The sequence below is a fragment of the Acipenser ruthenus genome, chromosome 8, assembly GCF_902713425.1.
Source record: "Acipenser ruthenus chromosome 8, fAciRut3.2 maternal haplotype, whole genome shotgun sequence".
In the NCBI taxonomy this organism is placed as follows: Eukaryota; Metazoa; Chordata; class Actinopteri; order Acipenseriformes; family Acipenseridae; genus Acipenser; species Acipenser ruthenus.
In genome coordinates, this window is record NC_081196.1 from 41,626,495 (window position 1) to 41,770,673 (window position 144,179).

General features: G+C 36.8%; 1 protein-coding gene across 2 annotated transcripts; it reads left to right on the forward strand.

The window, feature by feature from the left end:
- Positions 1-2,158: 2,158 nt before the first annotated feature.
- On the forward strand, positions 2,159-76,110 carry LOC117406806 (anosmin-1-like). 2 transcript variants are annotated; one of them, XM_034011126.3, is made up of 14 exons: positions 2,159-2,432; positions 14,016-14,063; positions 41,709-41,771; positions 42,097-42,319; positions 49,339-49,523; positions 49,757-49,886; positions 56,818-57,023; positions 57,664-57,808; positions 58,626-58,778; positions 69,828-69,916; positions 72,060-72,228; positions 72,782-73,002; positions 73,911-74,052; positions 74,861-76,110. In XM_034011126.3, the coding sequence occupies exons 1-14, from the start codon at positions 2,241-2,243 to the stop codon at positions 74,917-74,919; spliced, it is 2,025 nt and encodes a 674-aa protein (XP_033867017.3). In that variant the 5' UTR covers positions 2,159-2,240; the 3' UTR covers positions 74,920-76,110. The 2 variants fall into 2 exon arrangements, with proteins under 2 accessions (XP_033867017.3, XP_058884997.1); XM_059029014.1 differs by lacking the exon at positions 14,016-14,063.
- Positions 76,111-144,179: the final 68,069 nt, after the last annotated feature.

Here is a 144,179-nt window from a genome sequence, read left to right on the forward strand (position 1 = left end):
AGTTACCCAATGAAAGGGCATGAGAACCAGGTTTTAAATCTCAGGCTGAAGACGATACATCTTACAGTGGTTAGCAATTCATAAATAAATAGCAGTTATACAAAATGTACAAATGGAAATGTGTCATTCGACAAATGTGAAACAATATTTAATTAGAATGAAATAGCACATCATCTATAATCAGAAAAAAATGAATGTTTTATAACATCTACAGGTTATTGAATTGCTTATCTATTTAACATTCTGTTACGAGTGTTTTTTGTAATAATTATCAACTACTGTGTCTGCTTAGATCATTGTTAACCAGGCTTTCTAACAAATGTACATTTTTCTAACAACTAGGGCTGCTAAATTTCTGCTGAGGTACTTTTAGAAACTACCACTAGGGGTGTGCAACTATAACTTCTGCCCCATCTGAAACTATGAGTTTGTAATCGGAAAATCTATAAATCACAGCCTGGGGGTGGAGGTGTTGGTGGTGGGGGTGGGGTTCATGTAAATGACATTACCACCTTACTACAGAAACGCAGCATTTAAAAGCAGATCCATGTGAAAAGGACATTGTTGCTAGTGTATTGTGTAAGGGTGATAAACAATAACCTATGCTGCATAGGCTATGCAGAAGCAGTATTAGACGATGATAGAGAATACACATACTGTCGGACATACAAAAGTAAATGTTATGAACATGTGGAGGATATACCTGTCCGTTTAACTGAATTGGGACCTAACTCATTCAGATGAGCAGGTGGGCATGGATGATCCTAAAAATCAGAAGATGGTAGCTTCAGCGTGTTTGCATCAGAAGAACCACAGAAAGCTCAAGGTCAGGCATATTGAATTTGGAGTTACTTAAAGAGTCACAGAAAACTTTGTTATAATTAAAAACAGCCAAATGCCAAAGTAAGAGTTTTTTTCAGTGCTTAGAAGCAATAACCATTACCTCCTCTTACCAGATTTACAAAACATTGCAAATAAGATTTCAATTTAGAATGGGGATAGAACAAGGCTTTCCTGCAGGCAAATCAACTAAAATAGTAAGTCGACTTACTGTAGAAATGACTCCTTTCAGTGCTGCATTATACCAACATTGTTTCACCAATTCTCCTGTTCAGGATTTATGCTTCTTGATTATTTTCTCACGTTTGCTTGTTTGAGCTGTTATTTTCCAAGTGTGGGTCGCTGTTTCCCCTCAACGAGTATGCAAAAAAAAAAAAAAAAAGAAAAGAAACGATCTAGGATATGACATAGGGTTACAATGTTCAGTATATCTTAATATTATATCTGTCAGATATATTTGGAAAAACGTTTTTGTTGTAGACCTACCATAATAACAGAACAGATCAAATAATAACACAAATAAAAAAAACAACAAAAAGCAATACATACATACATTTACACTCTATCGACACTCTTCCGAATTACAAAACCGTGATGTAAATGAAGGAAATAGCGATACAATAGTCAAATAAAATGCATTTGTAAGTGGAATTTATATATATATATATATATATATATATATATATATATATATATATATATATATATATATATATATATATATATATATATATATAACATTACATTAGAAGACTCTCCTGGTTATTTGTACATGTTTATTACACATAAACATGTGTATTTCACAGTAATTTTAAGTGGCAAATGCCAAACATATATAGGTGAAATATACCACATATCTAAAATTATAGCCTATTACAGAAATATTTATTTTAATTTACATTTTTTGAGGCAGTGTACATCTTACCAAATCTAGTTCTTAACAAAAGTGGTTTGTTATACTATTTCAATATAACAAAGACCACCTGCAGTTTCTGCAGATGTCACCTTAACAGTTTTACACGATCAAATAAAGTCTCTACACTGTTTTTTTTTCTTCTTTTTTTAGTTATTATATTTTGTATCAGGGACATTTTCGTCTTTAACTTCAGAGTGGTGGTCATTATTGTCCTCAGTCGTGCAGTTATAAACCCTATTTTAGTGAGAGCATTGAACACAGTCCTGCTTCAGAATGTTGGATGTATTTTAAAGCTCGTGTGACCAGCTTGCAGTAAAACCGCTTGCCTGAACTGCCACTCATCCTCGCCCTCTCCAATGGGGCGCCACATGCCGCTATATGACTCCTCCCCTGTGGATTATTGAAGTTTCTTTAGTTTCTCCAGCAGGGACACACGCAGTTTAGCTTGATCAGTGTATAGAGATAAAGGCACCTCGGTCACACAATGTTTGTAAGGAATCCCAGTTTGTATCTGACCCTATTTCTGTGGATTACAGCCTCCTGGAGCTGGGCTGATGCCGGTGGTTGGAAGCAGGATGAGTCTTTCTTCACTGGCAGTATTTACAGGGCAAGATGCACATCCCGATGCCTGAGCCTGCACATCACTCGCATCTCTGCTTTTTTCAAACATTTTCAGGTAGATGAACTAGTAATATTTTACATTTCAGTGTGACGGGTTTTCATTTTTTTTCAGTTGCCACTGCATTTATCTTATTGAACCTGAGATGTGCAGATTAGTAATGTTTCTTTGACAACGTTCAATGCTAATAGAATTAATTTATGTAATTGTTCATCCTGTTCATTATCAATTGCGATGATTAAAGATACGTCACCTACACAACATTCACATAGAAAAGTGGCAGCATGCTCTTCCATTGTAGATAATCCAAGTGTCACTCATGACGAAAAGTCCACGAGAAAGAGTCGAATTGGCTAAACAGTGGTGTAAGGAACATATAAAGTTGGCTATTGCACTAATACCTATACTAAAAAATAATTTCTGTTGAAAAAGCGTATTAAGATAAGTCGTCTGGCGATGTTATTTTTGTAACACTGCATTGAAGAACTGTCCAACGGTTTAGAGAAATAGAAACACGTTTTTTTATTAACACATGTTCGATGTTCTGTTAATTAATTATGAATATACTGTATTAATATATCCATGTTATATCGGGTTTTATGAAGAATTGTATTTGGTAGCCTATTCCACCGTAAGGATGTGATACACAATGAGATCAAAACTTGATCCAAGAGTTCTGATGTTCCTTGCAACACTTGTTGATTTTAATGGGGCCCGGCTGTGGATCTGTGCATCTGTTTTTACATTTTGTTAAATTGTAAACGAAAGTAACATTATTTATACATGAGATCAACAATTAATAATAAAATTATATATGTCTTTTAAGATATTGTCACCTAATGGTTACACACTTAAATATATAGTTGGAATCATTTGATTTTAATAGGAAGTTGGCAGTCTTCTGTCGGGTTATTATTGATTAATTGTTTTTTTTTCTTATATTTGGGTGTGTTTTGTCATTCTGGATTTCTCCGGGTTTATCGGTGAATACAAATCAGTTATACAATTCAAGATTCAATGCACTAGTTATGCCACTTAAGTTAATCATTTTGTATTTTGAAAAAATACATTTCGTTATGTCTGCAGCTGATTTCCAAATTTGAACCCCCCTCTGCTAGATATGAACACAAATACATACAGGGTTCAGCGAGTTGTGGTTTATTTGAACGCTGTTGGCACTCTTTTTTTGATGAGATTAAAATATCAGAAGGACTGTTGTGGTGAGCCATATCGCTTTAATTCGGGTAACAACATGTAATTTGCCCGAGGTTAGATCAACATTTCACGGTGCGCTACAGGCTATTAAGAACCTTTCGTGATACACATATTTAATTATAATAAATTATGGAGAATATAGCCTAAGTTATAATATGTTATTTGCACTAAAGTGTGTTTATATGTTATTATATAGGTCTACTTCTTTTATAGATGGGATGCTCAATAACCTAGACGTATAAAATTACAATTCAATAATTCAATCACAATTGGTTTATAATGTTAATAAATTAAACATTTGATTTTATTTCTTTAAATGATTACAGGACGTAGAACGGCTTACTGTGCAAAAAAAAAGTTAGATATATTTGAAAAACCTTGAATGTCGGACTTTTAAATAGTCAAACACATTTTGAGTTCACTGGTATTTACTAGACCCTCTGAGAATCCCTTTAAATGGCCGTGCTCGGGAGTAAAATATTTGCAAAGAAATTGCATTTTCTAATCCCGTTCCTGATGTTGTGTCAGTTGTTTTGCATACTTCAGTGGACACAGTGTTCGCTCTCGGGAGTTCTGTGAAAGGTAGCAATAGATCTTTGTTACTTCCTCTGTCTGGCTATACATTCTTGGGCGACTTTTTCTACAAATAAATTCTTTTAGGTTTACTGCGCTCAGAATAAGGCAGTTACACTCTCTCTCACACACACAAATCTAACCGTAACCTACCACATTAATGACGGGCACAGATTGCATGTACTGTAGTGTGCTCATGTTTAATTAGCAAATAGAAGTTGTTAAAAGCACAATGTACTGTAGCCTCTTGACATTTTTGTGGTTGACAAAAATCAAACCCGACCACAGAGTGCTTTTCACTAGTTTAATAGGGTAAGGAAAAATGCTGCAATGACAAGCTGGGCTGAATACATTGTTATTATAACTTTATATTACAGTCAGATCACATATTACAAACTGACTTTAGAAATATATCAGTAATGGGGTTGTGAGAGGTACAGAGTGCAGTGCAATATAGTGTGATATTTAATTAGCACAAATTTGGATATAAAGCCACCTGTCATGTCAGCACAGTGATATGTGTCAGCAGTTATGTTTTTTTATAATGATAATAAAAAGCCTGGGTACAGAAGAGCTTTCAGATTTTCTGATTAAATAATTTGTTGGCCTTCGAGCACATGGCCTTGGGCCTGTAGAGATGTTATGTAAACGATTTAATTCTGCTTAATTTTTGAGAAAAAATGGGAGTGGGAAAGTCAGACCAGATATGCAAGCCATTAATTCAGTCAAGTTTACAGATCATTAAATCTTTTCAACAGTTTTAGGGACTGTGTATTGGTATATTCAAAGTTTTCAAAGTTCTGTTTAACCTAAAAGAATGTTTTATGAACACTTATAATGACTGACCTGAAAGTTCTGTGGAATGCGTACAAGGCAAGAATTAGGTTAACATAAGGTACACCCCAGTGTCGTTCACTTCAAGAGCAGCCCTGAATTGTAAGAAGTTGCGATGCTAGCTGTTGTATCATGAGTCCTGTTTGGAGTCCTCACATTAAGCTGTTCAAGTCTCGTAAAACAGGAGGGAACCAGAGGAGAGGGGTCATCAGCTACACCAATACAACCATCTTCGTTAGACAAGGATGATGTGCCTGCCACCTGCCCTTGACTTTTTTTTGTTTTGTTTTACAGTTTACATGTAATCCAGAATAGCCTGTGGTGTTATGAATGAGCCACCATACTGCCAATTGGATCTCATAAACATGAAATACCAAATAAGATTAGTAAACGCATCATTAAATTAAGTCTTAATACAATGTACTGTATATAAGATTAGGTTTGCCTAGATCTTAAAAAGCTTAACATTACGTGATGTTTAGAATAGGTTTAATACATACATATTTTTACGGTAGAGTCTTGTAAATAAATATAACCAATCAGCCCTATGTCTTTATACTGTTATTTGGCATGCATGAACAACTTCTGAACCACACCCAAGTATTGATGACAATCTATCTTGTGTAACACCCACCGCAATGTTCTCTTCGATACAGCGTTCTCACTGCCTGCATTCAGTAGTTTGCTTTGTTTCTTTATTGATTGACACCTTTTATTTATTTATTTATTTATTTATTTATTTAATTTATTTATTTTTATAAATTTAGTAGTTGCCAATTAGTTTTTTTGTTGTTGGTGTTTTCTGCCCAATTTAATAGCGTCCAATTATTTTTGTTTAGCTCAGCTCACCGCTACCATCCCCGCACTGACTTTGGAGTGGCAAAGACGAGCACACACTGTCCTCCGAAACGTGTGCTGTCAGCCGACTGCTTTTTTTTCACACTGCAGACTCCTCATGCAGCCACCCAGAGCTACAGCGTCGGAGGACAACGCAGCTTACAGGCAAAGCCTGCAGTCGCCCAGCCAGACTACAGGGGTCGCTGGTGCACGGTGAGCCGAGAACACCCTGGCCGACCTAACCTTCCCCCCCCCCACCGGGTGGCACTCGGCCAATTGTGCACTGCCCCCCGGGAGCTCCCGTCCTCGGTCGGCAAAGTAATAGCCTGGACTCAAACCGACGACGTCCAGACTATGGGGAACATCTTGCACTCTACGCGAGTGCTTTTATTTCATGTGCCACTCGGGAGCCCTGTGATTGACACCTTTTAGGTTTGAGAATCCTCTTTCCTTCAGCCACCAGTCTCTTATGACTATGCACATGCCAATCTGTAGTTGTCTTCCAGGACATCTTGCATTCCTTAAAGATGTGTGACACTTTGGTCTTTGGGACCTTGAGTTCCCAGTTGAAGTTTCAGTTTGTGTTGCCCTTTTTCAAAATGTGATGAATCATTTATAAAAGTTTACTGTGATATATACCTGTTCTGGGTGTTATGTGCTGCAAAGTTATTCCTGGCACATGCCACATAACATAACATTGCCACTCGTGGTGCTTGATAACGGTCTAATAAAAGAGAATGAGAACCACTTCATAAAACACTGGCCAGCCCACTAGCTCAGAATTGTTTTAATATTATTATTTTCTGTTTGCACTAAAAAAGAAAAACTGAAATCAATGTAAAATGTTATTTGTATGACTGGGATGCCTTAGCACTTCCCCAAACCCCCCACCCATCGATAAGAACTCTTACCGGTTGCTGGGTTACAGTTAATCCTAATGGCTTGATTTACATGTATAAAATCCTTGTGGTATAAATAGGATGGCTGATTGCAGGCTATTACATATGATATTTATGTAATTTTGTTTCTTCATCGTTGGCATACTCCAACGCCATGCTTTGTGTGTCGTAGGATATTTGCACTGATGTCATTTTGTAAATGAATATCACAACTAATAGGCTGGAACGATCTATCCTATACTTATGAAATTCTAACTTTTATTTCCTGAAAGTTCAATTGATGTAGCCTTAACATCTTGGCTTCATGGTGTTAATATTCCAAGGACCATGTTACTACTTTGATAAGGCAATCGTTACTAGTATCTCCCAAGCAAAATGTTGCATCATTAACTCTCACATTTGTTGTATGTATTGTAAGCCTGTATTTGTTTCTGGTAGACGCATAGTACCGTATGTGCACCATTAAAAGAGCACCACATGTTTTGTACTTGCATGGCCACCTACACATGTACATATGAGGCACAGGTGATTTGTACCGATGTGCATGCAACTGGATTAGAATTTCCATAAATAAGCTGATTTCCAGATGTGTTACTGTTGGTGTAATTGACCATAGCCATATTGCAAAAAAAGCCCATCTGCAGCATGTGAAGTTTACAGCAACTTCATGTATTTATATAGCATAATTACACAAGTAATGGGGAGCTTATCTGAAAATAAGCAACATGTATGCTACATAGATTTATGTGTACATTCTAATGGAGAAACTCATTATGCCTACACAGGCTAATTTACCCTTTAGAACCTGTAAGAGGCTGATGACAGACATTTTAACTACTGACAGTGACTTGACAGCTTTAAATTAAGCCCTCTTAGTAAAAATCTCAGGCACTTCCCCTAAAACAGTCTATGGCCATTCTCTCCCATCAGTAAAGAGAGCCAGATCTTGATAGAATTTCCACACTGCAGCAGGCGCTAAGTCTGTACTAGTCATTTACTGGAAAAAAAAAATAGACTTGAAAGCACTTTACATGAAATATGTACACATTTAAATTATATATACATATTATGAGAATATATTTCTTCCAAATGGATTTAGAATAGGTAAACCTCACCACAGGGAGTAAAACAGAAGATTACAATTGTTATTTTATGTTTTCAAAACAGTGCTAAAAAAGAAATCCTTCACATTAGTTTCTTTTCCACATTAGCTGATGCTGATGGAAAAATAATCTTAAATTATTTCTTAAACATTTTGTTTTGCAGAGTGATGGAAGCATGCCATTACTCATATCCCTGCTGTAGCTACTGGAGCACTTTACCTTGCCTAATTAGTATGGTGAAAAGCAGTACTGTTCCTAAATCTGTAGAGAAAGTGTTACTTTTAATATAGAAATATTTATACATTACAAATGTTAGACAAAGGAACACCACACATTTCAGGCTGGTAATGTGTTTGTGTTGTTTGATTTAAAGCCATGAAACTTAACATAGTAAATGAAGCTATATATATATATATATATATATATATTTAATGCCTATATTATCTGAATAAATATCTTTCATAAGAAGGTGGTATTTTTCAGCTGCAAGGAAAGAAAAACATTTACTATATGTGGAAAATTGTTTTTTTCACTGGATTCCTTTTTCTATGTTTTCTTTTCGATATAAAAAGCTTATTAGAACAAAAATGAACAGACTTTTCACTCGGTTAGACTCGGTTCCACCTGACAAAATGTATTTATATCACGATGGACTTCTCACTAAATCAAGCCCTTTCTATATACTTGCTACACCTCTGGTGAACTAGCGTTCTGCATTGACAAATGTTTTGGAGGCTCCTTGATGTGATGGTGACTCTTGTCTTTTTATAGCACATCTTCATTAAACAGTTGTCACTGGGATCCCTTCAAGCAGAAGCCTGTGCATTTTACTTGTGTTTAATTATGTACCTCAAAGACCAGCAGTGTCTTCCACTCCGCCGACAGTCGCCCCGCTCTCATATTCTTTCTTCTTTTGTTGCTCTTTTATACATTATTGTGAACTCTGCTTTGACAGCTGATTAACTACAGTGTTACACTGAAAGGAACTGCATTCTCCTATCAAGCCATTGTCTGACCAATTGCATCAACAGTGGACAATCGTACAGTAACATCACTGTAGAGTGAATCATTCTTTAATTAGAGGAATCACAGTTTTAAATAACTCTCCTTCATTTTTGGTTTATTGCAGTGTGCTGAAATGTATATGGAATGTGATCTTTACTTTAGGAATCAGGACCTGACCTATAATTATCCTCTATATCTGAATGACACTGCAGGGTCAGCTTGCAACAGCTGATGTAACATCCCATTCAGTCCTCCTGTTCCAGTGTCACTGTAATGGATCAAAATTAGGCAAGGCACAGCCGTTATCTGCCGCCACCAAACCCACACACAGACAGAGTCAGACTATTCTTTCATACATTTTTTGTCTCAAATGTTGAAAATATTTTTTAGGTGTGTACAGAATTGAATGCCAAGTAAATTGGAAGGTGTTCCTTGCTCCTTCTTTTTCAAAGTTATATTTTTATTATTGGTTTAGTTTGATTTACAAAAAATAACAATTAGGCACAGATACAAAGGTTAAGCAAGTCTGAGTAACAAGTACATAAATAAAAAAAAAATAAAAAAAAAATTGAGGCAGTGGTTTAAGTAATCTGTTGACCTGAGTTCCAAAGATCCAGTATAGGACAGACTGGAGTGGCCTTTATAATTTTTTTCTATTTGCTTCCACATTTGGTGTTCTTCATTATATGCATCAGATAAATTACAAGACATTTTTCCAGCATTAGCATCTCCAAATGTGAGCGAAGCCATTTGTCCTCACTAATTTTGTCAATGTCCTTCCAGTTGATGGCAATGAGACATTTCGCAGTCATTCATCCCACTGATATTAATTGTTTCTGAGATTTGTCCCTTGGGTTGCCACTAAAATAGTTCAAAAGATATCTTTGGGTCCAGCAGTATTACACTTCCAATAATTCTAGACAAAGAATCAACTACCAGAGACCAGTATCTCACCAGTTTTGGACAAGTCCATATCATGTGTATAAATATACCAATCTCTTGGTTGGTTCCTTGCTCCTTCAAGTTGGAATAACTATCATGTTGAAAAAGTCATTCCTGCAACTGTTTTAACTCTTGTAACCGACCTGTGGTCTCCTAGGACTCTTGAAAGGAAATGGTCTATCCTAAATAAAATAAAGTAAATTAATTCATTTTAGGGTTTATAATAATATGCTTCGACTACTAAAGCAGGATTCTGACATTTGATGCACCACAAAACAAAGATCCAGACATCTAAGGGTGCTCAGTGTCTGTTAATGTACTGGCAAATAGCATGACAAACACAGAACAATAGGATTCCATTTATATGTAATAACATTGGTTAGTTACTACATGTATAGATGCTAGTTATTTGAGCTGCTTTTACTGAATGAAAGCAAAGAGGTAATGCATATTGGTTAACCAGAGCCTTTTATTTTGTATTCAAAAGAAACCTGGCAGTGGAATACCTAAGTATTCTGCTATCAGTTCCTGCACTAAAGAATATGTTCAAAGGCATTTTTTTTTGTGCATCTCGTAGCTGGAAAGATTTACGTCATCCTTTTGAAATCCGTATTTTTCATTCAGGTAAAGATAGATTGTCCCACTGTTATGTTCAATTTTGGTGTCTCATTTGATGTTTTCATTTCTTTGTGCAGTCTATTTTATCAGTTGTTGATGTTCAAGTTTGTTTACATTCCACAAAGATACAGTAGTTTTAGCTGTACATACAGCCTACCCCATTTGAAGCTGAACTGGCTAGCAATTTGCAGCAATCGTGTATTTTTTTATTTATTTATTTCTTAGCAGACGCCCTTATCCAGGGCAACTTACAATTGTTACAAGATATCACATTATTTTTTACATACAATTAAAAAAAAAAAAATATATATATATATATTTTTAACACATTATTTTTACATACAATTACCCATTTATACAGTTGGGTTTTTACTGGAGCAATCTAGGTAAAGTACCTTGCTCAAGGGTACAGCAGCAGTGTCCCCCACAACCCTCCGGTCAAGAGTCCAGAGCCCTAACCACTACGCCACACTGCTGACCGCATACTGTAAGTTAATTTGTTGTGTATACGACGGTTCTAATTTAAATCACAAAAATGAATCTCGTACTCTGGAACTAGTATTAAACATAAAAAGCATGGTTGTTTGAATTTTTTACTTTAGAATTGTTCTGTATGTTCTATATTGTACATGGGATGTGATCTATACACATGGTAAGATGTACTGGAATTTTGGGGAATTGGTAACTGTGATTGGTTGATTTCTTATATGTAATTAATAACAGCTGAAGATGCAACACAGAGCTTAAATAAGGTGCTAGTAAGTCATGCTTTTGTTAGAACGATAACATTTGATAACATTTTACAGGAAACACCACCCACAGAGCTTACATGTGCTTACACTATAAAGCATACTATTTTAGAACATCATGGGCCGCTTAGAATGTGACAAAACATAACATATGTCTTCACTTTGATGGCAGAGTGAAATATACACTACCCTTCATATGGCACCTAGAAGGGGAAGTGTATTCTTTACTAGTACTGTAAAACATACACTGCTCCATCTCTGACTATAAATAACCAGTAATTAATACATTTAAATATGAAACTTTTTGATTTGTATGAATGTGTATCTGAATAGCCTAGTATTTCTCCATGAACGGATACCTGATCCGAATAAGCAGGTTGCTGTAACTTCACAACACTTGGCAAGAGTATAATCAAAATGAAGTCATTAGCCCTTTTAAAGATGTTGGACTTGAAAGAGAAAGTTTCTCTTTTCTCAGGACTCTGAGTTCTGTTTTAAATCTGTTTCAGATTTACTGGAACTTTACTTCTGCTAGTATACTATAAATGAGAAATCATTCCTTTTTATTTATTTTTGTTTGTGATCCCTGATTTTATAATTATGAAAAGCAACACTTGGTCACAGCGAAGCCATACCTTGTAAAGCTGAAGTTTCTACACAAATTAAAAAATGGTCTCAAATAAACCGTAGAAAACGCAGCATATAAAGTGTATTACACAGACCTTTTATAGCATACATTTACAAGTAAAAATAATATGCACAGAACAAAACATTAGATAGCTGAACAGAACTAACTTGCACTTATTATTCTGAGTTCCGCCCCTCTCCTGCTTCTGCACAGCTGGACTCACTGGAGGCAAGGCAGACTGGCCCGCTTCGTCTCGCCGCAGAAACTTCTGCTGTCGATCAGTGTATTGTGCACAATACTCAAGTGTTTTCCTCTTGCGCCCCATTTTCAAAACAAACTAGTAACTGTCACTGTAATAGCAAAAGCTTACTCAAACTTAAACACGCTAATATCAAAGTAGGCGCTTTGAATGACAGGCGCTGTAGCTGGCAAATGAAAGTTCACAGTCGGTCTTGATGACTGAAAGTTATTTTAAGCGAATGAGAGCATTCTAGCGCTGCTTCAGCCAGCGAGATCTGTCGGAACAGGATGAAATGACTGACCATGAAACTGCACTAGCTTATTAAGGGACCACTGAGTTGACCGACAGCCCTAGCCATTCGGAGCGGAACGGAGACGGGATAGACAGCAAGCATAACAGACTAGAGATGATTTCTAAATTATTATTTTTGGTAAGAAAAAATATAAATTTATTTCAGTCACTCATATTTTTGGGGAATTCGACGTTTAACGAGCTTTATCGAAAAGTATGATCTTTATTGGGTGGTTGACCTCCTGTGGAATATTGATTTGAGTAGCACCAGAGAACTGCAAAATAATGTGGGTCATAAAATAATGTGGGTCATAAAGTGGCTCCGACTCAAACCAAATTGCTTTCATGCATAAGTGTGGGTCCCAGCAGGGACACTTAACTACTGATGAGAATATGATTGCACTGGCTTCTGAGCTTTCCTCCACTGTGATGATGAAAAATGTTGCCCTCAGAGGGACTGGAGACACGAAGCCTGCTCATGTAGCTGAACTGGGTACAAGGAATTCATTCGAAAAGCATTAACAAGCGGATAAATGCATTGCAAGTTCAGTCGTTAACTAAATGTTGCTGAATAGAAATACCCTTGATATTTAAATTAAAGATCTCTGCTAGTGTTTCACATAGAGGATATGTCATGTTTCTAGGTGGGCAATGCGGCACCATCATATTTTAGTGTTTGTCCTTCTCAAAAATCACCCACACAACTCTTTTAAGGACCAAAACTACGCTACCGTCTAGCAAAGAGCCCTCTGATTTCACTGCTGATGGGGTTTAGATTCTCAGTCATTCAGATTATAAAAATAGGCCCCAATAGACTCCAATCAATGATTGCCATGTATTATTGTCTTGCTGTTTATTTATGTATATAATTTACTGTATATGTAACACTGTTTTGTATCCATTGCATACACCTGTGGTTGTGTTTTAATTTTCTAAAACAAAAAGCAAGTCCCAAGTAAGGCCCAAGTAACTTTTGTAGGAAAATCTTCCACTTTCTCATTTTATAATGAGCATAAAGAGTCACATCATTGGCAAGTAATATATACAATATGCAGATTTTCTGTGCGATTCATAGTAACCTTGGCCAAAGAGTGTAATTAGAAATGTAAAAAACTGAGATGAATGCTAACCCCCCGATTTAAAAGGTAAATGTTGCTTTTGTTTTTGAAGGTAGTCATACAATGTATAACGCGCATACAGTCAGGGGAGAGCAGGTTCATGTCCTGTCTGTGAGAAGTCGCCGGTCCTGGCTGAGGACTTAGAAAGGAGCGTCACTGTAGCGGGTTAGGGAGGCAAAACTGGCAGGGACTGTTTCTTAGTACAGCAGACCCTACCATCCAGGTGCCTAGTGAGCTCAGGTGGACACCTGCAGGGCTGGACCTTGTCCTCCAGAGGCCAGTAGCTCACTGACGTCCGCTCTCGAGTTCCTGGGTGTAAAAGAGAAAGCTGGCTTGGTTGTGGGATCGGAGGAAGCCCACTGAACCTTCAGTTCTCCTGTGTTGGGAATTGCTGCTGAGGGGAAAAGTAATTGGACATTCTAAATCGGGGAGAAAATTGGGGGTACAATAATTGGGCACTGAAGTTAATGTTCACCGTTACATATGTTCCAACAGTTCTATATCACAGTACTTTATGAACTTCTTTTGAGAATGCATACATGTCTCTAATTTGTCACTCATTTGTTGTCCAATATGTTTCTTTTCAGAATAACGGGTCCTTGGTTTGGTGTCAGAATCATAAGCAGTGCTCCAAGGTAAAGTAGAGACCATCTTAATTAGTTTACAGTCTATTCGTGTTACATTCCTTTCAACAGAATGTTAACATTATAGAGATTTTGGAGTGTGGAAGTTACAGACCTGCTCTGTGTGGTATGGAATACAGCACCTTTTTCCAAAAAGTGAGAACCCATGTATCAGTAACTGTTTTTTTTTAATCCACACTTTCAAGATTTTTTTATTAAATGTTCCATTAGTATTTGGTGTTATTTAATTTTTTTTTTTTTTTTTTTTTTGCTTCAATGTTCCAGCTGTTTGGTAGTGATGTAAACCTTAATGTAAACTTGCTATGGGACTCAGTACATAAATCTTTAAGGTGTTGGAGAACATACAATCTTTTTTCACAGTGTGCCTTTGTTTCTAAACAAATGTCCATCTCAGCCCGTGTTTTTGATGAAACGGAGATCATAACAATAGTTCACAGACTTGGCAATGCGATGGCCAGATGGGTTTCTATAGACATTCCTAGTTTCGGTGTAGGAAAATTTACTGATTTAATGACCAAAGACACATAAATACAAATGACAGTGTCTTACACATTACATAAATATCAAACTTTCAGAATTATTTTAAATCTTTGTAAATCACTTGATACACACACCAGTGATGAAGGTGCACAACTAAGGTTGTCTACAGTAGTACTATTTGATATAATTTAGCACCAGTGTCAGTGCAGCTGATAAAAAAAAAAAAAAAAAAAAAAAGAAACCTAGCCCAATGCTTGCTGTAACCCAATGGATAGAGAATTCAAAGTATCTATATAGTACTGATGACTTTTGCTTCAAGAAGTCTGTTTAAATTATGTGTATCCCACACCAGCACCTGTGGAGCATCGATGTGCGTTTCGGCTGTGTGAATAGGGTTCATTTCAGACATTTTTTCTTAAAGCAAGAGCAGTGTCTCTGCAACCAACCAACCAGCTTTCCTGCCTCATATCTAGCTTGTAGACAGAACCTATTGTCCTCTTTCATTAGGACAAGTGACTCGGACAGCCTTTTTTGATTGTGTGTTCACCTAATTAGTTTAACTTGGTTCAGAACTTTCTTATATTACCTAGTGCAACACAGTGATGGGTTGTTTATCTTGTGAATGAAAATGTACTATTTGGAACAGGCTTCTCTTCTCAAAGCTTGGTGGAGGGCATGTTATCTTCCACTACTGACACAAAAAACACAGGATCACACTCCATGGTGTCAATGTATTAGACTGAATGCATAAGACTGTTTGTTTTAAGGTACAGACAAGAATGCAATAACATGTCAAAACTGTAATGATTTAAAGTGGTATGTGCTTCTTTGAATTTACTGGTATTCATGAGAATATGAATTAAATGTTGCCATTTCAGGATTACAGTTTTACCTTCTATTTTATAATTACCTGTTTAAGTAGATTGCCGCCTTGAAACGTGTTTGCACAAACTAGTCCTGATATGTTTGTGTCAGCATTTATGTTTTAACCCAATCTTTAAATGTTTTAACCATTTATTTTAGAATTTGAGATGAAAAACATATAATTTAGAGTAATTTCTCAATTTAAGGTAAAGTTATTTTAATTAAAAAAGAACTAGAAAAACTCAGTAGTAATACAAATTAGGCACTGCATTTCCCAAATCTGCAAACAATTAGAAAGCAATATATTTTATTGTAGATCATCTAAGAACCATTACTTGTACATTTTTCATTACTATGTCAAAAGTATTCAGTTTAATTACATATAATTGCTTGAGTCAGAGTGGCATTTACTTGAATGAAGTAAGGAAGTGGGGAAATTGATTTTGATTTCTGATTTTTCTGTAATTGGTAGATAATGAAGATATATATATACAGGTATATTGACTGTACAAGTCATATGTGCAGTCTTGGATACAGACACACCTGTTAAACAAGTGCCTGGTACAGTATTTTCTGTAAGCCTATATGGGTTTCCCTAATGATACAGTCTCCTCTCATCTCTTGAATTTGTGGTTGCTGTTGAGTTCAGTTCTGGACAGCTGTTGACAGGTCTTCTTAACTCTTCTACAGTTGTTGACAGGCCTTCTACAGAGACTTTTCTTTTGCATCATAAGCATATGGTAGTCTGATAGGGCTAGTTTTGGGTGGTAAGGGGGGGTGATGTTGCCAACTTTTGAGATGTGTGGCCATCAACACAAGATACTGACAGCTAAAGGGGTACTATGACACACACACACACACACATCAAACCACAAGTCTATCGTGAATGAAATGCCTTCAGTTGCTGTCATTCTGGGAACATATTAACACTCTTGCTATATTTGCTATATTTTACTTACCAGTACCTTCTTTATTGTGTTTCTCTATATCTTTTAATTGAGTGTTTAAAGCTATGGATGATATTGGATGCCAAAAGAGAGAAAACAAACTCAATTGCAGCAGTGGATATTTGTGTCAATTCCATTTTTCAAAACATCTGCTTTGTTCCAAGAGTAACACATAGTTTGTTTACCATTGAATGAGTGATGATGAAGAGAATCCTGGTTATATCCGTTTGCTAATAACAAACTTGAGTTTGCATTTCCTTGAAAGGTGAAAAGGACTATAAATTACCAGCAAAACTAAAGTAGTAACATAAATGACTGTTTACTTTGGAGGCAATAGTCCAAGATTAGTGGTAATTTAGTTTTGTGAAAACCGCCAAAAAATGCCCCACCTGAATTGTATCATGATCTGCAATTATGACATGGATTGAATCTAATACTATCCTTTTTGAATAGAGAATAACTTAATATTGCCTGAGAAAGCATAAATTCTGCATTTTTATGTTTTTAAAAAGTGGAAATCAGACCCTATCCCTATCTAGATTGCTGTTTTCTGAAGGTTTTTAGTGTTTGCTTCTCATAGGAATTATGCAAGATGTATATGTAGCCTTCATTTCAACATGTTCTCCTTTAACACTAATGACTGTGGGGGTTTATAGTAGTTGTTTCATGTTTAATATGGTCTTTCCAAAGCCCTATCCTGGTTAAGCAGAAGGGTACATTTACATCCCATTACAGGGATACATTTCATTTTGACCGCTGGGGAAACTGAAGAGCTTCTGAGTTGTCTCAACCATTTAATATCCTTTTTAAAATTGTTTAGGGAATCGCTTTAAACAGACACTGTATCTGTGTAACCAAATTAGTTAACAGGACAGATGTTTGCAGATTAGATACTTCTTATGATTCTCAGGGGACTCATCTTTCACCTTTGACCTGCAGAGAGTAAAGGGCAACGCTCACTTACGACTCACCTCCCGAAATCATCTCTTGTCCTTGCTAAGTGCAGACACTTTTCAGAGGGCAAATGTGTCTGAGGTACAGCAGATTAAAATTGCATTATTATTTCGAGGGAAGCCTTAATACAATAATGTAAATCAAATTTGATATGATTTATTTCAGTAGGTATATCAAAAGATCAAATCATATTCATGGATGGATGGATTCCAAAGTCTTTGATTTTCTGAAGGTTTAAAGCACTATACTGCATGTTACCAAGGCCTCTCTTACCAGGCGTCCTCGATTTTATATTAGGATTACAGGCACAGCTGGGTATATGATGCTTATCTGAATGTAATACTTCTTACATTGTAGTTGTATAAAAGAAATGCACTTCAGCACATTGGACTGTTTTTTTTTCATTGTGGAATTTGTATTTATTTTTTTCATAATGGGGTATTTTCTGGTTGACGTGTCCATGCATAGCACAATTTTCATAATTGTCAGAAGTGTGCAAATTCATAATTGTAGAAATGCATCAAATTATCTATGGTGAAATTTTGCCTGCTGTGACACGTTAACAGATATGTATTGTCAACAGTTTTTGAAAACATGTTTTCCTGGAGTCAAAATCAGATGCCACATATTGTTAAAAAGGAAGCTGCTCTTTATAGTCAGTTTTAAGTAGGTTTAGATGCAGGTAGGTGAAGGGATTTGTTGGGGGTTATTTAGTGGCTTAAATTTGGTATATCTTAGCTTCCTGTTTTTGCCATTACTATTAAATTATACTAGACTTTATAAGAACGGGCTTCAGGTGGTCAAAATAATTGACTCTTGTGAAAACAATCAAAACTCACTTTATTGTTTCTCTCTGATATGGTACACAATAATGGTAATACAGAAGAGTATAAATCATTAAGATCCTTGTTGCTTAAAATCATATTGCTTTGGGTGGTTCACTCCACCAGTTAAACCACAGACTTCAATTGAGTATTATTCAGCTTGCACTTTGTACTTTCTTTCTAGGGCCATGCCTGTCTGTGTATTTTTAAATGAGTAACATTTTTGAGTGGCGTTTTTTTTTTTTTTAAGAGTCAACTGGAATAAGCTTTCACTTATAGGAAGTAAACCTCAAAACAGATTCTTATAAATGACAGAGAAATAAGGGGTAAGCAGCAACACATGTTCAGTCGCGTTAGTGATTGGTTGATTTGGGTTTTTAAATTATTGTTGACTAGACTAACATTCATTGGCAATGTATTTATGAGCTGGTAGTAAACTTCAATCAGTCTGAAGTCAATATATTGTACTATTTAGTTAAACCAACTGTTGGACCTAATTTACTGCAGTGTTTACAGTGGCACTCTTTAAAGACACTTTTTCTAAACAAATGGGAACAAATGACAGCAATCACCTCAATTTAAACTAGTATTTCTAATGGGTCCCTAGGCCTACAGTGTCGGTGTGTAAATTGTTCCACAGACAGTGATTAGGTACTTGGATTTGAAGAGCGGGTGAGTGTGTAAGTTAAGGTAAACAAGTTTACAAAAGTGGTAGCCAACAAAAACACGACCATTTCAGATGCATACTTGACTGTTGATAGGATAATGGACTTGTCCTTCTCCCTCCTCATGATAATGCAGGTGGAAAAATGAGTTAATGATTTAAACAAAGCTTTTCTGCACCCTTCCATCTGTCAGTGATTGTGAAAATCAAAGCTTCCAGCTTTAATTTGTGACTCCAGCAACCTAAGTCATACTTAAAACAGTGTCCAAAGCAAGGCCTGTTCACAGCGTTGATATTGTTATGATAATCTGCACTGGTGCCCTCATGCTGGGACCTGAAAGAAAGGGCATTATGGAGCATTTGGTGGATCATTAGCATGCAATAACAGAGAAATTCCCACCCTTTCAGAAGAAATGCAGTGAGTCCATGCATGTGCAGCTTTGTCCCAGTTAACGTTTTTTTTTTTTTTCATCCCCATTTTTCTGCACTTCAAATGCAATCACTGGAAGAAAAAAAGTAGCAAAGCACACCAAAGGTTCTAAAACCTTAGGACCAGCTCTTTATCTTAACAAAGCGTGACCAGGTTTGGAAGGACCTGAAAGCAAACGCAAATATCACAAAAATATTTATTTGCCATTCCCTGAATCTGGCATGAGATCAGCACACAATTCCAAATCCAAATGGCATCATTGTAGACACAGAATAAGTAGTATCCAAACATTTTTGTTAACTACATTTGTTAACCAGGTTAAATATCTGGTATTATTTCCAAATCCACAGTCTCAATGAGAAATGGAATTCCAAGGACAGTAACATTTGGAATTGCATATATTGTATAGTCGTGTGTGTGTTTTAGAGAAATGTAGAGGAAAGAACCTTGCTCTTGGTCACCCCTTTATTTAAAGCCCTCCTTTCACAGTTTTATTTCCTTTTATTGATCTACCAACCCCCCTGCAGTTACCTTGCTGGGCTCTTCTACTTAGTAAGGGGGGTTGATGCTTCACCCAGTCCTCAGTCATTAAGTTATTTGTAACATCTGCTCAATCACATCACCCAGAAGGACAAAAGTGCTTTGGAGAGGGCTGAGTCCCAAGGGCCACATTTCTTTGCATTATGTTTATCAAATTGCTGTGTGATATATTTGTTGATCAATATTAAGACAGGGGTTGTGGGTGGAAGTCATCCAGTAAGTTTGTTTGCATCATGGACTCCATAGTAATATTGTTAGTCTTTTTTCAATCTTGGTATGATTCATGCTGCAGTTTAAACCGCCACAGATTGTGATGGAGAGAGACAGTGTACAATCAACCTACTTTTATTTAACTCTTTGAAAGGCGAACATATTTGTCACTTTCTTTCACAATTTCATATGCAATCATGCAGTCAGCTTCTAACCTGCATGTGCCTCCCAAATATGGGTTTATTCTGTGCTGTTGCAGCACACTCCTACAGTACGTTGCAGAGTCTGTTGGCCTTGCTACAAGGGAAATGACCCTTCTTCTTTAAATTGACCGCAGTTGTACTCAAAGCCAAGATTTACCCTCAAAGCAGTTATAAAATGGAAGTGAATGACATAAAAATGATTAAAGAATCACAATCATCTGGTCAGTTTTTTATTAAAGAAATGAATCAAGAACTTAGTATTAAAGAAAAGAGAACACATATTTCATTTGGTAGGTTTAGAGCAGCAATATGCTTCCCAGCCCTCTTTTTTAGTGAATTCCCTCATTGTGACCAGTTGCATATCAAGGCAAGCTCACCATACCTTTTGTCATTTTCTTTCAATTTTGAGACAATCTTGGGATCTTCCTCTAAGACATTTTTACACTGTAAACCCTTTGGTGACCTTAATAGAGGGATTCCCACTGTATTACAGTTTTATACTGTCATTTGTTTCTTTTGAATGTCTGAAAATGCAAATAAAATACAGATCTTTTCAATTATTTAAATACAGCTGCCATTTAAGTTAGATAAAAACTGTACACCTTAATACAAAAGCAAGTTTCTGTTTCTATGTAAAAAATAAAAAATTGGGTGCTCATTTAGCTGGACTTCACATCAGAGCTACAAAAGCCTGCTTCTGGGTGGTGGGAGCGCTGATGTGTGGTTTGGTCAGGCCCAGCAGGAAAGGCCAGATCAAGTTACGGTTGTTAATTTTCACTTGGTCTCGGACTGCACCACTGACTGATATCTGTAGCGGTCATTATTCACACACTGTGTGGTGGGTATGGCTACAAAACTGGGAGAGCTTTCTAAAGGGCTCTGGGAGCAGTGGCTGGAGACAAAGACAGCTGGCAAATAAAACTGTTTCTTGCGTTCACTTCAGAGGACACAGGAACTTTGCACAATCAATCCTAAAAGAAAGAAGAAAAAAGGCAGCGATTTAGTTATTTGGAGGCACATGGTCCTATCACTGCCTTAGTGAAAGTAGTAAATAAGTTTATCCTCATATTAGAGCTGGTTAAACAATCGTGTAATCAGTCATTAACTATACGTGCATTATACATAGGGCTTCTGATTTTTGGGTTTAACCAATAAAAGATGATAAAAAAAATGAATCGGTATATATCCCGTACACACCAGTAAAAAAACAAAACAAACAAAAAAAAAACATTCCCAGTGGAGTTGAGTAATGTCCCTCTTTCTGACTTGTATCTCGTATTGATTTGTTTTGAATACTTTAAACCCACCCCAACTACAGAGTGGCAACAAATTCCTATATTTCTATTGGAGGATTGTAACACGCTTGCGAGATTTAAAACAAGATGTTCTTGCTCGTGAGATTTAAAGCTATATTACAGTACGATAGTGTATTTACGCGCTTGTGGAATTTAAAACAGAATTGCAAATTGTGCCGAAATGTAAAAAAAACACACACAGTGATTCTAAATGTGTCTATAAAGACAGTATAATACTACAGGATTTTCTGAATTCCTTAACATATGGAGTGAGGTTTACCCATTCTGCTTTAAAAAGTACAGCAGAAAAGTCAGCTGTACCATGCTTTTTCCATGCTTACTTTGGTAAAAGAAATAGCTAGTTAATTCTGTTTATGCATTTCTCTCTGATGAAGTGAAGGACTTAATAAAAGGAAATATGTGTTCGTCAAGAGAAGGACCCTGTTGAGGTGTATCTATCAATATAAAGTGATGCTGTAGTTAACACTACTCACATTCTAACAAACCCCACAACTGACCATTATCACAAACTCTTTTTAGGCACGTTTCAGACACTGCAGACTAATTCAGTCTCTGTGGGGGGGAAAAAAACAATACTCCAGTGAGAAGCTTGTCAAGGTGTCAAACCTGTGATGTCTGTTGCAGTACCCTGAGGAACAAATCAACAGTCCTGTTTGTCACTGTCCTTTTCACAGTATGCAGGTTCTGCACTGGCCACATGACTAGTAAACAGTCAGACAAATGTTTACATTGTTTGAAGACTGTTGTGGGTTATACCTCAATGCAATACGAAGTGTGTGTTCTGGCCCCTTGTGACTTGATATACAAAACTGAGATTTATGTACAGGATCCACCAAATGTGCCATTTGGTGTCCTGCTAAAATAATAGTGACCTCTAGCTCCTTTACAAGAGAATACTCCAGAAACTGGTTAACTTCCAGCTGATTTAAAATAAACCATAAAGGAACAATGATGTGTGTTTGCGAGGCATGTGTAGTTTTTTTTCTTTGCATCAAGGAAGACAAACACATTTCCTTGCAATCTTTCAATGTGGACAAGCTGGTTAGATTCAGTTCTTCAAGTTGGGTGAGCTTTTTCAATGAAAAAATCAATAAATACATAAATACATGTAACGTCACTAGAAATGCAAAGAATAAATACATAAATGTCAAACAGGCAAGGATGTACTGTACAATAATATCCCTACTATCAAGGCTCATCATGCACTCGTGTACCCAAGCAGAGCTGAAATGTTTTAACAGGGTAGATTGAAGACTCCAGGAAAGGGGGACTTTTGTAAGGCTTACAGGTTGAAATGTTTAGGGCTCGATTTATGAAGCCTAATGCACACTTGCTCCTTGAAGTAAAAGTTCCTGAGCTCTGAGTTGACGTTATGCATAGTGAATTGCATGTTGACAAATATTGAATCTTATTTAGATTGTATTATTTTGGGATGGAATGGTCAACAAGGGTTTACAGGATAAAACATTCAATGGTCAATCAGTAATTCATATGCATGCCATTTGTAAAATATAATCTTTTTCTGGGGGGTGGGGGGGCTTGGGTGCTCTTTATTCATTGTTATCCACTGTAATTGAGTACTGTACAGTGTGAAAATCAATGTACAATTTGAAAAGAATGACTGTAAATACCAAATAAACTTTAATTAATATAGCGTATAGAAGTTTAAACACAGAAGATTTACAACCTCAGAAATGAACCCAATTGTCTTGAAGAGTGTCATTGCATTTTAAATGTCCCCAAAGTAAACAGGACTGCATGTAAACCATATTATAATGTTTTTACTGGTTTATTTTTGAAATGCACATATTTTTGCTCACTGTTTTTGAGTCCTTCGTGTGACTTCTTAAGTGTGATAAAACAAATCCAAGAGCTCTGATGATAGTTCAGGAACTGAAAAATACAAATCCTTCCACAGGCTAAAATGGCTCCAGGAAATTACAACTACTGTAACATGTGAAAGCAATATCCAGACACAGCCATAAAGCCAACTCCCACTTGAGTGAGCATCGAGGAACCTCTTCCTTTCGGTTTCTACTTTTGATTTACAAGAGAGGCACAGTGGGAATCAGTATGTGCAGGAGGAAGTTAATGGCCTGTAATCTGTAGTTACTGCATCTTGACTGTCTGCATTGTTTTACTGAATACCTTAATGAGCAAATATAATTGTAGACTCACACAAAATAAAATAAAAAAAAATCATGAGGTATGAGGATCAAACATATTTCCTGTTTGGATAACATTTTACAGGTCATCAGACCTCATGTAGGTGATCACTTGCCACATGCAGTATTTAAAATTTAAATGTTTGAAGGAAAAAAAACAACACATTATTTATGAAAAATGTAATGTTTCATACTTTTATTTATTAAAAATGTAATGTTTTGTGGGGTGTGGGGGTAGGATTATGATGTTAGACATTAGCAGAAGTGGGCAGCTCTGGTTTTGTTACAACCATGTTCTTTTGTAATTGTTTAACTGAACTATTTTAATCAAATGCAGTAAATTGTTTTATCATACCTGTTAACCTCGGCATAGAAGGGCCCTTCATGACCACAGTCACTCACTCCTGTTTTAGGGTGAGGTGATGTCTTTTGAATCCACCACCCTGTCGCCCTCCTCATCCACCAAGAACCTCGGCGTCACCCTTGACCCCTCCCTCTCCTACTCTCAGCACATCTCTACTCTGGGCCGCTCCTGTCGCTTTTTCCTCAGCAACATACTACTCCACACAGCTCCTAGTTCAGGCCCTGGTACTATCCCGCCTTGACTACTGCAACTCCTTCCTGGCTGGCCTCCCTGCCTCTGCTATCCGTCCTCTCCAGCTCATCCAAAACTCTGCTGCTCACCTTGTTTTTTCCCTTCCTTGTTTCTCCTTCGCTACACTGCTTCTTCACTCTGCACTGGCTCCCTGTTGCTGCTCGCATCCAATTCAAAACTCTTGTACTCGCCTATCGCTGTCTTGATCTTACTACTCCCTCCTATCTCCAGACTATAACTTCTCCCTACACTCCCTCTTGCCCCCTCCATTCCTCCACCACGGGCAGATTAACTGTACCCACCCCCTCCGCTCCCCTGATTCCAGAACCGTTCCTTCTCCATCCTTGCCCCTCAGTGGTGGAATGACCTACCCACAGATATCAGGACTGCTCAGTCCCTGACTACCTTCCAGCACCTCCTCAAGACATACCTGTTGAGACAACATCACTACAGGTTTATATGGCACCCAATTGTACCAGTACTTGCATCAGCTTGTACTTGCACTGTACTTGTATTCTACTACTGCTCTTAATTATATAACTATTTCATGTATCTTATACTTGATTTTAATCTTATAGGTATCTGTGTTCACTTTTTTTTTTTTTTTCAACTGCTCTTATTTGAAATCATACTCATCCATTTATACTTATTTACTATGTGTTCTAACTGGACTTTACTCGCATAAGCAAATATTTTTACTATAAGTTAACTGCTTTAAAATGTAATTATTTACTGCATTCTTTATTTTGCTCATTTGATTTATGTGCTACTGACTTTATTGTATTTTATAACTGCTGTTATCTGTAATGTGATATTCCTTTAATGTGATATTTTATAATATGATACTTTAATGTGATATTTTGTAACAACTGTAAGTCGCCCTGGATAAGGGTGTCTGTTAAGTAAATAAATAATAATATTAATAATAATAACAAATGTGATTGTGAACCAACGTCCTGTCTGCTTTGTACATATTAAAGATCCCATAGAAACAAGACGTTAATGTAGTCAAAATATTCAGACAGTGCAAATCAGTAAAATTAAAAAATGTTCTCAACAGTTCTGAAGTTATTTGAGCTTTGTGTTAGGATTTCTTTATATACCACCCTGTAGGCAATCTTTTGAAGTACTATTATACCATCACAGTGTGACATAACTAACCATGGCATATACATGAATAATGCTCTTGGATCTACCTCTTCCCGTATAGACTACTCAAAAAATACCCAGAGAGAAAAACTGGCTAATGATGAAATAGAGGTGATAATACTATGTGACATAGAAATAGAATTGGGGGTTATTATGGACATTGCTGCACATTCCTGGCCATTTCACAGGAGGAGGTTTGGGAAGTGCATCTAAAGTAGGACAGTGTTAGACCACCTCTGAGGGTAATAATGCTACCCTAACAGTGTTGTGTTATGCATTGCCACAGATTCTGACCCTGTCGGTGAGATGAGGTTAAAAGCTGCACTGCTTTTTCATAGTGGTTAAGACCCACACTTGGGGTTTGCGTAGTCGTAATTCTCACCTAGCCTTCTCCCTGCTGTACTTATTGAATAGTTGTAGATTTATGGTTTTGATTTCAGTTTGATGGACAACTTTTTACTCGATCCAAACTTGTCAAAGCACTGGTTATTGCAGAAGCCGCAAGACATTACTGACCTTCGTTTTCATGTGATCCTGATTGTGCCATTCCAGGTCATTTTAAAAATTCCATTTCATATTTTAATATCCATCACTGAACACATAAACAGTAACGTACTTGAATACAATGCTGATTTTAAAACAAGGTGTTTGAAATATTAAGACAGCTTCTATTTCCCATGATGTCTGCTTTGGGGCAGCAGCTACAACTCAGAGGATTCAATTCTTATCATTAAACCACGTTTTATAGCAGGTATAAACCCACCCAGGGGTGACAAGGGATTATGCAGACAGATGAGTTTCCCAGGAACCTTATTTAAAGTGCAGGGAAGCCTCTTATCAGTAATGCAGCATGAGAGAATGACGAATGCAGTGTTAAAGGCCACCTGAAAAATAAATACAACTGGTCAGGGTCTGTTACAGCAAGGACTCAGGTGTTGAATCAGTCCAGAGGTCGAAAGAGACACAGACATGTTTCTAGGAATACACATACTGGCTTTAGTAAGATTAGGCACATATCTTGTATTCCATAATAGTTGGCAACTCCCTACATACATTCTTGTGAGGCCTAAGGCTTTAACTTTCTCCTGTTACTTTAGGACTGTATACTTACAGCATAGACATTCTTGTGTGTCTCTCCTATACTGTTTACTGGTTCTGTTCCAGACAACTGAGGTGAGCATGTTTGAGTGAGTGACAGCTTATTCTATCAATTCAGTTCCACTTTGATATTAATGTAAGGGTGCTGTCTGGTCCATCTAGTGGCTTTCATGCCCAGGTTGAACTTTTTATCTACTTATCCATCGCTCTGCCTTTTTTACTCTGCAGCCCACGCTGTGAGATATTGAGCTTGTACACTTTGTGTGAGCACTTTCACCAAGAACCTTTTATATGCAACCTTTTATGTATCTTTTGAAATTGAAATCGTGATGACTCGCATGCCCCAGGATGTGTTTTGATGTCAAAACAGATTAAAGCATTGGATTACTATCATTAATTCAGTGCAGGCAAAACTCATGGCTATTGTGTAGAGATATGTAATATCTGACCATCATGATGGAAAAATTACAAACTTACAATGAATACATGTTTCTTAAGAAACTGTCTCTAATTCTTTTTCTTTCAGTTTCACAATGGTTTTTAGATCAAGTCAAACCTATGCCTGTTTGGCATTCTTGCAGGAATAAAGTCATGTTTTTGCCTCATAAATTAAGCAACTATCCCAAACGTAAGGGGTATTCATAATTAATAGGTCTGCCCCTGTCTATCCTGGGGAGATATCCCTCAGAGTCTCATTGTTGTCTGTTCTTCAAATTGCATTTAAATAAGTAATTGAAGGGAAAAAAAAAACTTCAATAGGAAATGATTTAGCGTACCTGAGCCTCATAAACAAATTATACAATTTGCCTTGACGAATCACACATGCTGCGGGTGGGTATGAAACGTTTTTCCTTTTGTTCTTATACCACTGGTTAATAGGTCTGTTTAAGGTTCAATTGACTGCTCTATGAGGATATAGGACAGTGGAATAAGCCATCGTTTGATGAGCCTTTCTGGCAGGGTTGTGCTGCAATGTGTGGCGTCAAAACAAATCAGTGAGTAGCAGCAACTCACACTTGATGTTTGTTGACCTGAGCTCTTGGTGACCTTACTTTTGCTATCTGTTATAATAAAAGTAAGTATGATTTCAACAAATGGGCTACATTTTCAAAATCTTTGCTCCGAATTTTCATTAGCAGTTTTCTTTTACAGAAAGGAAGAGAACAAGTTACCAGTTAAAAAAAAATAAACAACACAGGATTTTAAATTAAAATTTAGTCTTAATATATTATTTGTTTAATAATTGTAACTCATGTTGTTTCCTTTCAGAAGAAAATGCCAAGAACGGTTTGGACTAAATATCAGGCCCATTGTAGATATATTATCTCTTTGATGGGTATATAGATAATCATTAGATTATTATTACCTTACTGTTTTATCAAGTTGGTGGATTTGGGGGGGGGGGGAATGCTGTTTTCAGTTTTAGAGAGAGAGAGAGAGAGAGAGAACCAGTGCAGCTGTTATTGCCAAGCCACAACAAAGCCAGGTCCTGTTTCAAATTTACTCACGTCAACTAACTGTGATCTAAGAAACGTAAAACTATTTTTTGCATTTATATCACTTTTATGCCATTAAACTTTTAATTTCCTTATTAAATACATTACTCCAAATGAACCCATTTTCCTTTGAAACTAAAATGAATATTGAATATTTCTTTGTCATTACAATTACAAATGAAGAATTAGTTAGAACATGGACTTTGTTTATTTTATTTGTATTACAAAGATGGTAAGACTAATGATGATAAACATGGTACAAGACTATAAACTGTTTGGAGAACATGTGCTTGATACCACATGAAAAGTCAAGGCATAAAACACATTTGTTTTTAAATAAAACCTTCTACATGTCATTAATTCAGGTCGCAGTGTTTTGTTGTCGGAGCTTGCTGTTTACTGACCTCTTGAGAATTCTGTACTAACAGGAGTCATGTAATCCTGTGTAAACATTTTAACCCACTACAAACTGACATGTGTCTTTGAAGTAGTCATCTCATTTACTCCAAGTGCTTAATTTGTGATGAAAGAAACAGCAGAACCCTGTATAAAAACTAGTGTAGCAACCTGAAAACAATCAAGTTAATCTCCTTGCCTCTTTCAGAATTGTTACCTTGAATCACCTAATCCATAGACACCCGAGTCTCAATGCTCCTTTATGATCCTCCATATAAACATAATTAACACCCTGTGCTAATTATTAGATCTATGGACTCTGTCAGGACTATGATATAATAATAATAATAATAATAATAATAATAATAATAATAATTAAGTAATGGGGATATTTTGAAATAAATTCTTAATCCTTAACGAACAGGCTTTTTTGGCTTGCCATCTGTCATCTTCTTTCTGTCTTAAAAAACAAAACATGACAGAATCTTTCGTGGTAAACTACTGTCAGTTGAGAGATATCATAATACAACTCCTCACAGATGCAGCCAACTCAGTCATTAAAGGGTCTTTTTTTATAAGAACATGACAGCCTTCAATGCATGTCACTAACCTTAGCCAGTCGGTTTAAAAGTAGTCAAATGGTCTTCTCCTCCTTGGGTTTCATTAGTATTATAACTAACCCCTTTGATAGTGCCATGGGGATTCCTGATTGCCTTGTCCTCTTGGCCAGGCAGTTGTCCTTTTTTGAAGGCAAAAAAATGTTTTGTATTTCTAATGCAATATTCGTTGATGAAAAGCATTTTTATTAATTTAAAAAATGCTATAATTTATTATAAATTAGTAGCTTGCTGTACACATATATCATCCATCAGACATCCTTATTTGCAATGCTAAGATGTTAGGATGGGGAAAAAATGACATAGTGCTGATTCAGTCCCTTTGTTATATTTAATCAAAATGAATCACATAACATGACTAATTTTTTTTGTTAAATTCACCATGCAGTGAATTCTGTCATGTATGTTCATGATTAGAGAAGCTGTTGTCTTATTGAAGTTGATGGTGTGATTTCTGAAAGTTTATGCAGAGTGACTTTCAGAACATATTTTCTAGGAGCAGTTGTGTCCTACATTTAACAGGAGTTTGTACTAAATAAGCTCAGGCTCTTGAACTATACAAACTGATGCATCTTATTAAAGCAAACCATTTAAGCTAAGAGTTCAGAGTAAATGTGGATAGATATTTATTGTAAATGGATATGCAGGTCATTGATAATGTGTTAGCTCAATCTAAACAAGTATTGCTGATCGTTTGCTCAGTTTATGACATTTATCATTACCCCACTGGTAATTTATTGAATTGAGCCCTATGTCCGAATTAAACAGTTAGTAGTAATCCAATAATAGTAAACCAGTGAACAGTGATGATGCAAATTAAGCTCCCCTGTTCCAGAAAGTACTATGTTTAAAAACACTAGGGCTGGAGTTAAATATTTGGAGGGTAATGCTTAGCAAAACAAATGCATGAAGAGGGAGTTGTAATGTGTAGTATTTCATCTCTATTAGTGCCATTCATGTTAATAAGACTTGAGACTGTGTGGTCTCTGAAGGCACACAGTGTGTTAATGTCAGGCAAACCAGCTTTTGGAAGCATAGGATCAAGGTAATTTCATTGTAAGGCCCTGGTGACTTCCCAAATATTTCCCTTTTCAGCTTTACACATGGGAATACAATTCTGCTTCTATTTCCTGAGAACCTCATGTTTAGAAGGATTTTACTTTTCTGGAGATGTTCACCAGGGGCACCTAATATTGCTAATTAAGCATCTACAGAGGCCGAGAAGTGAGAAGAGACAGCAAATCTACACAAAGCCGTAACTGCAACCAGGGGACTGAAACGAGATAGTAACACCAGAGAAAGGGTTGGTGACATCTAAAAAAACTGCAGCCGCAAAAAAAAAAAAGAGGAAGGCACATCGTATAGAAAGTTCAATTTTGTGACGGAAATTCAATTTTATGCCAGAAAATTGTGGGGGGGGGGGGTAGGTAAATCAAGGTTCTGGTGAAAATATTATAAAAAAGACAGAAAGGCATTTGTTTCTGTTTTATACTGCAGTGTTACTTAAACACATTTATTATTTAATTTAACAGACTTCTGGTTTAGTTAAGAAGGCCATATTAGTTACAGAATCCATTTCCGAGATCTAAATAGACAAATACTAAGATGAAACAGAAATATTGCTCCACTGATAACATTGTAAGCGTCGCTGACTCGTGACTATGAAAAAAAGAAGTCATTCTGCCATAGAATGTAACTTCCGGCAGATGCTTTCTAAACGATGCACTTGCCTGTACGACTGCAGTTTTTACAGATGTCGCCACCCTTTTCTCTGATGTTACCACCCCCACGCCACCCCCATAACCCTAACCCTAATGTTACGGAAAGATCATGCCAAAGGGATAGTTTATAACATCAGCATTTTCTGAATTTACATTTTTAACCTCCTCAGTATCTTTTTTATGTTAAGACTCAAAAAAGCTGAATTACTGATATGAAGTGGTTGCTCTGGGGGCAAAAATTAAAGTTGCACATCCTTTAGCGGTCATTTCTAAATCTACATATTTTAGAAAATGCAGTAATTTGGATAGCGCCATTCTTCAGGGAGCAGGTCTAATAAATAATGGCTGTTTCAGAAATTCTAAGTGTTTAACAAATGAAGCAGCTGGTGCAGCAAAAATAAGGCAAACTTTTTTGATTTATGAGCTACCCTTAATAACTAGGATTATATTCCATCAGCAGCTTTTGAAAAGAAACCATGCAGATATTTTAAATGGGACTGTGGAGGGGTGCCCCGCCCCTGTGCATATTTTATGTTTATATGTATGTGTGCAGTGATGCACGAAGTGTGGGTTATGTAGCACGGGTGATTTAAAATCTATATTTGTATTTAGGCACAGGGATTGCACAATCACATCATGTGCAGTTTAAAAAGGTATGTTGGTATGTGAGCACAGGGATGTCTGTGTGTGTGTGTGTGTGTGTGTGTGTGGGGAATAATGGGTGACAGGGAGGATGTTAGAATCCTAACCTGCAAAAACACATGGGAATGTGGCTGGAGCCATGTGGCAAAGTGCCCGCCCCTATGTATATAGTATATGTGTGCTGTTATTATTTATTTGGGGGATTTTATTTAAATATGATTATTGTTTTCATTTGTATTTATTATTGTATATTGTATCTGCGTGTAGACGGACGAAAGCCGTCTGACGTTATTGTTTATTATTTGTTGCTGGCAAAAAGCCGGCATCATTATTATTTGACAAGGATGGGGTTACTTTCCCATGCTTAAATAAACATGTGAGAATGTGGCTGAAGCCTTAATAGGGTAATTGTTTGATCAATGGGTAGTTAAGGGTCCAACCACAGGATATAAAAGAGATCTCCTTGGCTCATTAAAGTGTTGTTGTTGGAGAGTTAGAGGCCAAGAGGGAATGCTACCAGCCAGCGAACAAGATACTCGTTTTTGTAAAGGAAATAGTTTGTTTGTTTGTTTTATTTGGCCATTGTGCCCTTTCTTTTTGTGTTTTCTGTAACTGTTTTGTTGTTTAATTTAATAAATACACGTTTCAGCGCCGTACTTTTGTTTTGACTACTGCTTCCTGAAATTGTCGTCACCACCCTCACGCCACACAAGCCATCTGTGATAAGCTGTGAATTGAATAAATGAGTAAATGATTAATTAAGGCTCCAGCCATAGGGTGATCATGGGTTGTGTGTTCAGAGGTGCAACAAGGTTGTGTGTTCAGAGGCACCACGAGAGTCATGAGTTAAGGGGAGAGAGAAAATATCAATAATAATTGCTACGCGTGCTGGTTCTACACCAGCACAATACTTGTTTGAACCGTGTCTGTTTATTAGTCTGTCTGTTTTGGCCACTGCGCTGTTTTGTTTTGTGTAGTGTTTTGTTTGTTAAAACCTTTTATTAATAATAAACCGGCGCAACAGCACATTCACTCACAAAACTGTTCAACCCCTAGGCATAATTATTTCAAACATGAGAGAAACAAAGACTAGGTGTTCTAAATTGGTATTAGTAATTGGTATTAGTTCTACATTGGTATTAGTTTCTTAATTTGAAACCCAAGACAGCAATTTATACACCCAAAGGCTGAAAATAATCTGCATCTAGATTACAGTGCTTCCGATGTTAATGTTCTACTAGAACAAACAAAACATGTTGCATTATATCAGACCACTAGAGTTAGGCTGACTTTTTATATGCGTAGGTGTGGAAAGGCAGGCTAGCCTAGACTATACATGTGTTTCTGTTCAAGTTTTTAATGGTGATGGCAGGTGATACCTGCCCTGCTGCGGTGAGTGAGTGACCAACTGGAACCATTAACTCCTGTTATTTGAATGAGTCAGCAATGAAACTGGGAACAGACCAACTGTTACTTGAGAATGTTTTTGACAAGACAGTCTCTGAGCTACTGATTTTGTGTGAGGTTGGAGGGGTATTCCATTAGCAGGTTTAATCAGCAGTTAGGTGGGTTACTGTAGATGTGTGTCTAAGCATTGTAAGAGGTGGTTAGTGGCATTAGATTAGATTAGGTCTGATAAGTATTCTGCTGCTAGTCCAAGCAAGCTATTGTAGAAGTCAGGATTATGATTGCTTATGGTTACAAAAAAAAAAAAAAACAGCACACAACAAACCACAGTACATACCTCCGGGTGTGTGTCATATATAATATATAATATATATATATATATATATATATATATATATATATATATATATATTACACACACATACCCGGAGGCATGTACTTTCTGTCAAATTGATCCTGACATACACAAACACTGCAGTTTTCTAATCATGATAATTACTAAAATGCATTTGAATTTGTTTAAATTGTTATTACTGCAGTCGTGGCTACAGTCCAGGCAGGAGTTATCTACTGGCTGTATGTCAAGCCTAATATACAAGAGCAAAGAAGAACAGTTCAGATCATCATTTCTTTCTGCCTTCTTCACATGTGTCATAGTTTCCATTTCTGGGGCATCCACTTGGAAAGGAGCAGTTTGTACAGTTTCCAGACTCTCGTTTGAGTTGCACAGAATAATTGTGCCCTCCTGGGAAGTTTGCTCTAAGGCAGCTACTTCTGTGTCGGTACTGTTGGAAGAAGCACAGATGCCTGCTGCCAGAACCCAGTGCTTAATCTGACCGTCAAATTGGGATCACAAAAAGCCTTTCAGGTTTCCCTCAGCGCAACAACTGCTGCATTTTATTACAGCGTGAAATTGGAAGTGAAAGGCACCCATGGCTGTGACTACTTGGTAATGCAGAAAATGTCACTCTTGGGGTACCACACCACAAAAAAAACGCAAGAGCGTCGACATGCAAAATATTTTGCTAGGTGCTGTTCTGGTGTACATATTATGTAGCAATTTCCTTTTTTTAAACTACTGCAAGACTAAATGGCTTCCCCTTGATATTGATCCAGCAGAAAAAATAACCAATAGGCAGCTGTGAGGAAACTGTGTTTCAGTGATGCTTTGTTGAGATGCAATTGCAGTGGTATCAGTACAGGTAAGTTGTCTGCAGTCTTAATTGAGGATGATTACCTGTCCAGCTTTAAAAACTCAATCATCATCATCATCATCAATCTTTATTTTATATAGTGCCTTACATAGTGGACCACCATCACAAAGCGCTTTACAAGATGCAGTAACAAGAAAATCCATAATACTTTAAACACAGTGAAATGGATAATACATACTATACAGTAAAAAAAAACAAAAAAAAAAAACATAATACATTAAATACAGTGGAAAGTGCATAATACATGATAGTAACATAATAGATGAAATAGTAGCAGCAACACAGCAGCTAATAACAGATATCAGGCTTGAAGAGCATGGAAAGCAAGCGAGAACAAGTGGGTCTTGAGAGTTGATTTAAAGCGAGTGACGGTGGGAGCATCATGCACCAAAGCTATGAGAGAGTTCCAGAATCGGAGCCATGAAGCTAAACGAGCGTTCTCCAAGTGTGGTGCACTTTTGCTTGGGGATAACAAAGGCCAGAGTCGGAGGACCTCAGCTTGCAGGCAGGGACATAGTGGGTCAGCAGGTTGAGGAGGTACTCGGGACCTGTGTGATGAAGGGCATTGTAGGTGAGCAGGAGAGTGACCATTGTAGGTGAGCAGGTAGCCAGTGCAGCTGGGCAAGATGGGGTGATGATCCTGGCAGCGGCATTCTGGACTAGCTGCAGTCGGTTTATGGTGCATGCTGGGAGACCACCATATAGAGAGTTGCAGGAGTCAAGAGGAGACAAATGCATAACAAAGTATCTCGGCATCTGGGACGGAAAGGCAGGGACGGACTTTGGAGATGTTTCGAAGATGGTAGAAGAAAGATTTGACTACGGAGGAGATGTGGGCATCAAAGGAGAGGTTGCTGTCAAGAAGTACACCAAGGCTTCGTACTGTGGGGGAAGGCAGCAGCAGACAGTTTCTGAGGTTCGGGGCAACTATATTGAGAGTCTTAAGTTGAGTTTTAGATCCTACCAGAAGGAGTTAAGGTTTGCTAGTGTTCAGCTGAAGAAAATTGGCAGATATCCAGGCCTCGATGTCTTGAATGCAAGCCGAGAGCCCGACCATGGCAGAGGGGCTTCCAGGGTCGAGTTTTTTAAGTAGAGCTGGGTGTCGTCAGCATAGGAGTGAAACATGAGGCTGTGTTGGCAGATGAGGTGACCCAAGGGAAGCATGTAGATATTGAAGAGAAGGGGCCCAAAAACTATGAGACATACAAAGGTGTATGTTTATTTAAAAATACATATTTGATGGAAGACTTCATCTTTGTGGGATGGGGGACAATTGTGCACAATTGCACCCCACATCAACAAAATGCTATCGACACTACTGCATGCGATTACATTACAGTCATCTCCAACTTTCATTAAAACGAATAATCTGAATTTCTATATTGCGGTTTAAAAATCTGTAATTTCATCCTTCATATAATGTTCCTTACAGCACCCTAGGATTAAAGACAAGTGTAAGTATAATCACCTTCATTAGACCGCTTAAATGACATATAACACATACTGTACATGCCTCTTTGAAGGACAGTGTTAGCAAGCTTTGGGAGGATATGAACACAGTGGTACGTACTTCAAGACTCCACAGGCCTCCATGAAGAGGTTATCGTTCATGTATCAGCTGAAACCAAAGTAATTGCATAACATATGCTTTAATCTGAAGTTCACACGTGAAAAGTAAGCTTTATTAGTGCATAGGATATATGTGAAGGAGTGGCAATCAATGCATGTGACATTTTTATTACCTTAATACTCCAAAATATGTACATTTACAGACATCATATTATCTTTCAAAATAAGTACATCTGAAACGTGGTAGGGTAATGATATTATTTATGATGGTGTTTGCCAAAACCTAGACTATAATTAAGCTTGATCAAAGTGCCTTCTTAAAAACAAAAAAAAAAAAACCTGTCTACAAAACTATTTGGTTTTAAACCTCAAATTGCTGTATGGCTGACATCATGCATTTGGTGAGGAGGCAGAAAGAAAACAGTAATACAGTAAAAATAGTTGAGTGGTTTCACATCAGTAGCCACGGTGTTGGAACGAGAACAGACCCTTGTTCTCTAACCACCTTGTTCGTTAAAAGATACGATTTTGCTCAATTTTTTGAGGAATAAAAACCTTTCAATGTATTTTGTAGAATGATTTGTTTCTTTATCTGAGTTGAGGGAGAAGGAGAATTACTCCAGTAAACATTATAGACAGACATGATTGTTGCAGGAGGGATCATGATCTGGATACACTGGTGTTTACAGGAGATTTCACAGCAACCTTTGGGATCAGCGAGGCTCCTATGAATCCTTTATTGCTACTTTAACTAATGTGTTACATCTATACAGAGCGTGCTGTAGTAGATACGGTTTGCAGATATATTTCTTTAATGCTAATGACCCCCATATTTAATCATTCTGAACTGTAGTTTGATTGGTTTTCACAGGCTGTGTCCTCAGATTTGTTCCTATGGAAAATTTGCTCTCTGTGGATTTACTGTTTGCATTTTAAATGTGTTCTGCAATTAATTGGCAAATAAATAAAAACTAGACAGTTATTTAAAGACTCTGCACAGATCCTGGTTCGCACTTGTCAAAATCAGAAAAGTTGAAATGTGCAGTATTAAGTAATTTGTATTACCAGATTCTGCCGAGTCAACACTACTATTTGAACGATCTTCTCACCCCATTTTTTTTGTTTTGTTTTTAAATTTAGCCATTGCCAATTAGTTTTTATTATTTTCTCCCCAATTTGAAATGCCCAATTATTTTTAGGCTCAGCTCACCGCTACCACCCCTGCGCTGACTCGGGAGGGGCGAAGATGAACGCACGCTGTCCTCTGAAGCGTGTGCCGTCAGCCGCCTGCTTCTTTACACTCTGCAGACTCACCGTGCAGCCTCCTCAGAGCTACAGTGTCGGAGGACAACGCAGCTCTTGGCAGCTATCAGGCAAGCCCGCAGGAGCCCGGCCAGACTACAGGGGTCGCTGGTGCACGGTGAGCCGAGGACACCCTGGCTGAACTAACCCTCCCTCCCCCTGGGCGACGCTCGGCCAATTGAGCGCCGCCCCCTAGGAGCTCCTGTCCACGGTCGGCTGTGACTCAAACTCGCGACGTCCAGGCTATAGAGCGCATCCTGCACTCTAGCGAGTGCTTTTACTGAATGTGCCACTCGGGAGCCCCCTCAAATTTTAGCTGAAAGTCAAATTTTCACAATTTTTAATAACCATGCACAAATAATGCCTGAGAGGAAATATCGCGGCTCACGTGAACAAAAAAAAAACTGCCTAGAAGTAGTTGCTCTGTGCAATGAATGACTCAGGGTTAGGGTTAGGGTTATCGTAAGTCCAGATAATGAAGAAGTTTGGTGGTTTCGGATCAGATGGTACAGGCTCAGCAGTCTGATTTATTCTTTCCTGTTACGCTATAATCCAATTTTTTTGTATTGAACATTTTAATGCTAGTGCTAGTTTGGATGTTAATTTATTACTTTGTGTTGTGTAGTCACACTAGACCCTACAATTTCTTACTTGCAGAGGTTATGTAAAGGCGTTTATTTTAGTGGACCAAAAATGTAATGTGTTTATATATTTTTTAAATGTAGCGACTTTTATTTTAGCATTTTTCACCTACAAATGTGTTTTCTCATGGTGTGGTTTTACACTGGACGCTGCAGCTTTAAAGTTTAGTGTTTGTTTTTTAAAAAGATTTTAAATGACAAAATAATGGACATACTCCAGCAGCTTTGATGTATTTTACCAGTCATTTAAATATGTTAACTGCCCTTCTTGATTCTTTAGTGTGACTGTGTGCTGTGTGCTCTACCTTTTGAATTTTAAGCATGCCTAATTGTAAACATAATCTATCTACCTAATGTTAAAAATACTTTCTCTGCAATAATGCCTGTTATTTTTCCCACAGCAGCAATATTACTAGACAGTGCGCTTTGTTTACTGTATATATAGCAAGGGATGTTAAATAAACTGCCAGCTGTCTTGAGTGTGAAGAGAACTGTAATAATCACACAGCATTTTGTAGTTATGGGAGGTTTGAAGTGTTCACAGTTTTTATCTTGGAGGTCATTATTGTACTCCACGGAGACATCTGCTTTTGCAGCTGCTGTTGGACAACATACAGAATAATCCCATAGCAGCATTTCATAAAGATTAAAAAATTATTTTATTAAATGTATTATTGTAATGTTATGTATGACATTTACGAAAGGTTACAGTGTTGCATGCATTTAAAACTGGTATCCCTGAGGGAAATTCCAGAATTTAGCTTCTCTGGTTCCAGAGACTTGGTACTGGTTACAAAGATTACATTAAAATGTGTTGTGGTTTTTTCATCAGTAAATGACGTAAAGGTGGATATGTTGACTGAAGATCTTTTGTATTAGGAACTTTTCAATTTATATTCACATGGAATTATATCTGAATTGTAAAGGGTTATCCTATTTTTAATTTGTGGAAAAAATGAACATTCATACAAATAGTTACAAGTTTGCAACAAAGTTCTTCTGCCATTTGTGGGTGATCTAATTGGCACTAAGGTGTGGTTCTACAACCAGCCACTTACATAATCAATCTGCAGAACTTTCACTGTGGCACTAATGAACTCGAGAGCGGAAACAGACAAGTGCTAATTAAGACACTGTGCTTAGTATAAATTAGACGTGTCGGGCAAATGCAGATCTCTCAAAAGAAACTTGTTTCAAAGCTGCAAATCTGAGTGTCCTGCTGCTTCTGGGCTTTGATATGTGTGTGGTCCACCACCGTCAAAACCAAATAAACTCTACAGCAGGTTAAGTAATAACATAGTCAAGACTTTTAGAAGATGTAATTAAAATGTCATATATACATAGTGGCTGGAATATGAAGCTGGTCCCTTCTAGATTGTCAAGTTTGATCCAGTCCTGCATGGCAGTAATTATAACTGCTCTACCACTGATTTGTATGTTGATGACTATTATGAGTTTTCTCCATCATGCATCACATCAGGTGGTTCCTGTTGGCACTTTTGACAGGGTCTCTCAGGTTGATTGAAAGAGTATGGGGTAGGAGATGTACTACCCTTCTTTGAAAGTAATAACTGGTTAAAGCATGTGGGCAAGGCAGTGTGGGTGAGCACTGTGTCTAGCATTTTCATCTAGAAATGCAGTGAGAAGGCTTGGATGAGGCAAAAGATGCAAAGAGCACTCAAGGAATTTGTAGGACAGTGAACTTTGAATAAAATCAGTGCTAAGACTTTTGTAACAGATAGTGTTGTGCGTTATGTACCACTACTGCGGGTACTGAACCTTGTCAGTGAAATGAGGTTAAAAGCTCTATAAGCACACATGCAAACAAGCCCAGCTCTTTTGCATAGTGGTTAAGATGCTTCAGGCCTGTTACACTAAATTCCATGAATTGGATATCATAGATAAATCGACACCATGAAAGAGACATACGTACAAGTTTAATGCAAAAAGGTGATATACTGTATATTTTACATTGCGGGTGGATTGTAAGTTGGTGCAAGAAAATACAGTACACCCTCGCTATAATGAACCTGTTGGGGTCCAAGCCTTTTGTTTGTTAGAGCGAGGGGTTTGTTATAGCGAAAGGACAATCAAAATGAACGATAATCTGTTGGAGTAAGTAAATGAGATGAGATTGTGAATAAAAGTAGAATTACATGTACCTGTTCGTCTCATGTGTACAGTATTCTGACTGCTTTATCCTATTCTTTAAATAATTAAAACGCAGTACAGAAAGCACAAATCGCAAATTGAAGCTGAAAATTTATTTAAAATCAGTCTGACATGAATCGTTTCAAAGTGCACCAAATCTTAATCCAACATGCAAGAATCCCAAACTGAACTTTTATTCCAAATCAACCCGACAAGAAAAGTTCATCGGATCCTCAAGTGTTGTTTTTTCTTGTTGTTTTTTATTTATTTATTAATCAATGTTGCTTTGCCGCATGGTTGGCAACCTATATTCACGATAGAGACATACCTGCGTTACTCCTTTTTTCAAACGATTAATATAGTTTCCAGCTTTGTGCAACATAAAACGATTTTTGTTGCGGAGTCATAGTTATACAGCGCGCATTTTTTTCTTAAGACGAAAGCATTTACTTCATTGAGGAGGTGGCGTCCCGTGCATACAGACAGGGATGTTGACAGTGTGTTTATGATCTTTTTTTATTTGGGGTCCAGGGTCCAGGGGCCAGGTTTGTTATAGCCGAAGGGCGTTATAGCGAGGGTGTACTGTAGTTACATTGTTTTTCAATTGCTCTCAATGACATTTCATAACCTACAGATTAATAATAAGCAGAAAATGTAATACGCAAACAGATCTTGTCATGATAAAGTTTACAAAAAAACACTACATTTTGATTTTCCCTTTTTATGTTACACAATCCTTATTAAATTACCTTCAGAGAAATCACTAATGGCTTAAATGTGGCAGAATGGTAGCTGTCATGCTGTTTGGAAAGCAAGGTTGGTTTATCATGTGAAATGTGTTGGCAAATCCATGATAATGTGGGTTTGAAATCATTAGCTTGTATTTTACTTATGGTTCTGCTGGACTGTAGCCAAAAGTATGGGGGCTCAGTTTCTAGGCATGGCTGTGGGAGCAGTGGTCTGTGTTATGATTGCAAACATAGTGTGGTCCTGGCATAACACAGTGGTTGTGAAAGCCTGATCAATTTAGCATACTGTCAATAAGATTAAAAGGATGTCAATTGTGGTTTGTGCAAAGCATAGAAAGAGATTGTTACATGTCTCACAACTCGCAGTTTAATCTGTCACACAGTTATTATTTTACCAGGAGATGTCAGGTTTTAGTCTTTTGAATATTGTGTTTGTAGATTACTTTGAACCTGCAGTAGAAAAATGCCACAGATAATTTTAAGCACTGTAATTGGTAAAACAGTGCACACCATTTAGTTAGCAATACCAAATGTACAAAAATAAACTGTTCAAGTAACAAAGCCATGAATAACATTCAGTTAATTTAGAAGTTCAGTTTGGTTTCAACTAGTTTCTTTGTAGTAAACTAAACTGAAGTGTGTAAATGTTTAATCTGACACCCGTACTAAATACAGTACAAATACAGTGAATCCTGATGAAACAGATCTAGTGGGTTTGGGTTGCCTGGAAACTGGCATTACCACTAAATAAAAAAAAAAAGAGTTATGGCAAACCTAATTAATTAATGTACTTGTTAACTGAAAAAACAAAACAAACTGCAAGTAAAGACATACGATGCAGTACTACCTGCCCTCATTCAGTCATATTCCAAATGCTTCAAAATATTTCAGTAATGACTAACTAAGACCTTCCCAGTAAGAAATAATTTAAAGAACACACATTGGTGTTTGTGCCAAAGTATATCAGATACCTGCTTTCTCCAAGTATATTTGAAACAAAATCCTCAAAGTGTGCTCCTTGATTTAAGCCAGAAGGAAACTCTGCCGCCTTAATAACCCCTATCTGATAGGAGCTCTGTGCTCATGTAAACTTTATTTTCTTACCAAGTGCAGTGGTACACATTATTAGACATTTATTCAGAATTCTTCACTGTATCCAACTGAATATACAGCATGCATAGATACACTGTAAGTGGCTCAGTATTAAACAGGCCAGCCGCAGGCACAAACCTGTGTCTTTCTTTCCTCTTTGATGTGGCGTCTTTGAGGCTGATGCTTTGTTCTCTTTTCAGTGCCTGGAGCCTTGCAAAGAAGCCTGGGATTTGAAGGAGAATCAGTGCCAAAACTTATGCGAGGTACGCCAACCTTCAGGCACTTTTCCTTTTACTGTTTTCACTGACTGAGAAAAACATGTATAATATGATTTTATAATGTTTGAATAATTGTGGGAATCTAGTAGCAGTTGTAGACAATGTAGAGGTAAAACTTAAAAAGGTAAAAAAGGTAAAAATGACGTTGAAACGTGTGGACATCACATTTAAGCTTTTAACCTATTGTAGGCAAGCTAAACATATTTCAGACATGCACTGTTGTTCCATAACCGTGTTTCTTAGTTAGATGAGAAATGGGAGTGAGAAGAAGCCACTGTATTCTCTGTATTTTTCTTTCTACCCCACCTAGCCTCTGTTTCCCAAGAAACACTATGAGTGTCTGACCAGCTGTGAGTTCCTGAAATCCATCCAGTCGTTGAAGCAGGGAGACTGCCCAGCCCCAGAGAAAGCCAGTGGATTTGCTGCTGCCTGCGTGGAGAGCTGTGAGGATGACAGTGAGTGCTCAACGGTGAAGAAATGCTGCTCCAATGGCTGTGGACACACCTGCCAGCTACCAAAAAATCTGTACAAGGGTAAGTCAAGATAGTGACACTGTAGATCATACATGCTTAAAGATACAAATATGGTGGGAGTAACATCACCTTCCTTTAACAACAGATGTTATTGTCCAATAGGATTTATATCAAGTTTTAAAATTAAGGCTTCTTTAACACTAGTCTAGAAAAGTTTAATAAAAACCATCTTTATTTAATTAATGTAAACAGTCACATAAACATCCAAAAAATAACTCATGAGTTAAAGTTTTGTAAGTAAGGCCTCATATCACATGTTTGGTTGCTCCTGGCATTACAAGCATGCACTGGATATAGTTCAGTAGGGAATAATGCGGAATGCAAAATTACACAGAACCTTTAATAAGTGACCGTCAGCGCTCAGGAGAGGAAAACAAAACCCCAGTTGGGAAATAAACCTCTGGGAATCCATGGCTGATCCAATTGCACTTCCTCCGGGCAGGCTACTAACGCTTAAGAACACATGTTTGTAAAAGCATTTAAGATCTATTATATTTGTTCTAATGTAAACTTGGTAAGCACTGGAGGACAAACAACCTAACTGTTTGATGAGGGAGTCTGGAACTCTGTGGCGAGAAGCTGAAGAGGCTGCTCCGATCCTGAAGAATGACCGGAGAACTGCTCAGCCGCGAATCCAGACCTGGAAAGGTGAAAACGGAACCAATGGCGGGTGACAATTGCTCCGTTTTCGTTAATGAACAGCGGGTCTGAAGGTGATGTGCCCAGAGGACCCTGAAGAAGACTAGGAGAAAAGGGGGCTTCTAAGGTGCTATCTAAAAACGGGGAGGAGTAGTGGGAGCGAATTAATGAGATGCACCTGAAAGGTTACTGTTGGAGGTACAAAAGGAGGGGGGGGGGGGGGGTGAAAAAAGGCAGAAAGAACATTAAGAGGGCCTTAAGGAAAGCACATGGGGAGTAATTTGCTAAGTGTTTTAATGGTTTTGATCAATCTGTTCAATCACAAATGGGTGTTCAGGCAATGGCACATTCAATGGACTGCAAAGGGATTACTTTTTTTTCATATATATATATATATATATATATATATATATAAAAATTACAGTATTTCAATATTGCACAAGTAAACACAATAGTTATAGGTATAATTATTTAGTAAGCCATATGTGTTACAGTTAAATTGACATTAGTATCATTTACATTGACAGTTCATAGAAATGGCCTGTTGTAGGATACAGCTGATACTGGGTTGGCTCCACAAACTGGAGTCCATTTGATAAACTCTAATTGGAAAGTAAATTACTAAATGGCAGTAATAATACTGTCTGTGATGGTATTTTTAAAAAATATTTAATTACAGGGCATCTGAAAATTTAATATCTTGATATTTGTGTAAACTGGATGCTAAACCTTAGTATTATGGACCCCTCAAATAAACTTAAAGTACTTTAAAAAAATATATATATATATATAAAAATTTATTTTATTTTCTGAACTGTAGCTTGAACAACACCCTACTGCTTCAAGTATTGTAGTAGCAGACACATACAGTACCTACTTGTCTACACAGAGTAATAGAGTATGTGTTTCTCTTATCTAAAACTACCCTTTGGGGATGTAAACAAAAAGACCTGCTCTCTCATTAAACAGAGTGCATGGAAGTGTAGAAGAATGTGGTAAACGGACATCAACAAATTATATTTTAGTTACTTAGATCTCAATTGAAACATGCATGAAAGTCAAACAGTTTAACAGAATCTGCTAAAATAGCCCAAACCTGAATAAGAATCGTAGTCATTAAGTTATTGTGTTAGATTTAGGCTGTTAAATGCTGTATCTACTAAGGACATGTGGGGTGTATTTATTGAATTAACAATCAAAAAGATTGTTACCATATCTACATTTCCTAAATAATTTGATATAAACACACATTAAAACCAAGGGATTGCCATTAACTTAACAGGGTAATGTTTCACCATTTAGGTGGTGCGAGTAGGGTCTGTAATACCATGTAAATAGTATATGCTTAGACATATACAGTAATGATTCTGTTTTATTAAACCATAAAAATCAAAATGACACATGTGCATCCTAGATGAGGGCAGCAGTGTGGAGTAGTGGTTAGGGCTCTGGACTCTTGACCGGAGGGTTGTGGGTTCAATCCCCAGTGGGGGACACTGCTGTTGTACCCTTGAGCAAGGTACTTTACCTAGATTGCTCCAGTTAAAAACCCAACTGTATAAATGGGTAATTGTATGTAAAAATAATGTGATATCTGTATAATGTGAAATAATGTATAATGTGATATCTTGTAACAATTGTAAGTCGCCCTGGATAAGGGCGTCTGCTAAGAAATAAATAATAATAATAATAATAGATTAAGTACAAACCACATACTGTAAATATGAGCTGTAAAAAGATGAATCCCACATTGGCTGAGTTTCCAGTATTGTTGAATAAAGAGTAAGCATTAACTGGCAATTTGCAGTTGCTCTTTCAGCCCTGCCTCTCCCAGTAGGTGAGGCTATTAGGCAGAGGTGTTTGAAGAGAGACAGCAGCTAAGCGTATAATGAACTCTCTTGGGTAGCTGACTGAGTTGAGTTTTAAACAGATAAGTCAGTCCCCTCTGCTGATAGAGCCAGCAGAAACACTGGTCTCAGGGTTCCAGCATCAGTCACCAGTATCTCCTATGAAGCCAGATACTTTTGAATTAATTTTGTATTCTGCAGTATGGTATACTGACTGGGGTTGCATGATTTTATTATGTTAAGGACTAGGGAATCTGTAGATAAACTTTACCAACAATTCTATGCAGTACAACATGTTTGCAATTGTATTTCAATAACATCATCAAGGAGTGTATTCAGCCTTTTAGTATTTCCTCACTTTCATTTATGTACCCAATACAGCTATGGCCAAAAGTTTTGCATCACTCTAGAATTTTAGGATTGAGAAAAGTGAATATGAACAATATTTCGATCTTTTATTTAACATTGTGTAATCAAAAACACTACAAAATGATATTGCAAAAGTCTACCAGAAACCATAATAGTATTACTTAGTATTTGCAGTGCATTCCATTGTGTTTAAGACTTCCTTAATCCTCTCAGGCATGGACTTAATGAGGCACGGTGTTTTCAGGTAGCAGTCCTTGTTCATAGCTGTCCCCTTGTGTAAAACGTGTAGGGATCCTGTGCCTTTGGCAGAAAAGCATCCCCAGATACAGACAGTTTCTGGATGCTTCGTCATTGGGACAGCACACTCTGGCGTATCTTTCTCCTTTGCGCCTTCAAACTCTTAATCCACCTCGGTTCCCAAAACAGCTGAAGGGGGACTGGTCAGCGAAAATTACTTTGGCCCAGTCTTTGTATGTGCGACAAAAGTTCAGGCAATCTTTTTCTTGCTCAGAAGGGGCTTATTAGCAGGCCTCTCTGACACTAGACTATTCTCCAAGAGATGCCTTCAATCCAACTTTTTTTCATTGCCGCAGTAAGTGGACACTACTGGCCGTACTATATCTCTAAATTGAATGGCATAGGTGGCGTTCCTGGCGAGCAGTGCTGACTTTTGGGTGTCCAGACCTGGGGGCAGCTTTACAGCTTCCAGTCTTCTTATATTTCTGGATGATCTTAGATACTGTGCTTTGGCTGGCATGATCTCTGCTGACTGCTAAAGCCTTCCTCATGAAGTGCAATGATGGCTGCACATGTTTCCGAGGAAGTATGGCTCTTCCCCTTGCTCTGAAGTTACAAAATCTATGTAAAATCATGCTTATGTAGCTTAAATCTACTCACTACCACTACTAATTGTCACCTTTTGATTACTTCTAATTGAGTAACGCATGTCAAGATTTGTGACATCTTTTTGGAAATTGCACGTTTTCATGTTTCGAAATGTCACATTTTTCAATTTGTCAGTTTTTGGTTAAGTATATGGGAAAACTACAAAGCGGTATGTAATTTAATATGTTAACGTAACATTATTCAGTAGGTTTCATTCGACTTCATGAAGCAAAATTAGATCATTCTCGGGTGATGCAAAACTTTTGGCCATGCTGTAAATTCTCATTATAATTTGTTATGCTGTTGGCACTCCTAGAACCTTGTGGAAGTGATGGATTAGAGGAAATACTTGGAACTCTAGAACATTTAGCAGCTGTCTGGGTGTACTGGCTTAGTGAACCTTGACATTCAGTATCATTAATTTGTTCACATAAATTGTAGCAAACTCTCTAAAGTAAAATATATTGGAAGGCTTTTCCATAGGTCCTGGAAAGGGGTGATTTGTTATTGCTGCACTGAATGAGTTTCTTTGGGAGCTGTAAGAAAGGTACAGGCTGAGAGGAACATGATTTTGAGGTAGAAATTAAGGTAATGTACAGTACCTGTGTTTGAAGATAATATAGAATCAAAGGCTCTGCTGTAATCTAAAAACTGGCATGCCAACAGTCCAATTTGTTCCAGAGCTCACACCACTGTTGCTCACATGCCTGGTGCTTTCATATTACATAGCTGGATGAAGGTATAAGACTTATAACTTGAGTTTATCCAGAGGGGAGACAAGGTCAAATGTTATTTTATTCCTAAAGTGGATTAGTGGTTAACCTCATTACCTATTAATTAGTGGTTAGCCTCTTTGCCTATTAATTGGAAGGTGAAATCTATTTGGCATACCAGTGGCTTTTTCATGATCCTTTTGTGTTCCTTCCTAGTTTCCCAGGTCTGTGCTGGGTAATCCAGAACTCTGATTGGACCTGATCTATGAGATTTGTGGCTCATCACTCTGCCTATGTATTATATTTTTACATCATCACCTGAATATAAGATACAATCTCCTACAAGGCACCTTATTAGTGTTTTACATATTATGACCAGATAATGTTTCTTTGGTTGCTTCTTTCTCATGTCACATTAAATCATTGGGCAGGTGAACCGATGTACACTCTAACTGTTTAAAGCAATGCTGCGTCACATACAACAGTAGTAATCTTTACCAGCTTCAGGATTATCTGTTGCAGCAGATACCAGCCAAGCTCCCAGAAGCTTTTTTAAATGTTGTTTATGCATCTTTAAGATGGAGCACACACTAAAAGTAAGATATGATGAAATATTAACTCAGAATAAATCTGAATCTCTGCAAAAAACAATTTCTGAACTAGCACAATTTAAGGTAAATTAAAATTTACCATGTAGGAGATGTAAAAGATAATTTTAATGTTGATCCAATATTTCATCTGGGCTGAAAAAAGGGGGGGGGGGGGGTTTGCATTTAATTAAATCTACAAACTAGAGCTGTGACAATATTCATTATTTTTTCTGCTTTTTAAAATGATTTATAGAAGTCAAGGTCCATCCGTCAAAACCTAACCAATGTTAAAAGTTTATTGGATAATTAATAAGACAGACAACCCCCTTTGATTGGGTTTATTGATTTACAAAGATTACCACAGACTTATTTCTTCATGACAGATGAAAGGCTAACCATATACATAATACAAAGGCACGATTGCTGCTGTATATCTGGCTGCAATGCTGATTGGTTTTGTGTTTGCGTGCGTATGTGTGTGTGCAAAATCAGTCAAAAACACATTCAGAGCTTGACTGCTCTTTATACCTCAGTTAACCCATCTGGATACAATTACATCTACCAGAGAGGGTTAGTTACTACCAATCCTTGGAAGTCCAACAGCACTGAATACAAAGCAGATGGGGGAATATTCTAACATGCAAATTGGTGGAATTATTATACATCATTATCCGGATGGAAATGAAAGAAATCAAATGTATTTTCTCTGGATTAGATAAGACTTGGTTTTCCAAAATGCGGAAGCTCGGTCAACAGGCTTCGAAGACGGATTCTGCACATCGCTTTCAAGTTGCTACTTGCTCATCGAAGTGAGCTGTTTGAGTGGGCTGCTGCCTAGAGGAGTCAGTAGATTGTTGATGTTTAGGCAGTATGAGTGGTGGAAGTGGTAAACTTCAAACAAACCCAAGAGCTTCATCTATGTAAAAATAATGAAAGGGTGTCTTACAAAAGTGATAATCATAGTGAAAGCAAGGTATTGTATGAGATTTCCAAAACTTTTGCGGGGGTGGCTACAGAACTGTATTATGTCTATTCAGGAGACATCTAACTCACTCAGTGACAGCTCTTGGTGTTTTTAATGAAGCAATAGTACCCCAAAAAGAGAAAAGAGCAGTAAAAGATGTATTTATAGTCACTCCCACTAAGGAGTCACCAGCCAGGGAAGCCCAGAATGAATGTCTTCAATTGTTATGAGTGAATAGCAGTATCACTTAGTTAAGCAGATATTTATCGTAAGCAGCCTACAAGTCCAGTCCTTGGTTTCTCCCTTCTTGATCTTACAGAATGGTTTTGATCATTAATGGGCCAAAGCCTTTTCCTTGCAGACTGCACACTAAACACAATATGACACACATGGAGGTGATACTTATTTAAAAGTACAGAAAGAACTGTTATAATAAATATGTCTTTACCCAACATTAAGCACACATTATAAGCAGCTTATGGTGCATACTAGGAGGTTGATTCAATCTAAAACTACTAGGCTGTTTTACTGCTGTTTTATGAAATTCCAGTAAACTTCCAGTCAAATACCACTGCATTAGCAAACTTAAAATGTGTTAAAATTCTAGACCCCTTAATTTAAAATGCCCCTGGAAAGGTTGATTGAAGGCCACCATATAGCATGGAAATAACTGAGGTGCTGTATTTTGTGACTGTATGAAAATCATCATTAATTAAATGATAAGTTGGTGGACCTTGGTTATCAAATACAAAAAGATCAATATGAGTAGTGCCCAAGCACCATAAAGTGCATCTCTGATTTTTCATAATAAATAATTATTCAAGGTGAGTAATTGTAGGTTTAGCCAAGATGTTGACACTGTGCTAGTTACAGTTATTGGACTTTTTCCTTTTTTACAAAAAACATATTGTTTTTCTTATAAGTTTCTCATCAATGCTTGCACAGGGATAGAATGATACTTTGTTTAAATGTTCATATGGCAGTAATGAAATAATAAAACCTTGTGTTCTAGGAGCTCCGCTGAAGCCCAGGAAGGAACTGAGCTTTACAGAGTACCCATCTGGCCAGCTGGAGATCAAATGGTCATCAAAGTTCAACATCTCTGTGGAACCAGTGCTTTATGTAGTCCAGAGACGATGGAACTACGGAATACACCCCAGTGAAGATGATGCTACTGACTGGGAGACTGTGGCTCAGGTATGACAAGCAGGAGGTCAAGAGTTTATGGTGGTACGCATCTGGTAAATGCACTCCGAGTGGAGTGCAGGATGCACCCTATAGCCTGGAGGTCGCCGGTTCATGGTGGTACAGTACTTCCTTACAACCAAAAGTATGATATTTTATATAGTGTGAAAATGACATTTTACAGTATGTGTGTGGTACCTGAAGGATCCTTTCTTGTGAGTTTATTTAACCTTTCGGACCCTCAGACAACAGATGAGCGTGTGCAACTGTCTGACACCCGGGCTAGCAGGTGGTACCAGTTCAGAGTGGCTGCTGTTAACGTCCATGGAACAAGAGGATTCCCTGCCCCCAGCAAACACTTCCGCTCTTCCAAAGGTTTGTGTGCCACTTTTTACCCCAGATACTTATCTTCAATTACTGCCACTAAGGATTGCAATTAACTCAGTCATTTTAAATCGGGCAGACTTTAAAGCAGGTAGAAATATGGAAGGATTTATGAATCTGCAATCTATGTAGTATCAATATACTGTACTTAGAGTTGAGGGGCGTTCACATAGAGGCACTATGCTGTACACTACAGTATGTTCTCTATGCTGTACACTACAGTATGTTTTCTATGCTGTACACTACAGTATGCCCTACCTTGTATTCTTCTGTTTAAGTTACCCAGGGCCTTAGAATAAATGGTTGGCAAATGTTGCTATTTTAATACTGAAATATTAGTACATTCTTGTTTTTAATACAGTTGAAGTGTTGATCTTAATTATGGTACCTGTATTACTAAACCAAGCACTGCTGTGCATTCAGGTCAGTTTCCTTGCAAGAGTCACTGGCAATTGCTATTGAAACTAGACCAAATTTGAGTCGTAGGTTGAATTGAAACTCAAGTGAGCCGAGACCAGCAGTTCATGTAAACCCAGCTCCCCTCTTTAATTATTCTGATTGTGGTTCATCTTTTAAACAAACTCTGAATCAAATTATCACTTCAAAATGAACTTGGTGAAAAGGGGTCCTAAAATAGACTTTCCATATTTTAATGGTCTCCACATTCTTTGCTTTAACAAAAAAGAGGAGGCTGTGATCTTCATGCTGTAAGCACCATGTTGGAGTTAGTAAAATCAGAACAGACACCAACCTCTTGTAATAAAATTCTGTTTGGTGGCCCTTGGAGACTAATAATTTTTTTACTGCATATTGCAGCTGTTTCCTGTGTGCCGTTTTATAGATTTTCAATGTGCATGGCTGTTTCCTTAAATGTCCTTCAGTACCCAGGGCAGTAATCCTTTTACAAATGCAGCAGAATCTCGACATGTTTAAAATGCCAGCATTGGTTACTATGGAGTGTGAGACAGCAGGGAGGGGGTTAATTCCTCTCTCTAGAAAAACATGTGCGGAAGGCACATTTTGGTTTTGTTTTAATTGTTTAATGGTTTTTGTTAATTGTTTTATTATTAATCATTACCTGCACCTGGCTACTATTGAAAATTGGAGCCAGGTGCAGGGTTTAAAAGGAGAGCAGTCAGTCTGCTCTGGGCGGCTGCTGAAGAGGGTAGAAGCCCAACTGTGCTGGTGTGTGGGTACAGCTGTAATTTAAAAAAAAAAAAAAAAAAAAAAAAATGAAAAAGGTAGAGTGAAGCCTTTTTGTTGTGTGTGTGTGCTGTTTTGTTTGTTTTCATACAGGTAAACAGCTTAGCTGTCCTGTTTTAGTTTAGGTTCCTGTTTTGTTTTAGTTAGTGTTCAAAGAGAGCTAGGTGTTTGTTTTGTTTATTTTGTTTTTGTGTTTTCATTAAAAATTGCGCAACCGCGCTTAAAAATCCATTTCTGTGTGTTGGGTCGGTGTTTTTTAAAGGGGCAACGAACCGCGGTGAGTGCGATTCTTTTACAGGAGCTAAATGTCCCTTCTAATGGCAAAACATTTTTCAAATAAGTGGATGTTTCATGTACAGTATATACATACTTAACATGCTTATTTATAATAGTATTTTATTCTTCAAAATTCAAGTTCGAAAAACAGAAACTTAGATGCTCAGAAGATATTATATCTAATGGCCGCAGAGGATTTAGCTTCAACCCAAAATTCTGTTTCTTAAAACACTTAAAATAATATAGTAGATTAAAGTAAAATAAAAATATACCCTATTTCCTAATAATAAACTAGAAAAGACAGGATAACTGTTATTCAGTGCCCCTACAGTTATGGGGCACTGAATAAGTGTTGGACCCCTACAATTACTGAAACATTAAAAACATAGCATTTAAGCAAGTTAGCACTTATCGAACAAGCTTTATTTAAATACTAAGATAACAAATTGTGTGAGAATTCAAGCACAATCTACTTAACTGATTTTAGGCACACATTACAACAGTTTATATTAATTGGAGGGGAAACGTGGACAGATAATATTTGCAACTCTTTATTACTGTGCGCAACATGTGAACATGTTTTGAATTAGGATAATGGATCTGTTGTAACAAGCCTTTCTTTGTTATTTTGATAAATAAAGTAAACACAGATAATTGATGCTTTCCAAGTCACGATCATTCAGTTAATCACTTCTGATTGTTCCCATGCACGGTCCCTTGGTGCATAAAGAGCGTTCACACCATTAAGAACTATTACAAATCACTTCTGTCCTTATATAAGTTATATGTACAGTTCGACCTAAATTAAGTGTTGTCCGGGTTTGCAAGAGAACCTCAAAGCTCATACTGTAGATGTGGGTTGTGGTGATGTACTTGTTCATGTTTCTATGACTCTAATTCTGAATTTACAGCGACGGGGATTAATATCATTGGCATGCTTGTTCCATTAATATAGAAATCCCAGTGAGTTATCAGATTTCCACTTTTAAAACACAGTATATCCCACTCAAATCTCTCTCACGCTTTTAATATATATTTGAATATACACAAAATGGCTAGATGCAGTTGTCTTTGCCTTCTAAGGCATATCTATGTAAACTAGTCAATTGCATGTAGTTTTTTGTCAGACATCTCATGAAATGAATTCTGAAAAGCAGCTGGTTATCTCAGGATACAGCAAGGAGTGATTTAAGAAAGTGCCCTTATAAAATGTAACACCTGATAAAGCTGGTTAATCAGAGATTAGACACAGCTATGGTCCGTAGAATACAGATTTACTGCAAATTTGGGGTATTACTGGCTGCAGACTATGACAGCCCAGGTTGAAGTGAGGTTATAACTCAGATTCACGATGAAAAAGCAGGAGTCAGAATGACCTCCTAAAAGAAAAGAAAAAAAATAACAAGAAATTAATTTCTCCATTATGTTTAATGGATGTACTTGCTCTCATCACTTTGAAAAAATCTTCATTGATTCTGTGTTTTAACTTTAAATGTCATGCTGTTTTTGCACAGATTCGAATATATTCATTTACCCCCCCCCCCCCCCCCCCCCCCCCCCCAAAAAAAAAAAAAAGTTGCTAAGCTTTGAAAATCAGGCCGTATGCCATTTAATAACATATTTATTTAATACAAAAGGAAACATGCAATGAGCATAATTTTGCCTGGAATACAAACCAATTTGTCGTTCCTGTGTTTGAACAACCATTATAGAAAACTGCAATATCCAACACTAAATGACCAAGCGATAATAAACTGTAAAATAAGAGATTAATATAGTTTACATTGTCGTTCCTCTGAACCCTCTTACGTGAGCCTGAGGGAATCTTTAACACACTGAATTCTGCATGTTACATACAGTGCACTGCTCCTCCAGCAAGTTCAACGGCAGTGATACCATACTCTTTTATTTATTTTGATTTATAATTTCACACTCCAGGGAATCCACAGGAATGAGGAACTTGTCTTTCAGTTACTTTTAGATATTCAGCTCATATACCCACACAGTATTACTGATTATTTTCACAGAATCAGCTTTCAGCCTAGAAGTAAATTGCATGTCCTCAGGTACAGGATTCCAGCAGTAAGCTAAAGGCTGTGTGTTTCTGGCAGTTCTCTGGCTCAGGGGTATTTGGTTACCCATCAGATACATTCCCTCATTCCTGTGTAACAAAGAAGTATAATGATGAAACATCTGGCCATCATTGCATTTCTATGTTGACACCAGTCAGTCAATCTAAATTTTATATTCTGTTACATGTCACAAGCATGTATATCTAGCTATCTGTTTTTCTACCTAGTGTATAACAACCCTCTGTGAACAACTCTTCAGTGACATATCTGATTCGTTGTCACATACTTTTTTTTCATGATCAACCTTCTGTGGATTAGGATCATCACAAAAATATTGGGCTTGCCATCAGTCTAATATCAGTAACTGTATCTGTGTAACAAGCATAAAATTTTGTTCATGCTGTGGCCCTATTCTTGAAAAAGAAATGAAAAGAAAATTGTAACTCCAGTAGCATACACATTTGTTGCTTGTTGCCTCATCAGTCGTGCACTAGTACAGCACTAGGACCATTTCGTTTGTTTGCCTCTGCGTGTGAAGGCCTCTTTTAACAGGATCTAGCATTCAACTGCATAGAGCTGTGCTGTATAAACTGTTTGTGGGATTTCCAATTTGTTAGATAACACTGGTATTGTTAAGGAACAATACAGATTTTCATATTTTTCATTATATTTTCATACAGGTTTCAATTATATTAATATAATACCAAAACAAGAGATGAAATGAATCATGCAGTACATTGTTGGATAGGACAGAATGAAGTGCCAAAATATTACTTTCATTGTCTTCACCCTCTTGGTGGTTCAAAGTGTTTATGGACGTATTGCAACTGCTGCAAATGTAACAATTCTTCTAAACAATGTGATCGTATTAGTTTCTAGTCAAACGTGCATTGTGCTTTCAAAGTTCATCCTACCAGTGTGCATTTTTTTTCAATTGAATATGTTTTTTTAATTCACTACCAGCATCTGTCACTTGTATGAGTACAAAAATACAGCAAGAACAATATATGTCCTCTAGTTGCATGGAGGCTTAAAAGAATACCAACTACATATTTAATTTGTTTAAAAATGTATTATATCCTATTATATGTATCATTTATAATAAAACTTCAGCCTTTGTCTGTTGCTCTTGTGACTGAAAAGGAACATCAATCAATCAATCAATCTTTATTTTATATGGCGCCTTTCATAGTGGACCACCATCACAAAGCGCTTTAAAAGATGCAGTAAGAAAATCCATAATACTTTAAAATACAAAGAAGTGCATAATACATGATATACAGTAAAAAAGGATAAAACATTAAATAGTGAAAAATACATAATACATGTTATAGTAGCATAATACATGAACTAGCAGCTGATAGCAGATATCAGGCTTAAAGAGCATGGAAAGCAAGCGAGAACAAGTGGGTCTTGAGAGTTGATTTAAAGCGAGCAACGGTGAGAGCATCAGGCATCAAAGCGGGGATAACAAGCAGGCCAGAGTCGGAGGACCTCAGCTTGCGGGCAGGGACATAGCGGGTCAGCAGGGTGAGGAGGTACTCGGGACTTGTGTGATGAAGGGCATTGTAGGTGAGCAGGAGAGTTTTGAAAGTAATCCTGAACTTTACAGGTAGCCAGTGCAGCTGGGCAAGACGGAATGTGATGTGTCCATGTTTTTTTTACATCTGGTAAGGATCCTGGGAGCGGAATTCTAAACTAGCTGCAGTCGGTTTATGGTGACCACCATATAGAGAGTTGCAGTAGTCGAGTCGAGAGGAGACAAATGCATGACAAAGTATCTCCGCATCCGGGAGGGAAAGGTAGGGATGGACTTTGGATATGTTTCAAAGATGGTAGAAGGAAGATTTGTCCACAGATGAGATGTGGGCATCAAAGGAGAGGTTGCTGTCAAGAAGTACACCAAGACTTCGTACTGTGGGGGAAGGCAGCAGCAGACAGTTTCTGAGGTTCAGGGCAGCTATATTGAGATTCTAAGTTGAGTTTTAGAGCCTACTAGAAGGAGTTCAGATTTGCTGGTGTTCAGCTGAATAAAATTGGCAGACATCCAGGCCTCAATGTCTTGAATGCAAGCCAAGAGCCGGACCATGGCAGAGGGGCTTCCAGTGTCGAGTTTTAAGTAGAGCTGGGTATCGTCAGCACAGGAGTGAAACATGAGACTGTGCTGGCGGATGACCCAAGGGAAGCATGTAGATATTGTCACCTAGGAGGAGGATTTTGTCAGTAGAAGTGCAGATGAGGGAGAGGAATTCTGAAAACTCTGCAACAAAAGTTATTCTTAGGTTGACGGTAGTTAACAGCAAGGGTGAGGGACATGAGAGAGGGGAGCTTGATGGCGAGATGTTCAAATGAAGAAAAGGCAGGCAAAGAAAGAACTGAGAAAGCAAACACAGAATTAGCAAGTGAGGCGCGGTTTGTTAAAGAGGGAATAGCCCTTTGGGGTGGTTAGATGCAGCGAGTACAAGTCATTTACAGAGTGCCAGGTTTCAGCTAGACAGATAAGATCAAGATTGGTATCGGTTATAAGTTCGCTGAGAAGCAGAGATTTTCAAATTAGTAGCAGGCAGCGTAGGGGGAAAAGGGGTTAGTAACGGTATGTGCAGCAGGTACTTACCAGTGTTCATTCTAGGAGTGGAGAAAGAGTGAGCCCGCTTTGTCCAGGGGATCCAGACATTAGGTGTCAGAGTGGGAATGAGGCCTCTAGTAGCCATTGGGAGGGATTTGGAAAAGGTCCTCGCTCCACCTGTCCTCGCTTTGACTGCCACAGCTCAGACTGCCCTTGGTTGTGTGGCCCTTCGAAGGCTGGCGCTTAGAACGGCTGGCGTTCTAAGACACTGATTGCCAATTTATACTATCCTGTAGGCCTGGAGCCATATACTTAACACAATAATCTCATCAACCTCACAATTCAACACACCCAAACACAGTTTGGATAATTTAATTACATTTTTTTTTTCTTTTAAGTGCAGCCTTTACCTTTACCAGACAACGATTTTGATTAACAAATAACTTACCTACGATTTTGATTAACAAATACCTTACCTATTTCAATGCCGATTCAACTAGCAACACAAATTCCAGCCAGAAGTAGAAGCATATACCACATGTGTTATGAGATACTATGAAAATGTAAATGAGATACTATGAAAATGTAAATGCATATCTCTTTAACTGGAATTCAAGTTGTCAGAGTAAGCAGCTTCACATGTCTTGTTAATTGCTTTCTATTCTATTTTCACAGTGAGTGATTCTAGATTCTTTTCTGTGTTATTATTATAATTGTTTTAATCTTCCTTCACCTGGCTTTAGGCTTGCTTTTATCTTGTCTGGAGAATCGTACATGCTGGAACTAAATAGCGTTTTGATTGCAGATCCCTCTGCGCCTCCGACACCGTCCAGTCTGAGGATCACGAACATGACCACAAATGGTGACGGCTCCCTCTCCACAAGGATCTCCTGGACTCTTCCCGAGGAGCCTGACATTCCAGTCCACCATTACAAAGTCTTCTGGAGCTGGACTATCAGTGGGAAATCCATGGTGCCGGCAAAGAAAAAGAGAAGAAAGACCACCAACGGGGTATTTATTTCTTTGTGTCAATCCATTAAAAGAAATGTAATAGCATTGGATTTGACAGTTTTTAATGGAGAATAAGGAACGATTTGTAAAGAACATTTTAGTCAAATCCCATTAAACAAAAATACTAATGGTATAGAAGTGAATATTTGGAAAGCCAGGCATGTGAGAAACAACATTTCTTGAGGGATGAAGAAATTATAGAAAGTAGACACTTCCAAGAAGTAGGTGTCTTTCTTCCACATTTAGGCAATAAAGTGAACTGTTGATTTAGAATCTCTTCACTTTTTGACAGTTATTTACTGTACTTGAAATTAGATTGTCTTTACTAAACCACTGTTTTTGACCAAAGCCTTCCAAAATGTTCAGACATGCATATCTGGAGCTGGTTTCTTACTGTCAAATGATGCGACCTCAAGCATCTTTTATACCAGTGGTTGCAAAATTATAGTGGGAGGACACCATATTAAAACTTCAGTGGTGAAGACACAAGGTTTTAATACCTGTCCACCCCCCATTAAGAAGTGCCAGTGTAGCGTTCCACAGATTTGGAGTTTGGTGACATTGACAGGCCACAGGCTTGCGTTTAATAAGATGTATTTGTAATGTGTGTACATTGTTTCTATTTTTCAACCCATTACAGTCCCAAAACTATGTTGATCTGGAGGGGCTCCAGCCAGACAGCAGTTATATGGTAGAACTGCAGGCCATCACATACTGGGGACAAGTGCGTCTGAAGAGTGCAAAGGTCTCCCTATACTTCAGCACATTGAGAGCAAATGGCACAAGTAAGCTTTTTTGTATGACAGTTTTACATTTTCTGCCAGTATCTGTGCCATTTGGCAATCGAGTAACATTTTGTACTGTTACTGCTGGCAGGTCTGTCTTCTGTCACGCTGGAGATAAGGGGCTGAGTGGCAAACACTGGTTTTCATGCTGTGGTTATTTAGAAGACTTAAGGGAATCGAATTGGTCTGTCTGCCCTTCATGTAGTCACATGAGCTATACTCAGCAGTGACCTGGATTTAAACCCACAGCATTCCATTCCTTAGCTGTGTTTGTTTGCTAGATTTTTTTTTTGATGATTTTCTTAGTTCATCACGTGCCTTTAGGTTCAGTTCATCTTCATGGCTTTGGCTCTTATGAATAGGTTTTCTGCATGTAAAGTAAAACCTCTCAGTAACTTAATTGCATTTTCATAGCATGTATGCTTGGTTTTCTTTCTAAATCTGTGGAATTTAGTGTTGTCTGCCTGTGTCATAAATGGCTTCAGAACCCAGATCACAGAATGTATAAGTCAGTTGCCTTCATCAAAAGAACAGGATTAAGTTGCTGATGCCAATGTGCCAGCTGCTGTGAATTAGCTAAATATCACTCATCGCAAAATGCATATTAAAAGAACTTCAAAACAAAAGACAGTTATTTTGACAAATATGAAAATGGAAAAAAATAGAAATATCTTTTAGATGCTATTGTGAAGAATAAAACGATTTGTAGCTTTATTTTTTTCTCTTTTGGTCTGTGTTCTTTTTTACCTTGTATAGTTTGTGTTCTGGTTTGCATGGTTATCTTAGGTTATGATAAATACTGTCATTTCTATTCCAGAGGAGCAGCCTACCACTTCAAAGACAAGGAAAGGGGGTAGCCACACTCTGAGCTCTAATACAGGGAAAAGTCCAACTAGTCCTCTAGAGATAGGTGCTCCATTCTACCAGGACGGACAGCTTCAGGTGAAGGTCTACTGGAAGAAAAGAGGAGGTAAATTGAGCATTGTTAATTACACATTTCATTCTAAATACTTTTGACTACCAACATTTCACTATGGGAGACACCCATGTAGTTTTAACTACCTAGACAGGCCATGTTATGTTAAGTGTTGTAATGAGCTATTGCAAAGGTAACAGCCAAGGAGCAGTGGACATGGTGTCAGTCCTCAGAAATGCTGAGGGGAACCAGCATTGTATCCATAACTGTAAAGCACTGTCACAAAGACGGCCGGAGTGGGTGGCGTCAGACCAGAAGCAGGAAATAAACAGACAGAGAGGTGTGGTTTGGTGAAGCTGAGCGAATGCTTTCGCTCAGCATTTAATAAACAGAACAGAAAATAAAAGGTTGGAACACAAAACAGGACACGGCACTATACGCCAAAACAAAAAAAGACAAACAAAATGGACTAGACAGACAAACACGGTGAGCAGATTTTAACTATTTATTATTATTATTATTATTATTATTATTATTATTATTATTATTATTATTATTATTATTACCTCCGTCTCCAATCCCGTTCTCCACTCACTGAACACCCAACCCTGAGTGAATGAAAATGTGTCTATATATACTGTTGTGCTGGGATTCAATTACTAATTAATTATTCACTTGAATCCCAGCACGTGAATTAATTCTGTGCAACCCCGTGCTCACATATTACATTTAACCAGCACGTGAAGTGATTTGTGCCCTCCTCGTGCCTAAATACAAATCTGCATTTTTAAATACATGTGAAACACAGACCCGTTTATATCCCGTGTACCAATGACTATACACCAACATTAACACACGCACGCAACATACAACACATAATATGCACACAGGGGCGGGGCACATTGCCACAAGCACTCAATGATGTTATATGTAATATTGAAATCAACATATAAAGATCTATGATTTTACAACTAGAAGTCTTTGTCAATGTCTTCAGTGTTGAAATGAGTTTTGGTATTCTTATTCCAGGGATTAATGTGGACTCCACCCCCAAGTGATCAAGTGCTAAACTAGGCCCTTTTAAGAGTAATGAATCGGTTATCGCTCATAATTTTTTTTTTTTTTTTTTTTTTTTTTTTTTTTTTTTAAAGTGAGCTAAATATGTCAGTGAGTGAAATAATGTAAAATGTGGAAACTGCATACTGTAGGTACAAGAAGGGTTAAATCCAATAAAGATGGGAGACAAGATTGAGATAAGTGTGTAGGAATAAGAAATGAAGAGTGGTGTGTACTACTGCTGAAGGTGCGGATATTTCTGTGGTGTTATTTTGTTTATTCCAGATAGAAATCTGTTGCTATGTAGTCAGTTGTTGCTCCGTTTCTGTCTTTGTCGGGTATCGCTGCACTGTTTGAATTTGAGATCATGTTGATTAAAGTAATGAGACTGGAGTAGGTCTGGATTGGCCACTAGATTATATATATATATATATATATATATATATATATATATATATATATATATATATATATATATATATATATATATATATATATATATTTTAAAAAAATACATGGTTGAAGGCTATATTTGCATCCTGAGCCATTCGAAAAGTGATAATACCACAGTAGTGACGTCAAAAAGTGATAATTCCTATAGAGGAAAATATACTTGAACTTTGACCCATTTGACTCCTTGAGACCATCACTTTCAATTCAAACACAAAATGTCTCATTTTCAATCGCTTGACAATACCCACAGTACAGAAATGTTCATTAATGATCAACAAAATGAGAATATGTTTAAAAAAAAAAGTTAAAAAAAATGTAAAGCTGGTACATTCGTATATCAGAGAAACTAAACGGATAACGACATAGAACGTCTGTACAGCACTGAAAAACACCTAGTCTTTAATATTAGCATCACAAGGGTATCCATGTATTATAAAAAATAATAGATGGGCCTCTTCAGTGAGTCACAGGAAAACAATTCCATCTCGGGTTTCTGTGACAGTTTTATAAATTACTCGACCTTCGGTCTCATAATTTCTGACATCACAGAAACCCCGGAAGAAATTATTTTTCCTGTAACTCACTGAAGCCCATCTATTATATTTATATATATATATATATAATATACACAGTGCCTTGCAAAAGTATTCAGACCCCTGACCAATTCTCTCATATTACTGAATTACAAATGGTACATTGAAATTTTGTTCTGTTTGATATTTTATTTTAAAACACTGAAACTCAAAATCAATTATTGTAAGGTGACATTGGTTTTATGTTGGGAAATATTTAAGAAAAATAAAAAACTGATATCTTGCTTGCATAAGTATTCAACCCCCACACATTAATATTTGGTAGAGCCACCTTTCGCTGCAATAACAGCTTTGTCTTTTGGGGTAAGTATGTACCAGCTTTGCACACAGTGTCGGAGTGATTTTGGCCCATTCTTCTTGGCAGATTTGCTCCAGGTTGTTCAGGTTGGTTGGACGACGCTTGTGGACCGCAATTTTTAAATAGTGCCACAGATTCTCAATGGGATTGAGATCAGGACTTTGACTGGGCCACTGTAGGACATTCACCTTTTTGTTCTTGAGCCACTCCAATGTTGCTTTGGCCTTGTGCTTGGGATCATTGTCCTCCTGAAAGGTGAATTTCCTCCCAAGCTTCAGTTTTTTAGCGGACTGAAGCAGGTTCTCTTGCAGTATTTCCCTGTATTTTGCTCCATCCATTCTTCCTTCAATTTTAACAAGATGCCCAATCCCTGCTGATGAGAAGCATCCCCACAGCATAATGCTGCCACCACCATACTTCACTGTAAGGATGGTGTGTCTTGAGGCATGGGCAGTGTTAGGTTTGTGCCACACATAGCGCTTTGAGTTTTGGCCAAAAAGCTCTATCTTGGTCTCATCTGACCACAAAACCTTTTCCCACATCGCAGCTACAGGCCAGCGTTATGCAGAGCTCTTGATATGGTTGACTGGTGCACCATTACTCCTCTCCCAGCCACTGAACTCTGTAGCTCCTTCAAAGTGATTGTTGGCCTCTCTGTGGCTTCTCTCACAAGTCTCCTTGTTTGAGTGCTGAGTTTTGAGGGGCGGCCTTTTCTTGGCAGTGCCTGGGTGGTGTGATGCAGCTTCCACTTCCTGATTATTGATCCAACTGTGCTCACTGGGATATCCAAACACTTGGATATTATTTTGTACCCTTTCCCTAATCTGTGCATTTGTATTACTTTATCTCTAACTTCTGTAGAATGCTCTTTGGTCTTCATTTTCCTTCAGATTCACAGCCTGACCAATAATCCTTCAACAGCGGGGTTTTTATCCAGAAAATGTGACAACAACTTTAATGGTTCACAGGTGGAGGCCAATGGTAAGGTAATTGTGTCCTCATTAGGGCAATTTCTTTCATCGGTGTAAACTGGGAGCTTCCACAGCACAGGGGTTGAATAATTATGCAAGCAAGATATTTCAGTTTTTTATTTTTCTTAAATATTTCCCAACATAAAACCAATGTCACCTTACAATAATTGATTTTGAGTTTCAGTGTTTTAAAATAAAATATCAAACAGGACGAAATTTCAATGTACCATTTGTAATTCAGTAATATGAGAGAATTAGTCAGGAGTCTGAATACTTTTGCAAGGCACTATCTATCTATCTATCTATCTATATATAGTGCCTTGCAAAAGTAATAAAACTAAATATTATTTCATGTACTGGGAACAATGTCAAATTGGTTGATTTACAATTGCTTAAGGGGAGACTCCCAAACAGTTTTAGGAATAATTAAAAATACAATTATAATATATAGTGACAACTCTGGCGCTGTTTGACAGAGTGTCAGTCTCTTTTTAAAGACCTCATGAAACAGCTCAAAGGGTGAGAATCCCGTGGACGCCTGGGGCATTTCCCTTATTGCGAACATTAGGTAGGGGAGCAAGAAATCCCAATTCTTCCTGTCTTTATTGATGACTTTACATACCATAGCTTTTAAAGTTTTATCAAACCTCTCCACAAGGCGGTCAGATTGTGGGTAGTAAACAGAAGTTCTTAAGTGCTTAAGTTTGCACAGTTTGTTCTTTTATTACCCGAGACATAAAAGGGCTTCCCTGGTCGGTCAGTATTTCGTTAGGAGTACCAACACTACTAAACATGAGCATGAGTTCTTCCTTTGGAGCTAGTGTTTTGGAGTGGTTCCGCCTCAGGATATCGAGTGGCATAATCCAACACAACTAAGATGTGTTGGTGCCCCCAGCGGACTTCCCGAGAGGTCCTATTAAATCCGTAGCGATACGTTCAAACTGTACCTCGATTATTGGGAGCGGCACTAGAGGGCTGCGAAAAGCTTTAAAAGGGGCTGTACGTTGTCACTCCGGGCAAGATGTGCACTACTGCTCCACCTCTGCATGTACTCCTAACCAAAAAAACTTCCAAGTACTCTGTCTTTTCTTTATTCCCAAATGCCCTTCAAGAACATGATCGTGGGCTAAATCCAAGACGGTAAGGGTCGTGGGACCAATAACTGTTCGATTTATATCCTCCCCTGTTTTCTCTACTCGATACAGCAAATCATTTTTTAATACGAAGTGAGGGCAAGATAAGGGAACCTCCTGAGTTTGCAGCAGTTCCATTTATTACTTTTATTCTTTCTCTGGCGAAGCTTAATGTGGGGCCTCTTAACTGCGCATTAGCAACATTTTCCCAATTTGTATCCAACATATCTATTTCAGTTTCTGTCTCTGCTCCAAGGTTATGGGAGGTACTCGGGGTCTGCTGGTCATGTTCTTCGCCTAACAAAACGTTAGCTGGAGTTTTTATTTTATTGTTTTCTTTCCCATTCTCGCCAGGGTTTACTGTTTCCCCATACAGCTCGGCAGCATCAAAAGGAAATCTGACCCCGGTCTCCTCACTCAATTTTGGTTACTTCAGTTTTGTTGGGTGGGTCCAATTCCTTTATTTTCCCACAACTCTAAAAAGTTCAGATAGTCCCGTCCCAGTATTACATGGTATGGCAATTTGGGCACCACGCCCACCCGGTATTCCACAGACCCAGCACTGGTCTGAATGTGGACTATGGCAGTGGGATATGGGCAGGTGTCACCATGCACACACGTAATACTGACATCTTGAGACCGATCCAATTTAGTGGCTACTACAAAATTTGCAGCTGCTAGGGTTGCCATGCTCCCCGAATCGAGAAGAGCTTTGGTCTCATTTCCTTCAATGGTTACGGGACATAAATGCTTTAAACCATTTTGCACCCCCATTAAAACAGTTACCTCAGTGTATGTTAATAATGAATAATTTCCCCCAGTCTTCCCCACATTACACTGCATAGACTCATCCTGAGTAGGGCAATTTTGGTGGTCTCTCAGGAGCCCACCGATTTACCCCTGTCTGGCTTCATATGCCAACTCCCTGATTTTTTTTCACCCCAGTCCCCAAGTCCCTTCATAGCCCTGGGCTGCTCTTCAGCTTCCCATAACGCAAAATCAGTCTTACCGGATGTGTTGGGGCTTCGGGCCTTCAGGGGCTGGGTCCGCTCGGTTCCCACAGATCGTAGAAATGAGAGGGTCTCCTTGTTCTATCCATTTCCTCAAAGGTGGGGGCAGTCCTTTCAAGAAGTGATCCATGATGAGCGTCTCCACGATCTGGGTGGCAGAACGGACCTCAGGCTGTAGCCACTTTTTAGCCAAGTGTATCGGGTCGAACGTTTGGGACCTGGTGGGCTTATCAGGCTGATATACCCATGCGTGGAACCTCTGAGCTCGGACAGCAGTGGTAACTCCCAACCTAGCCAATATCTCCGCCTTCAGTTTGGAGTAATCTTTGGCTTGTTCCTGGTCTAGATCGTGATAAGCCTTCTGGAAGTCCCCACTCAAACGGAGTCAGCAAACCAGCCCACTGTGTCCTTGGCCAGCTCTCCCTCTCTGCGGTCCGCTCAAAGGCCCTCAAATATGCCTTCACATCATCAGTAGTGGTCATTTTTGCAGATAATGACTGGCTCTGATGGATGGAGATCCCCTTTGTATTCCGCTGGCAACTGCGTCCAGTTTTTCGGCCAGCGCCTGGATCTTTTGCTGAGTTGCAAGTGCAGTACATTGTTGCTCTTGTGCAGTACGTTGTTGCTCTTCCCTGAGCAGCTTATTCACATCTTGCTGGGCTGCAGCCATTTGTTGTAGTGCTGCTGTGCCTGACATCAGAGCGCTTTTTTTTTTTTTTTTTTTTTTTAATTTAGTCATTGCCAATTAGTTTTTTTTATTATTATTTTCTCCCCAATTTGAAATGCCCAATTATTTTTAGGCTCAGCTCACCGCTACCACCCCTGCGCTGACTCAGGAGGGGCGAAGATGAACACACGCTGTCCTCCGAAGCATGTGCCGTCAGCCGCCCGCTTCTTTACACTCTGCAGACTCACCGTGCAGCCGCCTCAGAACTACAGCGTCGGAGGACAACGCAGCTCTGGGCAGCTTACAGGCAAGCCCGCAGGCGCCCGGACAGACTACAGGGGTCGCTGGTGCGCGGTGAGCCGAGGACACCCTGGCCGACCTAACCCTCCCTCCCCCCGGATGACGCTCGGCCAATTGAGCGCCGCCCCCTGGGAGCTCCCGTCCACGGTCAGCTGTGGAATAGCCTGGACTCGAACTGGCGACGTCCAGGCTATAGAGCGCATCCTGCACTCTAGCGAGTGCTTTTACTGGATGCGCCACTCGGGAGCCCCATTCGGCATCAGAGCTTTTAAATACTCTTCCATGTTTTATAATTCCTTCTACACATAGACAAATTCAGAGGCTTGCCCACATTCTCCACCAGATGTGACAATTCTGGCACTGTTTGACAGAGTGTCAGTCTCATTTGGGACTTTTAGCCCCGTCCTCTAGTGTAAAAAGAAGATGTCAATCGTAGTATTATTGTTTAAACAGGTCGGTGCCTGTATCTTTATTCACAAAAGTTTAACAAAACAGCAAACAAAACAAAAGCATAGCTCCGTCTTGGAGTTACTAGCTAAACTGTGACGTTTCACTGTCTAATGACCAGGCAGCTAAGCTGCTTACCAGCTTCTTCAAAACAAATTCTTATATGGATTCATTAAATGTAATGGTTACCTTATAAACAGTTCCAGGATGTCCTTTCAACACCTCAGCTTTTGTCTAGTACCCAACGAGAGCGACCTGAACAGGGTTTTTAGCCCTGTTTAAATATCAGCCTTTTAATACAGGTGAAACTGACCCCTTCTAGTCCAGGTATTCTGGGAAATGTAGTTCGGCTGGTTGGCTTAGACCATCATATATATACACAGTATGTATGTATGTGTTTATGTGTGTGTGTGTGTGTGTGTGTGTGTGTATATATATATATATATATATATATTATGTGTTTCAGTTCATACCAGAATGGAAAGACTGAAACCCTGTTATTTATGTTGAGGTATTTTATGTTACCAATATGTCATCACTGCAGCCAATTTTTAAATAACAAACTCAAGAACGCAAAGATTTTGGAACTCGGTTTCAAAGGAAAATAAAGAAATGTAATTGTGTTGTATCATAAACTGGCCAAAGCATTTGCAATTTTCATTATTTTGAACAGGGCAGCCTTATGGGTCTGAAAATATTTTGACACTGTCAAGCAAGTTTACAATTAAAGTCTGGGCCATTGAATTATAGACATTGTTCATTTCCTTGAGTGACAAAATAACTTACAGAATGCCAAAACCTTTCTGTGAATATACCCTTAATCATTTCTTTATAACTTAACTTTTCTGTTAATAGTTCTTCTATGAACACTGCTTTCAGTAGCAATATGCTATAAATATAACTGCAAAGGTCTTTCCAGTTTGTCTTGGCACAGTTTTTACTCAGATTATTAGTAAAGAAAACCATGTCATAGTCTTGGTCCTATAAAAGAAATTCACAGAAAAGTGGACAGACATAAAGTTGCTGATGAACTAAACTAATATATTGCTGGAATTTGAAAATACATAGTTTTGGTCTGAAAGCTCAAGTGCAACAGAATAAACTTTTATAGCAGTCCTTTGAAAAAGGAGAACTGGAATGAGATCAAACGTAATATATATTTTTTTGGAATGTGATCAAACATAATATATCCTTTTTTTTTTTTTTTTTTACAATACTCATGTTTATGGTGGTTTTAAAAGCTGTCACGAAATTAGGACCTTGAAGTAAGATACAGACAACTGCCATCCTTGCTACTTTAGTGAATTACCAGATCATCTTAAATTTGACTCTTTCATTTCATTTGTGCAAAGCTTTAGATTTTGTTTATTTCTTTTTTTTTTTTAATTCAGCTCAAAATCCCCCTTTTCTGCTTCTAAATTGCTTTGCTCGAGAGCCATCTTTTAAGCCATCAAGGGCTTTGTTTATTAAACCACAATCAAGGCTCTTGGCATGAGCTGCAGTGGCATAATAACTTACTTATTAATATGAGCAGTATAATTCCATATCCAAACTACAAAGATTGATGAATAGTAAATCTAGTCAAATAGCAAGGGAAATTCCAAGCTTAAACACTTCAAGTATCTTCACAGCTGATGACCTAAACAAAGCCTTTAGTCAGGGTCTGTTTAATACCATGCAAAATAGATAAACTAGATCAGGGGTTTTCAACCAGGGGTACGCGTACCTCTGGGGGTATTTCTAATGCCTCTTTTCCACTGGTCAACCGAGCCGCACTGGGGCTATACTGAGCCCTCACAGTGCGGTTAAGGAGAGCTTGGGTTGTTTTTCCACTGCAGAGCTGTGCTACTGACATTGCATGCAATGAAAGACTGTTATTAATTTACTCAGTTTGCCAAAAGATGCGCAAACAAATGGTGTTCAAAAATTAATAGACCAACGGTACAGCTGTAACTTGTATCGCTATATTTTGTAAGTATATTTAGGAATTCCTTTATACTCCACAAATTTTATATCGACTGATTTATATCGACTTAAGTGCAATATAAAATGTGTTCAGCAACTCAAAGTGAACTGGACATAAAAAAAAAAAAAACCGCATCATTGATTTAAAAAAAAAAAAAAAAAAAAAGTATCCTACGGTAACGTTATAAAATATGTGAAATTTGTCTTTTCTATGACAAATGCTAAAATTCATGGCCAAAATAATTCACTATGTGTTAAGCACCAACTGTCTCATGGCCATTTCACCAGTAGGCCTATAATGGCATGATACTATAATATATATATATATATATATATATATATATACACACACACACACACACACACAGTGTACCGGTATGTGATTTTAGACAGCACTGTATATAATTAGGGCTTCTGTTTTTTGGGTTTTATTAATTGTATTTCTCAGTGCTTCTTTTTAGCTATTTTCATTTTAGATATACTGTATGAAATTAATGTTTTCGGTTACTTTCCAAAATGCTTGAGTTTTTTTTAATTTATTTTTATTTTGTGTCAAAATATGTATAGTAACTCAACAGTACTTGCACACTTAAGTTGTACCTTCTTTCCTTTGCTGTCTTCCACAATTAAATCCCTATGGTTACGGGCACGTTCTTCTGGGGTTTTTTTTGTGTAAGCATTTTTGTACATATCACCACAATTCTGTTTTAAATCCCCCGTATCTTAACTGTAATACATCTTTAAATCCCGCTATACAAGCCTCCATTCCTGGTTGTAATCTTGTTTTAAATCTGGCAAACATTGCAAAAACATCATTAAACAAAAATAAATAATTAACAAACAAAATAATATGAGTGCCAAATAAGGTATGAAATCAGTTCTCAAAAGCAATTTTATCATTGGTGGTTATTTTTGGCTTATTATTTTGTACTTCAGTTTGGAATATCAAAACACTTTCTGTGCTGTGACAGAACAGGAAACAAAAACAGTACTGTATCCACTGTGAAGGAATCGCTATCGGTGCCGAGAAGGTGTTCTTTTAAACGGTTCCTGTTCCTTTAGCTGGTGCATTTACAATGGGAAAAATCTGTTACACCACAAGGGTGTTCCCTTAGGCGAAGAGTTCTCTTAGGAGATGTTCCTATACGCGGAGACTGTACTTGAAAAATATACATATCCAGAATTAAAGTTAAAAAAAGATATAAAGACCCAAAATATCTTCAACACATGAAAATGAGTAATGCTGTCAATGGCAGAAGGAACGTTAGTTGTTTTAAAAATCTTAGTTAGCACTCCTTCTAATGTAATTGTGTCATTTACTGTAGACCATAGGTAATCTTGATGGTACTGTTTATTATAGGGTGAGGGGAGATAATATATTATGAAATCTGTTAATATAATAATGCTCCAAGTTGTTTTTATCTGTAATGGTCTTCAAATGGTGCAAACATTACTAGGTCTGAATTATGTGAATAAGAAGCAGATTTCCTGTGCCCATAATGTTCTACAATGTTCTACAATGTTCTATAATTCTTCCATGGCTTAGCTTTCTTTAATCTAAATAGAGAGCAAAGCTTGTGTGGGAGAAGGTACGCAAGGACAAGTCATGTGAAAGGTTATGCTTGGTAGAACCCAGAGGAGCCACGCAAGCATATGTATTTGAAGCCTATTGGTGGTGGTGAAGGTTGTGTTTACCATTCTGTTTTCATGAGCCACATGGGTTAATAAATAAAGAATTTCATACCATGGGACTGTGTAACTCGGACATGTTTTGTGATTAATTAAACAAATGGTTTCTGGAGATAAATTATGGATTGAATTTTGCAACATACTTTATCTTTTTGATGTATTTGGATCTGTGGTTGTAAAGATTAAATGGATTTGTAAAAAAAAAAAAAAAAAAATCTTTAGTGCTTCAACAAATTTATGGAGAGAAACAAATAGAGGATTTCAACACAATGGAAGCAAATTACAATCATAGGTATCTCCCTGAACTGAGTCAATGCTTTCATCCCAACAAAAAAACAAGTGTCATTTCATTTAATCATTCTTTAGATATTTGAGCTTTTAGGCTGCTTCATTTAATTGAGCCTAACAAATCAGATTCAAATTTCTGTCAAATGTTCTCATTTAATTTCAGGTGCCATCTTTTGAACATGTGGAATAAATAAGTTGCTTTCCTTAAGAAGCATGTCTTTTTTTTCTCTTAGATACCAGCATTACCCGTTACCATGTCCAGTGGATACCAGAGTCTTGCACTCATAATGAAACAAAGGGGCCTGAGAAAGCTGTTACACAGGTAAACAAATACAAACTAAACTAAGAACCATGCAAGGATGATACCAGGATGCTTTCATGCATGCCTTGCACAAAAAAAAAGGTTTATGCTTGGACAATACAAGGGATGCATGGATCACACAAGGAGATCGCAAGATTTTAATTCAGAAAAAAACGATTGCAAGGATTATGCAAGTTTTTTGTATGGTTTACATGAAATCCTTCCTTATCCTGGTATCATACTTGCATCGTTCTTGCTTTAAACTTGCGTTTTATGGTCTTGTAAGAAGCATGATTTGATATTTACAAGGGTTGGTCATAGCTTTAGAAACTTCTGTAATATGAAGCAAATTCTGTTATGTAAATTGAGTCTTGGCCTTAGTACATCTTATTGAATTATTTAGTGAGAACTCACTAAATAATGGGGTAGATTAGCCACTCGGGTAGGCACTACTAACAGCATATAAACATTTCAGCAGTATTCTGCCCTCAAGCAGGATGGACGATTGACAAAACTATTATATTGATTTCTTTCATCTTCCAACCAGTGGCTGCATATGTAGGATCTACCTACATTTATTTTTTGGGGATTTGCCACAAATGCCATTGGTTGGCAGTTTCTCTCAGAAACATTCATAAGAATTGCAAATAATCTGGTGAATAACAATGCTGTTACATTAACCAAGCACACATTTCAGTTAACTAACAGGATTGTGTTCTCAAATGAAAATGCAAAATACTTTATAGCTTGCATCAAGATATATACGCCTTTGCTGTTTCAAATCAGAATGATCAGAAATGGCGTCCACTTCATGAAAACAACTAGCTTTGTGGTTTTAGGGTGCATGGTTAATGATTTTGCTTTATAAAATGCCACCAGGCTTTGGGAAATTCACATATGCTGTAAAGCACTTTAGAACTTTGAGTCGGGTGGCCCAGTTAGTTTTAGTAATGCCATATCAAGTCTGCAACATATCAGAAAGGTATACTGGGAAAACTAAATTTCTTATATTGTAATTTAGTTGTCTCTGCTTGACTTGATTTTCACTGTATTTAATTCTTAGGGATGAAATCCATTACACATACTCTGAAGTTAATTATTTTAAGGATTCATTTAAATAACATGTGTTTTGTGATTTATATTTACACTTGAATACCCCGTGACTGGTCTAAATGTGGTAGTCTTAGGTGAAACCCTGTCAGCAACAGCCAGGGCACTAAAATACACAATATCTGAGAAATAACTAAATAATTGGCTATACCTTATTGAGATGGAGGTTCTGTAGATTTAGTACATTTAGTCCTTGTTCATTTTACCATTTGCCATCAAAAGACAGGCCTTTGCAAATACACTTCACACACTTCTGTCCTTCTCACAATCCTGGATTATTAAGCAGCATGTGCTGAATTACATATCAACCAGAATTCTATATTTGAACTATTTTCCTCTGTTGTCCTCACATCTACAACAACCTCATCCCAAATGTGAACTATTCATGACGCAGGCCTGACACAAAGGATAGCTTTGGCAGTTCCATGAGGTCCCACATGTTTTCGTATATGAAGCTAAGGATTAAGAATAGACGCTTCTTCCCTTTTATGTGACATTATTTAACTGTGCCGCTCCAAAATACACTGCAGTGCAACACATTGCAATACACAGTAGTTTAATTCAATATTTTCCACACAGTAATAATACAGGCATGCAAAAAGATTGCATGACAAAATACTCCAGTGTTTTTGAAGAAGAGCTGACACAGGTTTGACATAGGCATAGAATGAGCTCAGTCCTTGGTGATCACACACTAACCTTCAGAATGGTTGTAGATACAATTCCTTCCAGTGCTATACTCAACTCCTATATAAAAATTGACAGAAGAATTCAACATAATCTAACTGGAGTGGTGCAACTGTTTCCAGTGTTTTATTGAAGAAATAACATTTTCAAATGACAGTTTTTGTGAAATATGGCACTAGAGGTGAAATATGTACCCCTGTTGCGTATTGTCGTGTAAAGTTCATACATGATACTTTATTTTGTTGTGTGGCAACTGGAGGGAAATTATTACTTTTACAGCTATATGTCTTTAATCATTGGTAAGATTCCTTGGGAACTGTAAAATATTGAAACTCCTCAATAATAAACACTGTTTTTCTTGGCATAGGAAAACTACATACATCTCCAAGGGCTGCTGTTTTCATGCAAGTATAGAGTGACTGTCCAGGCTATGAAATCTAAGGGCCGCTCAAAGGCAGAAACTACAAGCTTTACCACTCCACCTTGCTCTGTTCTCAAAGGAAAGAGCTATAAACACATTAACTGTGGAGAAACGGGTAAGTGCATTTAAAAATGGTGCATGACATGTTGGCACATTTATCATAATAGTTGTTTGACAAATGTATTATGTTGTATTATGATTAAATTGTTACACAGTAAGTATCGGTTATGTATGTTTAGTATCTTATTTTTACTTGTAATGTTATGTACGTCAAATTTAAGCTTCAGTGAATAATACAGCTGATAACATGTTGGCCTGTATTTTCCACAGTGGGCAACTTGCAGGCAAATTGCCAACTCCTTAGTAAATTTACAGGGGAATTTTTTGTTTTGTTTTGTTTTTAAGAACCATAAATGAATTTGAAATCACAAGAAATAGGTCAAATAAGGGTCCTTCACTATCATTTTGCTTCTATAAAATGTCAATTTTAAAAGCGGACAGTATTCTATATCTGTATCACTATTGGCTTAAAAACAACAAATAGTTTATCTGAAAAATATATTTTTTAGAACACATCTGCTTGTTTACTTCATATAAAACAACATAGCGTATGATATTTAGTCTGTGGGATCCCTGTGTGCTCATTAAACTTTTGTCTTTGTTTCCAGTGACAGTGCTTCAGAAAGTGCTTGCCAAGCCAGAGAACCTGTCTGCCTCCTTCATCATTCAGGAAGGGAATATTACAGGCAATTTCTTCTGGAGAATATCAAGGGCAAACCTACACCAGCCTGTGACAGGGTTCCAAGTCACATGGGCAGAGGTCACCACGGAGAGCAGGCAGTACAGTTTACCAAACAGCATCATCTCCCAGGCACAGATACTGCCTCCTGTAAGTCACTTATGACAGGCGGCTATAACTTAAGGGAGAAATGACAGAACTATTTCAATGCTGGATAAATATAAAAATGGTGAAGTAAAGCAAAACTACTACTAATACTATGACTTAATAATAATAATAGTCATGTAAGCAAGGAAATGTATGTATGTAGGGCTCTGGATTAATAGAGGTACAGGACACAAAGTTACACAAACTGTCATTAGGTTAGTCATCTTCAAACCAGACGCTACGTATTCATTATTTATTAACACAAATGGTGTCATGAAAAGAAATCTGCCGTTGGATAAGAAGACCCTTCAACTCCCCCACAGATAGTTGGCAGACTAGATATCAAAATAAGTACAGTGGGTCAGAGTGCTGAGTGGAGGGTAGGTCATTTCTAGCCATGGGAAACTAGAGATGTGGCTGCTGAATACAATGTCCTCAGCTGGAGAACATATGTTCACCTCAGGAATGTAACCCCACTAAGCCACAGTTTGTGGTATCTTATTGATCCTTTAAATCACTGGATACTACAGGTATAGGCAGGTCAGTTTTTCATCACTGGTGTGTTCCCATTACCTACTTGCTTAACTGAGCTATATAATCTCATTATTTTATTTGCATCGTTACGTATTCAATATGCTACATCTATTATGTAAATTATGTTTTGGTGCACCGGATGACCCACATCAATTAGATATTACATTTCAGTAGATTGTTGATTTATGTAGACAATTTAAGTAAGTTTGACTGTATTTTTTAGAACCCATGTCATATATTTGAAATAATAATAATTAAAAAAAAAAAAAAAAAAAAAAAAAAAAAAAAAAGTCAATGCAACAAAATGTAAAGAGATTTTGTCTGTTTCAGTGATTTTTTTTTCTTTCTTTCTTTCTTTCTTTCTTTCTTTCTTTCAGGACCACCATCATCTTACAGTGTCAAATTTGAGGCCATCAATCTTGTACAGACTGGAAGTGCAGGTGTTAACAACGGGAGGAGAAGGCCCAGCAACAGTTAAAACATTTCAAACACCTGACATTCCACCAGCTCGTCCACACAGTAAGTACATATTTACTTAGAGTTCAGAATAAACCCTGAGTTTGCCAGGGTCATGGTGGAAGAACATGGCTTTTTTATACTGTGTTTTATCATTTTGAATACCACAGTAGGCAACAAATTACAGCATACTCAATAAAATGTGTGGGGATGTGGAAAGTGGCAGAGTGGGTTCCCTCCCTTTTTTGGATAACACATGCATGTGCCAGTTGTTCTTTAGTACTAAGTAGCACTTAACAGTTACATCACTAGACATATGGTAATTAAAACAATTAACAAGCCATACTAAGTGTAGTGAATACATGTCAATATGGCATTAGGGCTGTGGGCCATTTAGCTTTTCTGCTAAATTGGATGTCAGGCTTGTTTTATTTTTGTATGCTTTTATGACTTGGAACTTGGCTGCAACAACTTGCCCATCAGCAGTAACCCTTCTTATAACCTGAGCACTTAAAACCAGTTGTTGACTGTGGCACAGATTCGAAAATATTCTCTGTTTTTTAAAACCTTTTTTTTATCTGTAAGAATGTGGTGGAATTATATCCATAAGAATGACTCATTAAATAAAAGCAGCAAATTATAAATAATTGTATTCCATTAGTACAGTACATTGTAACTCTGATTACACAGAACAGATCAAACTAAACAATCATAGTTTATGTTTATATGATACTTATATTCTACTGATTGTTGTGCCAGTTCATGAATATAATTCTTTATCAGAACAGGTACCAAATATCAAGAACACATAAGAATGTTATGCGTTACCATTTTGTTGCCTGACCAGTGTTTCCTTGTTTGATTTTTAAAGGGCCCAGACTCAAACAGCACCATCAGCATCACAAAAAGCCATCTTCAGGAAAACACTGAAGACACAGTGAGATGCAGAGAAATTAAATCGAGCAGCACCCACTGCAAATAAATAAATAAATAAATAAATAAATAAATAATACAGACTTATGTTACTGTTTAAACCTATGAGAGGTGTTTTTTTTCTTTTCAACTGGAAGGTGTCCAACTATTTTAATTGGACACATCTCCTACCTTGCTAAAGTTACTATTGCAAATAGAACTTACCAGTCACTAAGACGCACTGAACGAAGGCCTCCTGTACACTTTCACATTTGCTGGGCTTGTTTGAGATTTATATATATATATATATATATATATATATATATGTGCGATCCTAGGGTATTCTAGACTGAAATACCGGTGGTAATATTTTCGCTAAGATATCATGTCACATTTAAAGTATAACCGACATGACATTATATGAATAATTAATTATGAGAAGAATATTGAGTAGCATAGAAAGCCATGTTTATATGAACCTTTTCCTTCAAAAAGACGTCTTATTATGATGGCAGGTTTAATGATTTGTAGAAAGGAAAAAGTCAATATTGCATCTTTTGAGAAACGGAAAAGTGCCATAATACTTGTACAGTATATTACATCTGCAAGAGGATCAAACTATTTATTACCTAGTACTAAGTAATCCCAAGTGGTGCTTAATAGTACATAATATTGATGGCTATTGTTACTAAAAATGTAGTTTAACTAAGATTAATTAGGATATTGCATGTAGGAATCCATTTAATTTAAAATGCAAATTAATTAATAGTTGTAGATTGAATCATATATGGTTTTGCATGACCAAACTCAAGTGTTCTGTTTGATGCATGAAATACAATGTCTGTGTTACATCTTCTGAATATATTAGCTTAATTCAGTTTACAGAATAATTAACAGAGGACTCAATGAACACATATTTACTTTTATTAATAGAATGATAAGTTAGTGTAGAAATGACAGAATTGTGTATTTACTAAACTGGCTGTAGAAATCATGCTTGTGTTAGTCATTTAATGTCAATATTTATTTATGTATGTTACAGAATGGTTGGTTTTGTGTGTTTCAGTCTAGCTTGTTTTTTAAATAGATATACTTGTAAAAACATTTTGTAAAAATTGAATTGTAAATAGTTCAGTGTCATGGTACTCGTTATTTTTCATGTTAGAAATTGTATATAGTGTTAATGAATAAAGAAACCTTAAAGCTCTAGATGTATTCATGTATTTTCTGAAACTGATTAAGTGAAGACTGGAAGTCTTAAGTCAGAAAGAGTTTCAAATATCCCTAATTTAACATGTAGACTATTTTATTTGGTAACACAGTAGAACCACAGCTCATGTCAGCAGGTCAATACAAATTTAAAGGCTGCTTCCAATCCCCCTACCCTTCCACCACTGACAGTAACAACACCATTTCAAGATAATTTGTAGACCTTTTAGATGGAACAAACAAGGTTCATTAGTAATTTTGTTCACCTTTTTTGTCAAGTAGATACTATGGGCTAGATTCTCCAAGCTTTATACTCCACCTTTATACAAGCTGTATAGTTATACTTTATACAACTCATTATCAACACTGTTTTTTTCAGCAATGAAAAATACACCAGATAAAGTTACCTTTTTGGAAAGAAATAACCCAGACACTTAATTTAGGGGCTTGCAAGCAGTATTAAAGAGTAAGTAGCAGGGTTCTGAAAAATATAATGTTACACGTCCCCACGTGTTGCTACAACTGTTTGAATAACGTACCTGTAATTTTTATTTTCATTGTTAACATCCTGACACTTCTAACTTTAGTCTGTTTCAAAGCTTTTTTCAAAAAGAAAAATTACAGGTACGTTATTTAAACATTTCGTATTCAAACGGTTGTATGTATTGTATTGGGTAGTAACTGAAACATTATAATGTGTCATGTGAGTTTGAAGATGCGCTTCAGTGAGCAGTAACTTAGCAACTGAAGTACAGTCGTCCATTTTGCAACTCTACAAAGTAACGGCTTGCAAAAACGGGGAGGTTGCACTGGTGGTGAAGATGAACTCCCTGGACCATCTAAATCTACTCGGGATGAGCCAGTGGAAAAAAATTAAAGAAAGTGGTGAGAAAATATACCGTATCGAGTGAGTATCCTTTGCCTCAGTGTGTTATATGCTGTGAAACGTTAGCAAATTAGTGTTTAGAGCTGTCAAAACTTGAGTCTCATCTGAAGCAAAAACATAGTACGTTGCAAAATAAACCACTTGTTTTTTGAGAGGAACGGCAAAAAATTGAAGATGAAATCAGTTTGAGCCCCACTAATATAAGCCCCCAGCTGGAAAAATTGCAATGAAATGAAGGGCACATCCATCACATTAAAAACACTCCTGTACTCTAAAGCCCCTTTCACACTGGGTCTACCAGGGTCAGAACCTAACCGGGTCAGAACCCGGTGTTATGCGGATCAACTACACGATTTCACACTGCTTTTGATAAAGCAGGGTTGACCTGGGTGACAGACGCAAGTAAACAACCTGCTGCAATCTGGCTCATGGTGTGTCTCAAGCAACAAAAATATGACTAAACAGAACAAACAAAAATGTTCCTTGCGGAAGTGAAACCTTCACGCAGGTGTGGCTGTTTGTTATTGCGTCAGCTCACAAACGGCTGTCAAGTATTTTGTCTCACTCAACCCTGGTCAAAGCCTGTCAACCCACATCCTGAGGTGGGTCGCTGGGACCCGGGTTAACCCGGGTATGTGGTTTCACACTACGTGGGATTGTGACCCGAGTAGCCAGGACCCGGGTCCGGACCTGGGTAGGAGTGCCAGTGTGAAAGGGGCTTAAGTTTTATTCATATTTTCTATTTACGTGACTTTTTTTTCCTATTTTTATAGTTGAGAGTAGAGTTGTGTCTTAGTTACAAAGTACAAAAATTAGGATTTTAAAAGTTATGGTGCTGGTTGCACTGGTGTTACTAAAATGTGATGCCTGTTCAGGTATGTATGAAGAAAGAAAATTTAAAAATATAAAAAGGATTTTTAATTGTGAAAAGGTGCATTATTTCAAGATTTGATTTAAAACATCTGTTTCAATGAATGTTTAAAAGATCTAGAAGCACTTCCTCCAGTGCATATTCCTAGTGATTTCTATTGTTCTAAATATTTACATTAAAATGAAAAATTGATGTAAATATATATTTACAGTGTTACAGGTTTAAAAATATACAGTGCAATGTTTTCAGTTCATTTTCTTCAAGAAGTGTTAACAGTGGGCCACACTGCCTAATGCAGCTGCACAGGTGGACCTCAGGGAACCTCTGGCTTAGTGGTTACCCCTCAGTGCTGTTGATAATCCACTAGAAACCCCACCTTCCCACCAATGTCCATTTGGCTTTGCTTTGAGAAAATCATCATATTCTGTTGAAAAACATACAGCAGTATCTATTTTAAAATACCAGTTTGTGGCTTGGTTCACATTGTTGCAACAGTATTCAATAATCTGTGGACAACCTAAAATATTTAGTGTGGTGGACCACCAGCTTAACAGCTATGTCTATGCCACCATTGCATTGATGACTATCTTAGATTTTGACATTCTAACTTTGCTCTCTTACAAATAATAATCCATAGAAAATCACGATAATCAATTAAATGATTATTCTATAAAAGGCAAACATCTCTCCTAATATGATTTCTCATGTTGGCTTTGCCCATGGCCCAATTGTACAGTATGTAATACAAACTATTACTGGACTGGAACATGCACAGTGTTGATGAACATATGGACTTAGGCTGCATTCACACTGGGTCTGCTTCAAACTGACTCAGTCTGGTTACTTTAGTTTGAAACACTGTATCAATTTGCTTGCTGATCACACTTATCTGCGAGCAAAGGGGCCGAGTTAATTTGGATGCAAGCTAAAGTTTGTTTTTTTGTGGTCCTTTTCCATTTTTTTCAGCACCGAGTTTGCTTGTGTTCACAAAGCAGTTTGCAAGTGCACTTGGTTAGTTTATATGGTCTGTGAGCCAGATGTTTACAATTGAGTTATTTGAAAAAGCCTCTGCCAACATCAGTTATGCTACCAAAGAGGCCATATGGTCTATAGTGGAGAAGGTCAATGCTGTCGGTGTTACCAGGAGGACAGTCAACCAGGTGATGAAAAGGTGAAATTCAGCTATTAGGTCTAGGATGACCTGCGGAGTGAGATGATAACGCTTTACTATCGCATCCTCCGGCATCTTAAACAAAGGTTTTCCTGCCTGTGTCTGGGAGGGAACGAGTATGTTAGGTAGCTGATGAGCCAACGGGACTGAACAATGTCAATTTGTCTACAACTGGATTTCCTTGTATTCTACAAGCACCAAGGCTTAATCTTTGTGGCTCCAGTACAAAATTACAGTATAAAAGTATTTACATTTTATAAAACAAACTGCTCTTCTAATTGCTTCTGGGCTGAATGTGAGGCTTTGTCCTACATTCCAGAGATAAAGAAATGTCCACTTAATCCAAAAAAATAATACAATAATAAGTATAATATGAAACCACAATACAGAGCTTTACTGAAGCGCTTTAAATGGTTGTGACAGGTAGTCTGGCATTGTCCTCCTACGGCCCCCCTGAGGTTTCCTGAGTTAGACAGAATAGGCTCTCTGGCTTCTTTTTCATCCCACAGTCAACAAATAAAAGAAAGCATAGCTCATACCTTATCACTAGTGCTGCAACGGTTTCCATTTAGGAGGATTGGGGAATGTTACATACTGTACTCTAGTGCTTTCTGTTTAGGTTCAACAAAGGGAATTACACCATGTAACAATTTTTTTTTTTTTTTTGGTTCTGGGTAGTAAGTGTTATTTCCTAATTGCTTATGCCTCAAAAGTATAGAAAATGGCTATTATTCCCCACAAACTTTGCTTTTGTGACCAGGACAGTGATATTTTGAAATTTACCTATTTTCCAGAACATTCCAGATAGATTCAGTGCTAAGTAAACTTGGAGTAACTTCTACAACTTTCTAGAACTTTCCAGTAATATAAATAGTAGTATAAATACAGGGGCCTTAAGCCCACCAGTTCAGTTTAGTTCCAGCTGCCTAAGTGAATACATATCTGCATTTTTCTGAGATGGCATCAAGGTCATAGGAGACTTCAAAATGGTGGCATTCCTGATGGGTCTCCAAGGCGGTTTTACCAAGTTTCCCTGCTATCTTTGCCTTTGGGACAGCAGGGACACCAAGGCACACTACCACAGGCGGGACTGGCCACAGCGGACCGAGTTCTCTGTGGGGGGGAACAACGTCAAGTGGGAGCCACTGGTGGACCCCCGGAAGGTGCTGATGCCACCACTGCACATCAAATTGGGCCTTATGAAACAATTTGTCAGAGCTCTAGATAAGGAGTCGGCAGCCTTCAAGTACCTTCAAGACTTCTTCCCTAAGCTGTCTGAGGCAAAGGTCAAAGCCGGTGTCTTCGTCGGACCACAGATAAAGAAGATCCTGGAGTGCAATGAATTCCCCAAGAAGCTCACTAGTAAGGAGAAAGCGGCTTGGAACAGCTTTGTCGCAGTGGTTCGGGGCTTCCTGGGCAATCACAAGGCTGAAAACTATGTGGAGCTGGTTGAGACTCTGGTGAAGAACTACGGCACAATGGGCTGTAGGATGTCCCTCAAAGTCCATATCCTTGATGCTCATCTTGATAAATTCAAGGAGAACATGGGAGCGTACTTGGAGGAGCAAGGCAAGCGCTTCCACCAGGATATACTGGACTTTGAACGCCACTACCAAGGACAGTATAACGAGAACATGATGGGAGACTACATTTGGGGGCTGATTCGTGAAAGTGATTTACAGTATAATCGTAAATCTCGAAAAACTACTCACTTCTAAATCTTTTGTAGTCATTTTTGTATTACTTTAGTATAAATACATGTTAATTTGGATTCATATGTTGTTTTTTTCTGACTTTATGTGAACGAAAAGACACAAATTTGCCCGTTTTCTCATTGGAAATAGGTACATTTCAAAATATCACTGTCCTGGTCACAAAAGCAAAGTTTGTAATTAATAATAGCCATTTTCTATACTTTTGAGGCATAAGCAATTAGGAAATAACACTTACTACCCAGGAACAAAAATTGTGTTACATAGTGTTATTCACCAATTTAACAAACAGAAATAAAAAGCTGCTTTTCACGTTATGCTTTTGTTTCAGTAAAGTATTAACTAAGGCACACATTTCATTAATGTTTTCGGAGGAGGGAACTTTTTAGGACATTGGTCCAAGTAGTTAAATTTGTGGCAGTATTTTTTTTATTTACCATATTTCTTAATATAATTTAGAAATTCTATATTTTTTATAATACAAGTACATTTTCTACCTCCTTACATAAAACAGTTAGTTACTCCACCATACCTTAAACTATAAGTCAAATATGTATGAAAGCTGTACAACTATGTAAGTCTGTTTTCTAGTACCCCATAAACTGCCTAGAAAGTCAACTTATGCTTATGTCTATGACATGAGCAATTTAGTAATTGTCATTGTCTTATGTGTGTGGGCTTTACTATTTTATCTGAACCCATATCACTAAAAGGATCATGCTAGGATCAACCAATACAGTGCAAGTTTCAAGCAAGAACTGTGCAAAGATTATAAAAGGATAAGGAATACATTCCTTCCAAAAAAAGAGTTATGCTAGGATGATGCAATGGATGCATGAATCACACAAGCAACTTGCAAGATTTGAATGACTGCAAATCTTATGCAAGTTTTATGCAAGATATGTATGAAATTCTTTCCTTTATCCTTGTATCGTCCTTGCATATTTCATGCTGTAATCTTGTGTTTTATGGTCTTGCATGTATTGCTTAATCCTGGCATAATCCTTCTGTTTTATTCTTATGGGAAATTATGGGAGTTGGTCTTATCCTCTGGGTGTCCTGCCCCCAAATCTACATGGATAAAGACCAGAAAACATTCAGTGTTCTAAATTATTACGAGTCTCCTAGACAAAGACTGAAATTTCTTTCACGTGTCAAATGTTCAGTGGAGAAATTCATTAAACATAGAACCTTTAGATATCTTTCAAAACAATGTTGACATGTGTTTAAAGGTTGTTGCTGGTTTCTGTATGAAATTCATTTTACAGTTAAAAAAAAATCTGTTGTTCATAATAGGGACTGGTCAAAGTATTTCAAGATATCTCTTAAGCAGTTGAAGACATATTAAGTTGAGGTTAAAATACCAGTGTCTGAAAACACAATTAGTTGATCTCCCTAATATACCAAAATGATAGGATTTAGGATGTCTAAAACAATGCAGTATATCTGCATAAGCAACTCAAAGATATACTTTGTATTTGGATTACCATCCCCCAAATACACACACACAGACACAGTAAATCTGTCAATCCTGTCCATCGCCTTAGAAGATACATTCCAGGCTCCAATATTTTTAGGGAAGAAAACAGCTTTGCGAGCAGTGTTTTCTCCAATGGTTGCTCCAGAATAAAAGCATTTTCTTGGTGGCCCAAATCTACACAAATGACAGATGCTTCAAAACAGTCTTGCTGGTATAGATCTGTCCTACACTTCATGAAGTAAAAAAAGCAGTTACTTGTTCTGAGTGGCCTGTTTCCCCACTCAAAACATCAAGTAGACACTGAGCTCACACAGTTAATCCTTGGCTGCCTTTTTTCTCAGGATGTTTATGTACAGTTCTATTATGCCACCAGAGATTAGTTCCTCTCAATTGATGCCAGATTTATCCTCTTGTCCCCCTCTCCCTTCTCTGGCCTTTGGTCAATGAATTCTTGATTCACTGAACTGTGCTTGCATTTTCCTTTGAGTATCCACATATATTTTTGCAAATGCAGTCTGTGAAGTGAAAAGGACAAGACAAAAGATACTCTGTCCTTTGTTTAGGGTAAATGAAATCTAATTGCTTTATAAGCCAGCTAAAAGAAATGGTCGATCTTTAACATACCAGTACTTCTCTGAGCAACTTAACATTCCAATGGCTGTACAAGAAGATCAGTATTGACAAATGTATAGAATGCATTGAATAATTAAATAACATTTTTAAATGTATTGCTTTACTTGACATTCCTAATAATAGCCTGTTCTGCACTGTTTGGACAGCGATACCTGACAGTAGCCTGGGGCCCAGTGAAGGCCTGGCTCAAAGCATGAACTAGTCTTGCATTCTGTTACTTGCCCTCCTCCCCAAAACTAACAACTTTTAAGTACAGTAGTTCTATAAAAAATAGCTGATAATAACTGAAATGATAATAAAAGTAATTAAAATATATAATCCAATTTTGAAAACCCCAAATGGGGTGGGGCTTGTTTACAATACTTTGTTTGAATTTTAAGAAACTGTATCTGTACTGTATTTAATAGAAAAGGACTGTACCACTATGTCTATCAATGAAGGGATATATTTTATACTGCCTTCGACATAGTGTTTATTTATTTATACAATTTGATTACCAGTATAACTTGATTTAGACCAAATTTTTTCCTTAACAACATGGTTTACATTGTACAATATTTTATTACCAAGGGTAAGTTTACCTGTTTTGTATTGGCTATACAGTATATCCCAAAGTTAAACAATAACTTTTTTTTGAGACTGGTATGCAACACATTTTCTCTGGTGTGCAAAGAGAAAAGTTGGATCACTAGTTCTATTCTTTGACTACAAATACTGTCACTGTCATTGGGCTAAATCTCTCACACCATTCTCCCCACCTTTCAGCACCCAGATCTCAGATTAAGGATGTAATTGACCATATGGAGGAATTCTGAAATCTCCTAAAGCCACGGCACCATTATGTTTTCCTTTATTTTAAAAGTTTTAATTGCATTCTCCCCCTGGCCTAAATACTCTATTATAATCCTCTGTAATTAAGATATTGTTTTAGATGGGGTATAGGTTAATTCCAGCCCCAGAGCAACTATAGTTAAGCATTGTAAATTATGTAGAAACAAAAATATTGTGCTATTGAACAGAGAGGCACATCATGGTGGCTCTACATACTCTTCACAGTGTTATGGCAGTTTGTAGTGGTTTAAAAAAAAACAGAATAAACCTACTGTAAACTGGAATGCTTTAAATATATAGTACCTGGTGCCACTAATTAGCTTAGCTTAATTAAGACATTTTTATTATTATAAAAGAAAATCTAGGACATTTTTTGCTGAACTTAATCTGTGCCACAATGCAGTGACAAAATATTTACAGTACCTAAAGTGATTATCAAGGTATTTCATTAATAGTTTAATTAATTAATAGATTACTGGTAATTAAGTGGTTTAGAGGGCTTGCTTAATTACTGAAGTAACTACATTTGTGGAGCAATTTCATGTTTTGTGAATGTACTATATGCGTTTCGGCTGGTTTATTTTAAATATGTTTAATTGTGGCTACATTTTGAGTAGATTGTTCAAAGCAGAAGTGGGTATATTTCATGCAACAAAAACATTAGAATTCCAATTTGTGTTTATTCACGTTTACATTTTTATGGGAGTAGTATTCTGGATAACGAAGTTGTTTCGGATATATGTTTACATTGGGTTTATGTCTCAGCCATTAAACATTTATGCAAGCCTTCATTGATGTGCATTCCCTCTTGGGGATATTTAGAGATGGAATTGGATGAGTATCTGAAATACTACAAAATGTATTCTGAATCTTAGGTTTACAAGACTGGCATACATATTCTAAATAGCCTGCATTCCAAATGAAAAAAAAATAGTCTTTGTTAATTGGCAACTACTGTGTCGGATTTACTATCCTTGCTCTAGGGGGTGAATGTCTTTATGTGTGATCCAATAAGCTCGGATAAGGCAAACAAAGGATAAAGTGCTTTCCTATTGTAAATCTAGAAGACATAATACATATGTATGTATATGTAGATATACATACATATTATATATTGTGGAGTTACCAGCTGAATAAACATCTGAATTTAAAGGATTTTTATCAACTTACAATAAGTCTATATATGTGTCCATATATACAGTATATATATTTCTTAAAGGCAGGTAATTATCTACAAATGTAAATGAAATAGTAAATAACTTTGAATGTAATTTTCTTTGCATTGTTTTTACTATCCCTTTAACATTTTATGATGCTCACAATTATCCTGAGTTGTTCTAATTGCAGTTAATTTTTTTAGATAAGTCTATGCAAAGGTGCTTTTACCTGAGCACAAGAGCTGCTTTTCATTTCTAGTTGCCAGTCATATATACAGTTCATATTGCAATTTCCTAAATATGCCAATATATATATAATCTCCGTCACCATCTCCGGCCTAATGGAGTTCCGTACAGAGTGTACAAGAGTGCTCCTGGTGTTCTATGAATCCTGTGGAAATTGATAAAAATAGCATGGGAAAAACAGGTTGTACCAAGAGCAGGTGGGGTCTTTATACCCAAAGAAAAAGATTACGCGAGTATTGGTCAGTTTCGCCCTATTTCCCTGTTAAATGTGGAAGGCAAGATTTTCTTCAGCATTGTTGCTCAGAGATTGTCAGCTTACCTTAAGAACTGCTTCATTGACACTTCAGCACAGAAAGCCGGTATTCAAAGTTTCCCAGGATGCTTAGAGCACATCAGTGTGATCTGGCAGCAAATTCAAACAGCTAAAAAGGAGAGAAAGGAGCTCCATGTGACATTCTTGGATTTAGCTAATGCATAAAGTTCAGTACCACATGAGTTTCTTTGGACAGCATTTCATTTTTTTCAGTGTACTGAGGACAATAACAAACTTGGTGAAAGCCTACTTTGGAGATTTGCAATTTTGTTTTTCAAATTCGGAATTCACCACTAAATGGCTATGTTTAGAAGTTGGAATAATGGCAGGATGCACCATTTCTCCACTGGCTTTTACCATGGCAGTGAAAGTAATTATAAGGGTGTCGAAATGGGTAGTTGGAGGAAAACGCTTGGCTTCTGGAATGCGACTGCCACCAATTAGAGCAGCAGTTTTCAAACTGGAGTACACGTACCCCTGGGGGTACTCAAGCTCAGGGGGTACACGAGAAAAATCCTGTAATGATTTTTCACATTTTTACCACATTGTAGTACTTTGCGACTTAACAATTGAATTAACAATGTTGAATCTTCTTTCAAATAAAACCACAGCCGTACTGGTGTACGTTTCCTTTCTGTTGGGCGAGGTTAACTATAAACACCCAACCGGCTGCAGACAGTGAGTGAGCGTTGAGCGCACATGGCTAAATCACATATTTAAACAGCAGGGCGGTGGTTCTGCAGTCTGTAGGCTAAAAAATCACTGTATGATGTTGCTTCTTTTAAAAATGTGTAGTATTTACCAGGTAAGTTTACTTTCTGGAGTTTACATGTTCAGTATTTGTAGTTTAATCAGTTCAGTTTTATCTAAGTTTATGTTTTTAAATAACAGTATTATTGAGTTGAGCAGGCAACTGTGCTGCCCTACTTAGACAGTGAAATCACTGCGCTGGAGCTGGAGCGTACACGACTGTGTTATCTTTACTTGCAATGCTTTATGTGTTTTTTCACTATGACTAATTCATTGAAGAACTTCTTTGTCGAGTGATTGCATTAGCCTACGCATGTACGCCACTAATTATTAGGGTAATAAAAGCAAAAGCACAGTATTATTATTATTACAAAAATGGAATCGCAGGATTTAAAAAAAAAAAAAAAAAAGTGCCCATCAACAAGCTGTCTGGCAGCTGATTAACATTAACAGACGAGTGCACTAAACACTAACATGTAAGCATTTTGCTAAAGTCATTTTTGACTGCATGATATAAATGTCACCTTTCTCTACTTTCATCAAATTTAGCTTTTGGAAATATTCACTTCAAAACAATGTGCTTATTCTGGCTGGATTCGATACTGCACAAGATACACAACTCAAGTGTTAAATGATAACATTCGAGTTAGACTAGATTTTTTGAATCAGAGCATACATGGATGGCATGACAATCATGACTACAACAGTAGCCTGCACTAATCGGTTATTGGGCAAACTAATCAATAACATTGAATGGGCACGAATGCAATTCAAGCCCATTAAGTCAAGGAGCATCTCTATAATTAAAGGTAAAGTAGTGGATAACAGGTTCTACATTAACGGTGAGGCAATACCAACAGTGTCTGAGAAGCCTGTGTAAAGTCTTGGGAGATGGTATCATGGGGACCTTAAACTTAAACTTAAACTCTGGTGCTTTCAGTTTGGTCTTCTGCCAAGACTTCTGTGGCCACTCACTGTGTATGAGGTTTCCTTGACAACGGTAGAGAAGCTGGAAGCGTTAATCAGTTCATACGTCAGGAAATGATTAGGAGTTCCGTGCTGCCTCAGCAGAGTGGACTGTATAGTAAAGGGATACTACAGCTGCCAGTCTCAGCTCTAACCGAGGAATATAAGTGCACCAAGGTTCAATTGGAAAAGACATTGGTAGAGTCACATGACAAAAGTGTGAGGGAGGCAGCACCTGTGTTAAAAAGTGGAAGAAAGTGGGCGGCAAAAGAAACACAGCATGGAAGGGGAGGCCTTGGTCTCAATTCAGCTCCTCCTACATGGCACAAAGCAGGCTCAGCTCAACGGAGGAAGCTGGTAGTCAACAAGGTGCAAAAGCAGGAGAGGATGAGGTGCTTAAAGGCAGTTTCCCAAGCCAAGCAGGGAGAATGGACGAGATGGGAGAGTGTGGAACAACGCAAGATCGGCTGGCGAGATCTATGGACAATGGAACAGAGCAGGATCAGTTTCCTCATCAGGTCAACATATGATGTTCTCCCATCACCACAGAACCTTAATCTTTGGGTAAGAGAGGATCCGCTGTGTCCTTTGTGTTCATCGCCAGTTACATTGACACATTTTGACAGGATGAAGGTGGGTCTTAGACAAGGGTGGTTTACTTGGTGTCATGACCAGGTGCTGCGATGTTTGGCCTTCACATTGGAAGACAAGCACAGCATGACCAACAGGTTGCCACCAATTCCAGAAATATATGACACATGAAGAACATCTCTCCGTCCAGGGGAGCAACCACCAAGAAAAAGTATTAAAACCAAAACTCGACTAGGACATCTGGAAGCTGCTAGAGACTGGAAAATGCTGGCAGATGTTGGAAAACGGCTTATTTTCCCACCTGAGATTTCCACCATTAACCTTCAACATGATATTGTCTTGTGGTCTGGATCAGCACGCCTTGTTCACCTGGTAGAGTTAACAGTGCCATGGGAGGATGCTGTGGATGAGGCGTATGAAAGGAAGAAACTTCGGTACGCTCAACTAGCTGCTGAAGCGGAACAGTGAGGATGGATAGTCCAGGTTTACCCAGTGGAGGTTGGTTGTCGGGGATTTGTGGCGCACTCCACAACCCGGTTTCTCAGAGACATCGGATTCAGTGGTCAAGAATTGCGATGCATAGTGAAGAACTTATCTGAAGCAGCAGAGAGGAGCAGCAACTGGCTGTGGTTGAGACGGAAAGATTCTGGCTGGGGATCTCAAGCACTGTATAAAGAAAGCAACGTCGATGTAAAGGTAAGCTGGGCTTAGCTGAGTGGGGGACGGAGGGGGGTGATGCTGGGATGCCAAAATCACTGTCGAGCCCTCTTATGGTGTTGTGGGCTAGTCTATGAAACACCAAGGATAGAAGCTGCCCACTTGAAGACCCCAGAGAAGTACCCTACTCAGCTCAGTCCAGACGGTTGTCATGCTGATGCGCTAAGGAGGCCACACTGTGGTTGATCCCTGGAGCCAACATTGCAGCCGTTGTGTATGCTGATGCGCCAGGGAGGCAAAATAGGTTGATCCCTGGAGCCAGCATTACACTTCAACCACGAAGACCAGACAGAAAAATGGAAATCATCTATTTTGAGTAATTGCAATAAAAAAAAAATCACCTACTATAAAAACATAGGGGAACAAAATAAGCCAAATACTCTCTAATACAGCATATTCAGTCAGTGTATATATATATATATATACTGTATTACTTCGAATTAACGCCACCCTCGAATTAACGCCGCTCTCAATAAAGAAACGCAAAGGTATTTTTTTTCTACCCCTGCTCAAAAAATAAAGAAAGAAATGCGCAACTCTGCCTATGTACATGACACCGCCAAAAAGACTGCAACCTCAATCCAGCATGTAATACAAACTAATGCACACCCACCTTAGTAAGCAAATGTTATTTAATTGTACAGTCCCGACAGACAACTACTTACAGCACAGCAATCCTTCACGTCCCTTTTTTTTGTCAACTTGGATGGTGAAAACTTAACTCAGAGGAACTTAGAGCTTTGCCGGTCACTCTAAGCGCTATCCGAAAGCTGGCTAAAGATATCTTCTTGTAGGGGGTTTAGTTGTTTTGTTTTTTATTCAATTGGAATTTTACTCAGTCCTGTACAATTATATATAAAAAAACTTGCTTACTATCTAAGAGAAGATTTAGTTTTGGTTTCTCTTACAGAGAAATTACAAACACGCAGGTAAATTACAGTGAGAGAAAAAAATAACTGAGTAGGATATATTTTAGTTTTAACAGAAATCAAACCGATATTCAGAGGTAATATTTTTCGTTAAGAAAAACAACTGCATCTCTCTCCTCTTCTTGTCCCGCCCCAAAGCAACCAATACACACTTGTAATTCTCTGGTACAGTACTCATCTGACCTCCCAACTCCCACCTAATAGGCTCTCGTTAACTGTCAGTTAATGTACTGTATTCAAGCCCCAAAAAGGCACAAGAGTATAGTGCTGCAGATTGGAGCCTCTCATGGCGCAGTTTCTAAAATGCCTTAAATCATTAAATAAAATATTGCAGCGTTTGTAAAGCATAGTATTATTAATAAAGGCCGCCCTCGTATAATCGCCACCCTCGTTTAAGGGCCGCAGTCATTTAGATCAATTTAAAATAAACACTGCGGCGCCAAATTGAAGTAATACGGTGTATATATACAGTGTGTGTGTATATATGTATATATATATATATATATATATATATATATATATATATATATATATATACTGTATATATACACACACAATCTCTGCATCTTAAAACATTTTCTTTTTACAATTTATAAACCCATTGTCATTTAGACACTGATACAACATCAGTCTTTTTCATGGTATTTTCCTATGAAGTGTCAAAGCGTTTGCAAAGGCCACACATGGTGAAAGATGAATTGCTGTGACTGTAGGGCATCTTTTATAGCCTATGTTAAATAGAACCATCATTCTTTCTTAAACATTGTTTAGGGTTTTAGAAAGTAGTTTTATATCTTTCTGTGCTACTAACTGAAATATTACTAATATTTTCAAGCAGCATTTATCAACCTGTTGCTGCAGAGCAAGATCAGGCTCTTCTTGTGGCTCTATTTTGTTTTGACATAAAAGAAGCAACTGAAGATGCACTGTAAAATCAACAACAACTGCAAGGCAGCTGCCCTGAGAATTCCTTCATTGAACGACTGTTTCTTTTTGAGATTTTCAGCTGTTTAAGAGGGTTTTGAATTCCCTTTGTTTTGTTTTGTCTGCCACCAGAAGGATGACTTTGGACCTCCTGATTCATTTTGGGTAAGACAGATGAATCAACCGCCCTGTGAACACCCTGCACATGCTCACGACTGTTCCTGGGTCAGTTCCAAAGTCATTGTATACGCCCACCACTCTATCTATCTAAGAAGAAAATCTCTTGTTTCCCATATGCATGTCATTCTACCACCTGCTTTTGTTTAAAGTCTCAATAAACAAAGCAGCACCATAGCTTAGAGAGAGGGACATTCAACAAATAGTGCACTGCAATTTAAAACTAAATAGTTTCTATACATTCTGAGGGCCTTTACTAAATATTAATGGTGTGTCTGCTTCATATTTTAAAATTAAGTACCATAAAACATGTACTGTATGTAAAACAAATATATTATCGGTTTTTCAAGACCATTTTCAAGACAGTTTTTTATAAGTGTTGCAACCCTGCTATGAGAGATTGTCCCTTATTAATTAAAATGTTTTGCCTGTAGCTTACTGCTCATAACAGTCATTGATTATACATTATCCTATTCAAAAAGTATTAATTCCAGATAGTTTTCATTTTTGTATTCAAACTGGATTACAAATGAATGTCAGCAAATTATAATGACATTCAAGTACATGCCAGGAAAACCAAAAATTCGAATTTGCTTGAATGAATGTATTTTATTTTTTACTAATGCAAAAGAATGCATGTGTAATGAGAAATAATTAGTTAACTAGCACTTACTGGAAAATGTATACAGAAAATGAATTTAGATTTCCATAAGAATGCATTATGCAAATTTGATATTTTTGTAAATCTGGAGGATTTTGACAGTCAGGATCAGTGCTGATATATGTGATGGATGACCTAAATTCCTCTGTTCATATTTTTGACTAACGCTTTCAACTGAAGTCAGTTAATTTCTCCAGTGGCCTCTGCACACCTTTAGGCGCCCAACTATTACCAATATCAAGTGCTTTTTGAGGCATGTAATCCCATTAAAAATAACCTACCTTGAAATTTCATGAACCCAGCTCCTCTGTGACCTACTCCATCTGTCAGGCTGTAATGATCTGGGTATCTTTGATTCATGTCAGTTTTTTAACCCCCAGATACTCAAGATGAAAGCCCATTACCTCTACGCAGGAGCTATGTTTTCAAATCCACTGACCACAGGCATTAATGAAAAACAGAGAATGTCTATACCAGTGGCAGAAAACACAAAGGTGACTAAGAATAAACATTGGATCGTTTTCTAATCTCAACATGAAATTGTGGAGTAATGTTTAAAAATGTCTGTTATTAAATCTCACATTCCACCGAACAATGTCAACAATGTCAACGCACAGGTATTTTATTTCAGTGGAAGGCTATTGTTAGGATATTATGTCTATTCTGGTTGAGAGTAGTGTTATGCCTCTCAGAATCATTTTTCAACTAATATGCACCATGAAGGAGAATTTGACTCCTAAAGTAGATATTATGTTAAGGTGTGTGTGTGTGTGTGTGTGTGTGTTTAAGTGTTGTTAAGGGAATTGCTTGTAACTGTAATGTAACATTTTAATTGATTTGTTACATTGCTCTAAATCAACCCCAATTACAATGTCATTATGTAGATAATTTAAAAAATGTTGCCAACTTAATATTGTAAGCTGCCTTTTCGTATATACCAGATAGGTCCCTTTAAACAGCACGGTAAAGGCTGCTACCATTGCTGAGGCCAATTTATATTCTCTCCAGTTGTGTGACAGTCTGGTGATCCAAGGGAGACTGGTTGCCAAGGTTGACATTTTCTCAACTGTGGTTGGTCACGTCACACAACCATCTCATTGGTGGCCACAAGACTAAAATATAAACCAGTCTTAACTAATGCATACTTAATTTAATACAGATTGATAATCATGAAACTATGCTAAACTGCAGTTGGTTTCCTAACAACAGTCAGTAACAGTTTATCTTAATTAATCAAGTGACATTTGGAAACATATCACAGGGTTTTGTTGTGATGAAGTTTCAAAAGGCTCTTCCACACATTAGTTAGACCCTGTGGCAGGGCAGAGCCCTGCACATGTAAATAATTTATTGTTTGTTTGTTATATAAATATTGTTGTTTGTTGTATAGGATTTTTGTTCGTGTGTGTGTGTGTGTGGTGTCTATTGAGTGTGTTTTGTGATGGTGGTTGGCAGGGATAGGGTTAATTCCTATCCCTGCCAAATACATGTGAGAATGTGGCCAGGCATTGAGAGACAGAGAGATGTTTATGATCCTCACCGTGACAGCACAGCTTGGTTGAGGGTTCTTTTAGTTTTATGATTGTGTATTGCAAGACTTTTTTATTTTTGTGCCCGTAAGGGTTTTCTTTGCTTTAAATAAATATGCGCTTAAGCTGCTGCCAACCATCTCTGAGTCTTCCTCCAGCCTTGACCACCTGCACTATCCTTTCACATGTGGTGTCAGCGTAGGATAGCCCCCTAGAGATTCAGAGCGGGACTGCAAGAAAAACAATAAATAAATATTATAAATAAATAAAAATGAACATCTCCTCGGCCTGGATTCTGGACCCCAGGATTCCACTGTGGCTTGAAACGGAGGGGAAGAAATACCTGGGGGCCATCCAGGTATGATTTTCAATTATTACCAGTAAATCACAATGTGTTATACAGTATCACCACCTAAATCTCTTTCCACTAAAATGTCATTAGCGCTTTCTGTGCATTACCCTTGCTGAAAAACAAAATGTGCTAAATACAATTTTAAGTAAATAGCTTTAGTTATAGATGCTTTATTATTTTTCTTAAAAAAACAAATTATTTTTCTTAAGTAGATTGTGGGTTCAGTGGTTCTCCTACCAGTAACAACTCTCGTTTTTACAGACTTTCAAACATCCTAATGTAATACTAAACAATGTCTAATGTCTTTATTAACAACATTATATTCATAACTGCAATAAAACGCTCTTCATAGGACTATCGGGACCTGTAAAGGATTTTTTTTTACTTTATGAAGACAGGTTAATAAAGCTCTATCTATATAGTCTAGATGGGTTGAATGGGGTTAATTTAAAACATACAAAATCCTTAATAGTATAGATAATGTCAATTACCCAAACTCCTACTTTGAACTTGGGCAGCAGTGTGGAGTAGTGGTTAGGGCTCTGGACTCTTGACCGGAGGGTTGTGGGTTCAATCCCCAGTGGGGGACACTGCTGTTGTACCCTTGAGCAAGGTACTTTACCTAGATTGCTCCAGTAATAACCCAACTGTATAAATGGGTAATTATATGTAAAAATAATGTGATATCTGTAAAAAAAAAAAGTGAAATAATGTATAATGTGATATGTTGTAACAATTGTAAGTCGCCCTGGATAAGGGTGTCTGCTAAGAAATAAATAATAATAATAATAATAATAACTCAGCACTGAGGAAAGGACCAGGGGGCTTAGATGGAAGTTACAGAAAAACAAATTCAGAACAGAAGTACGGAAGCACTTTTTCATTTAGGGAAGAATACATGAGAGGAATATTCTAGTGGGTAAGGTCACAGGGGCTAAAACATTGGGGTCATTCAAGAAACAGCTAGATGCTATCCTTGGGGAAAAGAGTGGGTTGATGAACCTAGTTGGGTCAAACAGCCTTATTTCATTGCCAACATGTCTTTTGTTCTTGTTTGCTGTTATAATTGTTTGTGATGTGTTTATTTATAGTGGCGCTAAAGCCTTGGCCTTTTCACATAGGAACTCTGAGTTCAAATTCCAACTCCGCCTGCCAGGTTATGAATTAGTTAGTTTCCGTGGTGATGAATAAAGCCATCCTTCAGGAGTATATGGGATATACTGTGAAACTGAGAAAGCTGTAAAGATCCCCCTGAACAGGTGGCTCCTGTTAAGGAAAATGAGGATCTGTAGGCAATTAACTGCAAATGAGACAATTATTAAAGCAACTGTGACTTGCTGTTCATTTTCAAAGTGGTGCTGAGATGTGCAGCTACATTGTTTGTAGTGGTACGTGTCTCATGCTTAGAAATACACCTACTGGTAATCCCTAATTTTATCATTCTAAAGATTTAAAGTGAGGAATCTGCCTAAAGACTCAATGAGTACCTCAAAGCTATAAATATGAGGTATAATATGGGGTATGAAAGAGGATTTGGGCTAAGCAATTAAAAAGCAACAAAAAAAGCTTTGGGCAGTATTTCATGCTTCCTTTGAAAAAAGAAAAAGTACAACATTTACAACACTTACAACACTCTATCATCAACCCCTTCCAACAAAATGTATGTTAAAAAATGAAGGACTGTATAAATACCTACATTTGCGGTATGTATACCAATCCGATAGGAACAGAAAGATGTATGATATTTGCATATATATTTTAAATAATTCTATTTGTTTTGAAATATGCTTTTAATGGCTGTTAGCTAAACCTATTATTAATCTTCCATTTGTCTGGAAACATTTTGTTTAGAAATTCTACCCCTGTTTATCTGCCCAATTTGAAATACCCAATTTGAATATCGGCTCACGACTGCATCCCACTTACCATTCAGGAGGCCTGAAGACCAGTGGGTGCAACAGATGTCCAAACTCAGCCTGGGAAGTCTTTGTCTGGACTTTTCAGTGCTTAACCACTGGGGGTTGCTGAAGCATGATGAGGTGAACTATCTAAAGTCAGATTTCCTCCCTGACACCACAAACCCACCAGGCTAGTGTAACACTTCCTGTCGGCCCCCACCCAAGATTAGAACATTTGATTTGAAATACGCTTGCATGACTCAACATGCACTCCAAGCAGCAGTGCTTTTACTAGGTGAGCCACTTGGGACAACATTCTGAAATATTCGTTTAATCAATCATCTAATGTGTGCTGACTGGCCCTCGGTCAAACCTTTTGTTAAAGCTGGGCAAGAACCATCGACCACACACTGTGCAAGTGTGTATCCTAACCAGAAACGTTTGCACTAACAACAATAGAGAATTTAAATTCATCTCTTTGACACCCATCTCTTGGACAAGGGTCACAACCTAGAACCGGCCTGGTACCCAATGCATGTCCTGTCATGCCAATGCTTTATGAATAGTACCACATGTGCCTAGCAGGGTACATCTGTAGCATTTACATAAGACTCCAGAACATGATTCAATCTAATCAAAACCAACTGGCAGGTATGCTCAGTGACTCCTATATGAAAGACTGGACATGTTTAAAACACTGACTTTGTGCTTTGTGAAGTAAAATCCTACTGTCAATGACAGCTGGTTTAGATTACAATCTATTAACCACAAAAAGATAAGGCCTGCTGATGATAGCCTGGCATGATGGTCTGGCCTAGATATTAAAGTAAGTAAGCTGCACTGGGTTAATAATAGTTCATCATATATCAGAATGTCTTTAATGTGTGTAATACTGTCCATTTGGCTTTTTTTTTATATGTGCTACAATTTTAGCTTGTTCTATTCATTGAGTGTTCTGGATTCTTAATGAGTTGAACGGCTGTAATCAACAGTACTATTTCTAGCATTCTACCAATCATCTACAGTGTAACATGAAACTATAAATTCTAAGGTTATAACCACATGTAATGAACTTTCTCTGTTAGGTAGCTGATTAGGTTACATATTATAATGTATGCAATTGCATGCAAATAGAGGTCTTTTGGTATGGTAGACAGTGCTTGGTTAGATCGTAACTCTTTACCTCTATATTGTGTTAAGGATGCTGACATACCTTCTTAACAGTTCTTGAAGGAATATGTTGACATGTTTTTATTCTTTTGCTTATGGTTTTCCCTTCAACAAAATCTAAATGTTTTCTGCTAAATAGTCAAATGCAGGATTTAGAATCCTGTGATGCTGATGCAGTGTGCTGCTCTCTAGAATCATCCATGCAGATTACTACATGGAGTTCTGTGTTTGCTCATCTTAACAGTTGTGGATTGTGAATATACAAATAAAACTGCTCATAGGATAAGATGTGTACATAGGGAAAGCCAGCTTATAACCATGTTTGTTTTTCTAAGATGCATTTGTTTCCTTACAAGGCTTAAAATATCTTCTCTAAAGGTATTGTGCATGTGTCTTCTTGGTTTATAAACATGTTTCTTTTGTCTACTGCATGTCTAATGCAAAGATAAGCTCTTTTCACAAAAGATGTAATTTAGAAAGAAAAGGTATGTGGAATGGGAATACCCTGGCTAATGCCTTATTTATAACGTGGTCTTTGCATTTTGAAATGATAAATAGCATTAAAACAATACTTCTATAACATCCATTGAATTGAGAGCTGGAATATTTGAGAGGATCAGTTACATCCTAGTCTTGAAATAGTGGGAATTTTTCCTTGATAATTTACTTCTGCAATTCAGATGAATCGACTCAAAATATAATGAGGTTGCCAAAACTCAATGTACCAAAGTTATGAAATCCATTTTCCTACTTATTAGCAACAAACACTTGTGTAGGAGTTAATTTAGTTCATTTTTTGTTGTTTATACTTAAATACAAGATGTATAGAGTTTCAAGTACAACCCTGTAGAAAACAAAAAGTATCCTGGTATCTAATCACTTCCTGTGTGGTAGGTCACATGGCCTGTTTGCAGCTTGACCACAGAGCTATAGCACAGGATGTGATTTCATACCAGGAAACTGCATCAATTTCTACTTCTATAGCATTGCCTTTCAAATATCTGCATATTCCAAAGTGAAGTACACAATACAAACAAAGTACCAATAACCTACTGGTGCTAAAAAAATATGTCTGACCACAAGAAAACCCAAAGCAATGTGCATTTCAATTAAAAACAATGGCTCATGATGTCTAGATACAGACAGCCAGTTTAATAGCAAAGTAATTTTAAGAGCATCATTTTTTCTTAAAGCACGCTACAGTGTGTGTGTGTGTGTGTGTGTGTGTAAGCCATTGAGTCTAGCACATAATTTTCTGGTAATCATTTAGCTAATTTCTAAAAACACATTCAGTATTACATGGGGGTGGAGGATCCACTAACACGTCTTGAGATTTGTTTGCTCTGGAAACGATCAGTCCATTTCAAAGAGCAGGCCCTGAGCTGCAGCTCTATTATGAGCCACTTCCCTAATGGACTTAGAGTGCCCCTGTGCACAAAAGTGAATGCAGGTGTGCCTCACCTACTGCTATCAAAGCACTTGTGTTGCAGCTGTGATATGTGATTATAAAATGAATGAATAATTAGTGCAATGTTACAGCACTCTGTAGTAGTTACAGTTATTCAGTGTTCACTGTTGTATTTAATTGAACATTTTGTGGAACTTCAGAGCAACTAAGAGGTCTGATTTGAAACACATGGGTAACAGGCACCTGGCAGTAAGGTATTAGGAGTTGCAAGAAACTTTTTTTGTTAACATTCCAATGGAGGACTGAAAAATCCATAATGTCAACACCTGTCAATGTAACAAGATTATTATTATTGTGTGTGTGTGTTTTTTTTTTTTGGTAGTGTGTGTGGGGGTAGGCATTTTTATATTCTATATTACTTTTTAGCCTACACCACACTCTTAAGATTGTTACTGCAATATCAGCTGCCACCTCAAAACTCATAAACAAACATTTCAGCTAAAAGTACACAGAAAAATGTATATAATCCTTTTGTACAATGGATAATTGTAGCCATTTTGCACTCACTCACTGCCAGATCCACGCACGTCTATTTTCAGGAAGGATTTGCAGCCTTTTCAAATGTGGATTAAACCTTGGTGTTTTCATCCTTTTGAAAGCAGTCTTGCTTTTGAATGAGACTAAAGCTACTTCAAAATACATTAAAGCCAGCTATGGGAGTGCATACTTTTAGCAAAAGGAATTCAAGCTCAAAGAGATAACCTCCGTGTAGACCGCTCATATGCAGAAGCTGTAGATAAAGTTTAGAAAGCCATACCTTTGTAGCTAAGTACAAAGTGTGACGCTGTTCTTTATGCCAGTATGAACTCTGTAGTGTCTACCTTAGTCTGAATGATTCTTCTAAGAAATCCATCTGAAGAGAGTAGCTTTAAAGTATAATACCAACAACTTTTTACATATATATATATATATATATATATATATATATAATATATTTTTTTGTGCCAGCTATAACTAGCGGAGATGCATCTCAAAAGTATAGATATTTCGAGCAAGCATGACCTTCAAACAATAAAAGGACATTACAAAACCTTACTTTTAAAGTATGTTTATAATAAAACAGCAACATCATTAGGTTTTCTGATTTTAACCAAATAAACACCTAAGAACAACAACAACAATAATAATAATAAAAACAGTGTTTATTCTGTAACACAACAAGACCACTTTTTATCTTCTGTTACCTTTGGTATTAATATTGCATTAGGTAGATACAATTGCTGTTATTTGGTTTGAGCAGAAAAGAGAGAACATTTAAAACAATTAACACCTAAAAATGGATTAAATAAATACTGAAAGATGGACGCTCTAAATATAATATAACATTTCCCTAATCTGAAATATGCAGACCTTGGAAATGGATGGCATTAGTTGAATGTCCGGGTTGTATTTGCAACATAGGATCCAAACAAATACAAAGAAAAGAATGCCTCGAATGATCAAATACAAATTTAAAGAGGAAACTAGTTAAAACCATTTAAAGTCTGGCTGCCTTTGAACATAGATTAGGATGGACCATAATGTGATGATGTTTTTGTAACAAAATAAATATTTATAGGCTGGCCAACTTAATCACAAATTCCATTGCAGTCACATTATAGTGCTGAAGCCAAACCCTTTTTTTCAATTTCTTTATTCAATCAAAAAGGAACAGGAGGTCTTTAAGTTATTTAATCATTTTAGCAGCATGGTGCTGTATTACTCCTGTCTGTAGCAACCTGTCAGTCACTGTTTGTAAACAACTGCTGGTTCCTACCAAAACAAGTGTGGGCTGTCAATCAGTCAACAGCTACTGCGCTGCAGGATATTTTTGTAGAAATCTCAGGGTTGAGTGACCAGCGTGTTTCATTGCCTTTTGTAAAATGTGACAAGGGAGCTTCAGCTAGAGCCCTATACAATAACTGCTGCATTAAATACTACTTGCTTTCCCTTTTCAAAAATGCTAAGGGGCATCATTCAAGGGCCACAAAATCTGTAGTTTGTTATTTTTAGAATTTTTTATTTTTATTTTTCTTACAGGGGTGTGTTTAGTATTCCATTCCAGAACATTTCTGTGAATATCTCTTTCTTAAGCTGCTTGTTCTTAAAGATTTTTATTTAAATCAATACATGAAAAATAAATATGACAGATAAGAGTTCGCCTTTTTACAGTTGTTTTGTAGTTTTAATACTGTGTATAAAAGTGTGTTTGTTGGTTGGTTTTCTTCAGTGTCCCATCACCTACAAAAGCAGGAAAAAAATAAGCTAAACATGAGGGGTCCACCCCAATATTTTGAATAGAAATATGTTGTGAGCTCAGATGGAACTACAGCAACAAAACCAAGTGCTTTGTTTGAACTGAACCATTGCACATAACTTTCGTCTAACTGAATTGTGATTCATGTTTCATCCAAGGATATAATTGCACTTAGCAGTATAAATGCATTAGTGAGGGTATATTTATATGGTTTGGGTTGGATTTGTACATTTGCTGCATAATACATTAATGGCTATCTGTGTGCACTTGGCTGAAGCAACCTTGTGTGTTGTACAGTATAAAATGCATTATACTGCAATGCAATTGACAATATACCTTCAAGTGTATTGGTCTGTAATGCAGAATGAAAAGGTACCATGTACAATGTATGGTATGTTGCAGAAGTTGTCTACATTATTGCTTAAGTTAATGTCGCCTTACCAGCATCATGTATATTGATCATCAAAGACAGACATGAGAGAAGAAAGATCCTGACTGCTATGTTCAAGCCAATTAGAAAGCTGTGAGTTCTAATCAGCCTGATTGGAAGGAACTGTTTAGCAAATCAAATGGAAATAACATTTCCGCCATAGCAGAGTGTTAATTGCAGTGAAATCTAAGATGGCAATCATTGGGATTAATGGAGATTGTTCTGACAGTTGGCTTATTTTTATACATTGAATAGCTTGCTGTTTGTAACTGGAGAAATACACAAGGTTAAAGTGCAACAGAACAATGTTCTTAATATTATAAGTACACTGTCACAATTAAACATTTTAGTCTTAGTTAATCTTGGTTTTAAATCCCATATTTAATTGATACAATTACGGTTTCACTTGCCCCCAGAGGGGACGGTTGCAGAAGTGACGCAGCAAAGTGGAGGAGGAAGGGAGGATGGAAGAAACTGAAAAGCAAGATGCGAATTAGGAAGCTGGCTACAGTTTAAATAGGGTGACTGACAGGTAATTAAAAGGTTGACTGACAGATATTTTAGTGGGGTGACACAAGGGAGGAGTCCCGGCTTCAGCCCCCCAAAAATACACCAAAGTTCTTATTACCTATAAGGCCTTACATGGTCTTGGACCTTCTTATCATCAAGATCTGCTGGCCCCATATGTCTCTGTTCATTCCCTGAGATTGAAAAATATTAATCTTCTGATAGTCCCTAAACTTCATTTTGAGCTCTGTTGGAACCAGGGCACTTAGATATCAGGAATGCTGTTTGAAAACATATTTAAAAAAAAAAAAAAAAAAAAAAAAAAAAAAAAATCTCCAAAGAAATGAACGCATTAATCACAGAAGTTAACTGCAATTAATTGACAGCCCTAATTTTATATATATATATTGTGAAAGATTTTTCTTGTTTTAAAGTTTCATAGCCCCTTTTAATGCAGACCCAGACACAAAAGTTGAAATTTTTAGGCACTTGGGTGCCATTTTTATTAACTCCCACACGGAGTACCAACTGATCTTTGTCAGGAACCTAACTAACATTGGATGGCTAAGCCGTTTACCGATTTAAACAAAACAGTTTTTAAACACACAAAATGGATCACCAGTACCTTTTATAAAACCCACACAGGTTTCTTCTCAGTGACAGCCTTACTTCACACAGACTGGAGACTGCCCTGAACAAACTATTTGCCTGGTTTAAATACCTACCTGCTTATTGCAGGCAGGTGATACTAATTGAACAAAAACAATTAAACAGGTAATCAATCAGAATAACTCATTACACCTGTGGCTGTGCAAACACAGCCACACCCATATTTCTCTGGCAGGGAAAGAACTTAACCCTATCCCTGCCAAACCCCAACACATTCCTTCCAGGCAGGGATCCGCCCTGCTCCCAACAGCAATAACTGATTTTTTTCAATGCAAATTAGCCCTATTAGAACAATCAGGTACATGATCGACCCGGATACAATGATCTCAGTACTGACTGACACTGAACTTTCTCCAGTGTTAAGTGTGTTATTCTCTCAGTGAAAACAAAGACCACGGTTGACTAATTCAAAGATGACCTATTGTACTACGAATCATGCATGTCGAATGCAATCGTGTCCGCCGTCTTCACACAAATTGCAACCAGGCAACAGGCGTGAAGAGCAATCTACGCTGGATAGTTTTTTCAAGAGAAAGGACATGTAATTATGTATTCAGCATGTAAGTGTACATTCTTTCCTTTTTTATTTCTTTACTGGTTTTTTTTTTTTAAACATACCTGTAGCAGGGCAATTAACCTGCACAGGAGGGAATTAGTGTTGGTGTCATTTATATGTGGAAACGGGTTTGTTTTGTGTGCTTTTTGGAGTCGTTATGTTTGATCAAATGATTGTTTACAAACTGCAACACGGTACTTGTGAAGGCAATGCCCAGCCAAGGCCGTATGAAGCAGCAGGAATCCTCATAAGAATACCGGCTCATAAATAGTTTAGTTTAGGGGATATTGATCCCAAGTAATGTATAGTGAGGGTTATGTATTGTAACAGCTTCCTGGAGCGGGACGCCTCGTTCAGTAAGGCTAGGCCTCGTGTTGCACCTTTTATTTGTAGTTTTTGTACTGTGTTTTATTTTGCCTTTTATACAGTGTTCTATATGTGTCCTCTGTGTGTTACCATCGTTGGTAGTGTCACATTACCTGTTTGTTTACTTTCCGTTTTGTGTTTAATAAATCTTGCGCGTCTGTGCCGGCGTTTCAACTCCAACTACCACGTCTCTCTGTCTTGCAGTGCGGTTACCCACACATGTGACACAAGTACCTTGTCACCATACCGTTTAAATGTTGATCAATGTGAAGGAATCTTCATAAAAGTACTATATATTGATGTTCAATATGTTGATGTGCAATTCAAATTTGCCTTTTTGTCATTATTCTGATACAGAAAATTGCAAAACACTATTATAATGAACACCCTGATATAACGAACATTTCTCCAGGTCTCATGGGGGTTCGTTATAGTGAAGTTAGCCTGTATATTGTGAAAGAATCGCCCTCACCGCGGTTGGTTGCCCCTTTAAAACACGACCCAACACACACAGGAATGGATTTTTTAAAGCGCGGTTGCGCAATTTTTAATAAACACAAAAGCAAAATAAACAAAACAAACACCTAGCTCTTCTTTGAGCAATAACTAAAACAGGACCCTAAACTAAAGACAGGACAGCTAAGCTGTTTACCTGTAACAAAACAACAAACAACACAGTACAGACAAAAAAAAAAAGGCTTCACTCTACCTTTTTTTTCAGGCTTCTACACTCTTCAGCAGCCACCCAGAGCAGACTGATTGCTCTCCTTATAAACCCTGCACCTGGCTCTAATTTTCAATAATAGCCAGGTGCAGGTAATAATTAACAATTAAACAATTAACAAAACAATCAAATAAAACCCAAAATGTGCCTACGCACATGTTTTTTCTGTAGGGAGGTTTTAACCCCCTCCCTGCTGTCTTACAATATATATATATATATATATATATATATATATATATATATATATATATATATATACACACACACATAACAGGCCAAAAGACTGGAAGCAACAAATAATTTCCATTCTTCTTCAAGCAACTTGTTAATTTGCTCTTAAAACTAAAAAGCAAAAAAAAATGGCAATTTGCTGGAAATATCACATTCTGCCATTTTCACACCGATTGAGTTACTGTGCAAGTGACAGAACTGAGTTACAGTCTTGTCAAACCATTTATTATTTGCTGGCCAACATTTGCCCTAATCCTAATGTGTCCACCATGTGTACAGTGGTTGCCTCAGCATGATTCATACAAGGGTCTATCAATCAGAAAATATCTTAACCAGCTTTGTCTTAAAGCTCACTAGGTTTTGTGTAAAGCGTTTGTGTGCCTTTAAACCTTTCCAGTAAATATTCTAAATTCGGACTGGATGGATACATTTTATTTTAATGTAACCCTCTATAGAATGACCTTTGTTTTTGTTTGAAAAAAAAAACAAAAAACTGTTTGGCATTAAAAAAGTTCAATATTGTATGGTGTTTGAAGGAAAAGGTTAGTACAAAAATTGCTCCTGCTGGGTACAAAAAGGTAGAAAACTTTAATCTCTTTTGCTTCTTGTTCCTCGATCTTGATCCCCATTTCTGCAGACAGATTAATAAATTGTACACGTGTATTAAGGACCACTTTTTAGAACATTAAAAAAGACCCCACTTTTGTAGCTAATTTAATGATTGCTCAATACTGCCCAGATCACTATACGAACAAACTGTGCATTCATTCAAGTTCATAGTAATTATTTAACAACAAAATAAGACTTTGATCCAACACAGTTTGTATGTGTCCTTTCAGCCTTTTACACAGGTCAAAGACTGGGTAAAGTGACATTGTGTAAAACATTCTCAGTAATGGTTTGCAGATGGACTATAAAGGGAAATATAACTTCATACTCACAATGCAAACCTGCAGTACATTAATGTTATTTTATGGGTGTTTTGGAAATAAAGCACTATTGTTCTAAATACTGTATCAAATCCAACTGTTAAGCACATTATTTATAAAATGACTTGGGAATTCCCTGCATCCTGATTGGCTGCTAACATTCCACTGCCGTATGGTTAAAAGAGTATAACTAATGGTTCAGCTCTCCTTTCATTCCAATCGGGAAAATCAGTTTCATATAATATTGAGACATATTTACAAGCTCAATAGCACACGAGAAGGCATAGGTGGCACTGATACAACACACTTTTCAGAGGGTTGACAACAATTTTCCATGCCTTGTCTTACAACGTAAGCAATAACACATGCCTTCTCATGTATTGCTTGCATACAGTATACCCTGCCAAAAGTTTTTGGATATCAGTCTTGAAACAGAACAACTGGGGAGTGGAGCTTTAAACAACCCTCATACCCCAATCAGTCCCCTCACTTACCAAATATATTGGTATCATTGACCAGATAATCCTCACTTCTAGTAAAATATAAAATTGAGTCCATCTCACAAGTCCAGTCATCCTCTGAAATGTTATCCATTTTCTAGGAATACAAAACAAACCATATTAGAATGCTGTACCAGTACCAATAAACATCTGTGACTACCACACCTGTAGTCATGCTGTAGTCATAAAAATATTTGACCTATATAAACCAGAACTTATTAACAACACATTGGACCCAATCTTACAAGAAGTGGGAACCTGAATGGGCAAAAAACATGCATCATCTGTTTTGAGATAAAAGTGAAAAGCTACTGTATGCAGATGGTTAATCGTGCATTTGTATTTATTCTCATCAGCTTAGTGGAATGGAAGTACTACATTTATCACTATATTACAGTACCTCACTTTTGGGGGGAATCACTTTTTTATGTAACTGTAATGATGGACAGTGATTGATGTATTCAATGGTAGAACAAATGATCTTGTCACTGATGCAGCTGAGAGGGTTGTGTCACTGTAAATTACGCAGTTGAAAGCATTATCTACGGATGTTCATACAGTTACAAGGCTTCAGTATGTACTGGATAGTAATAAACATTAAGGAAGGGAGTTGTGTGGGTGTGCATTAGTACAGTGGTAGGCAGGTGTAACTGGTAAGGTTTAGTGGCCCTCCCTTTTTGGCCAACCAGCTTACAGTATCGTGATGACATTGAGAATCCTAACAAACATTCCTTGGACATCACTATGTACTGACCTGCTAAAATGTATTGGGCAGGATTTTCAAAAGGTTGTAAATGATAACGCCAGTGTTAATCAACAAATCGGTATGTAGCACTGATTTCGGCATTTTCAAGCAGTGGTTATGCCTATTTTGTTATTAAATAATCGTGCAAATGTGATTTCCAAAATTATGCTGATTTATGAAATAATGTTAATATCTTAACGAGCAGTGCTTTTTGCAACTGTTTCTTTTGTTTGTGTGGGAATTTAAAAGTAAATCTGTGTTAATTGTCACAATTTATCAGGAGTTAATTTGCACTTGGAAAAGGAGGGTTTTAATTAACAAAAGAGTACCTAACTCACCTTGAAACAGAAATTGAACAGACTGTGGCTTTGCCGCCAACGATACAGAGTGAATGTACAGTACCAGGGTTAATTTCTTACAGACTATCTAGATAATTCAATATTTGTAGTTATGAAAATATTTTAGCCTTTTCTATATTTGTGGTTATGAATGAGATTTATTCACGTAACTTCCTGGGTTTTCAAGTTGTAGGCAGACTACTGACACGTAACATGCAGTGAATAAGTGTTATTTTAATCAAAGTCCAAAACACAGCAATAGGGCGACTGGCCCTTTAAATACAAAAAGAAAGAAAAAAAAACACTTTGTACAAAATTCAAACACAAACCTAGCTCTCTCTGAGCTCTACCTTAACTTGGATGACTTCATCCGTTTAGTCCCTGACTATAAAAGGAGAGGGTTAATTCCTGCTTCCCTCTTTCTTAAACCAAAAGGCTATTTTTTGTTTTTCCTTTATATATCCAGTTTAGCTACCTTTACTTCTTGGTTTCCTTTAGCAGTGTCTGCAACCACACCCCAGGCTAACACCACCAACCAAGGTCTGTTTGAACTGTTTTTTTATACCAGCCTTTACTAGTTAATTGTAACCAACTGTATAATTAACTAATTTGTTATACCCAATTGGCCTCATTAGACTATTGCCTTATTATTATTATTTATTTCTTAGCAGACACCCTTATCCAGGGCGACTTACAGTCGTAAAAATTGATATAGAAGATATTTACTGAGACTGAGACTGTCCATCTGTTGGGCGACTTTGTACCACATTCCCGCTTTGAAAATTCCACCTACACATTTCACCAACATGCAGCCACTCCTTCCCTTCTATCAGCAATGCAAGGTGCTGGACGCATGCGCTGTTAAATACTCATCGATTGTTCCCCCAATCAACAGCCTGTCCTGTGACCTCTATGACGTATTTTTGACAGTGATTTCACTCTCTATCCAACTCGTAATTTTGTGAGTTGTACTCGTAACTTTTTGAGTCTAGTCGTAACTTTGTGATTTGTACCCGTAGCTTTTCTTGATTCGTACTCGTATTTTTGATTTGTACTCGTAACTTTTTTATTTAACTTTGTAATTTTTTTTGAGTTGTACTTGTATTTTTGATTTGTACCTGTAATTACAAGTACAAATTATTTTTACGCATACGAATATTTTTGACAGTTTTCTCCCCCCATAGTCACTATACCACGATTAACTTTGAGTAAACTTGAAGCAGCCAACTAACCTCAATACACACAGGTACATATATTAAACTCCTGTAGACTAAGATAACTATTGTTTAAAAATAAAACATGATTAACATATAGCAAGTACCAATACTTAAAAGGCAAGATGAAATATAACTGCTGACAAAGTGAACACAAAGGTTAAAAATGCAGTGGAAATGATTACAAGTTAATTTGAAACAAACAAACAAACAAACAAAAAAATGAACAAAATAATTGTCAGTACGTAAGCATATAACACTTGAAATATTTTTGTTGGGAGTATGAAATCAAGTGCATACTGTTTAGATTAGTGCTGTATGTTTTTTTTTTTTGTGAGTAGCTTTCATGAAACTAAGGGCTCTCATTTTTCTTCGAAGGATAAACGTAGGCTTTTGACACTGTTTAGTTAACACATCTCAAAGGTCTGGCATAAAGCAAGAGCAATCAGCTCTAAACCCATCACAATTCACTGTTATCTTTCCATGATACTTACAAAGAAAACAATTATGTTGGAAGCTGCAGGACTGGCAAAATCTTCAATTAGACATTTTAAATGTATTACAATTAAAAAATAACAATTATTTTACTTGAGAGAACAGAGCCCTGCAGCCAAAGGAAGGTGGTATGATTCATAAAGTCTGATTAACATGTGTATTTAGTGGATTTTAAATCCAAGCACTCAATTGGTAAAGGCCAGACACAGTGTTTTCCATTCATAAGCCTAATGTTTTGTCGACAGGCACGGACTGGCCATCTGGTAGCTCTGGCAAATGCCAGAGGGACTGGTGCGTTAGTGGGCCGGTGATCATGAGAAAAAGAAAAAAAAAAAAAACTTATTTTTTTTTGCTTTCGCTATTGTGTACGTGTAGATTAATCAAATAGAAAATACTTCAAAGGACTTACTACATTTAGAACTCACCTAAAATAATATAATTAGATACAAACTAAGGGGTCTTCCCTCTCAGCAACTTTATTTAAAAAACACTGCGATACACACACTCATGCGTGACCTTTCCCTAATCCTGAGCCAATCAGCACATAGAATGTTGGGTCATGTGTTACCATATTAAAAAAAAAAAAAAAAAGCGAAGACGTCAAAATTAGTAGGCCGCACTCCCTGTTGGAAGGATGGATAAATCAAAAAAATGAAAAGGCAGAGCAGAGAAAATTAGAGAAAAAAAAAACAGAAGCTGATGCACAAAAATTTGTTAAAATAACTGATTTGTTTAGTCCTGGCTCTTCTCGACTATCGTCATCAACTTCAAGTGGGAATCGTGATTGTGATGATGCGAATGAAAATATCTCTTAAATGGAAGTAAGTGATATTCCTGATCCAGTGGCACCTATTTTTGATTCTGTGGCAGCTGTTCCTGTTAGTGAAAAACAATTTGCAGAATTAGGTGATTTAGCATCTGCTAATGTGAGTGCCGATCTCGAGGAGAACTTACCAGTAGGCCTATGTGAGGCAGAAAAAACACAAGATTTGAACGAAACCAGACCGCCTCAGTCTAGGGATGGGTCTATGTTCAATTACGTTGCACGCCCTAATTCACACCAGCTCACTTTGTTTTTTGATTATCACCCAAACAAAATGTAAGTGATCCTGTAATGAATGAATCAGTGCTCTGTTATCATACGGTACATAACAGATCGCGTTCACGAGAGGCTCCTTGAGCTAGTAGATTGTGAATCTTCAACTGGAGCAGATTTGTTTCAATTGATAAAGTAAGTCCTCAAGTCCTGCAAAATTGACATATGAAAATGCAATGGCAACTCAACTGATGGAGCAGCAAACATGCAAGGACAATATAAAGGCTTCACTAAATGGCTATCAACAGAGTCTCCAGAACAAATTCATGTCTGGTGCTATGCACACATACTGAATTTACTATTGACAAATGCAGCAAAGGATGTTATTGCAAGTGCATCGCTATTCAGTTTGATAAATGACATTGCATTGTTTTTTCGGGAGTCATGGCAAAGGATGAGGACATGGGAAAATATCAGTCAGGACACTCATCATCAAAGACTCTCTCACTGAGAAAAGTGTTTGGATCATTTTCACACCCAGATTCTGCTTTATTTATTTGTTTAGCAGACGCCTTTATCCAAGACGACTTACAGAGACTAGGGTGTGTGAACTATGCATCAGCTGCAGAGTCACTTACAATTAGGTCTCACCTGAAAGATGGAGAACAAGGGGGTTAAGTGACTTGCTCAGGGTCACACAATGAGTCAGTGGCTGAGGTGGGATTTGAACCGGGGACCTCTGGTTACAAGCCCCTTTCTTTAACCACTGGACCACACAGCCTCCTATACATCGACCTTATTGTCACATTAGCAAAAATTCAAGACAACCAGAGATCTAAGCCTGAAGTGTGAGTAAGAGCGAAAGCTTAAAAAGAATCGCTACTTAAATATGAAACCGTTCTCACAGCTCAGATTTTCCTGAACATATTTTAATTGACTTCACCATTGTAAAAATACCTCCAAACTAGCGGAATAGCTATCTTACAAGCTCATCGAATGGTCGCTGGAACACAGTGGGAGCTAAAAAAGGACAGAGATTTTGACGTTGTTAAGAAGGCTGCAGATCATTTTGTCCAGTGGGCAAATGATAAGCTACAACAACTGGAAGATTTTGAACTTGAAGTACAAGCCGCACGAAAAGAGGGTACGAAGGAAGAAAACTATGGCAGATGAATTCGCTAATGATGAACAGGTATCGAATGCTATTACAACATACAGAATTCAAGTACACAACATAATCCTCAACACAATTAACGAGAGCATACATCGCCGTTTTCTCTCCAGTGGAAGACTCTGTGGCGACCTTGCTTGTCTGGATTCTCTGAACTTTTCTGACATAAGAGATCATGGGCTTCACTCACCAGCACTGAAAGAATTAAGCAAACACTTGCTCAAGTTCAATGAGGGAGCCACAGTGCAAAATTTACGTTCTAAATTAATCAGTCTGGCTTTGAACTGGGACAAGATGAAGAGATCAGCACCAGAAGTTCTGTGGCGATACAATTTTTTGACTGATGCATATAACGTGATTGGCCTGGCTTACAAGTTTCTACTGACACTGTCTTTCACACAAGTTGCCTGTGAGAGAAGCTTCTCCATCTTGAAGTTCATCAAGAACCGACTGAGAAGCAGTGTATCCCAGGAGCATTTGGAGTCGTTTATGCTTATGGCAGTTGAAAAGGGTGTTCTCATGAGCTTTGATTCGGATGGAGTAATAGACAGAGTTGCGGAAAGGAGTGCTCTCCTGCGAAGTCTGCAAATCCCGCAAAGTAAGTTGCCAGTATTTTCTTATTTTCGTAACTTGTTGCTTATAGGGATGGATGTGACCTTCTAGTCAGTCACTTCAGAAGTAAATGTAAGGAGATTGAGTTTACTAATCTGAATAATATACATTTTCCCTTGAACCCTGGGAAAGAACTGTCGGGCCAGCCCGTCCAAGGTACTCTGTTCTCGCTACTTAGCACCCTCACTGGTTGGGAGGGAGATATACCACAAAAAATCACAGTATTTCTGTCACACCCCCTCAAATAGGAAATTGTCAAGTAAAAGCTGCAGAAAAAAATCTAAATTGTAGGTCTCGATTTCTGTTTTGAATCCACTATCCAACTAGACATTGTGAGGCTTTATTCCAACATGTCCAACCCTAACAAAAGAACAAACCGATTAAATTAAATTGCACAGTTGGCACTCACTGGAATATGACTTTGGCTGTAAGTCATAAGTGGATCAATGTTTAAGATTCAGCAACTCCCCTGCTTTGTTGGATGTGATCTGGAGACTTGAGCCGCTGCTTATCTGTGGTTTTGGTGCACCACAGCTGGAGAGCAGATTCAGTCTTTGTGGTATTCCAATTTCAAAACCATTTCTTTAATGTTATGTTTGGGTTGTGAGATCTAATGTGAAGACTGATGATACAATATAATTACAACCAACCTCCTCAAGGTGTTAATGGGGTGTTTATAGCTCAAATAATTAAACAATGAGAGGTAGCACCTGCCATGAAAGCCTACCTGCATATAATTACATATTCATGTTTTGTTGATAATAATTTATTACAGTGTTTTTGTTCATCTAATTTTGTGTTCCTTTCATAAACAAAATCACCTGTAATTTTAAACACTTACTCATAAGAGCTTCAGAAAGACTACAAGTTAAGGTATGCACATTTATTTAATATTAAAACATTTTAAATAATACTTTAAATAATCAGGTTCAGTCTCAGCCCTAGTTGTAGTACGGTATATAATGTTTTATGTTCAAACATTTTAATACAAGAAAAAATAAGTGTTTTGTAAATGCAAACAAATAGCAAAGCAATCCAGAACAAACCAATTCAAGTCAGCACCTGCTTAGGAATGAATGTTTAACGCAATGATCATTATCAGCTAGATCTGAAATTGCTGATAGCTTAGTGTCACTAGCCACAGGTGCAAGAGGTTCTTATATACTGTATAATGTATTTTTAGTTTATTCATATTTTGGACTTTAGGTTGTTTGAACATTAAGTGAACGTTGAAAGTGAGTTTTAGGATTCTAATGTCCCGTTAGCTTTAGAGGGCTCAACTCGGAACCTAATTGGCTGAGACAATCTGTTAGGTTTTTAAGAATGCATAGCCTTACTTATTGTGAAGTTCATGTATATGGTTTTCTTAAACATCAGAGCTAAATATCAGCTGTTATCTGTTCTGTACTGCCTAATTGTTTTGTGCAATCTATGGGTGACAAGTGATATAGTACGTGCTTTAAAGAGATAATTTAAAGCAGGTCTTCTAAAAGGAATTCAGCCTGGAATTGAATCCTTTGCCAGTTTAATAATATGCTTACTATAAGCATCTTTAATCTATTGCACTAGGCATGCACGCTAATACAAAGCAGATGCTTTCATTTTATTTTTGTTTGTTTTCTGCCTCTAATGAATATCTCAACTTGAGCACTTTCTTGTTGGGCTATGACAATCATTGTTGTTTTATAATCTGTTGTTTTATAATCTGTTGTTTTATACCTGCTAATTCCATCAGTGCCATTCCCTGTCTGACATTTGTTTATATACATACAGTTGTACAAACTTGTGCATAGCCATTTTATTAAAAGCCAGTCAGCTGGCTGTACTATTAGATCTTCAGTTTTCTAGGTAGGCTTGTAAACTGGCAACTGACATTCATTTTGTTCTTAACTCTTTTTATCCTGCATAATAGTATAGTAGTTTTTGGCCTGTATGTTTAAACATTTTTTGTAAATAGGTATTTTTTATGGATATTACCTGTTTCATTTAGGTTGTGGAGATATATAAATATTGTGTATTTCGCATTGTTAATGTCAGTAAAAGAAGACCACACTCTTATCTATTAGCAGTTGATTGATGTCCACATTTTGTAATGTGAGTTTCCTTCGGTTACATTGGCTCTATAAACAGTTATGTTCATATCTAATATTCTTTTTGCAGGGTGGTTTCATGGATGATTAGTCATTTGTAACAAGTTACCTCTGGGCCAGATGTTTACATTGTTGTATTTACAACTGGTTTCTTCAAAAGTTTCCAGAAGGTTTCCTTGTGTTTCACGGTTTTAAAATCCAATGTAGAGACACAGTGTTGCTCAGGACTCGCCGAATTCACCAATCTGAAGGAACCTTCCCTGAGGCAGCTTTTTACCCAAATTGAGTTGCAATGTTCAGTTGTGGAATGCACCCACAATATCACAAGGACCGAAACCTAATTATGCATCATTAAAAACATGACTTAGAGAGGGTGAAAAGGTCCAATTAGCTGTTTTCATAAAAGATGATGGCTAGTTATTGCAAGTAAGCAATACGAATTGATTATCAGCATACAACATTTAATGCAGCACAGTCTGTAAATTACTTTTAGTGCGATTATAAAATTGTATTGCCCTTTGTGTGTAAGCAGTGTTAATATGTGATGAATATTGACTTGGGAGTCTAGTAAATGTAATTTACTGTACTTGCTTGACCGTCAGGGGCATAGGTAGCTTAAAACAAGCTTGACCTATATGTTCTTTACCTGTAGAAAAATAGAATACATCGTATAAAAAACTCCAAAGTACTGTACTGTATGCATTGCAGCTGGATTATCAAGCACAAAACAACTGATAACATAATGGACACCACAGTTTTAGGATATCACTGCCTATTACAGCTAATGGCTAAACCGGTTAGTCAGCAATTCAGTATATTTAAATAAAACTAAAGTATAACAAAACAAAAATCAAGATTTTGTTGTTAAAAACTGTAATTATCAATGGAGAATAAGTTTGATAACCAAATAAATAAAAAGTTGGTCTATCTATCTACTAATGTCTGTATCCTCCATTGATAGCATTATCAAAATATTTGTGTCCAATTTACAAACTAGTCCATCCTACCTGACTTTCTTCTACTATGTCATTTTACTAAATCATTTGTCTTACATAGCAGACACGTATTTAACAGCAAAGGACAGCTATGTGTGAAAGCTCTATCTTTATCTGCCATATGTTGATGGCATCTGACTGTATAGCTGTTCTTCTGATTGGTTTGTCCTTCAAAGGAGGAAATAAATTGAAATCGACAAAAGATTCAGTGCAGCTGGCAGCTGAATATGTGCAGGAAGTTCAAAACACAAACAGGTTACAGTGGAACAGAGTGAAAGTCGTGCACATGTGAATAAGAACTATAGATGAAAGGAAAATATCAAAGAATCAATTAGACTTGAAGAATCTCTAATTGCTTGGGAGATTAGCAAGGGTGGGAATGAATCTCTGGGGTTTGTCAAATTTTGGTTCCCAAACTTTTTTTAAACTCCCTTTTTTCTCACATGCTACATCAACAAACTATATTCATCATATTTTACTGCAGACTGGATTTCCAATAGTCTAAACACAGCTATTGATAGAGACTGAAATGCGTAACAAACAAAAGCTCCTAAATACGCGAATAGTTCAACCCCTTCAAGATGAGTGATAATTAAATTATGTTAAACCAGAAGCAAATTCATTGTTTATCTCTTTTTAATAATTTTTTTCCCTGTCTCTCTACTTTTGTTTATGATGGTTACATCTTAGCATAGACTTAGAATTGGGGGAGGGATCCCTCCATAACCTATTTAAACCTCAAAGAAATTCCCCTAGCTGGTGCCAAGACAATCTGATTTGCAACCTCATCCTCCACCTCTCCAGCCTCCACATTATTCGCAGGCAGTCCCCTCGGTGGGGCAGTCGTCACGTCAAAGCACCTTAACAAAGAAAATATCAAAACACAATATATGAGAACCACTCAGAATGGATGCAAACATCATAACACAGCAAAGGGGCAGTAATTAAACGAAACATGTATTTGAAGGATGTCTTAGTACTGAGCACAACCTATTTATTCTGGAGTTTTTAACAATACTGCTCATAATCATTTAATCATGGCTACAGGTCAGATGAAGAGCAAATATTGCAAGCATACAGAGCCATCCATTTTCATGTGCCTTTACAATACAGGCAGGATTTTCAACTTTCACAATTTACGCTACGCATCTGTGCAATAAGCAGAACAGAAAGTACTGTTGTATATTAGACTGCAAATGTGAAAATGTAACAGAAATATATATAAAAAAACTGTAAAACCTCATTTGAAGCTATTAGCTCTTAGTTAGCATCATGGATTTACAAGATGGGTTACTTTATACAGAACGCTGTTAACTCTTAAACTGTTTGTAGCCTGAGACAACACATCATAGCAGTAATTGAATTAAAAATACATATAATATTATTATTATTTGTTTATTTAGCAGACGCCTTTATCCAAGGCAACTTACAGAGACTAGGGTGTGTGAACTATGCATCAGCTGCAGAGTCACTTACAATTACGTCTCACCCGAAAGACAGAGCACAAGGAGGTTAAGTGACTTGCTCAGAGTCACACAATGAGTCAGTGGCTGAGGTGGGATTTGAACTGGGGACCTCCTGGTTACAAGCCCTTTTATAACATTATAACACAGTGAATAGCAATCAATGTGGTTTTAATGTGTGTTTATTGTGGATAGGGTATTTTTGTGTTCAATTAATTGTTTCAATAAAACACCACGTTGTAAAAACTCCACTGCATTTTTGTTAAACACATTATTATAAATAAATGACATTTGCAGGGATGGATTCAATGTGGCTATGTAGCTTTGAAAAATGTATTGAAGTCATGTACATTATTTTACATGAGTGATGGACTATTGCAGCCCCCAACAACAATCATCTTAATAGAAATATTGAAATAAGACACCTTGCTAACCTCAAGCAAGTTTACAGTTCATTGATTGATAACTGATGGTTTTCATTTCCAGACTTCCTTCATTGTATTGTACTGTCCATTTTATTTCTAACACAAGGAAATCAAAGGCTTTCTATTGTGCTTAAGATATATACAATGGGTATGCTGTGTATCTCTAGTTTGCTAAAAGTCATGCAACGTGATCAAATATAATTCTTGCTGAACACAAACAAAAGAAGCAGTATTTGTACAACATTTAAAACTGCTTTTAATTCACCTTCACCTGCTGTCAATCTAAAATGTCTTACCACAGTATCAAGGTTTGATGACCTCTTGTTTTGTTTTTTGTTAGTCTTCAACAGTATAGATAATGAAACATAAATATAACTTGGGAAGACAAATAACTGGCTTTTATAACTTAGGAAATGTATTCATAATCAGAACTATATTTCAAAGCTGTTTATTCCAGAATACAGGCTTCTTTGAAAAATGTATGTGCAGTTGTCTATTTTCCCCCAGAAAGATAGAAATGCCCTTGTTTTGAAGCAAGTGGAAAGCAGTAATAATAATTGGTCCTGTCAAGGGGAGGCATTCTGTTTTTGCCTTCTTTTTTCCATGATTTTTTAAAATGTTAACTTATTTTATAGAATTTCTTAATGGTTAGCCCCTGTAGCCCCCACTCATTAAAACGGTGTTCAGTTCAGTTCTGCATCATAAGTCATGGTTTTGAACTGTGAATTATCACTCCTTGTCACGCTGCATTACTTTATGCAATGCAGTTCTACACATGGGTAGAGGGTTTGGTGTCCCAGACACCTTCTGATTTTCAGGGTTTAACCAATTCATTATCATTATTACAGATTCAGCAGTAAGCAGTGATCCAAACCTCTGGCCATTTATGCAGTGCAGGGACAGAGATCCGTATTGACAGCACTGGTTCATAGAAAACTAGATGCTCACTATAAGGAGCAGCCATAGTTTTGTAGCTTCATCTAAATCTAGACATTTTTTTTAACCTGTTAATACTGCTGTATCATGTTCAATAGTGAATTGCGCGTTATGAATTAAACAATTGTACTCCGCATTTCCTGAAGGCTAATTAAACCAAGAAGTCATGAAAATCTGATTGATATCACTTGGATTTCCTGAAGAGATAACCTTTCATCTTTATGCATGCATGTTTTTTAGTTTTTTTTTTCTAATCTAATATTTTATCACTCCATGCAGGAAAAGGAACATGTTACAGAATTATGCTTATTTATATATAGTCTGAGATTGATAAAGTAGGGGAAAAATGTCTAGATTTTATAAACCATACTGTTTTGGTGTTTTGTCAAAAGAAATAGTAAAAAGAGACTAGGGTTGAGTCAAGTAAGTTAAACCTGACAGGTACCCGGTTTAAAATACATTTGACACTTTAATGTTAGAACTGTAGGGTACCAGTTGCATCAGATTATATGAATTCAAACACACAACTGTCAAAGATGACATAATTCCTTTCGAGTCAAAAACATTCATACTTCAATCCAACTTTTCTCTTACTGAAGTACACCCTGCAACATGAGTATATGTGACGCATTTGCCTTTAAGCTGCAGCAAGATGCATGATCACTAGTTAAATAGATAAATAACTGCTTGATATGTCAGTTAACAAACAGTTCACAACTAAATGTCTTAGGTCTTACACATGATTTACTGTCGATTTCCACTAGCCAATGTCTGGGACTGTTCCTTTTATTGCCATTCTTTTGTAATAACAATAACGTGCCCTATGGGATCTTAACTATGAAGGTTGCTTCTTTCTATAATGTCATCACTGTTGTTGATCAAAGATTGTGGCTTGGGTTTTCTATGGTCCCTCTGTTTGAGAGAAAGCTGTACATTGTGACAAAAATGCAGCCTTTTCATTTATTCAAACAATATTTCTAAAGGCAGCTTATGAAAAAGTAATTCAATAAGGTCAAGGGCAAAGAGACTGTGGTTCATAGCTTTTAATGTGAGAATACTATACACAGACAGGAATAAAGCACATCGTAGCTAAATTAAAAGTCTGCCAGGCAGGGCAGAAGCCAGCTTTGGTTTAATTATTTCACATAACTCAATCTCAGCCATGAGAGACTTGCAGCCTCACATCAGTAAGCAGTGAAATTTTATAGCACAAATTCAATCATTACAGAAGAAAAAATCCCCAACGGCAAAGGCTTCCTTCCAAAAATCTGTATGAGATATATCAGCATATGGTAGAAAACTATGGACTCAGTTAACTCCCCTGAACAGTTAAAATTCAAAGCGTGTTACTACTTAAACTCCTAACAAATTGCTAAAAATGCATCCAATTGTCAAATTTTTTATCAATTTCTATGAACATACAGAAAAAAAGCTAACACATAGTCTCTTACAGTTTGGTAACTATAATCAAAACACCAGACTACAGTAATAGTACTGTATGGGAATGACAACTCCACTCAAAACGAAAGACCAGTATACTAACATATATCTGTCTCAGTTTTTTTTTTATTTTTAAGTATATGACACTGACACTGCTAATTAGTTATCCTAAGTTATTTATGAAGGGGGGACTTTTTTTTTAATACATATAAAATATTTTAAAACAACGATGCTTCTGTTGTGTAATGATTGTGTATCCAGGCGCTGTCAAACACTTGATTTGAACTTTCGCATTTCATGTTTTACTACACCAAAAAGTTGAAAAAAGGCATAGCAATTTTGTGTATTTTTTAAAGACTTTTAAAAACTTTAAAAGAACCCTAAAGTTGTGGGAGTGGCAGCGGGACATATCAATCCTTCCCCGGGACCCATGACGGCTCTCGGCAGCCCTGCCTGTCACAGTAACAACATGTAGATTTAATCAATTACTCAAGTAAATGTCTATCTCCGGTATGACTGATTCTAGACTGATAATGCTGAACTTGTATTAGGCCGTGGTTCCAGCCGCACCATGAAAAACTCAATCGCATCTCATTCCAATATCAAACTGGGTCTGCTCCTGGTTACTTCTTTAGTCTGCTATCCAATCTGCAACACAACATTACACAGGTGAACAATCGTCTATACAGTATGTTTGATGTTCTGTATAATTTACATTGATAAATTAATTCACATACTTCTAGTATTAGGTGAATTCATTTACCTTCTGATAATATTAATAATTCACAGCCCACTGTTCTGCCTTAATATTTACTTTCTTCAACACATGGTTTAAAACCTGCCTGTAGCATCCTTTACATTGAACTGGACCGCACCAAGCCCAACGTTGAAACTCCCTGAGAATTGATGAAAGTACTTGTGTTTACACTTGAGACCAAGCTTTCATTAAAATGGGAGATAATGTAATAGATCTCATGTGTTATAATTATTATAATTATTGTTGTTGTTGTTGTTGTTGTTGTGGTTGTGGTTGTGTGGCCACTCTATTTTCATGGTTAATTAATACTGACAACACGTAGTTACCTCTCGACTCCAGAGCTGTGAACTCTGAGGTTGTCCGTTTGCGTCTAATCCTTGCTTCCTTTTAAATCAGTAGGCTGAGATGCATTACACAGTCAGAGTCCAGTTTAAAATTGTGTTGATATTGATCTGCTGCCAATGTACATGAAAAGGATCAATATCAAATCACTTTCAAGTCCATACCAGTATCACTGTTGAAGAGACCTCGTTAATGAATCAGAGACAGTGCTTGACTGAGAAATCTGAGCATGTTGAAGCAAGAAATGAAGAGGGATGCGAGGTAAAGGCAGGGCAAAATAGTAAAAGAAATTACTTTAGTAAACCTCAAAACATACTGTACATTTCGGTTCCTGCTGTTACATGGTAGCTGATGTAATTACATGAAAATGGCCTGTCCCATGAATCCGGTAAACAAAATCAGATGCCCTTGTTGTAATGTGGATCACATGGAATCAGTGAAACTGGAAGAGAGATCCATTGCATGTATACACTGTCATTTTGAATGCTTTGCTATGTAGAATAGGTGGAGCTTATATAGTCATCCATTGTAAGAAGTGTGCACTGAAAATTGTCTTAATTTGTTTTAATGTTTTGTTTGCTCAGATTGGTACCCAACTGGCTTGGTTGGTCTTGTCTGCCACACATTTTTTTCAGGGAATGAGAAATCGAGAGATACATTTTGAGATTTTAACAGTGGCCTCAAGGAAACTACAACCAATCATTTTTGAAAAAAAAAAAAAAAAACGTTTCTTTTAAGTCCATTACCGCTACATTTCTATGGGTTCGCTTGCGTGTATCCTTTTGAAAGCAAAGCCCTGAGGTTCTTGAAATTATTCATTAATTCTCTTATTTATAAAAAAAACACATTCTCTTAAAAGGTACGGCTACAAAAAAGCATCCTTAGAAATACTGTTTGTTGTAAAATAGCAAGAATAAAAGTTATTGAAGGCACAAACCTTCATTGTATGTTTTTTTTTTATTTGTACAGCTGTCAGAATTTTTATTTTAGACCAAATGACAGATTCAAATCAAAACAGATTTCTACTTTAGGGGCATGAAACTCCACAGAGAACGTAACTACAGTGCTCTTGTTTACTGAAGTGTATTTTCTATTAAAAAAAATTCTAATGATGCCTCCTGGTCTAATTTTAAAATGCAATACAATTCTTGTCATCAAAGGGAATACACATTTGTCCTACCTGTCATTGGCTTCCATCAGCCAGCTTTGCAGCTAGTGGCATGCTTTGACAGAAAAACACTTCTGATGTTGAATGACCTAGGAATTAAGACAAGCCTTAAGGCACTTTCTATTGTACTAAAATGAAATATAAATACTGGTTTCAGTGACAGTTGTTACAGGTTTACTGTATTGCACATCCATCTTACTATTATTATGAGAAAACAGGCATGGTTTGAACCTATTGGGTCAGAGAGGAGTCCTTATTCATTTTGTATTCATTATACATTTATAATTAAACATTCCTGGCATTTAAATGTGTTATTATTTATTTCAGGGCCAAGTATAAGTCAGAATAATGTCATAAGTTTCTTAATTGCTACCTCCATATGATTTGAATCCTCAATAAATCCAGTTACCTTACTTTCTTATTCAAATCCATCATGATCAGTTAATTTGGATTACAAATCCCTGGTTATATGTTACATCTTAAAAAAAAAAAACATTATCTCTAATGTAAAGGCCATTGCACACTGGATCCAATCATGCATACGATTGTAACGTGCATCTAAGAATAAAAAAAAGATCATGTGATTTCCGTATTGCACCTTGTTCACTGAGTCCGTAATTGTTGTACGACAGTGATGCGTCAATTTTGGAATCAAAACAAATTCAATTTGATCCGATTTGACGTGCGTTAAAAATTACATTGACCCATGAAAAATTAATGGGGAGACACGTGGATTCTTGCAGTTCCCTGAACAAAATGGAACAACTAATTTTGTGTGTCGCTAAACAAAAATTACTTTATGATAAATCCAACAAAGATTACAAAGACTTTGGAAAACAAAAAGAAAACATACAGAAAGACATTTATGTGGACTTGGGCATGAATGATATGTATTATAAAACATGAAATTATGAGCTGATAGTATACATAAACATGTGGATTTTGTGCAGTATATGTTATTACAAGCATATACTTTTTATTTCAATGGTAGTCGAGGAAGTAAAGAAACAATGGCCTAACCTGGAGACACATATCAGAGAAATAAGTGCGACAGGGCAAGAGCGGTCAGGGCTTAACAGTCACAAAAGAGGGGCAGTACATGAAAGTGATGGAATTTCTGGCTCCATACACAGAGAGTAGAAAGTCATTATGGTAAAGTATTTTCGGTAGCTCATTGCCAGCTTCCCAACTTTTAGATATATTTATTACAGCAAGTGTTTGAAAAATTAAATATTGGTCATTTGGTTTCTGATGCTATGACAACTGTGTTGTGTAATATCATATGTTTTTTTTTAATATGTATTGCGTAACAACATTATTGTAGATCTTGTAGAAACGTAATAATTAGCAAACGTTTTGACATCCATCAGTGTTTGCTTATCATTAAGTTTATACTACATTAAAAAAAATGTGTTCAAAGTTATGTAAGAATTAACAACAGAATTGCATTTTTTTTTTTAATAGTGAAACTAGGTGTATTTACTACAAAGCCTCCACTGCACATCAGCGCTCTGAAGTACGATATTAATGCATATAGTGTGCAATGGATTGACACACGACTTTTTCGAATAACAGATGCTAAATGACAGGACGAATCCAGTGTGCAATGGCCTTAAGACTGTGAAATCCTAATTAAAAAGTAGTATATATTTTTAGGAGCTACACAAAAACACAGGGCCTGATTTTCCCTGGACATGGGCAAAGGCGTGTGCAGATGCAAAGTTGTTTGCATACTGCCCATGGTGTGCGAATCTGTGAACTATTTACCCATCAGAGCAATCAATACTTGCCCATTCGTAAGTCTCAGCGGTCCAATCAATTTCAGCACTGTAACTGTGTAAATGGAAAGATGGCAAAATGCCAAGAATGAGGAAGCAGAGATAGTCAGAAAGAGATATAGAAATGTTGGTGGAGGAGGTACAGAATCGCAGTTCTGATTTATTTGGGTCCCGTAAAGATGGTCCTAATTATAAAAAGTCAAAAAAAGCTAGGCAAGAGGTTGCCAAAATAGTAAATGCCACTTCCACTGTAAAACATATTTGTCAGAATGTAGAAAAAGATACAACGGTATATATCGTTGTACTAAGTCAAAGTTAGGTTGCATAAATAGAGCATTTAACAGCAGAAGAAGAATGCGATGCTGTCAATATTCCACAGGACAGCATTGCAGATGTAGGCGGTGCTGATGTGGGTGTCATCCCATCATACGTCTCACGTAAGCAGCATGAAGACACTTAGTATAAAACAATCAGTTGGCTATGTGTTTTATTTATTATTTAAACAAGCGTAGTAAAATGATTATTGAAAGCATTTTCATTTATTACAGGATCATCCAAACATCTTCCAACCAGAGCAGATGAATGTCAAAATGGTCCAGACGAATACAGTCAAATTACCCAAGATGGTGAGCATAATTTGATAGATTCTCCGCATTTATCAGCAGCGTCCTCTGCAGATTGAGGTCGTCCACCTATAGAGGAAATTAACAGTCAGGCGAGAAGATTGCAGCTGCAGCAAGAGAAAGAGCAACTTACTCCACAATATCTTGAACTTCAAGAAACGGGATTTGCTGAAGTGAATAAGAATTTACAAAATCTAAATGAGAAAGTAAATCGAATGTGCTTGTATATGGAAAGCTTCATACAACTAATGGAGGAAAAAGTTAAAATAGAAAGGCAGAGGTTAGATCTGGATAGGGCATATTATGGATCATATTCTTCACAGCCACCAAAAACACAAGTAACAGCAGAAACAAACACAGATCCTATCCCATTTACCTTGCAGGCTTCTTCTTGTGCCCAAGATCGGAGTGAGTCTGTGGCCCCATTTATGCCAAGGAGACCAGGTCGACCAAGAAAACACTGAGCTGTAGATTAAAACAAAACATGCATTGCATTTGATGCATAATTTGTTTTTGATGCATATAATATAAATATTGTAAGATAGCAGGGAGAGGGTCTGATTCCTCCCTGCATAAAACATGTGCGTATACACATTTTGTTTAATTATTTTGGTTAAATAATTATTGCAATTATTGAAAATTAGAGCCTGGTGCAGGATATAAAAGGGAAACAGTCAGTCTGCTCGAGGCTGCAGAAGAGTGAAGAGCCCGGTTGGGAGTTGTGTGCAGCCGTAAAGGAAAAAAAGGTAGTCTTAAACCTGGTGTGGTTTATTTTGTTATTTGTCAGGTAAATGGCTTAGCCGTCCTGCGTGTTAGTCAGGGACCTGTTCACAGTTTAGTTAGTGCTCATTAGGCTGTGTTTACAATATATACACAAAATATATTTGTGTTGAAATATTTGTTATGTTTCACATTTAATATACATTTGACAAGAATAAGCTTACCCTGGTTTTCAATTGTTAAGCAAAGGATATCGATATTCATTTTCAAAGTTATCGGTAATGATAATGTTGAGTACATTTCTGCCACTTGCTGGTGCTGCTACTGGATCATTTGGAATATCAGTCAGCCTCCTGTTGAATAATGGCATTTGACATGTTTACTGGCATTTAACATCTTTACTAACAAACACTGACAAGTAGTAGCTATGCTGTGTAGTACACAACATGCTACAAATATGTCTGCAACTGTCTTCAGACTGTATTGCAGTGCACCACCACTCAGGTCCAAACACCTAAAACTCATTTTAAGCATGCCAAATGTCCTTTCAATTACACTGCAAGTTCTCCTCTGTGTGCCTCATTATATACATTTTCACCCGCTGTTTGTGGATTAAGAACTGGTGTCATAAGCCAACTTTTCAGACCATATCCATTGTCACCTATCAGTAAATTATGATACATGTCATCTCTTTCAAAGTACCGTGTCATGGATGACTAAGAAAGGATTAAAGAGTCGTGGCTGGATCCCAGGTAATTTTTTAGTTATTATATTTTTAGCATCACACAGTACCTGGTCATTTAAAGAATGAAAGCCTTTACAATTAACGTAAACTGCTTCATTTTCAGAAGGTGTATGTATTTGGACATGAGTACAATCTATTGCACCTAATACCAGTGGAAAACCAGTAATATTAAAGGAAGCTCTCTTTGTTTGCTCTTGCTGGTATCTGGTTTCAGGGAAACGTATATAATTACCAGCTACTTTTAACAATGCCCCACTCACTTGATGTAAACATCTTGAAAAACATGACTGACTCATGTCTGCTGTGTCTGCAGTTGGTGTCTGGAACCTGTACCTGTTGCATAAAAAAACAGTGCTGCAGTTACCTTTAAAGCAACAGGCAAAGCAGTAGAAACACATGACTTGGGTTCTAAATCTAAACAGACTATCAGTAAGTGTGAGAACACTGATCCTTTGCTTATAAACCCTCTCGGGGGGGGGGGGTATCTCTGGCTTCTTATTCTTTGCCTTAGTTCTACGTCAAGAGCCAACAAATCATATAAAACCTCGAACTCAGACATCTTCAGCTTTTTCTGTTTATCGTTGTTTCTTTTATTGTTTTTTTTTACTTTTACCTGATTTGTATATGAGATGTGTAGCAGTGCACTAATAAGACAGGCCTGTGACCATGTTTTAATTGTAAGCATTAATAGCCCACAGATGAGAGGGGAAAATAGCTTTTGGCAAATGATACCTTAAACTCCACCCATTTTGCCTCATTAAACCGTGGGCAAACACTGCCAGGCTCACAGCTCTTGCCCATGTGCAAACCCCTCAGGGGAAAATCAGGTGCTTCAGGCGAACGCGGGCAAGTGCTGGCAGCGCGTGCTAATGTATTTTCCCCGTCGTAGCGCGTGTTGCACTACACTTGCACACGTTTGTGCAGAGGGGAAAATGGGGCCCACAAGAGTTTAAATTGCACATCTGAACAAAATTGGATACATTTTTATTTGGGCAGGATATGACATTTCAACTTCGTACAAGTACATTTACTTTATCTGTTTTTTCTTACAAGTCGGATATCTGTTTTGTTCTATAAATCTTTTTGTGCTGCTTGTGATTTCCAACCGTTGACACACCTTGTAGAGCAGCCTGTAGAGTCAAGCTAATGATTTGAACCCTGCGCTGCTTACTGTAAGCTTCTGCACCCAAGAAGGCACTAGGGCGATGACTTCTGGTATTGTGGCTCAGCCCCCTTCCTGGATTGCCGACTTCCAATTGACCCTGGAATGAACTGTCAAACCATCCAGTCCGGGGCAGACTGTTCCTGTTACACAGCGCCCTCACAGGTCTGGAGGGAGATTGTTGACTCTGATTCATTTGCTCTGTGTCACAGCATCTCAAAGACATCTCCTGTTCATTGTGAAGAGGATTTTACATGCCCATTATCTGGGTTACTTGGCTACAATGGTGCAGCAGTAAACAGCTGTATTTGACATTCTTTTTGCCTACAACATACAATGAAAAATAGGAGAACATGTCATTAGGGTGATGCCAAATCCAGATCCAATCGGATATACAGGTCCTAATAAAGTGGCCAGACAGTGTATGCACTTATGTATGGGGAAGATTTATTTATTTATTTATTTTTTATCTATCTGTGTAATGTATCCTAACATGGAATTTTAAGATAAAAATAAGCACATGAAATTGTTGCCTCTTCAGTCTCTTGACACTTAAAATACTACTAACATTATTATAATCAAGACTTTTAGCAGTTGTGTAGAAACCACATTTTATAGCATGTCTGCCACCTAATAGTATAATTACATTCAGTGAGATATACCACCCATTCATCAGCTAATAAAGCTGTTGAGCCTCATATACAAGTTCATGAAAGTAGAATCACACTTCCCGGTGGTCCATAAAATGGTCCTGTAGTTCATTTTAACAATGTTACAGTGCAATAAGCTACTTCGTTTTTAATATTATGTGTTACATAAAAAACAAATTACCGAGAAATAAGTAGAACCGAAATGTAGAGAAGTGGATTGGTGTCACTGTTGCTAATACATATTTCTTTTAGAACAGCCACCTGAGTGTGAGAAAATATTAAATGGCCGTAACAGATTGTACTGGGGACCTATATATAATACAATAAAAAAAGAAAAAAACACTTTTCATGCCAGAAATGCAACGTGATGTTAAATGTGTGGTTTATTCTTCTGTTTGTCATCATTAATCCTCGCTGCACACAATATCATTTTTATTTGATTTATTTATTGGTGCCTAAACATACAGTTTATTATATTACACAGGTGGATAAGCAAACACTTTATTTCCATCCACATAAATGTGAGTTTTACTGATATGCTTTGGCACCAAGGAAATGTATGGTGTCTGGTGGTTATTATATTTTAAAAAATCTTATTTATTTTACTGCACCAACATACTTAAGGAAATATTAAATTATAAAAACGGGTACAGAAATGGTATAGTATGGTATAACATGAATAGAAAGTCCAGCTCACATGAACAAATCCGAATTATGCCACAATTTGCTGTCTCGTGCATTCTTTGTATGTACAAAGCAACATGTCACAGATTTTTAAATGCAGTTGCTTGTGGGTTATTTACGGCAATCCTCACAAGTGAAATAGTCACAGCAATTCCATGAATGTTCATGTCATGTCCTGTTTATATAGAATACAAGTGCATTGTATGGAAAATAAAAAGTATTTAAAATTATAAAAAAGCTCTGCCATTCTGACGTTACTGGATCTCATTTTAGATTCCAAAATGAGATCCAGTGAAAAAAAAGTCAGCAGCGTTGCACACGAAAGAGTTATTCAACACTAGAGCTCTCAACACTTGCTGTATAATTATCTATACACTGTTTCTTGGGGTCTGCTTACTACAGTATCTCCATTGTTGTCTAAAAATGGGCACAAAGGCAGTACGACTCCTAAAAGCAATGTGGGTGAGATGTCATTGGTTCCTGTGTTCTCACTCCCACTCCAAAATAGGACCTCAAAAAGCTTGATGTAAGTCGTTTGAAGTACATTCCATTTTGTTTGGTCAAAGAATGAGTATCCCCAAACACTGGTTATTTTTGAGTATCCCCAAACACTGGGTATTTTTGAATATCCCCAAACACTGGGTATTTTTGAGTATCCCCAAACACTGGGTATTTTTTTTTAGCTCTGCAGTGGTTTTGCTGCAGTATTCATTTGTGTGTCGTACTATGCACATTTATACTGAAATCAATCACTTTTGTATATCCTATAGAAACTCAAACATCACCCAACCAAGTACCTCCCCATGTTAACAATATATCAACACATGCAATCAATATAGCTTGCTATTATGTATATATTCCTGATAGCCACTGCAAGGAAACTGAAGAAATTGCAATTGCCTTTGAAGTCCAAGATAAACTGGAATGCGCCATAATATCCTAAGGGTCCCATTTCGTATATTAAAAAATAAACATTAGTAGACCTAGTCTGATCTTGTGTCACTGAATTTCACACTAGGATTCTGGGCAAAAAGCCACTTGTGTTCCTTACAGCGTTGCACTGAAGAGTAAACACAAACATAATCACCAAGAGATGAGGAAAGATGTTTTCATTTATTTTTCTTCTATCTGTTTTCCCATGAAGAATATTGTAAGTGTGTTTGTAGATTCATGTGTATGTGACCAAATCCATTTCACTCATGTAAAAACCCTTGAATCTACATACATTTATCATGAACATGGTCTTAATTTCAAATATAACATTTTTTGGTACTTAGAAATAAGTCTTGACATCACCAAGGTAACTTTTATTCGTCTGATTCATGGTGCTGTTAGTTGGCCCCTACTGGCATCATAATTACTACGTACCTCAGACCAAGCAGAGAATAAAATGTGTTTTATCTGTCTAATTTCCCAGTTGAATTTATGTTTTTAGTAACATGTATTTAAGCTAATAGTAATAATAAAAACGTCTATGCTCAATTATCCGGTAATCAGGTCATTAAAGTATTTTGTTATTTGTAACACACTGTGACAGAGGAAGAATGAATCTTGGTTATAAATTGCCCTCCCGACCTGTGAGGTTGCTGCGTAGTGGGAACAGAGTGCAACGGACTGGATGGTAAGACAATTCATTCCAAGGGTTAAGTGGAAGTCTGCCATCTAGAAAGGGGGCGGAGATACGGTACACCAAGTCATCGCTCCAGAGGGAAAGCTGGACTCACTAACCAAGGGAGTGTGACCGACTGTACAAAAGGAGACGTGGCTAGGTGATCTGCTCCTTTGTTTATGGTTAGGAGAAACTCTGAAGGACCAAATATAAAATAACCGTGAGTGTTTAGTGTTTGTTTGTTTTGTCAAGTCTAATTGTACTGTTTGTTATGCTTAAGGCCAGCACAAACCTGGACAACACTGCACCATTGTTCAGGGATAAATTGTATATTCACCACTTACACATTAGCACTCACTGTGGACTTTTGATCGTGTGTGTGTCTTGTGTGTGTTTAATACTGTGTCTATTATTTCGGGACTGTAACCTGTAGTTTAAACAGTGCAATACACATTTACTGTATATTGCCTGGCATTATTATTTGCGGACACAAATGACCTGGATTACAAACTGTCCCCCAAATAAAACATTGTTTGGATATTGAAATCACTTGTTTGTCTTTGCTTGTGCACCGCATCACTTCAACACCTGCGCACTGCAACCCACTTGGTCACACACATTCATTAAATTGCATTGTTAACTTGTCTTAGCAGGACAGACTACTTACTGGTTGGAAAACACAAATCAGGCTTGTAGCCTATTCATTGATATAAGTGAAAATGGCAGGGTTCAGTGTGCTTGTCTGAGCTGTTTACCAGGAGGAGGGCGATATCTTGTTGGAAGACGACCCTCCCAGAAGAGTGAGTAGAACCTGCAGATTTCTTTTCTTTTAACAATCGGACGGTCATCTTGCCTGTGCTTCTTGCACTGAAGAACAGATACAAGTAGCCTACTAAAATGTGAAAAACATGATTAAAAGAGGGTATATAAGTAATACTATACAGAGTTTAAACTAACTACTGCAATCAAATGGTTGGGCAAGAGCAAGAAGCTTTCAGAAATACTGATGTACTCCAGTGGTTTAAAATCAAGATGCAAAGAAAAGAAAGTTTGACTCATAACAGCAGCCACTCGTACACTGTAAAGCGTTCTATGTAAATTTAAAAATGATTTATTTCTGTAAAGTGTGTGCAGTATATGTAAGGTACTTTATAACGTCATAACGTATTGATGCAGCACCATTATCTATTTTGTGTTAATTGTGAAGTAAGCTACGGTAAAAAACAAAACAAAAAAAACTGCTGAAATCATTTAGTTTCAATTTAACATCATATTTTATCATTTCTGCATTGTACAGTAATGTGTCCAATGCAGTAGCGTGATTTATTTTGTGTTCGCGGTAGTCTAGACTAAAGTAAAAAAAAGTAAGCTGTGCATTCATTAGATTTTACTACTGCCCTGTATATGCCTACTGTACAGATTTATATTTAATGTGTACAGAGAATACTTTAATGATTTATACAAAAATGATTTATATGTTAAAATAAACTCAGCACTATAAACGTGTGTGTGTGTGCGATTTAGTTATTTATTTATTTATTAAACCTGTCTGTCTCCTGACATGTCCGGTTTAGAGAGGCACTACTGTACCATAACGTGACGGTGTATGTGCCGACATCTTAAGTAGGGGATACAGCTCATTTGCATACCTCTAACAATTGGTTAGATACACTCTCTCGGTAACAAACAATCCATGACAGTAAATCACATCTAAAACCATTACTGGCCAGTAAAATAACCAGACTGTAGTTTTATAAATCGTGTGTTAAATACTACCCAGTATTGTTATTTAATGGCCTGAAATTACCGCCATCTTTTATGCCAAAGGGCCTATGTGTGTAAACTGTGTTTTGGGTGTGTAAAATGCAACATTACCTTGAAGTCACAAGCACATCTGATAAATACATACTTTAATGTTAACTTATGGGGTATACATTAACTACAGCCTTACATTTTAACTGTAATGTTAATTTGAATTACTTTACAAAAACTTGGTCTTATTAGTCATCCTTTGGTCCTGCCTTAATAATATTAATACAATGATAGTCTGAGAAGTTGCTACTCTCGATGTAGTTAGCTACAGTACTTCCAACAAAAAAACAAATAGAAACAGACAGGCCTTATTCTAGCAATGCGCAAGGAAAGCATGTGTTATTGAGTAGCTAGCTACATGAGGTTCCAAATAAGACCCCAGAGCAAGTAATCGATTGATGTTTAATTGAGACTCACCATGGCAATCAATAATCTCTTAATCAATAAATGATAGCATATAATGGTTACTAACTTATAATAAAAAGCAGTGCACTAAATACTGCTGACTAACAGTCATACTTACTGTAGTATTTATGGATATAGACACTTAAAAACCACCCTGCATATACTGATTTTTGATTGCTGGTAAATTCTGATAGTCAATTGTTTCCTTTTAGCGTGGACAAGAAAATACAACTATAGCCTTCTCATGCTTATAAGCAATATATATTTTTGCCTAGCAAAAATGGATAGAAAATTAATTGTCTCTGGATATAAGATTAAACTCTCTTTCAGAAGTTGTTTTTTTTTTTTTTAATTCAATTGTAATCAGGATACATACAAATTTCCAAGGCAGCACTGAGATAATTTGCAGTATCAGAGTTAATTACTATCATATGGCATCATGGAGTCACCAAAGTTGAAATACAAGATTACTAATTAATATGGGTGTTAGTATTTTAGAAAGATTACACAATATATTAAACATTGAATTAAAAAATCACCATTCGGCATGTTTCTCAAGTCTAAGTGTCTGTGGGCTTCAGTTTTTAAAACAAAATAGTCAGCAGTTTATTAAATATAACAAAGGCATTAGAGGCCTGGACACCCTGAATGAATTGTTTGTATCAGCAATAGCCTTGTCATAAAACTGATTAATTTGTAGAAGTAAATGTGCAGTAGTTTTACGTTAATTATAATTTAATAATTCAACAACGAAAGTAATGCTTTTCAGTTAATGCAGGAGCTATATGAATATTATATGTTTTATTTTAGCTTTAAATACAAATACGTATGCAATGTGAAAAATGCACTTTTGTTAATATGCAAATTAAATATGCTGTAGAGTTTTGGCCAAGGCAGGAAGTAGCATCAGTTCTTGCACTGGGTTAGAATTAAGATGGCTGCTAAAAGATATTGTGGGCTAAATCCTGAAGCTGTAAACAGATGTTTAGAAACCACACCTTCCTAAACCAAGTCATGTCTGGGTCAATAAATCCTAAGCTTATGGTCCTTAAGATCATATAATCGAATCCTGCTGTTGAAAAATATTTGAATACAAAATACTCTTATAATATTTATAGTAGTTAGAGCCTTTCTTTGAAAATGTATTAATTTGAAATTAAGAATCGTATATCTTACTAGACACACTTTTTTATGTTCACATTTCAGTGTAGTTATTCTGATGGTTGCAAAAAACAAAAAAACAAAAGCACATATGTACGTGGTTAACAAATGAACTTCAATTAAACTATTATCAGATGTAGTATGTTGGCACAACTTTAGCACAACACATTAAGACATTTCGTGCTATGAGGGAATCTTAATGGAAACATTAAACAAATAAATACATATAATTATCCTTGGAGATAAAAAAAAAAGTAGAGATGACCAAAAGAGTGCTCCAGTTACATCTGCTGTTAACATGGATGGCCACGATTAGGCAAGTCAAATTGAAACATTTCTGTAATAGCATTCTACAATCATACAAAGTCATTGCAAACACCATTTTTAATGCAATGTGTGTTTAATTAATTGTTCGTTCTTTTGATGCATGATATCAGAAATGTTAGCCTAGCCCCTCCTTAATTACCATAATATGATACCCACTGGCATGGCACAAATAAGTGTGTTGTAAACCCTTGTCAAAATAAAAAAAATCACAGGGTCAAAGGGCCCTTTTTTCAAGTGTAATAGCGCTGTAATTGCAGTGTGTTACCTCTGTTGTTGTTATTATTATTATTATTATTATTATTATTATTATTATTATTATTATTATTATTATTATATTTCTAACAACATACACATACATTTTCAGTAGTCTGGCCAGGGAGAGGGGGGTAGCAGTCCTGATGTCTAGTGTTCCCTCTAGTGTATCCATATTGACAGCAAATAAAAAGTAACTGAACTGTTCACAACTCTGTTCACTACTCAGCTTCCCTATGACCTTTTTGGTTTATGTTGTCTCAAATCGGAATGTATCTATCTATCCGTATGCAGACCACATTTTGGAAATATTACAATTGTGAGAATTAAACAATGTGGCATACAACTTGAATGATTTTCTGTTAAATAGTTTGGAAGCTTCACCTTTTTCTAAAGCACACATAAATCATATGGATGTGGTGGCCCGAGGCTTTAGCTAATGAAGATAACATTTGCCTTCTTGATTTATAAAGTGCAAATATAAAACTATGTGCCAGTGGTAAAGAAATGCTGCCATCAATGAGGCAACCCGTTCCTGGGCTTGTGCATGTTTCCACATGGCAACGATATTTTAATTTCACCAAACATTATGCATTCGACTTTATTACAAATTACACACAAGTGGTTTTCATTATGAGGTGTTTTAGTACACTATTGTTAATGTAATATATTATTATTATTATTATTATTTATTTCTTAGCAGACGCCCTTATCCAGGGCGACTTACAATCGTAAGCAAAAACATTTCAAGCGTTACAATACAAGTAATACAATATTGAAATCTGTTTAATTTATATATTGTTATTGTTCCTTTTAGGTAGAATTCCAGTGTAGAAACAGGACTTGTATTCACATATCCATGATATATTAAAGATACATTCAGTCCACAATGTACCAATTCTGGATTTTCTACATTTGCAATAGAAAACCTAAAAAGAAACTAGGTCAAATATTTATCAACGTCTTTATAGACAAACGAGTTTCATTTAAGGGGACATTGCATGTGTCTATTGTTATTTTTTACATTTATTTTTGTTTTTATTTGATAATTTATTGATGGTGAATCAGTAATTTACTGATGGTCTTTAAAAGGTTGACATAAAAAATTAAATATTTTACAATTTAGCATTGCTTCTAGGCAAGCATTTAAATATTTAGAAACATTTGTTGTGTAATAACTTGGTAACAATGGTATTTTTTTCTGTTTTAATAAAGATTATGTGTAATCTTGAAATATCTTGAAATACCAATTTTAAGAGCGTGTAGTGCAGTGAAATACTGTAAGCTATTTTTTACTGTGAAAAAATACAGACCCACCCATAGAGTCCACATAAACAGTTTAAAACAAGTCTAAAAATTTGAATTAAAAATGAGTGACGAAGGGTATAACCCCCTTCAATTTTAAAGCTTTAAAATGGACTAAGGCAATAGATTGTTCAGCACCCACAGCATTTGCTTCCGTAGAATCATAACAGAATATACAGTGAACAGGCAAATCATGTATCTTGGCACAGTTTACAGATTATATCAATGATAAAGCTGTTCTGCTGCAAGGTGTAGACATCTTGTTTTCCCAGAATGAGCGTGATCTCTGTGGAAGGCTTTCCTCAAAGAGTAATGGTGCCGGCGCTTCATTCACAACTAATAAGAATGTGTTTTAACTAATGATGGTTTTAATAACCAAGGCTTATTAGGAGGTGAAAATGAGTAATTGCACATGTACCAAAGCATGCAGTGCAGTAAATATACCATACTAATGCAGATCATATTTAGCAGTGGGGGGTGGAAACTGAGAGAACATATTCTGGCTTCACAGTTTACAGATGGCAGTAAATATGGAAATAGTGATGACATGTGAAAAAGTAAAGGGAACAGAATGCAGTTATTTTGGGTAAATCTGATTGTGGGTGACATTGTTGTATATTTACAGACAAAAAAAAAGCTGGGATCAAAAAAAAAAACCATTCAACAGCTGCATCTTAAAAGCTAAACATGCCATTCAATTTCAATTTTAGGATAAAACGTGTTACTGTTTAGCTGCCATAGCTACAGAATTGCGGATCCCAGATTAAAACATTTGCCAAATTGGAAATTGCAATTTTTTTTTTTTTTTGGAGCATAAACCAGGTCATGTGAATTGGCTTTTTATTGTTCCACCAATTGGGATACCCAGAAAAAAAATAAAATATAATATTTGTACACAAAAAAGTCATTTTTTCAAGTGTGCAATTTACTTTTTTGAAAGGAGAATACAAATCATGGTAATGTTAGAGAGAAACTAACAAATCAACCTTATTATTTAGTTGTTTGGTTGTAGTTTTATAAAAAAAAATTAACAGGTGTTTTTCCAATGTCAAAAAAGTAAATTGCAAAATCTGTCCCAAAAGAATATTCCACACGGTTTTTGTATAATGTAAAGCAGCCATGTGGTGCCACACTTCCACATCACCCCTCTTACTTATTTTTGACTGAATAAACACTGAAAGGTCAAAGGGCGCAATTCACAACTGTTTGCAATTTTTCTAGAGGGAAATAATTTGGTAACACCAGTTTCAAATATAATAGACAAAAGCTTTTTTGTCTCTTATAATCTTTTTCAATCTGGTGTTTATGATCTCTATTTTTTGCATCTTTATATTGCCTTCATAACTGATTTAATTGATGTTCTTTGTTTTTTTTTGTCTTGAATTGGGAAATTCATGAATATTAAATGTCAGAAAGTATTATCTGTTCTATCAAAATACAAATTTGTTTTTCGAAAAAATGTAATCCTCATGGCACGAAGTTTGTTAGGATGACGAGCATATGGAAACAATATAATCATAATAACAACTCCTTGAAATACAAAATACAAAAGATGTATTTTTTTCTGATGGTTTATGGTGTCTATTTGTGTCCAACTGACAAATGTATTTTAGCTTAATAAATCTAAAAAGTTAAAGTCCATCACCAAGAAACAGAAGCAGTCATCAGAATACACAGTGCAAAGCTTCTTGGATACATGTTCCATGCTATTATTCTAGCCCTTATGGAAAAAACATATATTTTTAATATATGGTAGAAAAGTGTGATCCTTATGTTTTTCATATATAGAAATCGGCCCCTTCTTTATATATTTAAAATATATTTTAGTCTGTAATCCATATATTTATTTTATATGTTGAAAATATATAAACTAAATTTATGTGTCTCTGGAAGAGAAGATCAGTAAGATATTTAGGGAAATGTCAAGGACATTAACTCACAAATTAAACCTATGCCATTTTATGGACAAATGTGTCTGATTTGGGTCCTCAAAGCTTACTGAGACACTTCTGTGACAAACTCGATTCAATTAAAAAGAATGACATCAAGCCAATGATCCTACAGATGTCAGGACTGCCCAGTCCCTGACCACATTCCAGCGCCTCCTTAAGACTCACCTCTTCAAAGAGCACCTGTAGAACTCCTCTGTTTGTATCCTGGGACACTATCACCCCTCATGTAAATGTGATTTATTTTGCTCTTATCTGCCCCTATTTTACTGCATTTAATCCTGTACTTCAGAATACTGTAATCTGCCAAGTGCTTAACCTGTAGTACTTTATATTTAATCATATCCTGATGTAACTATTACTATTTAATCATACCCTGATGTAACTATCACTATTATCTGCTGTATTATTGAATTGTGGTTGTCACACTTATACTTTGCTTGAACAAAAGTTATTGTATTTCTTGCTCTTATTGTATTACTTGTATTGTAACACTTGAAATGTATTTGGATAAGGGCGTCTGCTAATAAATAAATAATAATAATAATAATAATAATAATAATAATATGCAACGATGGGGTTATCTCTAAACTGGAATGAGGGAGACTTAAGTTTAAAAGTGTTTCTCATTTAAAGAAAAGCTTTTATATCGACAGATACACACTCTATTTGGTAACACTTTACATTGTGTCTCTAATTGTTGTGTATTTACATAGTAGTTGCATAGTAAATACATGTGTACTTACACATAATTACAATGTCATTATGCATAGTTGCAATGTACTTAATTTGTAACTATTTTTGCATGATACATGTAAGTACACAATTGTATCAGAAATTGGTTAGGGTTAGGGTTATATCGTGCAAAAACATTTACACATTAAGTACATTGCAAGTATGTATAATATCATTGTAATTATATGTAAGTACACATGTATTTACTAAGTAACTACTATGCAAATATACAGTAATTAGAGACAATGTAAAGTGTTATCCTACATTATATATGATAGAGTGGATATGGGAGAATAAATAGATTTTGAGAACGAGAGAATATTTAGTAAATGTTACATGAATATTAAAAACTGAACAAAATGGCCATTATGGTGTTAGCAGGTATCTCAATTTAGTAAATGCACCTCAAGTGCTTATTAAAATAGACCCAAGCTTAATAAAAAAAAAAAAAAAACACATTAACAAAATGTTGAGGGTGAAATTAAAAAATGAAGTGTTGCTTTTTTTTTTTTAAAACAAACATTACAGTACTGTCATCATACATTTTAATGTGTATTGAAACACAGAATAAAAAAATGCCTGAGCTAAAGTTGACCTTGAACATGCGCAAGCAATTTGTTAAAAAATGTGATAAACAAAGAAATGATTTCCGGACATCTGTAGGGGTAAGAGCTATTTGGGGTAACACTGTAACTGGGCTTTGTTCTTAACTTCAAAATGACAGACTTAATTATCCATCAGAAAGGAATACCTTTGTACCAAAAAGTAAAACACCTGTCTATAGGAGAACAGCGGAGCTTAAATGCTTACATACAAATGCAGAAATCAGGGCAAAGGCAAATAGCTTCTAATAATCCTCTTGTAGCTGTTACAAAAAGATGTGTCTTCAAAGGTGGAAGACTGTCGAAAGTTCTTTGAGTTATTTGCCAGCAGTTGATAAGTGGTTTAATTCGAATCATGCATCTTAAAAGACAAATTGCATTAATATTATTAGTTTTATGTTTTAGGAAGTATCCTCTGACCAAATAGTTTAATAATCCATTGTATTTTAGTATTTTTAGTGGTGGGACAACTTAACTTTGTTATTTTTTCCAGCCAGTGTATTTCACTTTCACACAAAAAAAGAAAGAAAAAAAAGGTCTGAGAATCTGGACAACATATGTGGTGAAAAACAGGTGTGTCTAGTCTGTGATCATCAGTCATGCAAATTGTTGCTAAACTTTAAAGCAGGCAGCTTCTCAAAAGATGTGTATAAATGTCTGAATTGACTAAGAGTATCAGGGGCACTGGGAGACTTTCAAAGCAATTCTCTTTAACATTCTCTGTAAGTTATATATATTTTTATATTTTTTATGTACCTTAACCTTTTTTATATAATAGTCTCTATTGGTTAAGGATGTCATGGCAGAATACATTTCCTGCCTAACAGGAACATAAAGTATTACATTTTTCTTATAACTTTCTCAACAAATGGATAATACTCCATATAAGAGTAACAGAAAACAGAAAAAAAAAAACGTATGATATGTTATAGGGGGCATAAAAAAGGTTTACAAGGATTTAGGTGGTTAAAAGGCGTTGCTTTAGATTAAAATTGACACTAATTACAATTGTATTTATTACCGTTGTTGTATACCCATCTCATATGGTTTCAAGGCATGTAGATTGTAGAATATTAAGGTAGTGAGGATAGGTTTAGTGTCATGTGGACACCTCATTGATTTCTTGTTAGCATGCTATTCACAGATGTTTAATGAGGTTGTTTATAGTAGACTATTCTAAAAACCAGATAAACGAACACCCTTTTCTAAGCTAGCTGGTACCCTAGAGTTTTGTCTAGTATTCCGGCAGCAGTGTGGAGTAGTGGTTAGGGCTCAGGGCTCAGGGCTCAGGGCTCTGGGCTCTGGGCTCTGGGCTCTGTACCGGGGGGGTTGTGGGTTCAATCCCCGGTGGAGACGCTGCTGTACCCTTGAGCAAGGTACTTTACCCAGATTGTTCCAGTAAAAACCCAACTGTATAAATGGGTAATTGTATGTAAAAATAATGTGGTATCTTGTAACAATTGTAAGTCGCCCTGGATAAGGACATCTGCTAAGAAATAATAATAATAATAAATATGCGAGCAAAACCATGCTGAAATGTGTGGTAATTAGATGGATTTTATTATTATCATAGGTAAATCTGGTGTTATTAATGCTAATAACTTATCCATTAGGGAGATTTAACAAACCGGCTTTGAAAACTGAAAGATGTCTATTGGAAAAATGTGTCTTGTGTCAATAAGGTAAGGATGAAACTTAGACAATTATTAAGTAATATAATTTAGAAACGGTTATGAGGAACTACCAGTTGTTCAGCACTAGTGCCATTCACTGTAATATAAAAGCCAAAGCTAGCACAGAGGCTAATCCACTGCGGCCTGTTCAGTAATATAGATACAATAATGTAATAGATACAATAAAGCTAACATAATTCACTTAATTTACTGTCACTTCCCAGTTTGACTTTATTTTACATGGTGTATGTGTTTGGTTTGAAAGGGATAATATTGTATGGTTGGAGGTTGTCTGTTCCCAAGTCAAAAAACTGTGGAATGAAATGGTAAATTCAAATGTTTGCCATAAGGTACTGTCTCCCACATGTTCTGGAAATCCTGCCTAAACATTAGTGCTTAACACTTCAAAGCATATTGGTAAGGTTGCGAACAGGCTATTGGGTTCAGTTTCTAATTCTATAATGCTCCTGAATGCACAACCAGCTGTAAAAGAAATAAAGTAAAAAAAGGTCAACAAACTCTGTATAAGTTTTAAAGTTTTATGTTGACAACTTTTTATTTTACTAGGTGACAACTAGAAAAAATACACTGGAAAATGGGAATACACAAAAAGGGCTCATTGTAAAAAAGTCTGTTTTAAGCTGGTTTACAGTGAGTTTGTCTAAGCGGCCTGCACCCATGGCAGCTCCATAAAAACATTCATATGGGTTTTCTAATGTCAAGGTATGACTGGTTTTCCCAGAAGCAGGGTTTAGATTTTAAATTTTGATTAGAAAAATACACTGGGAAAAAAAGCATGAGAGTAATGTAAAACTGTAAACAAATGACATCTATTTTTTGGTGTTTGTTCGTCAGCCAGAAGTTTCTGAGTGCATGAAATGGATTAAAAAGAGATTTTTGTTTTATATATTGATAAACATGAACTTTGATTTGTGTTATGCCTCTGAAATTTTAAAACAAGTCTTTAATTCAAGTTATGTAAAACATTTCATCGTAAGTATGACAAAACAAGTATTGTTACATAATAGAATGAATAATTTGGAAGCAATTGGAAAATGATATGGAAACTTAATGTACACATTTCTAGTAATGATGGATAGACAACTTCAACTTAAAACTTGAAATACTGTTTGCATTTTAAGTTCAGAGAGTTTGCTGCTTTTTTGTTCAAATGAGCAACTGCAAAAGCCGAACCATAGAATTTTACTATGTGTAGGATTTTGCCAAAAATGGAGAAGGAGAGATTGTGAGTAGACTGACTTGCCTCTAAAGGTGCAAATGGCAGTCTAGCATGAGCAGAATGCCCCTTTTATTTTGTTGGGCTTTAAAGACTGGATTTGGACTGTAATCTGCAAAAAGCCTGTATAATTTTGACTAAAAAGGAACTGCGGAGGTGCTATGCAGAGGTTAAAGGCCTGTTAAGTCAGGTCTTCTGGACCACCTCCAACCTCCAAATATCAGTGCTCAGTTCCACATAAAGTGACCACGCATCTCTTGCAAGTCACCACTGATTTGTAAATCGGATGCTGTATATATTTTTGGGATAAATAAATGCATTTTGGTAGTGCCTTTACTTTAAAAAGGAATCAACGTCTTCATTTTACAATAGATAAATATACAAATGAAGTGTTAAGTTCTATGGATTCTGACTGTGGGCAACAAACTCTAAACCTCTCCCATTGGTAACATGTTTTATTTGCAGCCTTATTGGGACTCCAAGTCCAAGGGCAAGATCTGGCATGACTGGTATTTACTTTTACCAGACGTTAATCCACTTTGTCTGCAAAGACGGCTAGTATTAACAGCAGAACTAACTGAAAACATCTTCACAACTGACTGAAGCTGAAGTGTTTCAACCTTGAATGGTTAAATCTAAATGAGTCTCATGAGAACCTATAGAAAAATGTCAGTCCACACACAAAAGCTGTTGCACTGCTGAATGTCACCACACTAGCTGGACTGGTGTTTTACTTGACAACCCTTCAAACTACAAGGAGCCAGGTCAAAATCCTACGGTTACCTGCTCCTTTCATATACAAATAACACTCTCCAGAAGCTAAACATTACTTTGTTTATTTGTAAGGATTCCTGTAGGTGACATGCAAACATGGGAAACCAGGTGGTTTTGGTTGTGTGAAGGATATTCTGTGCGTTGACTATTTAAAATTATAAGCAGGTCTATGTTCTAAGACACAGGACCACTGGGTCACTAGGAACGACTCTATATTAAATAAAATAAATAAATACAAAAATGTAAAAATTATTTGATAATCAAACAAAAGCAACTGTGCTTTGACTAATTGTAATATTATGACAGATGTCCTCTAAAGCTAATAAAGCTTAAATGCTGGCAATCCTGTGTAGTGACAGCATAGTACCAAACAGCCTAATGCAATCCAGTACCGGTATTAAAAAATAAAGAAATATATATATATATATATATAATGTTCACAGTTCATGGTAACATTGACATCCTCTATAACAGACCCCGCTGAGATAGGTAAGTAACAGGTAGGAACTGCAACTGTTATTTTCTTTGACCTTTTTATGATGTTTACAATCCAGTATTGCACTGTATTAATTATTTCTATGTATCAGAACCCACCAGGCATTATCTGTGCTTGCAGAATCTTTGCACCTTTTTGAGTACTTCCTGGTGACCTTGTGAACCAGGAAGTTCTCAAAAGGAGTCATCAACTAAGAATTTACAGGCACAGATGATACAGAGAAAAAACAATTAAACAATGCAACTGCCATTATTTACTAAAGCTTTGTATTGACTACTGGAAGACTTGTAAACCTGGAAGCTGAATCTTGTATGCACAGGTTACATTTTCTATGTAATACAGTTTTTAACCCAATATAGATTGTTTTGGATTATTCACCATGTTTAATTATTTATTTTTTAATCACTGGCATGACATTGGACTTAGCTAGTGGAAAAATGATCTGCAGCATAACTTGAGTTTTAAATATAATTGGTTTGTTTTTATATAAATTAACAAGATAATTGATTGTATTTGTAAGGTTTATATTGTTTTATTTTGTTACTAGTGTGCTATCCCAACCCCCAACTCTCGCTAAGGGCAGTGTTGCAGTTTAAGGGTTAAACATTGGTGTACATGATGTACTTAAGGGTTTAGACATGATTATGGGGGCTCCACTGAGGCCATCAGGGTCTCCAGGGTGTAATGAATGAAACAGAAAATGATACAAAGTGAATCCATGAAAGAATACATTAGATAATACAACTCTAATAGTCTGTGCCCATAGCAAAATAATAATAATAATAATAATAATAATAATAATAATAATAATAATAATAATATCCTACACTATGTTCAACATTTTGTAATTCTAGGCCAATTTTCGAGTCCAATTTTTTTTTTTTAAGTTGAGGCTCTGGAGTCAAACCATTCTTTAACCTTGCAGTAGTGATGAAAGCCCTGATGATTTGTGCAGTTGAAAATTGATGCCATTTGAGAAACAGGCGTAGATGAAAACGCACATACAAGCAATAAATCGAACATATGACTTATGTTACCTGCCATGTACCTTGTGTTTCTATGATTTATAGCTGGCCAGTCTCTTTAAAGTAGGTGTTGGAGTAAATTAAATTCAATGGAACTCATCTGTAAAGTCCATCAGTGTGGTTTTACAGCTTGCATTTGTTTGATGTGATTGACTTCTTTAACTTGAAGCCATAAGGAAAGAATGCTCTTCTGTGGGAAGAACGATCAAGGGCTATTTTATAAATGTAAGGTTTTGTCATTTTTTAAATAAGCTGTTTTTTATTTGGATTCCTGATGTCTCCCTTACATGTGCTGTACCCCTCTGAGTCATAGACTGAGATCCACTGGTGTTTTCAACAATTCTAATGTTTTTCTGACTCAATTGCCATGAATTGGGGTGTACGTGACAGAGTGATGGTCATGATTTGTTTTTGTCAATGATTGCATTAATGCAGTCATCACAATTAATTAAGGGTCAAGTGAAACTATTATTCATTGATCACCATTCCATATTATTAATATTATTATCCTTTGGGGTACATTACTGCCGAAAAAACTAAAGATTTCTTACCTGGGTTTTGTAAGGGCACATTCGGGTGTAACTAAAGGTAATTTATCTGTCTAACTTTTGCACTTGTTATAACTGACGTAACATGATACTAGTCACACTAAATGTTTTTATGAAATTAATTTTAATTTAGCTGATTTCGGTACCTGGACAATTGTGGAATTGGTATACAGTAAGTGATCTAAAAAAATATTACAAAATATGCCTGTGGCATCAGGCTGGTGATACTGAAATTCATTCAAAATTGTAATTCAACAAGTACCTTTTCCATTCTGGAAAAAATGTTAAATTATATAATAGTAGCACTCATACATGTATAAAAGTACAATATTTTTTTTTTTTTTGTAATTAAATGTTGTCAATTATGTTACTAGGTACTGCCATTGAACCATAGCTTTTTAATTATTTCATTGTTATGTAACTTGATGTTGGAACTCACTGATGAATTTGAATTTCCCCAATTATCACTAATCTTTGACTAACTAATGTTATTTTAGGTAATGTAGTCCAAGACTAGTGCTAATCAGGGTCTGTAAAAACCAGACGCAAATTTGTGTATCAACTATTTCTACCAAGTAATTTGAAAATATTGAAATATAGTATGACTACACAGTAACTGTAAAAAATGAAAAGTCGATCCCATAAGAGTGACGCTCTCTTATTCCTCGTTTAGCAGGATATAGCCCCGCGGAAGCTCTGGCCGGAGCGGTGGAATACCCTGGTGATACACCACATCCCGAGTGAGACAGAACGAAGGAAAAAAAAGGAAAGCTGCCTATTGTGGAGACAGCCGCAGGAGGCCGTGGAGAAAGAGAGCCGGCAGCAGAGACGGCTAAAGTTCACAGTGATACGATTAGGTTCTATGTGCCCCATACTGGTGACGTACAGTCCCAGGGACGTGATTTAGTTGTAGCTCAGGGGGGGATCTGGGCACCCCAATAAAGTGATAAGAAATAGGAGAAGGCCAGAATCACTCGTACCTCGCAGGTTAGCGGAGGTGGCGAGACACTGCATCAAGCAGCTCTTTACTTTGTAGTTTTATTACAGTGTTTTGATTCTGGAATATAATTTCAACACTTACAGTACCTCAGGGAGATACAATTGTTGGTAGCAACCCTGAGGGTACAGAGGAATATTACCACTTGGTTGCCTCCGCTGTATAATAAAAAAATCTTGTGCGCCTCAGTGGTGTCTCAAACACTCTCTGACTCCTGTGTCCTCAGTGATCCACCCACACACCCTGTTACATGTGGTGCCAGAACTGGGATCCACTGGCCTTGCTAAAACACACCATAGCAAAGGAAGAGCAGAATGGAGTGGGAGCTCCTGGTCCAAGAACCACAGCAAGGTGGGGCTACCAGATATTATTATTATTTATTTCTTAGCAGACACCCTTATCCTGGGCGACTTGCAATTCTTACAAGAATTTTACATACAATTACCCATTTATACAGTTGGGTTTTTACTGGAGCAATCTAGGTAAAGTACCTTGCTCAAGGGTACAGCAGCAGTGTCCCCCACCTGGTATTGAACCCACGACCCTCCAGTCAAGAGTCCAGAGCCCTAACCACTACTCCACACTGCTGCCCAGATATATGCAGATATAAACAGTTCTAGTTCTACAGTTCAAGTTCTACAGTATCTTCCAAAACATACTTCAAAGATTATTTATTCTGCCTCCATAACATATTCTCTTATGAAGGCTGTTTTATTGGATTAACGATTGCTTATTTCTGTTTGCATGTTTTCCAGTTTAATTCACAGGATCCTTTCTTTTTTTATTGCTATGCCCTCACAACCTGAGATTTACAGATGAGATGAATTGACAGATGGCTAAAACAACATTATTCAAGCCTATCTGTGTGTTCATTTTATTACTGTATTCACAGTAACCAATGTTATCAGAATAATGTATAAAATCCACAGTATGTTATTGCTTGAAAGGGATTTAAAAAAAACATATGTATTTTTCATAAATAACACAAAACAA

Coding starts and splice junctions, on each gene's coding strand:
- LOC117406806 (XM_034011126.3), top strand. CDS start 2,241: ATGTTTGTAAGGAATCCCAGTTTGTATCTGACCCTATTTCTGTGGATT. Junction 2,433..14,015: donor CTTTTTTCAAACATTTTCAG/GTAGATGAACTA, acceptor GTTTCTTTTCAG/AATAACGGGTCCTTGGTTTG. Junction 14,064..41,708: donor ATCATAAGCAGTGCTCCAAG/GTAAAGTAGAGA, acceptor TTCTCTTTTCAG/TGCCTGGAGCCTTGCAAAGA.